We start from the raw sequence: 124592 nt of genomic DNA on the forward strand, positions 1-124592 counted from the left end.
ATCAAACACTCTGAGACGAGTTTTCAGTTTCATTTTGCTCCTCTGCATTTCTCCTTTTCATTTATTCATTACATCTATGATTCATACATCAGAGTCACACAACATTAATATCAGAGAACAACAGGATGACTCTGTGTTGTTGTTTCCTTGTGTGTTAATACTGATTTTCAATCGCCGCAGTTGTTTTTCAATTCATCTTGGATCCAATCTGTGTAATAATCTTCACGGTTCTTCAGATGTGGTGGAAATGCAAGCAGGAATGTCCAACAGGGACTTTTAGTACCTTACATAATGTTTGTTTTCCTTTCAGGTCGAAAAGAGAAATGCCTCTAACAGAAGGATCCGGTCGCAAAATTGGCAGGTATGACGTGTGTGTGTGTTTTTCTTTTCTTAGTCCAATTAGAGTGATAACCGAGGCTAGACAGGAGAATCTTATAGTAGAGATTAAACCAGCATGAATGGATTTAAATGCACATGGTCAACATTCTAATCACACTATTGTTTGCAGTATCTAGAGAGGAGGATGGGCTGCTTCCGTGCTAAACCCAATATAATCTATTCTTATCCTTCTGAATCAGAAGTTCATTTGATTATTTTCTGGATGAAGTCAGTAAGATGACAACAAGATACAATGCATGCAATCAAACTGCTGGGAGAACATCAGTTGTACAATATACTGAAAAGCTCATTAACCCTGGTGTAGCTCCTGAATAGCACAAGAGTGATTTTCCAGTAGTAAATGTAGCTGGAAGCAGCTATCAGTGATGTACAAACAATTGGGGCAAATTACACTCAGTGGCCACTTTATTAAGTACACGTGTAAATCCAAGGCTGGATTACCAGCTCCTTTGACATTGGATTTGAATTTTCACCACTGAAGCACTGTGTTAGTGGTGTAGCAGCCATAATACAGGAGAATGTACTGTAAGCCAAGTGCAACATTTTGTAAAGATTAGATCAGCTTGACAGAAATAGCAAAAAAGGTTTCACATACAATTCAGTAATTTTACAAAAGGACTGATAGAACAAACTTAGTGCACATTAGAAAGCATTTAAAGAACATCATGTCTTGTAAGAAGACAGAATAGTAGAATTTCAGAATTGTTCATCTTTTTTAGAGACCCTAAGCTTCATCAGAATCAGAATCAGAGTCAGAATCAAAACAGGTTTATTGCCAAGTAGGCTGGCACATACAAGAAATTTGCCTGCAAGTTGTGATGCATTACAATCAAAAAATAGGGTCAAGTATAAAAAATATATTATAACTTAAAATACAAGTACCACAAAAGACAATTGATTGTGTATAATGTAAATCAAATTTTACAATAAAAATTAAGTATTAATTAAGTAAGTAAAAATATATTTAAGTGAGTGAAAAGAGTTGTTAATGTTTAAAAAATATTGTACAAGAACAAAGAATTGTATTAATATAACGCACCATGTTGGATGTTCATATTGATGTGGATATTAACTCTTGAAATGTTGTTTTTCATCTATTTCCATCAGTCCTATCTACAAAAGGAGTCCAGATATTACCAAAACCTGGGGTACAAAGTCAGAGCAGCTGCTGAGGATAGAAGACCATGACTTCACAATGCGACCAGGATTTGGAGGTAAGGAGATTCATCTCTCTGAACTAAATGGAGCAGTAGATGATGTTCTCTGTTCAAAGATGCTTCGGTTTGTAATTCAGTGTCCAGACAAGTCATTAACTGCATGGAGTGTTATTTGAGACTTTACGCCTAAACCCAACCCACGCAGCCAGATCTATACACTCATTTAAATGGGGGAAGTGGGAGTGTCCAACGCTGGCTTGAAGAGATGACATAACAGAGTAGGATTATGTCTGAGCCATGCTGCTGTGGGCCAGTGATTAATGTGATTAATTCAATAACTCCCATCTTAATCTGCCACATTAGCACGGCTCAAAGCCTGAATCTGTGTGCTTTTTCAATTCTCACACTTGCATTTCCCCTATATATTCGAAATCTCAAATGAATCCCAGTGCAGTTCCTGGAAAGCCTTCACTCAGTTACTGGCAGTCTTTACTGCTCTTAATTACATCAGGGAATGTGAGCTGGATTGGGTTTAATTAGTTACTGCATGTTTCTTATTCTAAATGTTAGTGTTTTTCAATGCAAAGTGCATTACAGCAAATATTTCAACAGTCCTCTGCAAAAATCATATATATATTTTTTATTTTGTAGTCTCCATGCAGATAGCATGTCTTTATTCATTGTAACATATCAAATTTAAACTTGTGATATTTTTAAAATTATTACTAAATCTCTGACTCTGTATAAAGGCTGGAAAATGCTTCTCCATCTGCATTTACAGTATCTGAACATGCCAGGGTGTTGTTTGGAGATGTTTGTACATCTGTTTTCTTCTATACTTTTATGCATTTGGGGTATTACATTAATGTATTCAGTGTAGTTCCACTGTTCCATGTTGAAATGGGAACAATCAATCAGCTTGTTTGTGATGGAGACTGGAACAACAGTGTGTAAGTTGGGTTAATGATAACACTTCACTTTTCATGACTCTCCACCAGCTCCCTGTTACTGTTCCCAGTAAATCAAAGTCACTAAGGCTCGCCATCCATAAGTGATGCTGAGTGTGGTCAGAGGTGCAACAGACTTGAAACATAAATAAAACACTTTTTTTCACCTTGCTATTAAGTCACATTAGAGCAACTTCACACTGTTTGGAGGAAAAGCATTGCTGTTCTGACCTTTGTGTGATGAAAGCAGGGCCAGATTTAGCCTCTCAGGCCTGGGTGCAGTAAAAATGTCAGGTGGGACACACCATGGTATGCCGAAAACTGTAACTGCAATGTCTGTGGTTCAATTCCGGCTGCAGAACTTTGTTGCATGTTATTCCCCATCTCTCTCTGCCTTCGTTTCCCACTGTCTCTCTACTGTCTGTCTGTTAAAGGAATAAAATAGCCCCCCAAAAATGTCAGTGGGGCATCATCAAAATGCACTTTTAATTTATCCTTATGTTTTTATGTGTGCACATTAGTCGTTTTTAACTGGTTATCTGTTGAGTCTGTGTATATTTCATTTCATATACTGTATGTAGATTAATCTAAATGTAATGGCAATGAACTTGACTGTGCTTGAAAACACAACCACAATACATACTGTATGTTTTAATTAAATTTATTTTTATCTCCTCACAGCAGCTTTAAATAGCAGATGGTAAATTCTTTTCACATACCCGCCCACCCAACCTTCACACTGCAACTCAGTTTAACATCAGCTTTATTTGTGTCATTATATACTTGTTTGTCCCCACCATAATTGTATCAAAATGTAGACAATCTGGAGCCCTGCTAAAAAAAAAAAAGTTGCCTGCACTATAATGTAAAGTAGGATTAGAGTACTCACTCCACTGGCTCTGTGCCATTTTTGGGAAATCTACACCCAACTGCTTTTATGGGGATTTAGAGGAATGGGAGCAGAAGTCATTGTTTGTAGCAAAAAGCACTGGCATAAAAAGCAGTCATGACCTCCAAATTAACAGATAATCCAAATAACACTGGATGAGGCACTTGGGCTACATCTGCACTGCTGTTTTTATCGGTACTGTTGACACTACTGTAAATTGCAGGTTAATACATCTTTGTAAACTGCTCTATATTTTTCTAGGGCCTGCAGTCCCAGTTGGAGTTGACGTTCAGGTTGAAAGCCTGGATGCTATTTCAGAGGTTGATATGGTATGTCTGGACTGTATTGTGACATTTTATGTATGTTGTTAGTTGAGATAGTGCTGCAACAAACATTTCTTTTCTTGTTTAAGGACTTTACTATGACCTTGTATCTGAGGCACTACTGGAAAGATGAACGTCTATCCTTCCGAAGCAACAAGAACCAGAGCATGACCTTTGACGGCCGCCTGGTAAAGAAGATCTGGGTACCTGACATGTTTTTTGTCCACTCTAAGAAGTCCTTCACACATGACACCACCACTGACAATGTCATGCTGAGAGTCTACCCAGATGGCAAAGTCCTCTACAGCCTCAGGTAATTCTACCCCCAATGAATGAAACAACTGAGAGAGACTGTTTAATCAGGATTTAACATGAATAATGTTATAGTCTGGTCTCAACTAATTAAAAGTACTTCAAATGAGATGAAATCCAGATATTTGCTTTCTTTGAATGGAGCATTGCATTTGGCAGAGTTCTGAAGTCACACTTGCATTAGCTGCTTCATTCCTGCTTAACCATCAGTTGCTTGGCTACCAGCTGACTAGTCACATCCACTCATATTCATACAAGTGCATCCATTATAACCTCACACTTCTCTAAGGCTGCAACAATTGATCGATTAGTCAAACAACAGAAAATGAATCTGCATATTAACTATTTTGATAAGATCTTGATAAGAAGTAATCAACAATTAACAAGTAATTTTTCCAACAAAAATGCGGAGTACTTAATGATTCCAGGCTCTTAAATTTGAGAATGTGCTGCTTTTCTTGATGTTACATTATTGTAGATTGAATATTTGGGGGTTCGGACTGTTTGTTGAACAAAACAAGACATTCAATAGGATATTTTGATCATTTTTCATTGTTTTATAGACAAAACAATCAAGAAGATTCAACAGATTATTCAGTCAGGAAAATAATGGTTAGTTGCAGCCCATCTGAGATCTTTCCACCCCCCCAGCTTCTTCTATATGTACTGTTTTTGACATTGTTGATTAAGTTGACTTAAGTTGATCAGTTTGTCTGATTGAACTGTAGAAATGACAAAACTGTAATGCCAGATCAGAGTAAAGCAAAGTGGTTTAGTGACACAATTGACTGAATAATTTTGTAAAGTTATTGATCATACAGGGGCAGCATGTAGTTAAAGAGGCACACTACCAATTTTATAAATTGAATTCAATTTACTTGTCATGGGCAGTAGCCTACTACCCAGCCTGTGTGTGTATAATGTCTTTCATGGCTCTGGAGGAGCTTTGTCAAGTCTGAGAAAATAACTGAAGTGACATCACACCTCTATAAGGGTGTGGGCTTGAGGACTACAAATTAATAACTGACTTACAAATTGGTGGTGTGGACTTTGAAAGATGTGGGCGTTTACCAGAAAGGGGAGGTCTAATGAAATACGCTATTGATGTGCATCATGGGAAATGTAGGAATATGTTTTTGAAGCTTATCCTTAACTTTTAGTCCAAGAACAAAACTAAGGAATATCTCAGCCTCTGCTGCATTGATTCTTGCTGGAGTATTCTTAAAGCTTAAAGCCAGATTGCGTTTTTAAGGCTTATGAGGACACAATTTACTAAACCTAAACGCTAAACCTTTAATTAGTCCTGCAAATTAAGACTTGCACAAATTTTTCCTACAGTTTAAAAAAAAAAGGCTATTTGTTTTGAGTGGTGTTCATGTCCACCTGATGAATGTAAATCCAATATCCTCAGTTCATTTCTGGTTTATATCTGCTCTTTAGCTGCTAAATGCTCCACTATGTTCACAAGCTAGTTGCTAACTGTGTCTTCTGTCTAGCATTTGGCAGGGCAGTGAGTTTATTAGAGCTTTTTCGCTGAAAGCAGGAGCCTTCTGCTGCTGAAACTAGGTTGATGAGACTGAATCAAAACAGTAAAGTTGCAGGCTACCAAAACCATGAGCTAAAAAAAGGCTGAAATGCTCCAAAGAGCTTAGGAGAAGAAAAAATATGACTAGTACAGCTTTAATATATTCCACTGACTTCTTTAACACCGGATACTAGTGCATTACATACAAGTAATACGTTTTAAGTGGGGCAGGTTATGATGTTAGTGGGTGTTCAGGGATGTAATTGCCATTGGCTGTCCCACAAAGACAAAGTGGCACCAGCTGCCACAGTACAAGTTGTGTATTTAAGGGGATAACGTTCTGCCAATTACAACCGTTAATACTGCTGAGCATGACCTTCTAATTTTGGCAAGCGACATGAGGCCCGGAGCCAAGATAGCTGTTTTTGTAATCCACATTACAGAACCTAGCAAATGATAACAGCTGGCCATCTGCCTCCTGTTGTGACCACTCATAGTACTGCCTTGCTGATGGACTGGCACAAACAAAATTCAACAGCATCATCTGCAAATCTGCATTTAGTTTTTGATGGGAAATATCACACTGTTAGCATAGAAGCTACTACACCATAATAGAAATGGTCTGATAAATCCATATCTTGTTAAATAAAATCAAACAAAAGTCAGATTGTGTGAAGTCTGTGATCTGGTTTTCTTACAATCAGAGATCCTGATCTTGATGTGAGTTGTGGTGCTTTGCTACTTGGTGAATGTATACTATATGTATGAGAGAAGACTATTGTTGATGATGACAAATACATATAAGCATACTCATCACATGGCATGGGTTAATCTGTGTGGGGTAGGTGCTGGTTAGAGATTTTCCAGACTAAGGCAGATTGGCGAGTGAGGATGACAATTTGTAGACCTCGCCTGCCGACCCTATAGCCCTCTGTTGTCCTGTGAGCTGGATTATGTATTTTCATTTATCATCTCTGTGCTGGAACCCCTGACCCAAACAATATTTGCCTGCGAGTATGGATGGATAATGCACTGCTGAAGGTTAGACAAGCATATGTATATGAAGGTCAGTGGGCACTATACAATATTTATCATCAAATCAAAAGCACCAAAATCTTGGTAGGTGAAAATAATGAGCATCTTTCTCCCATTCAATAACAGCTACTGCCTCTGCTTAACATCAACATTCCCAGAAAGCTATGTAAATTTGTATGCTCTTGTAGGACTGCACATAACTATAAGGTTTTGCATAGCTTATCCTGTTTACTACAAATCACATACAGTACTGTTATGTAGATTACTGCCAATCTCTTTCCAAATCATAGTGTAGTCTTTGTCATTGTGTTATAGGTTGATTTCCAATGTCTACAAGCCCATTTCTGGAATTAAAAACATTTCCATAGGGCCCAGGAACCGTTTCAGTGACTTAGGAACCTTACCTTCATTTCAACCAATGGAAATGAGGTCAAAATTTAGAAAAGTCCATGCAAGGCCCAAGGCCAAAGAACCATTGGCAAGGGTATAGGTTTGGATTCAGAAGTGGGGGAACACAATGAAGTCAGAGATTGACGAGGATAGTGACGAGGATATTTAGTTCCAAATTAAGTGCTTGAGTTTAGTTCCTGTGGCTCCTTAGTTCCTGGAACTATTTAGTCAAAAAGGGGCTTTAGCTGGTTAGATGGTCAAATTCATATTTTACAGTCACACGGTATTTACATATTATTTTTCCTTACATTTGTTTTAATCTATACAATAAGAGTAATTAGTAGTGTTAACTATTTACAATTTTATGCATGTGTGTTATTATTGTAAACTCATTGAGAGAAATATGTTCATGTCTCTTTAAGATAGGACCGGTGAATTTGCCGTAGATGGACACTGACACAGGAATATAGTTAGTAGTTTGCATGACGAGAGTGGAGCCGCACAGTTTTCTGACTATGTTGTAGAATATATGGATATAAGGTTGTATTTATCTATTAGATAAATAGATAGATAAGATGTACTATTAAATAATATGTACTATCAGATTTTTTATTTTTGAGCCAGTTTACTTTGTATAGACAACATGGATCAATAAATCCATATTTGCTTTCATTTACTGCATTCATTTTTATTTTTGTTAGAGAAGAAACACGTCTTAAACTTAAAATTTGCACTCTCATGCCAGTTTTGGATTGCACACTATACTTGAGAGGTGACTGCAGAGCAGTAACCTTTTGATGCAAGACTCTACCAATTACATTTTCCTACTTTCAGTGTCCATTGTGGTTTTTAAACCAAATAACAGGAACTAATGAGCTCTAGAGACTACATCAAGTATTACAAGTTGTTTTGGTGCATCCCTGTTTACATTTTTACTGCTTCTGAAGAACTGCAAAGATGAGCTAAATTAGATTGAGAACAAGCTGTATGTGACTACTGTGTGTGATGTTTGATTGTGGAAAGGAGACATACAGAGGTAGAAAAGCAGCTTCGCCAGATAGGAAGTGAACTGTTTTAATATGCAATTTAATATTGATACTAGTGACGACCACTGCTGGTTTGCAGCCTCAAGGCTAATGTTGGAGCAGGCAGTGACATTCAGCACTGCATACTCCACCCTGAGTTTCTGGGCCATTAGAAATCTTGGGACAAGAGACTTTTTTTTTTTGGGGGGGGGGGGGGGGGGGGGGGGGAGAACATCAGAAACCAAAACTGGAACTAGCTTCTATGCAGGTCAAATTTCTGAGTTCCTGAAAAGGCTTCTTGAGAAATTCCTGCAGTTGAAAAGGGCCATGAGTTTGCTTATTGAATTTCTTTATGACAACAAAGTTTGTCAGATGACATAAAAGCTGTCAAAGAGAACATGAAAACACATATTCCCACATGAACCTTGTTAGCTCATCTTAGCGCCCTCTTTGTGCTATGGAGCAGTTTTAAACATTATTTACTGCATTTTTAAAAAGAAATATCAAGCTTACATCTCTTATATGGTGTTTTCTCTCTCTAGAAATTTTAATTATACTACAACAGCTAATTGTTTTGTCTTGTACTGCAGGGTGACGGTCACATCCATGTGCAGCATGGACCTGAGTCGCTTTCCTCTCGACACACAGACATGCTCTTTGGAGATAGAAAGCTGTAAGTGACTGATGTGATCAAGTTTGATTATCTTCTCCTACAGCCAGCTACATTCTGATAAGATTTATCTTTCTGTCCTGTTTTCATTCCTTTCTGAATACACTGGGAAAATATAAATATAATAAATAAAATTGATATTAAGTGTACACCTGTGCTGGTAACTGTTGAATACATTGGAGACTGGAGGGTGTTTTTTAGCGCTCTCCCCACCTATTGTTGTTCAGAGTCTTCACTTATCATGTTATTTTCATATGTGTGCCACTGATATTTAGTTTATGCTCTTTGTCACTCCAGATGCGTACACAGATGATGACCTAATGTTGTACTGGAAGGAAGGGAACCGCTCATTAAACACAGACGAGAGAATATCTCTCTCTCAGTTCCTCATTCAGGAGTTCCACACCACCACCAAGCTGGCCTTCTACAGCAGCACAGGTACTAACAGAGTTATGAGTGCAGAGCTATTTTAAATGTAAGCCTACAGTCTCTCTGGGATATGTAACTTCTAACTTTATCTCCTCTCCAGGCTGGTACAACCGTCTGTACATCAACTTCACTCTGCGGCGTCACATCTTCTTTTTCCTGCTGCAGACCTACTTCCCTGCCACTCTGATGGTCATGTTGTCCTGGGTGTCCTTCTGGATCGACCGCAGGGCCGTCCCTGCTAGAGTGCCGTTAGGTGAGAGTCCTCGGCCATTGTTGGTGACTAACTTCTTAGTTAACTGATGAATTGGTTTGGACAGTTTTTCAGACTTTTGGCCCTATTTTAACCAAGAGCAATGACTAGTGCAAGGTGGTAGGTGTTGGGTGCACTGACTGTGTGGGCATCTCCATGCTCACCTGCTATATTGGTTCATGTATGTGCAGTGCAAAGTACAAAAGGGCTGGATGAAGGTGTATAGATCAGAGAGACCATAAATCTGCAGCCAGAGGCAGATGGTGTGGGTCTATTTTTTCATTAGTACAATGAAGATAGAAATGAATAATGTTGGTGAAGTTATCACTCCAGTTCAGTGCAATTTGAACATTTGCACATAGTACATTTATACCATGATGCGTTTCAAGAATAAAACATGAGATGCCACTTTTATCAAAAATAAAGGTGGGAAGGAGGCTATGATGCACAGGATTGATGAGCTTTGGTAAAAAAAAAAAACAGGCAGAATATTGAGTTACTATATCCAACTAGACTGATGTTTGTTGGTGTGCTGTTTTCAGGTGATTTATTGAAGGTAAACACGTGGACAGCCATGTGTAATGGTACTGCGTCTGGCGCAGCACTTCTCAAATTAGAGGCTGCAGATGTATCAACATATTACTGATGCTGCAGATTTGAATGAACTGAAGGAGGCTTTCATACAGTAGAACAGATACTGTAAGAATCACTTATATTAATTCATAGATGAATTCCAAATAAATGGGGTTGACATTTTTTAATTTTAGTAAAATGTATCTAGCTGCAAGCATCAGATGTTAATGTTTCTCTCAGGAAGAATTGCATTGACTTTTGTGATCCTCTGACTTCTCCTCTAGCGCCATCATCAGGTCAAAACGTTTTTTCTCCAATACCTCAGTTTCTGACCAAATATCTGCAAAACTAGTGGCATTCCCATCAGGCTCACCTACTGTTAGCATACTTACACAGTAAACTAAGACATTACCTGCTAAATATCAGCATGTTAACACAGTGAGCATGTTAGCATGCTGATGTTAGCATTTAGCTCAAAGCACCACTGTACATAAAAAGAGTCTCAGAGTCAATAGCATGGCTGTGACTGACTCTTAGGCTTGTTTATGTTATTTTTGTCATACATCAGGTTTCCACAAATGGAAAATGATCTTTCGATTTAATTAAATTATTTGATTTTAATATTAGCAGCACTGGACTTCCATAATCTTCAAATGGCAGCAAGATTTAAACTTTGAATGTTATTAAGTTTTTAGTCAACTCAAATGTTGATTCTGCACTTTGTGTGGGTCAATATTTATACATACACACCAGAATTTTATTTTCACCACATAAGATGAAGCTACAGCTTCTTGAAGAGAGGGGATAGTATTCTCATCGCAGACAAATGTTTCTTCTTAGCTGTTATCTTTGCTTTTCTCTATCACTATTACCCGAACATCATATATGAGCCTCCTTTCAGCTGCTCTGACCTGATATTCTGTTCTTCCTGTGCTTCAGGTATAACCACAGTGCTCACCATGTCTACCATCATCACTGGAGTCAACGCCTCCATGCCCAGGGTCTCCTACATCAAAGCTGTGGATATTTACCTCTGGGTCAGTTTTGTCTTTGTCTTCCTGTCAGTGATCGAGTATGCTGCTGTCAACTACCTGTCTACACTGCAAGAACGTAAGGAGAGGAAACTCAGAGATAGGGTGAGTCAGTCAGTCATCTCTAAGCTCATAGACACCGAGATGATGTACATATGCCTGAGTAATAGTTTCATCTCACAATTTAAAAATGTGTTGTGTGTTAGTATCAAAAAGTACTTAAGCAGACAGCAAAGCACATTTTTTATTAAAATCAAAAACTTTTAAGACATAAACATTCTCCAGATAATGGCTTTAAGGTAAAACGTGTGTGAAGAACTGAAAAAACAAAAACAAGATGGTATTTTAACAGCAACTGAAAGATCGTGAACACAGCATGAGTCTTTAATTATTTTTATCTACTTGCAGCTGCCGTGTACCTGTGGTATAGCCCATCCTGGCATGATGTCAGCTAGCTACAGTGAGGTGGATGCCAACAACACAGGGAACTACGGCATGCCAGAAGAGAACGGGGTGAAGCGGGAGAGGATGCTGGTGCAGCTGGCAATGGAGAGTGACCCTATCACTGGCCATGTTGGCTCCAGCGCCTACAGCAACGTCTGGATCGACACACACGCCATAGACAAGTACTCACGGGTCATCTTTCCTGGATCTTACATCCTCTTCAACATCATCTACTGGTCTATCTACTGCTAGCACAGATGGGATTCAAACAGACCTGTGGGTATCTGAGGTTGCATTTGACAAGTCTGCCTCCCTGCTTCGTCTAAGTGGTTAAGAGATGCACTTGTAGTGAAGTGGAAACTTGTGCACTGAACCTGCAGTTTCAGGGTTTTGTGTTTTCAAATTTGAAAGATAGAAAATGGAACTGACAGCTCCAAAGAAAGACTGGTGTGTAATACAGGTCTTCAGATAGACCCAACCCTCCAAAAACAGGCTCATGTCAGGTTTTGATCTAACAGAGGTAGGTCTAGGTTCCACACTTTCTAGTTCAACTCAGTTTATGGCTCTGTGCAAAAGTCTCAGTGAGTAGAACCTATGAGGATACAAGGACTGTCTCACAGGAGCAAATATAGCCGAAACACAACATATTACCCAATATTTCTTCATCAAAGCACAGATTGTGCCTGTTACATTAAGACTATTGAATGTTTGCCTAGATGCAGCTAAAATTTTGAATTTTGACAGGTTATCTGCCAATTTCATATTTAAGGATTTTCCCAACAGGCTCAGAGTTGTATAAGCTCTTAAAAAGGGCTTAAAACACATTGTAGCCAGCACTTCAGTAAATACTGAGTGTGAACTACTTTTTCTGGCCTCAGGTTCATTTGGCTCTGTTTGGGTTTGGTTCAGTTGCTGTGTATCTTTGAAAGGACAGCTCCATCTTAGGGTGTTTCGTTTGCTCTGGTCCAAATCAATGGATGAGTTGGAAAACTTGGTTCAGTTTCTTTTCACACAGAGAGAAATCCAAGCGACCCAAAATCATCACTACAAGCCACATGAGAACGTTCACTCCACTTATTGGTCAGTTGTGTCTGGGGCGGGTGCAAGAACGTAAACACAGGAAGACGGTCCCGAAGAAGGTCCACTGGCCAAATACAACATATTACATTGAAATAGTCCAGGTTGGACCTCAATTAATTTTCTGGCTAGTTGTTAGCAATTGTTAAATTCGCTCATCTGCATCCCAGCATGCAAAGCACACCTGGCTACAGGAGCCATTTTGCTCTCTCACAGTATACCTAGTAGTTGGATCGGATCAAGGTCAGATCACGTTCCCACCACAAACAAACAAACCGAGACCACCTCCTATAAAGGGTCTTGGTATGGTTGCTTTGGTCTGCACCTGAGTATGATTACTGTGTTCAGACTAGAGTAGATGCCATTTTAAGGATTTTATCAGACATACATTATTGTTCCAAGTAGAGTATTTTTTATATGTCTTAATACATGTCTGGAGGGGCTCTTTAAAAAATACAGATAAACATCTCAGCAACACCCAGGTAGTGTCCTCACACAGATATGCAGTATGTTTTGCTGAGTGCTGAAACACTGTGATGACAAACTGGTTACCTCAGGTACTGACTAACTTTTTAAACAAAAAAAAGCATAAAAATGCCTATAAAGTCATATATAAGGTTGTATAATTATTAATCTGTTTATTTTTAATTCAAAAAGTAGCAAATGATCTGAGGCATGGTACCGGCCTCCAGGGGATTGGGAACCTCTGCTGTAAATCATGTTTTATTTTTTTTTGCATCAGAACTTCAGGGTTTCATAGTTTAATGTCACTGTTTGATCCTTTGAGCTGTTTCTTGATATGCTTGAACTTACACTTTGTAGTTGTCACAGACATTAATGTCAATCTCAGATGGAATTGGAGCATTTTTCTACTTTCACTTTCTCCATCTCTTGTAACTATTCTCATCTACACAGTGGCATATCAAATCATGTATTGACTCCATGGTACATCAGTGTACAAATTTCTTGATTAAAATATCTTGTGTATCACATTTTTCTGTTTGACTGTTTTGTGCAAAAACAAATATTGACTTACTTTGGGAAATGTGAGATTCTGCAACTGGAATGCAGGTCAGCAGAACATCTGACAGACTTCATTTGGAGTCAAATGAAGTCTGTTTGATCAACATATGAAAGACAGCCTCTCTGAAGATCATCAAAAAGTTTGACGTTGATATGAAATATGTCTGTCTGTTGCTTTTATCTTATGTAATACCACTGTAACATCTGTTGTGGCTTATGTCAAACTTCTGACAAAGCCAAACTGGCAGACGTGGCTTAGAAAAATCTGATATTTCATTGTAAATAAACTCCCAAATCTTCTGTCCTCTGATAAGAAGATAAGAGAAGAAGAAGAAGAAGAAGAGATAAATGATGTGACCATGAAATAAAGTCTTCTTTTACTAATGATTCAGCATCTACTAGTAACTCATTGCTTTCTTAGGGCCAAAAGTGTTCTTTAAGTATCATTCTGGTTTAATACAACTTTCTATGATAACATTGCACTCTTTCAACCTGAAATAACTTGACCAAAAAACCCTAGTCTGGAAATTGTGGGTGAAGAAACAAAGATGTGGGGGTGGTTGCAATATCAATGAATCCCCAAGTGACATAAGAGGAAGCATAAAATGAGTTCAGATTTCAGAGCAAGCCAGCCCAAATATATATGCACAAGCACTGCGTAAGTGAATTTTTCATAATACGGTCCCTTTAAGGCCTTGCATTATATAGATTTGACTTGTAGTGACATCTAAACACAGGAAACAAACAGAAAAAAACTCTACAAAGCCAAGTTTCAAAGATTTTGAGTGAACAGCGCAGCCTACAATAGTACTAGCATTCTGTACTTAAAAATGTCTGTTGGATCATATGTCAGTAAAGATCAATATTTTTGGTAGGAACACCGTTCCTGTGTTTAGTTGCCTGTTAATGCAAATGGAGGAGCTGTGGAGCTCCTCCATTTGCATTAACAGCTGTTTGCAGACTGCTCTGTGTGCTCTCCTTTCAGCTTCTTGTCCTCCTTCAGTTTGGCCTGAGTGAACTCCTGCTTCACCCTCTGCAGCAGCTCTGGACACAGCAACACATCCAGAGCCGTCATGACCAGAGCCTTCGCTGTCCGCAGTGTGTAGAACTGAGCTCTGTCATCACCTGCAGCAAAGACAAACACATATTTAAACATGATTTACATTTTGTTGCTGCTTGATGGTAGAGCAGTGAGAAAGGTAAAAAAGGGAGGAAGACATATACACATATAATTTCAATACTTCTGAGAGAAAACATGCATTATCATGCAAAACTAGTGTTTATTAGTGGACCTTTTGATGAACATGTTCTGTTTTGATGAAGGTTTATACTGAATGCTGCATACTGAGTCAGAAAAATAAGCATATCAGGTGTGCACCTTGCTATACAGATTAGCAGGATAAAAAAGCCAACATTCGTAAAACCAGGGTTTCTCAATATAATAGTATAATATTTTACCCCCAGCAGTTAGAGCTTTCAAGTGTCACATGAATGTGAGCATGACATTCCTTTGTCTTCTATATAGCACAGAGTGTGCACCACTCCTGAAGGATTATATGACAATTATGATATTTCAAAACATTCCACCTTCTTCTTCTATAAAAGCAAAATATTAATATATCAATCTTAGGGCCCAATGGTATTTAAGTGTTCACACCAGAAAGTGGCACAGCAAAATTCATTGTCACATCCTCACTAAACAGGTGGTGATGTAGTGAATACAGAGCTAGCTGGCAAGCTACTGTGGTTGGCAAGCTAACTCAGTAACATCCTAGATAGCCAGTAAACACTTAGCCAGCCTGCAAAAATAGCTCGCCCCACTCACTATAACTACCAGTCATCAAGCTAGCTAGCTAGCTCAGTGATGTTGCTGAAAGCTCCAGGCAGATCAATGGCTTCTATAAGCAAATCCACCGACTGCAGGAACTGCACTGAAACATTCAGACAGAAATTTTGCTGTTACAAATGCTGGTATGCCCAGCCCTTAACAGACAATTTCTGAATATAAATTGTTGAAATAAATTGATTCCATTGTGGAGACTAATTAAATCCACACAGTTTTTGTAATTTGGAAAATTCAAGCAAATTACAAAAACCATAATGCTGACCTTAGGACCAGAGAAGCAGATTCTGTAGAAGCTATCAGCTGTGTCACACCATCCATCTTCATAACCTTCATAACCTCTGCTGAATATAGACTGCTCCAAAAAAGACGTGACATTCCCTATGTTCCTTTGAGGCATTTTTATGCATTCATTATAGCAATAATAGAGAGATGACCAGAAACAAACAGAGAGAGAGATGTAGAACGACATGCAAAGGTGACTGCTGCGATCAAACCTCTGATGCTGCAGTATGCTACAGAGATGCACCAAATTACCTGTTTTAATTTACTGTTCAGTTATTGTCTTGCTAACTGGTAGTTAGCTAACTAGTAGCAAGCCATCTGGCGAGCTATTTTGGGTGCATAACATCAGCATGTTACCATCTAGCTAACATTTTACCAGTTAGCTTGCTTACTGTAGCTAACCAACTAGCTCTGCAAGTAGTCACCACATCACCACATCACAAGACTCCAGCACCACCTATTCCACAATGAAGCAACCCAAATTAATTCTGCTACTTGTCAAGTGAAAAGCTCAACCATCATGACACACTAAAATTCTCCACTAAATTCTTCATTTTCCTCAAAATTAAACATTTCTGATTAAACATTCTGGAATTTTCTTAGACCACAAAGGTAAAATGACCCATAAAACCCATTCAGTGAGAGGAATAAATTAGTGCCCTTCAATTTACAAAACAAGTGCATAGATTAATAAACTGATAGCCAGTGGATTAAACTGAGTGGCTATGTCGTATCTAATCATGAATTTTCAGTGTACACACAAGTACAAGGGCCAGATGCATAAACAATACACACACACAAAAACCAAGCATACGCCATTTCCTGAGATTTATAAAACAGAACCATGTGTACATATGGCTTTATAAATCTGACGAAAAGAATGTGTATGCATATTTCTGGCTTTGTGCGTGCAGACAGAGTTTTGTGCATCTGGCAGCAGGTGCGTATCTGCTTGACATACCGGAGGCCACAGTGTATTCTTCAGTGTGGTTCAGAGCCTTAGAGCCGATGTAGAAGTATGGATGGATCCCAGGAACTACAAATGTCACATTGCCAAAGTCTGTGGAGCCTGTAAGGACAATAGAGTGTTTTATTCTTCTTCCATTGGTCCATAGGTCAATGTTTGTTAGTGTGTTTACTGTACTCTCACCAGAAGCATTGTTAAGGACTTCTTCATCTGTGGTGAATTCCATCCCCAAAGCCTTGCCATTTTTCTCATACAAATCTTCCAGAGTTGTATTTCGCAATATGTTGTCAAAAGCATTTTTTGCATATTCCACTTCCACCTGAGGAAGACATTATGTTGACAAACTGACCAACACAGATTGGTAGACTCACTAGGTAATTAAAACTTCATGCTATTTTTTTTTACCTGGCAGCCAGTTGCTGCAGCAGCTGATCTGAAACACATTTCAGCTTTTGTCTTGAGGATGGAAAGTTCAGCTCGTGAAGGGGTTCTCAGATAGTACTCCAGCTCAGTGTAGGCAGGGATGATGTTTGGTTTCACTCCACCGTGCTTTATGATACCTGCACAACACAGCATGGTTTAATCAGAGCTCACTGAACTCCTCAGAGCAACATGTTGAGTATAGAGATGCATCAGTTGTTCACCATGAACTCTCCAGTCTGGCTTCATCTGTTGTCTGAGCACAGACAGGTTGTTGTAGCACAGTACAGCTGCATCCAACGCATTGATTCCCTCCCAGGGGTAGGCTGAGGCATGAGACGCCTTACCATGATACTTTATAGTTACACTGGAAAACACACGACAAACCACATTTCAGTTTCTCTGCTTCTCGGCTTTATGAAGGGGATAGGTAAAGAGATAAGTTACTGTAGTTAAGTGAAGTTTACTGCCAATTGGCGTTTTATCCAAATACTAACAGCAGAACTAATTTTATTAGTTGTGTGTTTTCCTATATGCTGGTCAAACAGTCCGAAAACTGTTTCGTTGAAAAATCAGACCAGAGAGTGGATGTCCTACAACTTTACAAAGAAATTTATCAAACTTTATTCTAACTGTTGGCTAAGATAGTCTAGAAGTGCATGTTGGTAAAAATGTTTTCTTAAATTAGTATTTAACTAGTTTAGCACTGTACTCCTTTATTATTGTCAGACTAACAATGGACAGTGAGGAAAAAATAATCAAAATCGATGTATTAGACCTAAACCTATCATCTTTTTTATTCCACACATTCTTCTTTGTCAAAACTTGCCACCTATATTACCCACAATGCAACTACACTGCTGACAGTTTGGTCGGAGATTCAGATGGTTGGTGCTAGATTGGAGCAGCTGGAGGGACAATTGTGAAACTCTTGTGAGATTTGTATGCTAACCTTCCCAGCATCAGAATGAATTAAAAGATACTATAATCATATAATAATTCTACATATGGTGGCTTTAATTATCTTCATTGATTTTTGATACATCTGATAGCACACAAAAGCAAAATAATGTATTAGTGCAGTGGACATGCAGAAACAAAAGTGAAGTTTGTTTAAAACTTACTCATGTTCGGCCACAAGAGGCAGATATGGAGCGTCATCCTGCAGAGGATGGGCCATGAACACCACATCCATATTATCAAAGGCTCCCTCCTTCATCAAGTCTATTTTACCTCCACCATCCTCCTCAGCTGGAGTCCCCAGCACCGTCACCTGTGGAAACACTTATTGTTATTACAAGAATTTTTGTTTCATTAATATAATGTCATTTTACAGTAAGTGGTGGGATGTTCAGAAGGCTTATTTTCACCATTTTCTCATGAATTACAGCACTTCAGTAGAAATTCTGCCACCTGCTGTATTTTAACAGTATTTTTTTTTTTACTACACTACATTCATTTGACAGCTTTAATTACAAACCACTTTGTGGATTCAGATTTTGAAAACCTTTGATGAGCATAAAATATTATAAATCGTTTTCCAGTAAATCGTATTGCTGAACAGTATACTTTCATTTAGCTCCACCTCCAGCAACAGCAATAAAATGATGTTTACACATTAATGAATACTGTAAGTAATAATAATCCAGCAATGTTACAAAAGACATTAAATAACATTAAAAAGGGTCACTATGCAGAATGACTACTTTTACTTTGAGTACATTCAAGGACAGGTTGACAATTTTTCAAGTCTGTCTTAAAACAACAATCATTCCTCCTGTTCATACTGACCATTAGAAGATCCCTTCATAATGTACAATGGAAGTGATGAGGGACAAAATCCACAGTCCTCCCTCTGTGCTTCTGTGTATTTACATGTTTATCTGAAGCTAATATAAAGCTTCAGATGAACTAATGAGTTTATGTCCACCGCAGCTCAACAGGGAAACACTGTCCGAGGAAACACAAAGAGGGAATTTGATGCTAAAAAGATGCTGTAAATGTGTCAGATATCCACTTGATATGACTAACTCAGTCTGATGAAGCCTCATATAAGCTTCATATCAACTTTTAAATGACTGTGTGGACACACTGTGGATTTTGGCCTCCATCACTTACATTGAAAGCACATTTGAAGGATCTTTTAATATCCAGTATGAAGAGGAGGAATGATTACAGTGAGGAAAACCTCTTTCACTGTTCATGTGGACACCTGACTGCTGTTTTAAGACACACTTGAAAAATTGTGAAATTGTCTTTGAAGTACATTTTGCTGATAATATTAATGTACATTTACTTCAATAAACTTTTGAATGCAGGACTTTTCTATGTTACACGGTATTTGACATGTCAGTACTTTTATTTAAGAATGTGAATACCTTCTTCCACCAACATGTATCTTAGTGTCTGTTACTGTGTATTTTCATGTAGTTCTGAATCCAGATGCAGATTCAAATTTTGTAACATTGTGGGTGTGGTGTGTGTGTGCTGCAGCCTTAGTGGAGGTACAGTATGTGCTTTCTAGTTCACTGCAAATGTTCAGGTGGTTAACTGTGTGTGTGTGTGTCTGTATGCACAACTGTGGGTGCTTCGAAAGATATTGTGCTCCCTTATCTCTTATTATACTGAAAAAGGTGCCAGTAACAGATCACTGGCCTCACAATTTTGTTGTCGCATTTGAGAACAGGAATATATCCTGATAAGATCTAATAAATATGCTTCAGCCATATATGAGGAAACTATGGCAACCAGGGCTCATTTCTGTGACAATGACTGAGCTGATTTGTGTCACTGCAGAGCTGAATGAGTGTGACAAGCGGCCCCAGCCTCCCCTACTGCAGACTGTACGGATGTATACCTGCACCCGGACAGGGAGGCTGCAGGTGTTCTCCAGCACAGCTTTGAGCCCCAAAGCCGCAGCAGCTCCAACCTCAGCTATCAGGTTGTGTCCACATGCATGTCCAATACCAGGCAGGGCGTCGTACTCGCACAGGAAACCCACGTTGACCACATCTCCCGGCTCGCTGCCTCCTCCTCCAGATCCCCAAGTGGCTCGAAACGCAGTCTCAAGTTTGAAGTGAGTGTCGATCTTCCAGCCTTCCTCCTGACTGAAAAACGTTACCAGCCTGTCATGAGACTTCCTCTCCTCATAAGCCAGCTCCGGACAGCTCCATATGTCCTTACTGAGGCTGTGCAGCTTTGCTTTGGCTTCATCTATACAGCAGACAGCTCTCTGTTTCAGCTCTACCAGCAGCTCTGCTCTACCCGACATCTCTCCGCCAAAACCTGATATGTCCTGCTGCTCTGAGTGAAGTCAGTCATTGACTAAAGCAGCCAGTCACTGCGCTAAACAGCGCTGCCAACACCTAAACATGTGACGAAGCTTTTTTGGGGGCTTTTTTTTCTTTTTCTAAAACTTTATTCATATAGATAATCTCCCTCTGGGCAGGCGTAGAGTTTGGTAGCCTAAACATACTGCATAGCCTACATATAGATATAAATATTACTGTATAATAACTTTCTACAGGGTTTAAATTCTATATCTATCTATCTATCTATCTATCTATCTATCTATCTATCTATCTATCTATATCATTTTCAAAAATATATATTTATTGTTTATTGCTTGTTACATTTTACACATCTTTATATATATATTATTTACTGTTTTTACTGTAATGGAGCCTCCCAGCCAAAGTAGTTCACACAGTTGTACTATTATAACCAATAAACATCTTGAGTCTTGAAATTCATGAATCATAGCACAGTAAGATGACTTGTGGTTAACATAAATTCCAGACTCCTATAGCTTCAGGTATTCCTTCAGTTAAATGGACATGATGTTCATCAGCATGTTTTGGGGTCAAAGTTGACATTGTGGCTGCAGATATGGCAAGAGAAGCTGACTGCAGACAAGATGGTGGACATCAGCTTCAAGTGAACTTTGATATTTTGTGCTCTGTGGCAAATATAAAACCAGTTATTGTTCTGTGTTCTACATACTAGCTGACGATGCTGATTCTAATCTGTGTATCTTGAATAGATAATGTGGTTTGTAGGTAGAGCCAGACTTCAGTGTTTACTTAGTGAATTGCTATTAACATGTTTGCAATTTTAATGGGTATCTTGTTGAATAATTTGTTTAATACCAAATAATAAAACTGTGGAATTTTTCAGATAATATTTTCCCAAGAGTGCACATTGTAGGTTTCTCCATGCCATAGCTGAGCTGTCCAGTTGTTCTGGTTGGAGGCTGATTACAGGTTATTATTTAATCTTTTGTATTTGCTGCCATCATGTGGACAAAGTGATAGAACTCATGTGTTGCACAATGTCTTCCATGGCAGTTTATGCTTTGCTGTTATCAAAGATTGCTTAAGGACTACAATATCATCAGGACAAAGCAGTTTAAGACAATGAACAATAATTATGTTGTTAGATTGATATCATATACAGTGTTATGAGCAGGGTAAACAAAACCATGTACAGTTCAGAGGAGTTAACAAAGTTAACAAATCAGTTAACAAATGCAAAACTGATTGTATTTCAGATTTACAAACTGAGAAAAAATTGAGGCATCACCATTTTTGAACAGCCCCAGCAGCTGCCTGCCTCCACAATACTGTACAATCAAACATAAGCTTAATTTTAAGAAATCAACTGTGATTTCAACTGTGACTTTGATGAACACTGTAAGAAAAAGGCTCAAATGCAGCAGAGTATTTCTCATGTTTGGTAGCTGCATTTGACAACAGGAATAAGTCTTGCTGAGGCTGCTGTGTGTTCAGTCAGTGTGCAGGGAGCTCAGCAGCGCCTCCACTTGCATTAACAACTGTTTGCAGACTGCTCTGTGTTCTCTCCTGTCAGCTTCCTGTCCTCCTTCAGTTTGGCCTCAGTGAACTCCTGCTTCACCCTCTGCAGCAGCTCTGGACACAGCAGCACATCCAGAGCCGTCATGACCAGAGCCTTCGCTGCACGCAGCGTGTAGAACTGAGCTCTGTCATCACCTGCAGCAAAGACACAAACACACTGTCAGCCATAGAAACACATATCAGCATGGGTCAGGCACTGAAATAGAGGTAGAGGTAGTGATGTGTTTGTGTGGGTTGGTGCACACCAGCAGCACCAGTGTATTCTTCTGTGTGGTTCAGAGCATTAGAGCCAATGTAGAAGTATGGATGAATCCCAGGAGCGATAAATGTCACATTGCCAAAGTCAGTGGAACCTGTAAAGACACAGAAGACAGAGGATCTGGATTGAAACTGATCATATAATGGAATATATTACATAACTGCAATGCTGTCATGTTGGTAAAGAAGTGGGATGCTTGAGTCAAAGTGCATTTCAGACAGAAAAATAATGAGGAAAATAGGGGCCACCTGAGCAAAGACCTGTGATCCATCCATCATTAAAAGTGCTTGTTTTTATCACTGACAGGCTCAGATTGGTATTACAAGTGTCTGACAACATTATGGAAAGGACCATACAGAGAACTTGCAGGGAGCATTTCTACATATGGTCAACTCAAGTTTTGACCATGTTTAGCATAGATTCCAACATCATAGCAGGATATAAATAACAGAAAATCACAAAAAGCATAATATGTCCCCTTTAAATAAATTAGATGAGTGTTAATTAGCTTTAGATGTGTGTCTTCACTTTGGGCAGTGCCAGGTTAGCTGTTAAGCAGGTTAACAATGTCCTGACTCCAGCTCTGTACTTATCACACAGTCATGAGATTGATGTTGATCATCTCATCTCAGTCTTGGAACAAAAAATAATAAGCATACTTCCCAACATGTTTAAGATTGAAGAGATCCTAGTATATCAACCTCCACCTATCATGATGAACTGTGTACATGTAGTAGAAAATCAATGAAAAATCAATGAAGATAAAGCAGGTAGAAGCTGTTAGGACCCACATAGAGCCTTTTGCAAAGCTGTTTTAATACAAATTTTACTGTGCTATTACAGTATACCATGGTGTGAAAACTGTGTGCTTGTTTGGGGTGATGTCACCTCTTCATTCCTCTTCTGAGCAGTGTTCATGACAGAACTGTTCTGTGACCAACTGACCACTCAGAAGCATGTACACTTACCAGATTCATTTTTTAGAACGTCTTCATCTATATTGAAGTCCATCCCCAGAGCTTTGCCGTTCCTCTCGTACAGCTCCTCTAGTGCGGTGTTGCGAAGCATGTTGTCATATTTATTTCTTGCAAACAGCACTTCAACCTGAAAGAGAGTTAGTGTCTTGATTACTTTTTTAACTTTTGGTAGAGCTAGGCAAAAAACCCTGAAAACAAAATCTTGTTTTCAAATTTGTAGATGAATCACTATTTTTTCTCTATAAAAACTACACAATACATAATGTGTAGATTTGAAAATGTCTTACTTTGGTGACTCCTATTAGTGGTATCAAAAAAGAACATCACTAAGATGCTTATATGTGCTTCCACATTGTGCTTTCCTACCTCACAGCCAGTTGCTGCAGCAGCTGATCTGAAACACATCTCAGCTTTTGCCTTAAGGACAGGAAGCTCAGAGCGTGAAGGGGTTCTCAGATAGTACTCCAGCTCAGTGTAGGCAGGGATGATGTTTGGTTTCACTCCACCGTGCTTTATGATACCTGCACAACACAGCATGGTTTAATCAGAGCTCACTGAACTCCTCAGAGCAACATGTTGAGTATAGAGATGCATCAGTTGTTCACCATGAACTCTCCAGTCTGGCTTCATCTGTTGTCTGAGCACAGACAGGTTGTTGTAGCACAGTACAGCTGCATCCAACGCATTGATTCCCTCCCAGGGGTAGGCTGAGGCATGAGACGCCTTACCATGATACTTTATAGTTACACTGGAAAACACACGACAAACCACATTTCAGTCTCTCTGCTTTACTCAGAAAGTGCATCAGACATAAAAACACAGTTAAGTGAGAGGTACTAAGAAGTTTATATAAACACTTTTCAACAGCAGAAATTATTTTATTAGTTGGATCTTGATACTGTAGATGATGATGTTGATCTGACAGATGCCCCTGTTCCCCACTCTTTGCCAGTCTTTCCTCTTCCCTCTATCAGATTGTCTATGTTGCCATTGTATTCCTGCCCATTCCCTGTCCCTATGTTGTAAACCTGACTGTTGCTTGTGTTGTAGACCTGCTGCCAGTCAGTGACCTAGTTCCTGCCTTAGCCCTGTTGGATGTGTTTTGGATTGACTTCAAGTTGCTAACCTTTAATTCACTCTGTTCTCCTTAGGTATGTGCATTTGAGTCCTTTTCCCTGTTGACCATACTTTGAAATTTGACAAGACAGTACTGCATTAGTGCAGTACTGTCCTGTGATTTTCAACACTCACAAGTTCATGAGACAAAATAATTTGTGTGAAATCTAATAACGCTTACTCATGCTCAGCCACACATGGCAGGTAAGAGGCATCTTCCTTTGATGGGTGGGCCATGAACACCAGATCCAGGCCTTCAAATGCTCCCTCCCTTAACATGTCAATTTTACCTCCACCATCCTCCTCAGCTGGGGTCCCCAGCACCGTCACCTGTGGAGTCCAGCATGAACTTCAGCTCCTGCTGCATAGCAATCACTTTAATACAGTAAACATGATCCTTTTCACAACATCCGTCTTTAGTTATTGTTCATTGTTACTGTTTGATTTAGACTTGGTGTGGCTGTGGCTCGGGAGGTAAGGCACGTTGTCCACTAATCAGAAGGTTGGTGGTTTGATCCCTGGCTCCTCCATTCCGCATGTTGAAGTGTTTTTTGGCAAGATACTGAAACCCACATTGCTCCCAATTGTTGTGAGTATGTGTGTGAATGGATAAGTGAGCATTAGAAAAATTGTGAAAGCTCTTTGGGTTAAAAAAAAGCACTGTATCACTCCTGATTAGCAGGTTGGCACCTTGCATGGCGGCCTCTGCCATCAGTTTACGAATATGGGTGAATGGGCAAATGTTGGTATATGTGGTAGAGTGCTTTGACTGGTCGGAAGACTAGAAAAACTATAAATACAGTCCATTTACCATTTTACTTCATTAACAACATAGCATGCTTTACAGCCATATACAAGTGTTTGGAAATGTTGGAGCAGTACCAAAGGGCAATAACTGAACTGTTTACTTTCCTGCATTACCTCAAACAAGTTCCAAGTCTCTGCAAGTTGATTTTCATACCATATTAAAATTTATTGTAATGAATGGCTGTCTGGAAACCATGACATCAGTGTAAAACCTAAGGGACTGCTTTTCGGTCAGCAAAACTGTAAGGTAGACACTATTTGCAGTTACTAAAATATGCAAACCCACCAATTAGAGCCCATGGACACACATGAAGAGACAGCTGAATATGAGGACCAGTGGGAAATCATGTGGGAAACACACAGTGCCTTCCAAAAATGAGTGCCATTACTATCTATGACACATACACATCCATATATTGACACTGTCCATAAGTATTTGGACAACATTTTCTGCTCTTTTAGCTTTGTACTCCCAGCACATGTATTCAAGGTATCCATATCCATAACAAAGAAGGACCAATAGGCCTTTTAATATTAATTTATTTGATTTTTGGGTCACTTGAAGGCAGTGAGACAAGCTAAAAAAACACATCTGACATGTTATTACCATTTGAATTTGTTTTTGCAAACAGTTTCTTATCTCCACATCTAGCAGACACAGAGCAACATCATCATTCATTCGGGATCATGTTCACCTCATTAATATAAGTCCAATATTCACTCTTCTTTCAGCTTTTAGTTCTATAACAGCTCCTGAGAAAAATATTTGACTCTTTAGCTGCTAAATGCTCCACTATGTATCTTTGTCTGTCAGCTGTTTGGTGCTGAGCAGGTAGTGTACAGTGGGTTCATCAGAGCTTGTTCATTGAAAAACAGCTGCCTTCTTAGTTTGCTGGCCAGGGACCAAAACAATTAGCCCATTTGACCCATATATGTTATTGACTGGAGGGATTTGACACTAGATGTTGACAAATCTAACTTTATCTCATTTTATCTTTATTCCCTTATTTCTTTGGGTCCCTTAAATTGGGCCACAATCCCTACACACCCTCAGAAAAGTTGGCACTTTAAACTCATGGTGTATAATTGTGCTGGAGAACAGCCAAAAAAAAAGTCAATATCCTACTCAATGGACTGCAATGTAATTACTCATAGTAAAATATTTGACTGAGTGCCCTCTAGTTCATCCTTTGGACTGACACTACACCATTAAAAAGATTCTCTACTACTACTTCACATAAACTAAACTTCCAAATTTGGTCCAAAGTGACATCTGAGAAAAGTGTGAACTCCTTAACATGCTGTGTAGTTGTCCTACCTGCACCCGGACAGGGAGGCTGCAGGTGTTCTCCAGCACAGCTTTGAGCCCCAAAGCCGCAGCAGCTCCAACCTCAGCTATCAGGTTGTGTCCACATGCATGTCCAATACCAGGCAGGGCGTCGTACTCGCACAGGAAACCCACGTTGACCACATCTCCCGGCTCGCTGCCTCCTCCTCCAGATCCCCAAGTGGCTCGAAACGCAGTCTCAAGTTTGAAGTGAGTGTCGATCTTCCAGCCTTCCTCCTGACTGAAAAACGCTACCAGCCTGTCATGAGACTTCCTCTCCTCATAAGCCAGCTCCGGACAGCTCCATATGTCCTTACTGAGGCTGTGCAGCTTTGCTTTGGCTTCATCTATACAGCAGACAGCTCTCTGTTTCAGGTCTACCAGCAGCTCTGCTCTACCCGACATCTTCAGTTTACAGGATATTATATTGTTCTATAATAATGAACTCTGGTACTCACAGTGTAACTGTGTGTCTCCCTTCAAAACCAGCTTCCAGCAGTCTTACTATCAAGTTACAGTAAACGGTGCCAGAAGCTAAATTTGTAAACAGTCTCGTTTCAAAATAGCCAACACACAACACTGCATGCATACTGTTTAAACAATATTTGTTTCTGAGAATTGCCAGTTGAAGGGACACTCCAATTTACACATAAATCTTCACATCTGCAGTTTACCAGTTACTTGACCAGGGGAAATAGCTGTATAATGTCTTTTGTGGCTCTGGTGAGGTTTTACAGTCCTTACTCTGTTCTAAAGCTCATGAGAAGCAGCTTTATGTAGCTCCATGTAGTTGCATCTTGTGAAGTGAAAATAGACAGAACACGTTGATAGAAACTCTAGTTGTTGCTAAGACTAAACCTTCAAGGTTTCTGGGATGTGGTCTGCCTCTCCAAACACTTATCCAGCCTACCACATCTTACAGACATTTATAAATGACTGTATCTTGCCCAAGGATGCCCATCAACATGCGGACTGGAGCCAGGAATCGAACCACCAATCTTCCAATTAGTGGACGACCCACTCTACCTCCTGAGCCACAGCCGTTGAACATTTTCTTTTCACCTATGTCCCTTTACATAATAGTTATGTTTATGTCAGCTTATCTCTGTTAGCTTGTAAACTTAGTTTAGTCTTCTGTATGTGTGTCTTCCTGTACATTTGTATATACTGTACATTGAGAGCCGATGGAAACTGAGTCAAATACCTTGTGTGTCCAAGCATACTTGGCCAATAAACCTGATTCTGATTGTGATAAGCCACTCTTAATATTCACTGCACTATGCAAAGAAGTACAGACCTAAAATGTTAGTCTAGAGAACACAACGTGTATCACCACACTTCCCCAATAATACATCTTCTCCTAACACATCTAATTTCATAATGAAATTAAAGCTGCAAGCAGCGTTGAACGGGCCCTCGCGCCTCCACGCACGTCGGGCCATGGCACAATCGAAGGGCTTCTGTCACGGGCATGTAGATGTTTTCAGACTCGGGCTGTTTTCAGTGCAAGAAGGAGATAAACATCACTTCCTTTGTCCACTATTTTGCCTGCTGCTGGGGCTGCTTTGCTGATATTTCAGAGGAGGCACTATTCATCCATTTTGCATCACTGATGGAATATTGTCATGTAGACGTGTTCAGACCGGGACTCTTATCAAACACGTTAAGTTTGGTGCAAACTGGAGCATTTACGATAAAGTTATAGCAACTTCCTCTGTCATGGCAAAACATCAAATCTCAACGGTGTGAGGATGAGAATTTTCTGCAGGGTGAGACATGTCTGTCTTGTTCACACCTGTGTCATCAGAATCATGTAAGTTTTGGGCCCATTCACTTGAATTTCAATTAGTAAACTGAAAACTCTTGATGAGTTTGTGTGTAAAACAAATTAATTTCCTGATTTTCATCAAGTCTATTTTTAGAAAAGTAAAGACTTTTGACCCACATGACCTGGTGAAAGTTTGATTGACGTGTACTGTCAGGTGTGTAGAGACAATAAGTAACTGCAGCTCATATATTTGAATGGAGAGTGTGAGTGAACCACTAGGTGCTCTGTCCCTAATAAAAGAAAAACTGCAGTACAGAGCTACAAATTTTAGTTTTGATTTTATTTTTCTGCAGCACTTTATCACTAAACTGTCACTCTCACTCCATTTTTTTCCTTTCCCCTCATAGGTCATCCCCACTACTGAATTATACATATAAGACTCATAATTATTGTAAAATAAATGATAATAACATCAAACTTCATACAAAGTTTGTATATAATGTATTGTATGTATATAGACCTTTCTGCTGTATCCTACAAAAATGAGCTGCATTCAACCCCCACACCCATCCCCTCCCTCCTATTCTCTCTCTCTCCCTCTCAGTTGGAGAGGAGAGTCACTCTTCTTGTGAAATCTCCTCATAAATCCCATGACTTTGGCCAAATCTTACATTAAAAAAATTTTAGTAGGAAATTTCGTGGGGAATCCATTGATACAGGTTTGAAAGTGGCCAGACTTATAGTTTAGATGTCAGAAGCCTTTGTTTGACACAAAGTCCATGCCTCCCCCATTCATTTACATTGTAAGGGGTACATGTGATGTGACGTGACAATGCAACTTTCAGAGCTGATAAAATCCAACTGACTATGGGTTTAATGCTTGTCTTATTTTCCAGCCTGAACAGTTTACTAACCTGTTTATGTACATTGTAAAAGAAAACTGAATCACAGGTTATCATTTGATGTATTTCTGCAGTATATCATACATGTTTCAGACAGTGTTTAAGTTCAGTTTAGTGTTAGTTAGTGTTTCACACATGTTCTAAATTCCTCTGTGCTATATATATTCTAAACTTAGTTCTTTGCTGTGTAAGATGAGGCAGTTGTGTGTTTAACAGTTAAGTCTATTCTGTTATACCCTTACCTGAGCCAGTGATAAGATAAACTGTAGTTATGTAGATGTTTATGTGTAAAACTGATAAGCTTTAGAGGATAGTGTGGTTTGTCCTTAATTTAATATAGTAGTGATGTTATTTTGTGATGCTACTTGGTGCATGCTTATGTACTGTCATATATGGTCGTGAAGAAAGACTGTTCCTAGGTTAGCTGAACTTTTGACTTATGTTTCTATCTGAGGGTTGGTTGCTGACCTGTAAGGTTAGTAAGCAGATGTCATAAATTCTGTACAAGTAGTATTTAAGGGACTGGTTAAGTGCCAACCTTTCAGACAAAGAAAAGATAGCTAGGTGGTATGTATCTTTGTCTCCAGAACTATGATGCATTATACTTCTGATTGTATTATTTGATTACATTATTTCATAACCTGACAATGCTCTCTTGTGTCTTTATTGAGTGATCAGCAATTTCCCATTACAACATGCATTTAAAAGACAATTTGAAAAAGCTCTTAAGCCAACACCTGCACATACATACTGTGTACAACAACAGTAACACATGTGAGCAACACTTTACACAACTTTATCATCTGGCCCTGCTCTCAACAGGCTTTTGTCTTTAATAAAGTTGTGTGCAGATTCCTTCAATCCTTCTCAAGTAACAAAATGAATAAAAACCATTACATGTGTTTACTTTGTCTTTTCTTTTTCTCAACAACACAACTTAGTTATTCATCCACAGATCTGGTCAGGTTTGTTTTGACCACGTGTCCGTCTTTTTGTCCCCTCAGACCTGCCAGGTAGATCTGAGGTTTGGGCACATTGCTCTCACCATCTCTCTTACACTGGCAGGTTGCGTCCTTTGGCAGCCAGGTCTGAGTGACATTTTCCCGTCTCATGTGGCTCAGACCGGTCTGCGTTGAGTGTGTCACTTTGGTCCGAAGATTAGCCTAAAATTTTGAAATACAATTGCTTTACTTAATTTGGTATCAATAAATGTAATTACTGGGATGTTGATGCTAGAACAGTTATGGTTCAACATACAGAACTGTGAAGCATCTTGTCAATTAATGTGGCTTACCAGTTTGATTGCTTTTTTTCGCAGCTCCCACTCATTCCACTCGTATGACTTGACAATGTTTGTCTCCAGTGGGTGGATGTCGGTCTGTGTGCCGCTCTCACACTTGGTAATGGGCTTCACCAGTAAACTCTCTCCTGGCTGCATCTGCAAAAGCACAAGCTAACAACTAAGTTTGGATTAAACTCCCAGTGACCTCAGACTGTGGTAAAAGTGGAGGGATAGCAGCATGCATCGCTGTCTGCCACACTGTTATTCTTACTACCACCAGATGGCGCCAAATTAGACAATTTCAAAACCTACAAATTGTGGCTTTAATAAAATGTGTTCTTTATATTTTTGGACTATATATAGAGGAATATGTACATCTACTAAACAATAGGTATCCGAAAAATGAAGCTTGTCTGGTAAAATTGTGGCCTTATAACTGACTACTAACCTCAGAGTATGGACTGATGCAGGAAAACTGCCGGTGGAGTTTGAGGAGTTGAATGAGTTCAGAGGAGCGCTTGGCTTTCTCTGCCACCTCTGTAATGAAGTCATCTGGACTAGAGGCAAATTTTAAGGCAGCTTCTTTGGAGCTGAAAACATAGAGTCTCTCCTTGTGTTTCAGGACTCCGATGTGTGGATTACCTGCACGAGAGACAAATATTCCAGACTGTTTGGTTTAAAAGGGTCAAAGAAAGACACAACAGCCTGCATTAATTGTATCCTATTTTAATAATTGTATCATATCGTGTCCCTCTAAACAAATTGTACATATTGAGAAAAATCTCATAATTGGAGAATTAAATGATAATATAATGACATATTACAAACACAGATAAAAATAAAAGGCAGACATATATGGGATTTATACATTACAAATGCTGTTTAAAACCGCTGTTGTTTATGATTGCTTGCTGTAGTGTCGCTGTATGATAGATGTTTATTAATTGAAGCATTGTTGATTTAGTTTCCTGTGACTGTGTATACTGTGATAACAGCTTGGTGATGGGGTCAGTGCTCATATTCAAACCTTCACTGTTCATCCTGTGATGTTAATCTCTCTCAGATGTTGACATTCTTGGATGAACACCCCTTCATAAGACGATACCCACTGTTTGGTTATTGGTCCCTGACCTCAGGGTGGTGCCCCGTGATTATTAATTCATATTCATTCATTCATACTAACCCTATATCTTTGGTTGTGGACAAAACAAGACATTTGAGGGTGTCATCTTGGGCTTTGGGAAACGGTGATCAACATTTTTCACCATTTTCTGACATTTTATGGATCAAACACTGTATCAATTAATCGAGAAAATAATCGACAGATTAATTGATAATGAAAATTATCATTAGTTGCAGCCTCACTAGTTATACCATGAAGCAAAGAAGCACATTAATTTACATGAGAAAGCATGGATTAACAACACGGAGATCTAAAACCCCCAACCTTCAAAAAATATATATATATTTTGCTGTTTGCACGAATACACACTTGCCAGATATTTGGTTACAACATTTATACTGTATCTGTCATTGGAGGACCTGATTATTTATCTTTCACAGGGAAATTGGACTCAACAACATGAACACAGTGACTTGCTAATCAGATGATATTTATTGATCAGCCCTGATCATACATCTAAACATGCCATAAACATGAACCCACAGTAAGACTAAGCTGTTTTACCTCAATCCAGGTTTTTTCACTGCACAAACACATCCTCTGTTTATTGAAGTCCATATGACAGACCAGGAGTGTTTCTTCATTCTTCATATTTCTCAAAAACAAGCACTCTCCCTCATAATTTGAGTGGTCAGTTAGTATTTTAAAACTGGATTAGAGAAATGAAAAGGTGTGCACAAATCTAATTTACACAGGTCAGCTGACTCATTATCTCCTTCACACTGCCTGTTTATACTATTTTGGAAAACAACACACTGACTGGACCAGTGACCTCAGTTAAATATTCTGGCTCACACAGAGCAGTCAGCACAAATCCAATCTTGCCCCCATAATGACAACCAGAGCATCTACATACCATTTCAGATATCACAGAGTGCCTTAACCCTACCTGGAAGTAGAAGCCCATCTGTGTTCACAAGTGTGTAGCCACAGACTCCATTATACTGCAGTGGCAGCTCAGTAAAGCTGGCTGTTGTTTCAGGAAGGAACCACTCCTGTGGCTTCATCTCAGCTGGATTGATACGCTCATCTGTAAAGCATAATGAGGCACAACACCCGCACTTAAGCTTGCTTCAAAACAATCTTCTCTCTGGAGTCCATGCTTGAAACACTTATGGAACATGATATGAATGACTGTTGGTGATGTCACCTGGGGATTCGCTCATTCTCTGTTGGTCCGTCTTCACCTCGGAGCCCTCCAGCAGGCCGTTTAAATATGCTTCAGAAAAAATCTTGGCCTGAGAGGCGAGGAAGGGCTGCAGATTGAGCATGATGTTGTTGAGGATCTTCAGCAGCTCGGCCTCATCCTGAAGTCCAAACCACAGCTGTGACAGAGCCTTGAAGAGCGGCTGAACAAAGATATGAAGAATGAGAGTAAAATAAGTAATAATGAGACTGTAGAAAGAACAGAAAAACACTAAAAGCAATACATGCAAACAACACATTTCATAAAGATAAAGTATAATGTACCCCATGATAGATACTGTACACAGAGAAAACCACTCAGAGTTCAAGCAAAGAGTTACCATTATCAATGATCAAACCTGGGTCTCTGCATTGGGATGGGAACTGTATCCACCATGTTAGCAACAGTAACCACATAATAGCAATGACCAAAACACTTACAAAAACTTTTGTAGTGGGCACAGCTGACTTTGACTTCACAGTTTCTTTCAGCCGCTTCATCTGTGATGACAGCTCAGTCTGCAGGACCTCAACATGCTTGGCACATAAACATGCATCAGCCTGGTGGTAAAGAAGAAAACACTGTTTTATTTTTTACGAAACATTTTACTCAGGAACATGAATTCACTTGTGTTCTTTTACCTGATAAACAACTAGAAATAGTTGTGAGTGATAGGCTGATTAGAGGCTACAAACAAATGTATTTAGAACTGGACGGCTGTTCGTTTGTCATTACGTCAGTTATGACAGTACCACAAACACAACCAGCAGCTACTGTTAGCTCACCAGTAATATTTTGAGGAAAACTTCATGCTGCCTGACGTTGTAGAGAGCCTGTTTGAGCAGCACCAGCGGCACGTCACATTCTCCAGACTGACCGTCGGGTCCTGTCAGTTTCTCCAGCAGAGCTGTGTATTTCCACACCAAACTCTGTGATACATTCAGCTGGTTTTCTATGCTTTTACTGATGACTGGAAGAGCTTCATGAAGAACTGCAGGCACTGCAGAGAGAATGAAAATCATATTGATCAGATCCTTTCATTTATAACGGTTTTGTGCATAAAGCATAAAATCAAATTTATCAACTTCTTGTGCTGAGAATGTGACACCTGACCAATCATATGCCTAATGGTAGTCAAATGGTAGTCACACATCACAAGTAAATCCATTTAATGGCACAAAAAATCCAATATGCTTGTTGACAACTTCAGCACAAGTGATAGATTGTTTAACATGCTTAACCTTCTACCCAGTGTCACTCTAGATATGTGATGATCCAACATTTTTATCTCTAACTAGTAACTGTCTTCCGAAATGATCTATATGGTCTCTAAGAATGTGGTACTTTTACATTAAAACTTATTGCAGCTTTAATATGAGTATTCTGCTTAACGCCTTATCTGTTAAAAGAGGCACATTATAGTGTCTACATCAGCTCACCAGATGTAAAAGTAAAACTAACATACTGACAAACTGTAAGAAGGTTTTTATGTCAGTATGCTGGTGTACCGTACTTAGCTCATGGAGGTCGATCTCTTCTCCTTTGCCGCCGGCTTTGTTGAACAGCCTGATGCCTGTGACAATCATGGTGAGCTCATTGAGCTGCTGCTCCTTGTCCTTCTTTAACAGAACCATGAAGGCTGCCAGTTCAGCCGGAGGGAAGATGCTCTGCAGGGCAGCTGGTACAAGCAAAGAGGAAGAAATCAAGTACAGGCACTAGTGAATGTGAACTTAAGATTACCATTCTGAAAGCCTCTGATTTTAAGAATTCTCATACAATATTTCTGCCTGAGACAGTTCAGTCAGAACATTTAAATATAAATCATTCTTTGTTGGCCCAAAAGAGTTTTGTGCAACAAATGAAGACTGACTTTGGGTTCATACATGTTAGAAAAGCTAGAAATGAAACTTGACTTTAGTGAAACTTCTCAACATTTAATCACATGGAGCAGTGCATGATTTAGCCAAGAGACATAATTAAGTGCACTGGTTAATTTCCATACTTTAGGAGAGAAAGGTACAGTTCACAGATGTGGTTTGTGAACTGTGTGTGTGTGTGTCTGGAAGGATGGAAAATCATACCTTACCAAATCTACCAAATCTTTACCCTTCATACCATGCGGTGTAATGCTGTCACTGTACAGTACTTCTCCTGACAATAGTTCCCCAGAATCAGGGAAAGAACAAGTGTGTGTGTTACCTGTCGCCTCTTGCACAGTGTTGGAGTCAGTAGGTGAGCCCATGCCGGAGCGCAGCAGGATGTAAGTGACGATTTTACGGTACAGAGTGTCTAATTCCTCCCGTCTTGTCACCCTGCTGTCAGTGATCTCTCTGCTCACTGTGCTCAGTCTGGACTCCAACACCCGGTGGATTTCATCAAGGAACTCACCTGCACAAACAAGGCACCTGCTTGGTCATGATATTCATATTATTACTGATTTTTCATACGTCTTCTGTGTTAATATTTCCTGAGAGAAGCAGTTTTATTTTTGATTTTTGATTGAGTTAAAAACAGCAGTATCTCAACATGATCAAATGACAGACTGTGTATGACAGTTGAGTGTCTAAACTTATATAAACTAAACTGAAGTAGCTCAGTGATATGATCATTTAAGCTTGGATCAATGTTAGCGACAGGTTTAATGATGCAGGATAAAAATCAACATATTTCATAATACATGTTCAATAATAATATACTAATATGTTTTGACAGAGTTGACCTGAAGAACATTATTTATGACAGTCCTGTAAATGCTGCAGATCAACATCAAGGTATCTGATCAAAAATATTGTGATACTTGATACTGTTAGCGTTGTCCAGCCCTACTTACACAGGCACATAAGAACTTCATGTAAGAGTGGTCACAAGTAGTGCTGAGACAGTCAATTAATCCATTAATCGATCAACAGAAAATTAATCAACAATAATTGATTAATCATTTAAGACAAAAATACCAAACATGCTCTGGTTTCAGTTTCTCAGATGTGAGATGCTACTTTGGGCTCTGGGGACTTGTGATGAATATTTCTCACTATTATCTGACATTTTATAGATTAAACAATCAAATCAAGTCAACTAGTCAAAATAACAATTGTCAGGTCAACAGAGTGGCAAACCTGTGTACTAAAAGCTATAGTATACATTCATAATACACTTTATGTGACAACAAATTGACTGTAGGTACCAGACTGAAAAGAAGCTGAAAATCTTCATTTTAGAAGCAGAAAACATTAGTATGAATGAAGTTTGTATCACTTACGTCGAGAGGTGTAATTCATATCAAAATACACTTGCATTTTGATGGTGTCGAGGGACGGACTGCACTTTTCCGTAAGTTTATCCAAACACAGCTGTAAGAAATATAGCAGAGATTGAAGAGAACACACACAGTGTTGCTTTAATCATGACTGTAGATACAGCACTACTGATGGTTTACATTCTACAGTTCAGATGTTTTCCTTTAATAGGTTTACTCCAGCATTGTTTTTAACTCAATATGCTTACATTTGACCACTTTTAGACAAACGATATATAATTAAAGACAGAATTTAGCATATTTCCATCAGAATTTTTTTCCAGCGTGAAGAAGGCTTTGAAACTAAATCACTTTGGATGCTAAAGCTTTAAATATTCATGCTGTGAAATAAAACAATATTATAAAAGAGTTATCTAAATAAAACATGAAAAATTCAAATAAAAGACTTTATTACGTCTGATCTAAATATTCAAAATAACAGTCAGGACACAAACTCAAACACAAACTCAGTCAGTTCCTAAAAATGTTAATAACAAGTACAACTACACAGTAACTGAATGTTCTATAATAAGTAACTTTACAAACACAATGATATACTTATCATAGTGGTGACTTGTTTTGAAGATTGTATTTCATCATGAAATACTGATGAATAGTATAGTATGTATAGTATTAGTATAATACGGGGTTCTTAATGTAAAATATGAACTTACCTCTTCAAGTTTCTGGACATCCTGTTTGGTCAGAGTCCGGTCAACATTGAAGCCATTTCTTGGGTCCAACACAACAGCTTTCACCTGACAATATTTCACATATAAAGTCACTTATAATAATATATAAACACAAATCTTCGTAGAGGAGAGGAGCCAGTCAGGGTTGATAACATGATTCCCAACAAGCTCCAAAAATGTCAATTTTGCATCAAATCATCTCATCTCATGACTAATAAGTCATTTTCATTGTACAAGTATAACGTTAAAGTTTTTAAACGTTCAGTGTGTATGAAGCAAACATTTACAGTAGAGAGTGACTGCAGCAGGTTAACGTTACGTTACTGACCATGAAAGCCACCAAAGTGTCAGACACCGCATGTCCTCTCCTCGCACACTGCGTCACTATCTCACCAATAATGTTCTTAATCACGCTTTCTGCACGAGCCCGAGACATTTCTACCGTCACAAGCAGTCAGCTGGTATCTTTAATTAGCTGCAGTTTGTTTGTCCTGAACATCCACAACAGCGTGTTGATAACTGGTTGCCACAGCAACACGTTCACCACGTAGATGTGCTGAGAGGCTGCGTCCACTAGAGGGCGCTGCTTATCTTTATTAACCAAACACTGATTTTTTAAATTCCTTATCAAATAACCTGTAATAAAACATTACACTTATAGAAGTGTATTTATGGCTCTAGTAACTGTATTATATGTAGTCACAGTCAGAGGTAAACAAAGTCAGAGTCAGAATCAGCTTTATTGGCCAAGTATGCACATACAAGCTTTGATTTGGTTTCTAGTGGTTCTCTGTGCTTCAGAAAGATACAAAAACAACAAGCTGAACAAAGATATCAATGTTATGTACAAGCAAGTGGGTGAAAGATAGATACATACAGTACATATAGACATATACATACAATGTCTATATACAGGTAGAACGGTTTTTGTAGATTGTAAACATTTAGGAAACCAGCAGCTTGCCACCAAGCAGGAGGGCCGATCACTGAAACAATAAAAATTCCATGATGAGAGCAGAAGGCAGGATGGAGACAGACAGCTGAATCCCTGCAGGGAGCTGGAGGGAACAAAGTATCATCATGAAACACAGTACAAAGACCTGGAAAGAAAACTGGAAACCTGAGGAAAAAAGGCCTTGACTTAAGATTTCCTTCTCTCCCCCCATCACAATGCTATTTCTAAAGTCATGAATGAACTTTCACTAACCTACATGTGTTCTCAGAGTAGCTACTGTCCAGTTTAAACGGAGCAGCTTTGGCTTAATGGACTTACAGTAGTTTATTGCATTAAATGTGGAGAGCAGTTCATGATTATAAAATTATGTTGAATGTGTTGACGCTAGCTGCATATCATAGGACTCCAGTAGAAATTCCATTCCAACTGGGCTATTTCCTGCTGAAGGCAGGCTGAAGAATGCATTTACGTCAATTACAAAAGTAGAAATACTCAAACAACTGTATGTGCATTGAAACCCCACTATGTTCATTTAGGTCTGAACAAAAAGAACAAAAACATGAGGATTAAAATATTTATTATAAAACTCAGACATGACATAAATGGAATGGTTTAGGTGAATAGTTGCTAGACTCAGTCCAGACTGATACAGTACATTTAGAGGAGGTTCAACAAACTACAGCCTGTAAACACAAAGCAGGCTGAGCACTTGATTTCTGCCCTTACATAAGGCTCACATTGTAGATCCCACATTCTGATTTCCACTTAAGAACTGAGCTTTCAGGTCACATGAGCAACCCCATGCCCTTAAGAGGGGGTAAAAAAAAACAAAACACAACATGCAGAGATGTAGCACATGCAGAAGGTGCAACTAGCTTTCATGCAACAACATAATTTCATGCAAAGACATAACTTTCAAAAAAGTGGACTATGTACAAATACACAGGGTTGATGAAGGGTTTTTTCAGAATTCATGGTCACAAGATAAATGCAGCACTTTTGGCACCATTAGAACACCTTTCACAAGACAACACTACTGTGCAAGTGTTGAATCTACACAACCAAAGTTCTCAGATTAAAATATCTCAGAAAAACAAAAGAAATAAGTGGATAGTCACTGCACTCAAATAGAAAATAAAGACAGAATTTAAACTTTATACAATATACAAAACACTGTACCTGCAGCAGCAGCATTTATCATCTTCATCATCATCATCAGGCATTACTGGGCCAGTACTGTACTTCACATGGTTCACCACAGACACACACTGCATTCTAACCAACTTCATACAAATCTTCACTGACCAAAAGTCAGTTCAGGTGGAGATTCAACATGTGGGAATAATGATCTCAGGTGATTGTTTTCAAGAATACAAACTACATATCCCACAAATCCTCACTTTTCTCCTCTAGTTCACATTACTGCAGCAAAAGCAAACAACTCATCCACATACTAGGATCTTTTGCTTTGATTCCGGAGTCATGATATGATGAAAAAAAAAAATGGAGAAAAAAAAGAAAAAAAAAGCTGAAATTTTGCAAAAAAAAAAAAAAAAAAAAAAAAAAAAAAAAAAAAAAAAAGTTACAAGAAAGAGTTTAAATATTTTGAAAAAGTTATTACAACAATTCCAAATATTGAATTGAAAAGTTGTAACTGTGAGGGGAAAAGTTATAACATTTGTTTTTTTAAAAAGGCAACATTTTGAGAAAAAAGTCAAAGTCAAAAATGTTATGAAATGACCAAAATGGTCATTTAAAGGAAAACATAAGTGGAAAACCTGAAGATTTCAACAAATTTTTTCAAAAAAAAAAAGTAACATTGAGAGATTAAGTCCTAATATTTAGAAAATAAAGTCATATTATATTTTTTTAACAGAGGCCCTAAAACTCCATCATAAAAGTTCATTCAACGCTGCTACTAGAAAAGTTTCCAGTTCTGAACACTGCACAGCTGCACTGATCCCAGTTTCAAATAGAATGCAACTTTCACCATGTCCAACAAATTCATTATTAGTAATTAATTAATTAATTAATTAATTAATAAGTAATTTGATATTAGATTAATATATATTTGGAGTCAGCACATTGAGTTTATTCTTAATGTCCCTCAATTGCTTATTCTGGAAACAAAGTTGGCAGATATCAATTAAAGGCCAGCTTCAATTCAAGTCCCTTACCCACACACATTCATATATTAACACTTAAATTCTCAGGACACAGATACATTCCCAGAGTGAGAAACTTAAGACACAGTTAAGAGGTTCTAGAGGGACGATAACGTCGACTGACAGGAAGTCGATGACATTAACACCAGTTTCATCCTGGCCGTGTTGTTGGATCTTGATAGATAAGGCATAAAGTAAGCAGCAGGTGGATAGAAACCTGCTGGTGTCAAGTAAGAGCTCCACAGTCAAGATCCAGACTGATGGCGAGGATTAAATAGACTCCACAGAAAAACAGAATACATAAAATAGACAGACAAATATTTAAAAAAGGGCTTATAATGGCTCAGACCAATCCATGGCACTGTAGAAGATCTGTATGTATATTGCACTTTGTGAAATCAAATCAGTCATACATTACACAGGAGTCCGTCTCAGAAGCATTTCCTGAAGACAATCTGCGGTCCGAACTCCTCGTATTCTTCCTGACTGATCCATGCAGAGCTGAAGGGGGGCAGGTTGGCCAGCACTGCTCCTCCGCTCCACACTGAGAAGTCTCTGTCTTTGGGGCTGTTGACGCGAACGCTCTCCCTCATGTCGGCTTGCACCATGCCTCTGATTTCAGCCTGGAGCCTCTCGGGCAGGCCGGCCAGCAGAGTGTTCCCACCTTCACACGGGAGATGAAAGACTAATTTAGACGTCAGCTTAACTGGAACATGACCAAACCAGATGAAAAACAAAAGCATAAAGTGTGCCACGCTGTGCTTTTGATTTAGTGGCACAGCTGGAGTGCGTCTTTGACCCGTTAGACGGTTGTGTAACACTGTAACAAAAACCAACTGTTACCTGAAAGCACGATGTTTCCCAGGAAGCAGCGCCGCAGGTCAATGTCTGAGCTGAGGATTGACTTGAAGACGCTCTCGTGAATCCCGTAATGGTCCCGTCCAATCAGCTCGGGTTTAAAGAGAATCTCAGGAGCCCTGGATGAAGGAGAGCAGTTTGAGTAATCTGTTATGAGAGGTAGTCTGCTCTACAAAGGAAGCAGCAGGCCTGTCTCAGTAGTCTGTCATGTGTGTAGCACCTGCTGAACAAGCCTATCTAGTTCTCCCAATATGAAGCTGGCATTACACATTACTCAGAGAGGGTGCAAAATATTCAATGCTTACAGCTAGTTATATACAACCAGGAGGGCAAGAAATGTGTTTGGTTTTTTTTAGACAAAGCTGTTTCTTCCTACCCCCAGTCGTTATGCTAAGCTAGGCTAACCTCACCCAAGCTACACTCTGTACTCGAAGAGTAACTTCACTCTAAATCCACTTCTTTAATGAAGCAAATTTAACTAAATTATATGTCCAGTCACTTTATTGTATTATCAAATGAATCTGGTCCCAATCTACTGTGGTCATCATAACAATAGCTTAGTTCTTAAGCTCAAAACTGTTTGACTGCACTGTTACCGCAGGTGTTGTGCTTTTTATAGACCTCTTTATCTTTATTAACATTCAGCAAGTCATTTCCCCTCCAGCCCCATGTGGGGGGTGTTACCTGAACCGCTCTGTGCTGAGGGTGACGATCTGTCCATCTGGCATGGTGTAATGCATCTCCCTGCAGGACGACCCCCCCTGACTCAGCTCAGCCTCATAGTTTGGAGCCACACAGCAGCACCTCTCCTTCATCTCCCTCACTATCTCCATCTCTGCTGTGGTGCGCATGCACACCCCCTGTTCCTGCAGAAGCTGGAAGCACAACATTTAAATTTAAAACATGTTGTCAAAAATGTGTGATCTTGACCCTAACCCACAGAAAATTAATGATGATTGAATAATGATGATATTTTAACCTAGTCTGCATAGCAACATGTTGTATTTTTCAGTGACAGCATGTCCTTACAATTCAAAACAAAAGATAAACTAATCATCATTGGAAGAGGTTCCAAGGGGCAAGTAAGTCTAGATTCTTTCTGACCAATTGTGCAACAGTGCCTAGAGATTCACTTCAGAATAAGGCTAGTGTGACTTGGACTTCTCTTCTCTGACTCAGTTCCAAACCCATTGGTTCCTACTGAAGACACACATCGTTAAAAACAGCTCACAAATATGCACTTTCATTTTTTAAAAAGCTTCAGTAATTTCTTCAAACAACTGGGCACTGTAGTTTTTAACAAACATTACTTAACCAGGAGTTGGGACTATTTTCAGGGGCGGATTCAACCAAATCTGGTGCTCTAGTGAGTATTTCTGGCAGCAGGAGGGTGTTTGTGTGTTCATAGTAATGAAGGAACACACAGTGCAGCAGTGTGGCTCATTGATGTGTTTTTAATAGTTTTTGGACATAGAATAAGATATCAGGTTAGGTTAAATTCATTGTTAGTTTGGCTCTGCACATGAGCTTTGTTGATGAAGAAAGGTTCAGTTATCACCAGATGTATCCTTCAAATGATACAATAGCTTCTTATCATTAAATTGTTCACGTCACTGCCTCTAAACTGTGTGGAGAGAAGAAATGTGTTACTCTGTACCCTTTTCAGATGCAATGTAACGTCTGATCCAGCCAGAGGGAAGCGCTGCACTGCATGAGGTAGACAGTATCCCTCAAACACAGGCACACTGTGGCTCACTCCATCTCCAGAGTCCAACACCACACCTACAAGGAAAAGTTATAAAAATATAAATCTATGATACACACAATGCATTAGTGAAAAGCATAAAAAGACATAACTAATGACCAAATTACCAGTGCATCTTCCTGCAGCGTAGAGTGCCAGCACCGCCTGCATGGCCACGTAGGTGAAAGGAACATTGAAACTCTCAAACATGATCTCCACCATGTGCTGACGGTTCTCCAGAGGGTTCATGGCTGCCTCTGTCAGCAGGACAGGGTGATCCTCTGGCTCCACGCACAGCTGCTGGAATGTGTGATGCCAAATCTAAAACCAGAAGACTCAGTTTTTATGCTGGTCAAGGAACTCAAACTGGTAGAGTTACAGTAACAGACCCATTTCTGCTAGTTCTCCACACATGGGCACTGGACAGGTATAGTGAGCTAATAGCAGGTGAGGGAGGCATTAGTGAAGCAGTAAGCAGAGGGAAGGAGACGCCGCATAAAGAGTTCAGGCCCTGCCTTTCCCACCTGCTGCTGAATAAACAGCTGAATGCAACCATCAACTCAACATTTTCTTTGCATATAGTTCACCATGAGTGAGCTTGTTCAAAAGTTGAGCAGGTTCAAATAAGGAACAATGCTCCACCTGGGTGTCTCCTTTGATGTGTGAGTCATTAGTGTAATTAGTGTTGACAGCAGGTGACTTCCTGACTTGTGTGAAGTGTTAAACAGTGGAGGACTATTACAGGAGAAACACAGACATTAGGTTGAGTTAATTTAAAGTGACAAAGCAAAAGGAGATTTGTGTGCAGCACATATCTCAGGCAAAACTAGACTACACACACACACACACACACACACACACACACACACACACACACACACACACAGCTCTAACAGAGGCAGCTCCCCCCTCAGATTTGTCCTCAGGAGGTGAATATGGAAAATGTCATTAGTCACTAGTCCACAGTACAAAAACTGACATCAGAATGATACGATCTGTCAGATGATGTCAACGCCTAGGACCCATTATACAACTGTATGGAGGTGTGGAGTGTGCTACAATGGTTCAGAGGGCAATCAGCTGGCAAACATGTTCCAATAATACCTGTACACATGGTCATTACGCACTAATTCCTTGAGCGGATGGGTACTTTAAATAGATATCGCTCCTTTTAATAGTGTAGGAGTAGTCCAGTGGTAACATGACAATATGACCATCCCAATACCCCGGTGTCAATCTCATCATCCCAGCTTCACTCATGCGATATGTAAATGTGAGGCAGGGGGGTCTGAGGTTTAACATGATTTCAATTCCTACAATTAAATACATAAATCCAACTAATATTTGTCTGTGTCAACAGCAAAACACAAAGTGGTCTGATATCTCCCATTATCATCTTACCTTTTCCATTTCATCCCAGTTACGAATGATCCCATTCTTTATGGGATGCTTCAGAGCTAGGACCCCTCTCATGTGTTGGGCCTCGTGACCAATGTAGGTCTCCCTCTCAAGGTTACCATTCATTATTTCCTGTCAAGACAAAGCTTCTAATTAGAACAGCAGGTAGGAAGCAAAGCAAAGGAACATTACTATTACATCTGTTCTCTACAAATAAAGACTATTTCTTTACCTCATACTTTGGCTGCCCAATGATTGTTGGGAATATAACGTTTGGGAGACCTTGATCTGCGAATCCTGCCTTCATCAAACCAGACCCTGTGTCCAGGACTATGGGGGTCTTAAAATCTGTCATCTGCAATCACATTGTAAAGAAAATAATAAGTCTATTTGAATCAAATGAACAACAATGGTGGAGATAATAATCAGCATTGAGCAACACTAAAACAAAGCCACAAGACTGGCCACGTAACCCTTTAAACCCTCGGCTTTTTTTGCTGAGTTTTTATTCCATTTACAGGCTTTTAGTAGAGTCACTACATTTTTTGTTCTATGAAAAATTGTTTGAGCTTTTTGCCACAGGTTTTCAACATGAATGATGTCATGATAGACAAGAGTGTCAGTGTTCCAGTGATAAGAACCATGTTGATGGGACTTTCTGAACCTTAGTAATGTCCAAAACAATTGAAACTGTAAAAATATAAATGATTTTGTCACTCCTAATGTCATTCTTTGTCTTTAAATGGAGATAATTTAGTTCTAACTTTTGGAATTACAGATGCCACAATGCTTTGGGGGATAAAGGCAGTAAGTAGTGTTGCCATGGAGTCAGTGTGAGTTAGCTGTGGGCTACACCTGAGCCCTGTTTATTTAGCTTGTGTTCTGGCAGATAATCAGCATGAAATGTCCTGCTGAATGAACTATTGGCACTTCCTGTTTGCACTGTGACCATGAATGTACAGACAACTATCACTGGATTACTGTGACACTGAAGAAAACTCAAAACATGTTTATGAGGTAAGATCTGCAGTTATGAGGAGCATCTTTGGATTTAATGAACATTTATCCATGTTTGGGGCATGCTTATTGACGCTAAAGGTATCTGTCAGGTACAAAGGGTTAAGAGAACACAAATAATAAGGTGGTGACTGTGGATGACAGTAGTACCTCTCTCATATTGATGTTAAGCTGGGCCTGGATCCTTGGCGATCCAGAGCCTGAGACCCTCATGACCTCAGAGCTCTGAACACCATCAGGCAAGTCTTCATTCTGCTCATCTTTACCACCCGGATCAAACTCCTGAGGCAGGTCAGGAGGCAGCTGGAGTGGTGACTGTTGATGTGGACACTCATCTGCAGGAGAAGAAGTCTCAGTTTCTTCTGTTGGGTGTAACTCTGTCTGTACAGGTGCCACAGATGCATGCTCTTCATCCTTAGTGGTCATTTCAGATGCATTACTGTGATCTAATGACATTTTGCACTTCTCTGGCAGCGTATGGTTATTGTTGTTATTGTTACTGTGTTCCTTCACATTTGGATTGAGCACCAGGTTGTGACTGATGGCTGGAGTCACATTCTCTGGCAGGGTATCAAGAGGGTTAACTTGTAGATCAAGTTGCACCACAGTGGGATCTTGAGCAACTAAGAATGGAGCTGAATTCATCACTTCTGAGGAATGAGGCGTTTCATGTTCGGCGAGGTCGTTGTTCACAGGAAGCTGAAGCTTTCTTGGCTTAGGTTCAGGAGGAAGGTGTGATTTTCCACCTGGGTCAAATGCTCCATCATCTGGTCTCGTTTCAGCCGTTAAAGAAGCTTCTGGTTTGCATACGCTAGCATTTTCAGCAGATTCTGTCACGTATATACATCCCACAGGCTGGATTCCCACCTCTTCCTTTAAATCAGAGTTACTATTTAAGGCGGTTCTGTTAAATGCAGATGGCTCAGGTTCAGAACAATTAAGCTCTTGGTGTCGGGAATCTGGAAGTTGATCCAAATCTTGCGGTGTATCCTCTTTGGCAACTTCAAGACTTGATTCTGCTTGAGCACTTTCAGTCTTACATTTATCCTGAGCTTGAGAATCATGCTGAACCAATGCTGTTGGATGTGTGTTCTGTGATCTTTTACAAATACCTGATAAAAGCTCATCACAGAGCGCTCTGTCCTCCTTATTTTCAGTTCTAGTCTTTTCCATTATAGAACATTTTACAACCTTTCTAGCTCTGTCCTTGTGTTTCTTCACTTTACGCTCTTTGTCCAAACTCTTCTCAAGCTTCTCAACCTCCCTTTTCTCCTTCTCCAGCTGTAACCGGAAAGCCTCCCTCTCTTTGCTCATATTTGATGGCTCGTTTGTATCTCTGCTCCCTGAGAGTTCATCTTTAGGGTTTTCTTCACAGCGTCTGAGCTCATGGATCTTCAGGTTCTCCTCCATGATCAGTTCATCCAGGACGTGGACCTTCCTCATCTCTGTCAGCAGGTCCGGCCTGCTGTGAAATGCTACTGTATCTGCTCCTGTTGCAGTTTCAGTGTAGTTCCCGTCGTCTTTGCAAGCCTTACTTTCACCTGCAGATCCATTTGATCTGGGTTCACTCAAATTCTCAGATTCTACAGGGTCAATGCAGTCTTCCAGGCCAAGAACACCAGCTTCAGCCAACTCGCTGGATGACATCTTAAAAAAAAAAAAAAAAAAAAAAAAAGAGAGAAAAAGAAAAGACTGAGCATGATGAACAAACAGAGCAGGTATGAACTAGATGTATAAACTAACTTTTCTGGCAGATAATATTAACTAATGTTTGGCTAGTTTCCTCCATAACAAAGTTTTTCCTTTTTTCAAAAGATGACAGAAGAGTTTTTGGACATATTTGTGGAAACAGAAACATCCAAGCTCCCAGCCTCTGAGCAGGCGTTTTCCATTGCATCACTCGTTACTCAATTGAGAGCCAGCATTGCTTAGAGACGCACAGTCAGCGTCTGTGGTGCACCACTGACTAGAGAAAATCAAATTGTACAGACTACAAACGTTGATACAAGGTGTTCTATTCCCTCTTCAAGTCTACATGGCTATCAACTATTGGCAAGTTAAGCTGTCTGTCATTTCACAACATTCAATATTAGGGTGGACTCATTGTGCTGTTGAGTTTGTATTCCACTCAAATTGGAGGTTAGTTAGCCTAGCATATTAACATTAGCACTGATTCCCTGTAGACATTATTTTTTGTGCATGTTATTTCAACACCTGTTGAGTCATCAGCAGCTCCTGCATTATACAAGTGTTAGCCATCTCTCTTTCATGGCTCCAGATTTGGTGATGTAAATGACTAGACACTAACTCACAGTAAGTAATTACAGTACAGATGGGTCAAAGCAAAAGGAAACAATGTAAGCTCAACTGATGGTTGAAATCTATATTGTAGTGTGCTAAAAACTGTCTGTTGATGCTGTTCCCGCCCACACTGATATTGCACTAATCAAACTGGAGTACCTGTATTGTCATTCGGTACTAAAATTGACAGCCACTGGAGAAAAATAATGTATGGGGCGCTGTTAGTGCACAATGCTTGTTTGAAATAATCAAAAAGAAAAACTAGAGAATTGGCATGACCAGTGAGAGACACTATGGTTACAAAGAGAAAGAAGAGAGCACCTTCAGAGATGCAAAGTTCAATAGAAAATTCTTGGAAAATAACATCTCTGGGAAATAAAGTTTATGTTCTTGATTTGATCTATGCATAACATACCACACCAAGCTGGTCCTCACTGTCCCACACTGGCCAGTGACTGTGCCTGTCCTCTGACCTCAACAGGGCATCCAGCACAGCCTCCTGAGCCAGAACATTTTCTTCCTCCTGCAAAGCAAGAGACATAAAAGAGACCCACAAAACTCACTAATGGCAAACAGCACCCAACATAATAGAACATCTGCAGACAGACTTATAGGGAGAATATTTTAGGTCACTTGTAGCCAACAGCATACTAGCACTAAAAGCAATTTAATTTACGATCTGACAGTGGTGTCTTCAATCCTGAAGTCACATTTGCTGAATAAAAAAAATGCCAAACATCTGATGGTTACTGCTTATTTTTCTGAAATTATTTATGGTTCATTTGGTTGCTGATCAGATCAGTAAGAAATGAAGACACATCATGTGACTTGTGATGAACCCTTGACATTTTCTGGACATTTTACAAACCACAGTGGCATGGCAGCAGTTATTCCCTCTCCTCACTCAAATGGTGCATCTCTTACCTCCAGGATTTCATCAGCCCTGTCCAGGATCTTCTCCACCTCCCTTAATCCCTCCTGCTCCTTCACATCCCAGTCCTTTAAAGAGTCATCAGTAACACTGAAAAGATAGAGAAGTTTGCCATTTGGTAGTCTGTGATGGACATGATTAGTGCATGAAAAATAGCACTTCTTTTTATTGATGGAAGAAACAACATTCATTCACTTACACATACAAGTGAGAAGTTTAACTCAACTTGAAAGGGTTTTCCTTATTAGAAATGAGGCTCTAAGATAGAGGATGTTGTATGCTGTACAGATTGTAAAGCCCCTTGAGGCAAATTTGTGATATTGAGCAATATAAATAAAATGGACTTAACATTATTGAGACAAAATTTACTTGCTTTCAATTTTACTTTGAGATTTGAGGCCAAACTGAATTTAAACTCTGAAGAAAACGCATTACCCATCAACAGTATCCTGATTCTGATCATGGAGGTCATAAGAATCCCAGAGAAGAGTAGGAATCCCCTCTGTGGTGCAGCCGGACTTGTCTCTTCCATCTGTGATAGTGCTGGAGAGGATGTTGCAAATGGGACTTAGTTCAGGATCCTCTAAACTGCTTTGTGAATGTAGAATCCAGTCCCTGTTCTGTGGCCCTCTGGGCTGTGTGCTGCTTAACACTTCCGTCTGCGTGGGCTGATCTCGAGACCCGTTGGTCTGCTTGGCATTAGCATGGGGGTCTGAGGGGTCATGGAACTGGAGGTCTCTCTTCTGTGGTGTTGGGTTCTGTGTGATGGTGACTGTGTACGAGTTTTCCAGGTCATCTACTGGCAAGCTAAGCCACGGATTATTGGGTAGTGCAGCTGACCGCTTCACTTTGATCTCAAAGTTGAGGGAATCCACAGTTACTTTAGGGATAATCTGGATGCTCGCCCTGGAGGAGTTTCCCACAGAGCCAAAGTCAAACTCCTCTCTGTGGTCTTCGGAATCTGAAACGCTGGAGATGTTCTCTTCGTAGATTTGAGGCTGGCTCAGGGCAGGCCTCACTGAGTCCCTGGTCCCAGATAATCTGGAAACACCCTCCACTCCTTCCCTCCCTCCCCAAGCCTCCAGCTGGCTGCTCCCCACTCCATCGAAGCCTGAGTCGAATGAGCTGAGGGAGGGGGGTTTACCCTCAGCTGACACCATCCCAGAAACTGCTGTAGAAGGAGACGCTCCAAGGAGATGGGCCACCTCCTTAGCAGTTTCACATTTAGTGAGACTACACTCTGAATGACTGTCTTTATCATCCTTAGCTGCTCTGTTTGTACCACTGTCAACATGGCTGCTCCGCAACAACTCATACTGCCACTGTAAGGCCAGCTGGAGGTGACCAACAGCCACAGGTCCTGAAGAAATGAGAAGTTTCCTCAGGGTCATGCACCTGATGAATACAAGAAAGATTAGTGTAAATAATCTAGGTATTAGGAGAGGAATGTGTCTACTAGTCATGTAACTGTATAGAGCCATATTAATGTATATCATAATATAGTACATTTTCTGGAAGTTTAGTTGAGAAACTGAAGCAAACTAGCAGTCTCAAGAGCTTTCAACCAATTTCCAAGGTAACCAACATCACCAAGAGGTTATAAAAGTAGGGATGAAAGCATTACAGTGACTCAGCATGCTTTGCTCATCACAGGATATGACTTCAGTGTGGATGTGAGTTCAACCAAAGAGTGTTTTTTTCCTTCTTAGATCATTGCATCTGAAAGATTGTTAGAGCTCTGAGGAAAGTATTCAATATTTCACAAGAAAGTCAAAGTAGAAAGTCATAAAACATGAGCATCATTTTGTGTAAGAATTATTTTTCTTTCATATCCCCTTAATCATCTTGTGCCCCTTCAGGTTTGTCCTTGGGAGAAGGAAGTATCCTGACCCCCAGGTTGGGATCCACTGGGTTAGAGCATAAGAATACATACATTCACATAAAGAGTACAGTGTATTTTTAGGTGCACTACCTGTCTAAAACAAGGTGCAAAAGGTATCTTGTGGCAAAACAAACAGCCAGGACCAGATTTATTCAGACATCCCCTTAGGACGTCCTTTGTATTAGTCTTATCAGTAATCAGCACATTTGATGACCACGTCATTTTGAAATCAAAAGACAGTCATAGGTTTCTCTTTATAAGCTCTGCGCTCTCTCACCGCTGAGACATCTGCTTGCCTTCCTGCTGGACCTCGTCATCTGGGATGACATTAGACAGATGAGCCAGATGAACCAGCTCCTCCATGTCTGGAGGGGGATTCTTCTTCAGGAACGTTGACAGTTTCTGCCTCCATGCTGGGATCGTCCCCCAGCTCCTCCTCTGCCGCTGTCTGGGAACATCGTCTCCATTGACGCCGGACAGGAGCTGCTGGAGGAAGTTCTCGCAGAGGACCAGACTGTACCAGCTGTTGGCCTGAACAGGGAACAGTAAACAGTTAGGATATGTACTGTATACAGTGCTGATTCACACATTCATACACACTATTTCTACTATTCTCAGAAGGAAATGCTTTACAGTGGTTGTTTGTAACATTATTCTTTATCACAAGAGGGGAGACATTTCACCTTTCATTCAACTGACATTAGAACTGCTTTAAAATATGCTTACACCTCAACTGACACCAACCAATGTTTACTCTTCAACTGACATTTCAAGTGCTGTCACTGCTTACATAACATCATTTCAGGTTTTATCACCTCTTACTATTCAATGGACACTTTAAGACAATTCAACTGCCTACAGGACTTTCAACAATCACTAACTGATTTCAGCACATCAGCTCTTATCACTGCTTACATTTGAACTGCTTTAAGTGCTTGAACTTAAACACAACATCTGCCATGCAAATAACATATTTTATCCTGCAATGTTCAGTGTAAATGAGCTTAATTTAAAATTCTCATTTTTTTTATTTCAAGAAATTGCTTCATCCACTTGCTAAAACCCCAGAGGCATTCAGTTTACTGTATGAGACATAGAAAAGTTGCAAATCCTCACACTGGAAAAGATGATACTGGAGAAATTACTTACATTTATTAATAAAATTAACTGTTAAAAATGTGGATTCATTTTCTAACAATCTTTAAGCTAGATCACTGCAGTTGATGGCCAATCTCTTCTCCAAAATCAGAGAGATTACTACTTTTATATTTCCATAAATGCTGACAGCTTACCTTGTTGTAGTAATGATGGTAGCTGGAAACTGCTCTGAGGGTTTGGAAAATGAAGTGCACAGCAGAGCGGAGTTTCTCCTTCAGCCTCTCCAGATCCAGAACCCAGCGCTCCCTGGTCTGACTGTCCAACGGCAGGATCTCCGCCATCGTGTGGATCACATCTTCAGCACAGCGAACAAGTGCCTGGTGGGGGGAGGACGAGGGTTTGAAGTTATTTGAAGATACAAGAGAAATTGACGCTGATGTTGTCATAGTAATATGACAACTACTGATATGATTCGTTAATCATTTATTTCTAAAAGTAATAACCTACTATACACACAAACAAAAGGATCATGCTATCAACTATATAAATAAGCTAGGTGCATAACCTGGTGGATTAGAGTGGATGTGTCACTGACATTAGATATCCAATCAAATTAGAAAATCAGAACCATAACAATATCAGCTGAACACCACGACTGGAATTACATTTAGGTCACATCTCCAAAAACTGACAAAAAGTCAAAGAGAACACATGAGCTCCAGCAGTACCATAGCAGGGGTGTGAATGGACGTCTCAAATTCTGACATCAACTTCCCTGCCTTTACAGCATCCTTGGCAATTTCTATTTCATAAGGCTGGAGCTTCTCTTGAAGAAGAATTTCAATCTGCTCGGTGATCTGGAAGCAGAAGAGTACAGAGGAAACCTGATCATCAAGACATTTATTAAAAAAAAAAAAAAAAAAATTACATGAATATCATACGTCATTAAAATAAACACTAATGCACTGCAGTTAGATTTAAACTAAGTAGAACACCATGCCGTAATTAAATAATATCTGTTCAAATCATTCACACCCAAACTGTTGCCTGCTGACTCACCTGCAGTGCGTCCTCTCGCAGCTGGAACACCTGCAGCTGGAGACGAGCCTTAGCAAAGGCCTGCTGCCACAGCAGCTCCACCTTTTCCACACCTGCAGTTATCCTGTAAAACACAGACAGACTTTTATTAGCTGGCATCATCCCTTCACATTCATTACAACATAATCTACACCATTTGGTGCGTGGTGGTGGTTTAATCCTAAATGCCAACATTAAAATACCAACATTTACTGACAGGCATTCAATAAAGAGATAAGAAGGACAAGGCTGATGTTATTCTATTTCTTATTGCCAATATCTACCATAAAAAGAACAAAACAAACAGTGAGTTAGTTGGATTCATGTTTTCTGACTTCTCTGCTCTGTCTGTAGCTCTCAGCCCTAAGCCCACCCGTTCCTACTGAAGACGTAAATTTTTAAAGTTAGTTAAACGGCTGGAAGATTGAGTGTCTTCAGCTTCTGTACTGTGACATATTTCCCAGTGAAACAGAATATGTGGCTGGTGTACAATTACAAGAAGGATTTCAATCAAATTCTTCAAATTTAATTGGACTGCTAGAGGGTGAGCATGGCTTAGTGAATACAGTGTGATATGGAGCTGTGGGAGACTCCCTCACTTGCTCCTTGTTAGATAAGAAGAGTAGGGTGAGGGTGTAATGAATAAAATCAGACCTCAGCTACATTCTATTGGAAAACAAACTTTTTGCCCACTGATATCAAAACACACCTCCTCCTGTTACACTGCTCTGCTGGCTACTATGACCCACAAGCAGTCAGGTGTGGTTTGGAGGGTGATTGTTGATTATATACTTCTTTGTATACGCCCACAAGTTCAAGATGAGTAAATGTGAAAACATTTTACAGAAAGAGAAAAGACAAGAATTTTGATATAAAAATACTCAAAATGGGATTGTTTTTAACATACTGTATATTTGGCAGATAACAATGTGTCCATTGTGTCTGATGTGGCTTTTTTCACATTAAAAAAAAAAAAAAAATCGAGTTAAAAATTCTTAAAATTCTTCCGTCTTCATTGAAAAATCCAGAATCTATGAATATGCAAATATTGTTCATTTCAAAAGTTTAACTACTGGACACAAGATGTCTCCTACTTCACTGGAAAGTCCATTCTCAGTGTTTGTGCACTGGAGGCTTAAAGTTTCCACATCACACTTGTGTAAGTTGCACACTGGATCATGATTAGCTCAAAACAAGTTGTGATGTCACAAATCAGGTGAGCACAGAGAAACTTTCCTCCAGCAGATGAAAACAAACTCTGCATAAACATCAATCTGCACAGAGAGGACACCAGTCAAGTAACAAGAAACATTTTGAGTGGAGGGAGACTATAAATATAAAATATGATTGATTGGATATGTTGAACTATTCCTTTAAAAAAGCCAGCAAAGTATCTCTAAACTATTCATCCAACAAGAATGTCCTTGTGCTGGGTTATGTACTGTGTTACTGATGTTTTAAATGTTCTTTCATTCAACTTTACATCAAGACAACTCCAGAGCAACAGAACTCAAACTCAAAAAAAATCCCCTATTGGTCAAACTCGTGTTGATACTGGTCAGTGTTGTGTAACAGATGATTGCAACACTGCTGTATGGTATGTGTGGGAAGTGTTATTACAGAGGATTAAGAGAAAGTACTTTACGAGACTAAGCAGTGTGTGAGCTGCCTGCCAGCGGTACCTGCTGTGGTTCTGAAGCATATCGAAGGCGGTGTGTGTGAAGAGGGCAGTGCCGGCCATCGCCTGGTAGCACGGCTCCTTCTCTGGGTACCGCAGCTTCTCCACCACACTCTCACAGTGCCTCAGCAGCTCATCCAGCCCCAGCTCCCTGCGACAAAACACCCACACACACAATGTTAATACAGAGTAACTTGAGGATGGTGTAGTGGTTGACTTAAGGACAACCTAAGGCAACTCAGTGTTTTGTTTCTTGGTGATTTAACCAGATTTTCAGGTTGAGTCAGGTTAGTTATTCCTGTGAAAAACTGGATGACATTGCAAAGATGTTACAGCTGGTACAACAGTGAGAGAACAAGAGCTTATTTCCAAACATCATATAATAATCTGAAAGACATCACAGAAGAGGCAGAGAAACATGTTTTCATACTATTCCCATAATGCCATGCAGCAACCTTACAGTAGCATTACTGGCAGCAATGATGAGAGATTGCTTTTCCTGCCTTTTAATGCCATGTATCAGTGAATGTCACAAGTCTGAGACAGCCTTCAATTTCCACTTGTGAAGTAGTGATAAACCACAGCAGTGGTCATTCATAGTCATACGGGAGCTGTTGCTGTGTCACATATTGGTTTAGCAGCAGTTTAGAGCATGTTCAGATCAACTGGAACATGCAGGAGTTTGAGATACAGCTGTGAACTATGTGTTCTGTTAACAGAGCAGGTTCAGATGTTCTGCAGCTGAACCAGATGCATGTTGAACTTGGCTGGTAAGCTTTTCCGTTTAGAGGATCATATCACTAACTGTTGAAGAAAGGATTTAGAGATACCACTAAGGACAGTGTGTATTTTATGATGTCCAGTGTAATTTCACAAAAACATTTATACACATTTTTATAAACTTTTTTACCTCAACAGATCTTAATTAATGCTAGTCCCAATTTAGCAAATAGTGCTTTCATTGCAAAAGGCAGCAGTAAAATAGGCTGCATCCTCAGATCATTAGGACTTCACATGTGAAAAATGAGCAGTGAATACAAAGTACAGGTGCAAATGTATCATTTCACTTCAATTATATATCCCTGAAACTAGGAGGTGGACAGCATGATCTTGTTTTCACTACATGTTTTGATTCTCAAATTATCACAATCAATAAATTAGTGCTGTAACTATGTCATTATTGATTAACCTCATAAGTGTTTTCTCAATTAATTGAGAACCATGCCCGGTGCAATTTCCCTGAGTCCACAGTGATGTCTTCAAATTGTCTGCTTTGACTGGCTAACAGTCCAAAACCCCAAAATATGACATTTATAATGACATCATTGGGAAAAGTAGTAAATCCTCACATTGGAACCACCATATGTTTTGCATTTTTTACCAAAAACACTAAAAACAGAAAATTAGCAAATATTTTGATGATCCATTTTTAGCAAATGACTACTCGTTTAATTGACGGTCTGACTGCATTTATTGTGAAGCTGAAACAACCATCTAGTGAAGCGATCCCGGCCTATAGGAGGAGGAGAGAACAGTTGTCATCCTGACCTCCTGAGCTGCTGGAACTTGGCTTCGTTGGTAGAGCAGAAGTGTTGGAGCTCGCTGAAGGTGGTGGGCAGCGGCAGCCTGGACAGAGCCTGCAGGGTGGAGATGCATGACGGCAGCCGCTGGACCACAGACAGGAACTGCTGCACAAACGCATCAATCTCCTACAGAGAACAGCACAGAACCAGAGTCACTCTAATGCTAAAAGACCACCATGACTTTTCACTATAGATTTTTTTTTTTAAATTTAATTTGTGATTTATACTCACTTTTATAGTCTAATTGTAATTATAATTTTAAAAAATAAGGACTCATTGTTAGGCTGCTGTGTTCTAAGCTCAATAGAATTTTCTGTAATTGCTCAACGCCCACAAACTAAACCTAAATCCGGGGGTTGGGGAGTGGGGTGTATACGATTGTTGGTTAAGCAGTGGGTTACGCGGGCTGCCCCAGTAGAGCCTATGTATGGGAAACACTGCTATATGTAGGTCTACTGGAGATTGTGTTGCTGCATCCTTAATAGGTCTCCTATAGACAGAGAGCTTCCTGGTTAAATAATACTGTCATCATGTGCCAAATGGCCCATTTGAACATGACTGAATGTATAATCTAATGGAAAGAGGCTCCTTTCACTTGCTAATAAGGTCAGCTGATTACGCGAGGCATTTGCACAAGCCTCACCAAGGTAACAAAACAATAGACGCAGGCCGCTTGGACGGATCTCATGAATGGATTCACGAATGAAAACATCTTCCTGACTGAATGAGCTGCTCAACAGCAGCGTGCTCTCCATCACAAAGAGCTAATATTTAGTTGGAATGAATATTTTGCCTGCACCCTGCCTTAGTATTGTATGTCAGGTAAACAGAGTGTATATTTGTGTGCTACTTTAGACCTTTGAATAAGTGAGTATGTGTATGTGTGAGACACACACACACACACACACACACACACACACACACACACACACACACACACACACCCCAGTGGCTGAGGATAGCAGGACAATGTTACTTTGTGTTAAGCCTTCTGTTTGTGTCATGACTGATCATAAGACTGCTTCATAAGAATCAGACTCTGATAGTTTCAGATGAGTTACACAAACAGAACTGATCAGCTAAGATGCAAAATTATTGCATTTATTTACTGAACAATTAATAACATCTGTGGGCTCATAATAGTCCTTTGGGTGTTTTAAACTCAAGTGAATACTGAATATTTGATTAACATCACCAATTTGAATCAATATCATATTCTTATCCTACATTTCTTAGGATTTTGATCTCTGCAGTGTGAAATTCTTCTTTTTATTGTACAGCACAGCACTTGAGGGGTGTTTATGCTAATGATGAACTCTCATGAAGGAGCACCTTGTCATGAACAGGTGACATTCATCAAGTTGAAACAAGCAGTTTATGACAAGCTTGCTGTACACTCGTACAAACAAACACAGAACAACTTCACAGAAATAAGTAAGTGACGTTTAGGAAAAGACTACAGAAATGTTCTTGCTGACATTTTGACTTGTGGTTTGCACTATGTTTCAGCCTGGCCATGGGTTTGCACAAACACAATGACTACAATAGTGTGACGATGGCAGCAGGCAAAATATTAAGTACTACATATTTGGAAAATGTTTTTTACCCACTGTTTCAATTTGAAATGGTCAGTAGTATTCCAAAAATCAGTGTTCAATTGATGGATGCTGGCAAATGTCTTGTTTTATTTCCTCTTAGTAGTAGTAATTTAGGTATTTTCCCATTTTGTGTCAAATACTAAAACTGCACAACATTAGTCAACAGTGGCTTTGGTTTACAATGAAACCTAGATGTGAATAACAAATTATAATCTATAATTTGGCTGTCAATAAAAAAGGTAAATACATTTTGTGCTGTCTGTGTTTAACAAAAAAAGAATTTTAATAGAGCGAGTGTGAAGGTTAGTAAATTATAATGCACCTCTTTCCAGCCTAGCAGGTTATCTGGATAGCTAACCAGTAGCCAGTTAAAAAAAAAAAAAAAAAAAAGAAAACAACAAGGAGTTGCTGTCTGCTAGGGTGGAAAAAATTCATTATAATTTACTAAACTCTCACTGCAATGTTTTGGTCATTGTCTGCTAGCTAGCTAGCTAGCTAGCTAATCAGCCTGCTAGCTAGCTGGCATCTCTTAGCTTGACTGTCATAAATATAGTGAATATTTACACTCCACCAGCTCTCCAGTTTTAGGATAAATCAGCATTAACTGCTAGTCATTCATGACTTTTTCAGTGCAACTTATGGTTTCTGTGACAGTAGTTGAGAGTACAAAGTAACAGAGGTATTATTTTTTTCCAAAACAAACTACCTTAATGAAGGCAACCCAACTCTGGTGACAGTAAATAAAGTATCCACCCAGCGATGCTGTCAGCTGGCTTCGGTCAATGTAGTTGGAGAGCTCAGAGATTTCTTTCAGAAGGACTTTCTGAAAAAGATGAGAACAGGGTCACTCACTGAAGTCAAACCTATAGCTTAAGTCCTGGTGTTCAGTATGCGTTGTTGCATTCACCTTGAAAGAGGCAGTGTAAGACTTTGATGGAGCCAGGAGCTTCAGCAGCAGCTTGACAACATCCTTCTTCTTGGGCTGAAGTATGTACACCGTGTGGACTGTCCTCTTGTGCAGCTAGAAAGACAGGCGGACAGAAAAATCAGCACTACCATCATCATTTCTGTTATCAACAGTGAATTAATGACTCATATTGCTGAATGAGAATTAAAGGGGTACTCCAGCGATTTAGTATTTCACTTCCATAAGGTCAGAGACTTATATGAGACAGATTAAATAAAGAATGGTTAATAATGAAGACTGAGATATCCCGACTTTTAATCTCTATTATGGGTCGTTCTCCAAAAACACTGGATCCTACATTTCCCATAATTCAACCAAAACCATGTTTTAGTTTGACCGTCCTTGCCTGATACTCAGACATTTAGACGTTTATTTTTACACCTCATTTTGATCAGCGGGCTTAAGTCATTCATGGTATGCTATCCAACGGCTGTTGCTAACAGTAGGATATTAGCCAAATTCAGCCATGAATTAACCCTTAAACAAGGCTCATAGTAAACTAGGGAAAACTGCAAAAGGGCACGCTGCTAATCTTGTTTTCAATGAAAGGGAACTTTAACTTCAGGTTTTGTTCTGAGTTCTGGGCTCTATAATGACATTAGATATTTAACTACCACTTAACCTAATTTTCTGTGTTCACAGCAACTTATTTCAAAACACACCAAGAGGAGTAAACATGAAGTCATGTGGACTGGCAGGAACTCACTGATTGGACAGTTTAGGAAACCATCCTCCTGCATCATCAGCACCATGTGGGGAAACCAAAAATTCCTCCAATTCCTTCAGAATTATGCAGCACATCACTGGGCCAGAGAAAATCCCTACACTTGCATATGACTATACATTTACTATTACAAATATTACTTTTATCAATACACAGATTGAGAGATCGCTGTCTTAAGCATTCGTGATTAGCAAATGGATTTATTTTAGCAGTTCAGTCATTTTTGAATTCCTGCAAAAATCACATCTACCATCACACAGTCTCATGGTCACTCTGCTTTGCTTTCACACTACAAATGAACTGCATGAGTCCACCTGGAAACAGACCTCCTTTTCCAGCAGTCTCAGTCTGACTGTTTAGTCCGCACCAGAGTCTGATGAATGAACCAAAAAAACAAAAAACAAAAAAAAAAAAAAACACACACACCTAACCAAACAGGTTAGGTGTGAAAGCACCCCAAGTTAATGATTGATTAACACCCAGCTAACACAGTGAGTCTTCAGAATTGCCAGCATCTCATGAGATTTTTGCAGTTTTCCCTGCTCAGCAACAATTTATACATTTTTTGGGCGGTACTCTATGTGCTGACCTAACTTCCTGCTTGCAATTAGTGGCTTTTCCATCTGTCAGTTTGTGTTGATGTATTGCTGTCCCCAATTGGAAAAGGAAATCAGTTCATGCAGGTTTAAAAACTAACCTTAAGACAACTGAATGAAGTAATATTTGGGAAGATGATACAGACGTGTGTGTCATACATTCAGATAAGACAGAGTGGAGATTATGAACTAAGTTTTTCCCCATCACAGCAGTTTCTAATCACAAAAAATAAAATGTATAAACATGCTGGTATGCATGCTGACCAGCAACTCTGACCATAGAAACTATTTTTTCCCCCCTCTGAAACAACAAGAGTTGATCTGGATGCAAAAATGCAGCATCCCCTACATAATTGTGCTCATTTAAAGTAATTTCACTGAGGCTTCTCTATTAAATAACCAAGCATGTGACCAGCCATGCATGTGACCCCCGCTCCCCCTTTCTCCTCACACACACACACACACACACACACACACACACACACACACACACAGAAAGAGGAATTCCACTATGACCACCGCTGACATGACGCATTTGGTATTGTACTTTGAAGATCAGCTCAGGCTACAGCTTTTTCAATAAAATTAATGCTGCATTCATTTATGCTGCAAGAAAGAGTTCTACTAGCCAAGAGGGCAGTACAAGTTGAACACATCACTGTACTGTGTGCAGAGAAGCAACTCCTGTTCATAAATAATTCAGATATAACCAACTGCAGAAATACCAGGCTGCCATTTCACAAAAGCTGTCCCTGAACTCAACTTGTACAACACTTTAAAGACGCAGCACGCTAGATCGTTACATACAAATACCAGTCTTATCTTCTTTGTAGCAGAGAAGAATTCTTTTGTCAGTGACTTTCTTCTCAGCTCAAATTAAATTCTGATGTTGGATTTGTACTTTTCCTTTCCCACAGGAAATGACATATCAGAGGCTGAGTTTAAACCCAGCAGCCAGTGATCCATCCTGGTCGGTAGATAGCGTGCGCTCTGTGTGCATCACGCTGCATTTCTGGACATTAAAGTGAAAAATGTAGCAGGTACGTCTTGTTCTTTTTTCAGGGTTGCCAGCATGCGAGGTTACAGTAGAGTGCAGCTTTAAAGACCAGTGATGTGAAATTCTAATGTGTGTTCAATCAGGGATTTTACTTCTCATCATTTAGAAATGTCTTCTTCTAACATTTAGGTTGATGTTGGGGTGTCTCGGTGGCCTAGGGGGTTTACAGTGCTGACCATGTAATCGCAGTGTTGCATGTCATGCCCGTCTCTCTCTCTTCATTTCCTGTCAGCTCTCTACGGTCTAATAAAAAAAAAGAGGAAAAAACTCCCCCCAAAATACCTGTGATTTAAACGCATAAATTAATAAAAATTTAGATTTCATGTTGGTCTCTAATCTTTTTGTTTTCACATGGCTGAGAGATAATCACCAACATTTTTTTTTGACATTTTTTCCTTTATTAGACAGCAGGCAGTGAAGAGACAGACAGGAAACAAGGAGAGAGAGAGAGAGAGAGGGATGTGTATGACCAGCAACAAAGGTTCCTGGCTGGATTCCAACCAGGAACAGTAACTATTGGACTACTGGAGCGCTCCAATAATCACCAGCTTGACGGTATGTTCACATACAGATCGAAAACCTGGAGATGTGACAGGCTGCTATTCATGTGAACTGAACCCCGAAAAAACATGCTGCTGCTGACCAACACTACTCAGAGACTCAGAGAGCGCCCAGGCGTGAGGAAGTTGACAAAGGTTCAACTGTATGCAAATGTCCTCAACAACAAATTACCTCATATGGATTCCTCATGAAACTAAAGGATGTAGTTTCTACTCTAAACTGTGTGAAAGCAACAAAACAAAAAGGGAAAAGCTGATTCTCACTTTCATCATGCTCCAAATTCTCTACAATAGCAGTTTCAGTATATATACCAGAGTCAGTATAGTGGCAATAAGAAACGATAACTGCCCAATCAGAGCTGAGGATTTAAATGCCATGCTCCACACAAGCTTCAGGCTCGTGACAGACAAGAGGGAGTCTGCCTCCTTGTATCTGCATGTGTTAATGCATCTTTATCTCAAAGATAAAAACAACACTGTAGACTATATGAAGATTATATTTATGATGCTGTACATCCAGGTACGGAGGATAAAGACATACAGTAGTTTTATACGTCTATAGTCTCTGTTAGGGCTGACTGCTAGAGCACGACTGACACATGGTTGATGTGATATTATCACTTACATATGTTGTTGTTGTGCATTGTTTGCAAACAAATAAATTGAGTACATATTTCTGAAAATGTTCATTTTTGCCTTTCAGGAAGCACCGTTTACATTATTGTGATCAAAGTTCTGCTGCAGTACATCTATTTTTCAAAACTAGCAAATTTTAGGGTTCCTGACTTTAATATTATTATTAATTATTTAGATATTTTATTCCAAAATGTATGTATTGAATTCCTGTCAGCATGGAACAGTAGCTGCAGCGCCACCAGCAGGAGATCTGCTCCTGTCTCTAAACTACATCATTCCTATTTTTATTCAATAAATACTTTTTTATGGAAAGTGTAAATATAAAAACTGTATTAAAGACTTTAAACTATTAGTCATTTAACTGATTCATCTACAGAAAATAAATCTAAATAACTGATAAATCACTCAATCATCTCAGTAATTTCCCAAATAGCCAAACACTCCTGATTCCAGCTTCTTAAATATGAGGATTATCACTGTAAGTCTTTGAGTTGTTGACCGTTGATTGGACGACACAAGCACTTTTGGCTCTGGGACACTAACAGGCACTGTCATCATCCTCTGATACATCCTCCACCATCCATGTTTGAGCCATTACTGTAGAAATCTAGTTTCCACAGCAGCAGCACACAGAGCAGAGCACTCTGACATCATAATGATAATAATAATCATAATAATAATACCTCAAGCAGGAGCAGAGTCTCAGCGATGAACCTGGTGGTGGGAGGAGAGGCGTGCCTCAGATCAGCCACCACCGACACCAGACTGTCTTTCTCCTGCTTCTTACTGTCAGGACAGAACAATTCAGCCATCAGTCCATCTTATACTCTCACACACAAACATACATTTACACTATAAACCTGTTTGACTCCACATACTTCTGCAGACAAAGAAAGTAATTTATGAAGTCCACCACTTCTGCTTTGCTGAGTTCTGAGGGGAGTTTGGCTTGTCCGTCCACTGGGAACACGATCAAAGGACAGCCATGTTGATCAAAAGCACCTGTGCAGAAAGAAATTATCTCATATTCATAAGCTTCACTCCAACAACTAAAAAAAGAGAAACTTCTGGCATTTATACTAAATCCAGACTCAGTTAAGAATACTTTTATTCAGCACTCGCACTGATGTTTTATACAATGAAGCTCTTGTTTTTCTTCATTTGGTAAATGATGACTTCACTATTTTTCATGTGTCTTAAACAACAGTCACGTGTCCATATGAACACTGAAACAGGTTTTCCTCAATATATTAAAAGATTCCCTTCAAATGTGCTTTCAGTGTAAGTGATGGAGGCCCAAACCCACAGTGTGTCCACACAGTCAGTCATTTAGTGCTAAAAAGTTTGTCTGAAGCTGAAGCTGAAGTTGTCCTCCATCACTTCCATTGTAAGGTCATTATGAAGGGATCTTCTAATGGTCAGTATGAACAGGAGGAATGATTACAACAAGAAAAACATGTTTTAATGTTCATTTGGGCTCCTGACTGTTGTTTTAAGACAAACTTGAAAAATGATGAACCTGTTCTTCCAGCCTATCTAGAATACAATATAGAAGACATCAGTGTCCTGTACACACAGAAACATGCAGACTAGTTTGGATGAATATCTACCAGGGAATAAAACAGCTCCGGAGTTGAGCACATGATCTGCAGGCAGCGGCGGGGAGGAGACACTCTCCTGCACCGAGTCCTGGACGTCTGAAAGGTTTGAGGGGAAATGATTATTTTTATTGAAAACACGCCCGACAAGAATTTCCAACAGACCAGACCAGAGCTATATGACCACTGGAGGAACCGCTCCAGCAAATTCCTCACCGCCTTTCACAAAAAGTTGGCTAATGGACAAACAGCCTGCCAAGTGATGGAAACTAACACGCCACGACTCTGTTAGTTGAAGTGTGTGTGGTATGAGTCTAACATCCTTACGGCAACAGGAAGGTCGCCTGCGCTGCTGCACTTGTTACCTGTGGCGTGTCGGCTCATCTCCACAACACTTCTTCTCCTGTAGTGTTGAAGCACTCGGTCCCTTCACGGTGTCTCTGGAGCCTGAGCGGTCGTAGTGCGGGGCGGTGGGAGAACAGGACCGGGCGGACCACCGCTGCCTCTCTCCGCCATGTTGCGTCCGTTCAGCAGCGCCTGGCTGCCGGGAGGCTGCTCGGCTCATTTATAAACTAGAGAGGGCGGAGAAAACACGGAGGAGGATGGACGCAAACTGTCCACCCAGGTCTAACATGAACAGGGCCGTGGCTAGGATGAGTACTCAGAGCCCAAGTCCCCCCAAAACAAGCCAGCACCCCCCTCCTAAAAGAGTTTGACGAGATTGTTTTCAGTCATTTAATTCTAAGATCTACTGAAGTTGTTTCCTAGCATGAAGGTGGGAATGCTGTTTCAGTTTCAAAGTGAATATTCAGGTGGTGAAATAGACTTATGACAACTCATTGCAGCTGCTGGACTTTTTGAGAAGATCACAGATCATGTTTCAGCCTCTCTTCACTGGTCTCTAAAAAGTTTTATAATTGTTTTTATGATTTCTCTGATTATCCCTCAAGCATTTCATGGTTCTATCTGCTGAATTATTGCTCCCCTACAAGCCAGAGCTCAGGGCCCTTCTGGCTGGTAAACTGTTTGCTGTCAGGGCCCCTCAACTCTGGAACTCCCTCAGTTTAATTCATGCTTTTATTTCCAACATGTCTTAGCTGTTTTATTATAATGATAGTATTTTATTGTTTTATATTATATAATGGTTGGGTATTTTACTCATTTTTTGGTATTATTTCTAATTGTCAGATTTTATTTACCTCATTGCAATCCTTAAATATTTGAATCCAGGTTCAGTCACTTTGTAATGTTGTAAGTGCTAGAAAGTAAAGTTTAATATGATTACTTCATCTATTAGTAGTTAAAATACTGTGTCTAGAAATACTGGAAGCAGACTATAAAATACCAACTCATTGTAAACTATATAATGTGACAATGTGACCCCCCTATGGAAGCTAAAAGTCCTGAATTCCCAGAAAACAGTCTTCATCATTTCCAAAAGATAGCATATTTGAATGTTAAATGAATGTGTGTGAATGTTGTGTTGTCATCATCAACAGAACTGTGCATATATACTGTATATGAGACTTTTGTAGAGTAAAGGAATGAAAATGAATGGAAAACTAATGCCTTTAAACTGTGAATTGTACAGATTGTACAAATCTACATGAACTGGTGATAGCCTAAAACTAAAGCATCATTCCTATTTCTGTTCAGTAATCATTCCTTAATGGAAAATGCAAATATCAAAACTGCATAAAAATACACTTAACTGACAAAAAAAGCGAAAAACAAAGCAATATATCACATTTCTTATCTGAGGGCCCGTAGTGACTGTGAGGCTCTAAGCAGAGGGTCAAGTCAATTATGCCTTCAAGCAGTTCCTGTGTGGGAACAGCTAAGTTCTGTTTATACACTGGACTGGTCTGACTGCATACCTTGTGTGAGTATCATTCTCACCCAGGATCTTTCTTTAACTGAAATTCATAATACTGTGTTCCAATTAGGCCTCAGAGAATGCCACATGCAGGTGCTGACAAAGAAAAACCAGAGCTTTTTATAGTTTGACGCTAAAGAGAAAGAGGAACATGATGAGGGAGATTGTTCCCATTGATATGGAGAGATTTCAATCTCTGAATCTGTTCTTGTGAACCAGAATCTTATGATTCATAAGGCCAACATGTTATTCAGATAGAGAGACTGCATGCTGTCTCATTATAAGGCTGAGAGAGCTCCCCATCTGCACAGAGACTGTCATCATCCAGTAGACCCATTTTATTACAATAAGCTTCAGTGTGATATTATACCAAACTGATGAAGCTGTCTCTTTTACATTTAATTATGTAACCATGTTTTTTCAAAAGTATCTGGCATTTGTATCTAATAATATATATCTGTGAGTTTTTCTCCCCATAACTGAAAACTGAGATGGTTGCTGTTAACAATCTGAATCTTATCATATGGTTACAAGTAGATAAAACATTCTTTTCATTCTTCACCAAAATATCCATTAAATTTTATTTTGTTATCTGGAGTATACAGTAAATCATCATATCTTCAAAGCCCTGGTCAGTGACATCATGAGTATGGATGGTTACACTGATTTAATGGAAATGATCAGAGATCCTTCATGATTGAGACCAAGTGTTGAGCTTTCATTTTGATTCTTTGGAACCAACAAATCAGCCTTGTGACTCTTCTTGACTTTTTTGAGTCATCTCAGTTTACTCCCTGCAGGTGTCAGTCCACGTTATGTTGACTGAAACTCTTCATGAATTACATTGTTCAATCTGTCCGACACATTCTTGGCACGCTTCAGTTTCTGCAAAAAGAAACAAAAAGAGTGATTCATTTTCATCCATTGTCTCTCTGCATACAGTATCTGGGTCAGGTTCACAGAGGAAATATGGCTTAGCAGGTTTCTTCTGAAGTTTTCCAGCCACTCCCAGGCCTTATGGGACATATAGTCTCTTCTGCATATCATTTCCTCCTAATTCATTGTGTTCACCTCTGATGGCAAACTTGTGTGTCAACCACAACTGACTTCTTAAATATGAAAGAACAGAAGCACATGTTAACACCAATAGAAATAAAGCTATAGGCTAAAAAAATTATAGCAAATATATGAAAATGGAAGGCAGAACAAATCATCAAAAGGGAAGACTGACATTATTCTTTACAATGAAATATATATATATATATAAGAGAGAGCAAAGGCCATGTGAGCATGAACGTGCTGAATGAATTTCTCTCCCAATTAGACTTTGCTATTAAGTGAAAGAACCCACTAACCTTATTAGCAAAGGTTCATTGATAAAGTTGTAGTGACAGCAAGTGTATTTATTTTTTCATATCTGTGACTTGAAGAGTTAAATTGTTTGCTCTGCATTCCAACTTGACTCTGGTCTCATTTATCTGGCAGCTGACAACATCATTTACTAGTCATATCAATATGATTTAAATGCTTTGATAAAGAGAAGGTAAGGGTTTAGTATCCATTCAGTATGTTCCCACAGTATTTTACATGCAAGTTAATTTCATAGCATGCAGTTTGTAAAAAAAAATCCCAAAAGTCATTAGGATCAATCTGCTGGGAATGTCTGTACCCAATTTTGTGCCAATCCATCCATTGGATGCTGAAATATTTTGCTAAATAAGTGAAAACTTTGACCTGCTGGTGGCGCTAGAGGAAAACTTGGTGGATCACCAAAGTCAATAGGATTCATCCTCTGAGGACTATGAATGTTTGTATGTAACGTCAGCACAATGCATCAAATACTTGTAATATATTCCAGTTTGGATCAAAGTGAAGGACCTACGAACAGACTGACATTGCCAATCCTAGAGACATGTCGCCATCATGGCTAAAAATTCCACTCACTAAAAACATGGATATGGATATGTTTTTCTTCTTGTTCCTTATATTTGAGCTTCACTGTGCAGAATAATGTATGTGCAGAGTTTGACACTGGAAGGCTGTTTTTGTGCTTGTTGAAAATCTACTTTTAAGGGGCGGGCCTACAAGCATGATTTGTGACATCACAACTAATTTAGAAGCCAATCCTGGTCCAGGATGCTACTTAGACAAGTGTGATGTGGAAACTTGAAGCATCCAGTGCACAAACACAAATACATCTTGAAATAAGTCCGGAGGGAATCTTTAAAGAATCTCCTTGGTTCTTACATAAACATCACCTTTAAGACAAATCATATTCTTAACACGATTGGATTGACTTGCTCTTTGCTGAAATGAGTTGTGGCCCTACACAAACATGCTCCTCAAGCCCATATTTTCCAGAGTCCCAGAAACCAACATATTACTACACTCTAATACTATCTGTGTCGTGCAGGTTTGCAATATGCCAGTTAGTTTGTGATAATGTGGTTGAACCCAAACCCAAAGACAGCACCATGTAAGTGTAATATTAAGAAGTATTGAAGCTAGATTTTGACACAAAGCCCCTCTATAAGTCAGTGCCTCAAGATCAGGTAAAATGCAGGGGTAGGCCCTCAATATTTCAGTTTTTAATTGTGATTTAGTGGTGTATATTACCAACCAAATCTGTAATTCATCAAATTACCATAAAGTAATTGCCACACAGACAGCCTGGATGGAGCCAGCCCTGTGGATCCTGGGCCCATTCAGAAATTAAAAACCAAGTCAGAATAATGAGATATTATTTTGTTTTTTATTTTGAAAAACCTTTGAATCATAATATTTCTCAGATGGTAGAGATTCCCATGTTAATGACTGGTGAGTGATAAAGAGTTGTTCCTCTGAGGATTAAAACACTGCACTGACAACAGTGCACATAAATTAATAGGTAAAAATTGACATATTATTCCAAGTTGAAATATAATAATATAGTTTTTCTTGGTTGCTAAGACACATTTCTTGAAATGATGCTCCATTTTCCAAAACTCTAAACACAATGAATAATGGTGTTTATGGCTTTTCCCCAGAACATATAGATAGATAGATAGATAGATAGATAGATAGATAGATAGATAGATAGATAGATATAGAAAACATAGATATAGATACCAATATATATACCGATGTGAGAAAAAAAAAAACAGTTTGTATATAAAGAAAGAAATCACATTTATTCCACCTCAGGTCTTTGTGGATCAATTGTTCCAAAACAAGTGAACTGACTCATGGCCCTGTTATCTATCCTGAGCTTCTGATTGGTGTTTGAACAATGCTGACTCTTAGTGTTTCCACCTGGGCAATTGTGTGTTAATTGGGTTCCAGCTGTGATGACTTGAGTTTATGATATTGAATGCCAGTGCTTTCTAAACAAGCACATGAGTGAAAACAGGGGAATAGTATTTACAGTTTTGGGAAATGGGTCTGTCTTCTGGTAGATGACGTCATGGTTTGGCGTGTTTAGTTATAGTGTGTAAGAGAAAAACTGTAATTAGCTTGCATGAGTATTTTATTTTCCTGGCGGAAGTGGACTTCCATACATTGCAGCCAGCTTGTGAACGCGTTTTATTTTGGAAGCTGTAACCGGAAGTTACTTAGGTGGTACTGATGTGACGTAGTTACGTTAGATAGTTTTATAGCATCATTGCACCTGGACGACCATCATCAGCAATTCTAGGTTTAACGTAAACGGACTCTTCTAGCTGTAAAACGCGTCGTTGAAATATATGGGAGAGGTTCAAAAGGAACATTTTAGCAATTGCGTCACGTTTGATAAGTCGTCTTAGTTATTAGCTATTGAACGTCATAACAGCGAAAGGCTAATGACAGCAGGCTAACGTGCTAGCAGTAAGCGTGCGTCGTCACAAGCTTATTTTCTGTAGTTGGATAATTTACGTTAAGCACTTAAGCCATGTCAGTGGCATCGTGAGACTCATTACAAACAATTATGATAAGCGACATATGAAAGTGACGTAAGTAGCTCCGTTAAACGACCAGCGTGAGAGTGGAGACATGAACACACCGCTCGGTAGGAACGGGTTGATCGGGCTAGCTGTCGGAGCTACAGCCGGTTTGGGCTTGATTGCCTTCATCATTTACAAAGAGATCAGCAAGAGAAGATGCCAGAGACTGCTGCTGGAGGCCAGGCCAGCTCCCTGTCTGTATGACGGGGCGGATGGAGCCGCGCTGCTGCGGGACACGCTGGATGCACAGGGTGGGTTGGCTCGCCTCTGCCTCACACACATGGAGGCTCTTCAGAAAGATGTGTGTCTGTGTGAGAGACAGATGTTTGGTTCCAATTGCGTAATACTAGCAAAGGTACTTTACCCGTGAAAATCAGTGGAAAGTGAAAGTCAGTGGTGATGGTGATGATGATGAATCATGTGGACTTCATGGCATAGACGCTGCTGAAGTCAGCTTCTAAATTGGCAGCTTCCGATTCGGGGTTAAGGGAAACATAAATAATGATATTTAGCTGCTGATCCTCCGTTATTTGTTTTTTTTTACCACTAACACAATTGTTTGACATCGTAGCAAAAGTCTTAACGCTGTTCAAACCCACTTTCAGATTTGTGAAACCTGTATTCTGTTTATGAAAACACAAAAAAGTGACTTCACTGATATTTCTCCATCCAGACCACATTAGACCAGGTCCAGATGACAAACCACTGTATTAGACTTGTCAAGTCTGGACTAGATTAACAAGGAGACTCCAGAGACTCATTAAAACACAGCTTCAGATTTGTGAAAACTTAATTCTGTTTGTGAAAATAGGGCACTGCTTTTTCCCATCCAGACTACATTAGTCACTTTCACTTTTCACAAATGTGAAACTGCTGTAATGAGTCTCCTTGTTAATCTAGTCCAGATTTGACAAGTCTAAATTTATTAAATTTTTCTCTACTGATTGGTTTGTTTTTCTGTTCATTTAGTGTGCTTCTTGATGTCATTTATATGTTGTTGTATCTTTCTAAATTATGTTACCTTAGATTTTTTGGTTTTGTTTTTTCCTTTTTTGTTATCGTTTGTTTTTCTCTTTAAGTTGATGGGAGCCTGTGGCTTCTGGACCTCTCCTGTCACATCTTTTATTTTATTATCTGTATTTTATGCAGTCTTATGTGTGTGCAAATAAAAATTAAAAAAACAGATATAACTAAATGAGTGAAATCATGTCAATGCTCCTGCCTTTGCTGGCAGCTGGATTAGCAACGTACATGACCTTTACTGCTGCAACTAAATATTTTCAGTATCAGTTAATATGCCAGTGATCTTCTCAGTTAATCATTGAGTGTAAGACATGGAAGGGCATCAAATTTGAGAAACTAAAAACATAAACTTTTTTGGCATTTTTGCTTGAAAAGTGAGTTAAACAATTAATTGATTATCAAAATTGTTGCACCCCATAAGGGTTCTTGCCTGGAGGTATTTCCAGGCATGTCCATCTGGCCTGGGAGCACCTTAGGATCCATCAGGAAGAGATGGAGTAGGTATTTATGTAGGTAGGGAGAAGGAGGGCTGGGCTGCTATGTTTAGCCTGCTGCCACTCTGACCCAGAGACAGATAAGCAGGGGAAAACAGATGGTAGGTGGTCAGGAGTGCACTTAAGGGTACTTAATTGCAAACAAGTCATAAACCACATGTCTAACATGTTGTCTCCATGGTTGGTTGTCCAGAGGCGGAGGCCCAGCAGCAGGCTCTGGCGGCGGTGGAGGCCGTGGTCCAGGGCCTGTCCCCAGAGCAGCAGCTGGAGCTCAGGAACCAGCTGGACCAGGTGCTGACCTGCGTGTCCTCACTGCGCTCAGAGGTGGCTGAGCTGAGGGGCGGCCTGCAGGACATCGCCCTGCAGATCATCCAGGATGTCAAGTGAGTGGCAGTGTGGAGAAGATAAACATATCAACAAATATATCAGGCTTTTATCTTCGCTACTCCTTGACATGAAATTGGACGGTTTTCAGGGAAACACACTTTTTTTTAGGAAGAACGCTTATTTTGGTTTCTTTCTAAAAGTGAGATGATCAGATGGATATTAGTCTCATGTCTGTGTGTTCATGTGTGACATGGTTAGGGGGAAAACAGCTAGCCTGGCTCTGTCCAAAGTTCAAAAATATGTTTACCTGACCTGTTTGACTGACCTGTATGTGTGTCTCTCCTCGATACATTCAGAAAGGGTGTGGAGGACAGCCAGCGGATACGCCGGCGGCGTCACATCCATCGAGACCGCACCGACTCTACCAGCTCCAGCTCCATCTACTTCACTGCCAGCCAGGGAGTGGCCAGCACGTATGAAGAGACCAGCGAAGGAGGGTATGTAACTGGGATGGATGGACTTGTTCAATAATGTTTAGATAACTGTGTTTTAAATTTAGTGTGTTAATTTGCTTCATTTGTCTTATGAACTGAAGAGTGAAGCATTGGCATTTTTAGTCTTCAACAGTTTAAAGAATATAGCTCAGTCAGGACATGACTGAGATTGTGTTCTCTTTTTTATGCCCTGTGTCTCTGTGAGGCACATCAGGTGATAAATATCATCTGTTTCTTTGATATGTGAACATGCACAGAGGCCTGAAGTCATGAATGGCCTGTGAGTCCAGTCGTGTATCTTTGTAGAGGATCAGGTCAGGCTGTGGTCCAAGTTTGATCCAACAGTGTGTGTGTTTAATACGCTTCTTAACAAGATTCATCAGCTAGTTAGTCTTAGTCTCTAAGACACTTACAGGTGGTTAAACTAATACTAAGTAACTGAGTCTGTGTTCAGAATGAAAATAGCACTGCATTAAAAAACCAAGGGACAGTGTGGTGGGGGCATGTAGTGTCAGTTACCAGCAGGATGATGTAATACAATCCAGACAGTCCAGTTTGAATAATAGATCCATGACTTTAAAGGCTTATCAGTAGCCAAAAGTCCAAGTTTGGTTACTATAACTCATTTATACTAATTGAAATCACCAAATAAAAGAGAGATGATCTTGCATGTGTATCCAGGTACTCCACAGCCTACGCTGAGTCAGACTACACTGATCGTGACACTGACAGAGAGGAAGGCGAGAGAGAGCCCGAACAAGAGTCTGAGGAAGAGGAAGACAAGAGCTGCGCCACTGTCCTCACCCTCCGCCAAGAAGACTCCCAGGACGAGGAAGTGGAGGAAGAGGAGAGGGGGCTGGAGGAGGATGAGGAGGAGGAAGAGGAGGGCAGGCTGCAGCTGGTGACTGAATTTCCCAGTGGGGAGCTGGCTCTCCTCCTGGCACAGAGCGACATCCTCCACACCGGAGACGCCAGTTTAAAAGCAGAGGGCTTCCGGCTGCTGCTGGACAACAGAGCAGAGGTGAGGGGATGTGAAACTAGTGCACAGAGCACTAGTCCATTGAGATTCCTCACTACATTCATTTGTAAACTGAATACAGTGTTTGGACTGTTGATCAGACAGAATAAGAACTGTGAAGACATCACAGCAGTCTGGGATTTGGTGCATTTGTCATTATTTTTCACTTATCTTTCAGACCTGCAGCGATTAGTTGATTGATTGACTCAAAGAAAATTAATCTGCAATCATTTTTAAAACTGATTAATTGTTTGTCACATCTCAAGCAAAATCATTTGCCAGTTCCAGCTCCTCAACTTGGAGAATTTGCTTCCTTTCCTTGTCTCACAATAGAATATATTTGGGTTGGACTGTTGGACAAAACAAGCAACAATTTGTGACTGTGTTTTCTGATGTTTTATAGACCACACAGTTCATCAATTCATCATAATAATAATCAGATCAATTGATAATGAAAATAATCGTTAGTTGCAGCCTTAATATCTGTTGATGAGGCTTTTCTATGTACAAATCTTGCTTATGAGAAATGAGATATTCCACTTTGAGAATACCATGTAAAGCTTTGAGCAATGATAGTTGAGGAACTACAGACACAGTGTTGTGCAGTTGTGTAGCTGTGCCTGTAGGTGTCAGTAAACAGTGCTAAGCTCTCAGTCAGAGTTTATTAAGACAACACACACACAGCGAGCAGCTGTTAGTTTTATTTGTCTTAATGCATTATTATTAACATATGAGGCCTATGAGTGAGTAGATGACACAAGTTGTGTTTTAAAACTTATCACAAAATAACCCACTTCTTACATCATTTTATTCAGAGTGTTGGTAGTGTGGTTGGTAGAGATGACAGGTGTTGCACTATGATGGTATTCTTCAATGAATATTCACTATATTCACATTTTGAACTGTTTTTGAAGCTCCTGTAATCCTGAAAATGTACCACTAACACACATATACATATACAAGCATGTAATAGTCAATGACCAAGCTGAAGTAGGAAACTAAAATTGTGTGCTGGGATCACCCAAATATGACATAGTAATGTTTTACAGTACGTAGTGGGTTATGTAATCTGATTACATTTTACTGATTCTTAACTGCTGGTTGTTTTGCTGTGTGTGTCCTCAGTACGGAGACAGCAGAGAGTTTCTATGGCGACTGGCTCGGGCCTACAGTGATATGCATGAGTCTGCGAAAGACAAACAAGAGAAGAAGACATATGCACAACAAGGTAATGAACAGTTTTACTCTGTCTTTTAACTTTGTCACTCAGCATGCTAACATTTGTGGCTAATGTTAGCGACATCAGAGGTTTCTTACCTGCCAAACAAATAATGTTATTTGCATTGAACCTCCCTCCATCAGATGATGCTCCACTGTTCACTTGGGTTTTAGAAAAACCAAAGTGCATTGTGGGTAGTTGGAGATATATTCTTAACCTAACCAGGCTGACTGTACCTGTTCAGAAAGCTTGTGGCTCACTTGTGAGCTCCTGCAGCATGGTGTTAATAGTAAAATAGGACTGACTGTATCTTCAGTATCTGTCAGTGAAGTGTGAGCTGCTGTTGCAGGTCGAGAGGAGGCAGAGCAGGCCCTGAAGAAGAACGGCCTCAACGCAGAGTGTCACAAATGGTAAGACGGCACACTGAACCTTGAGGAAGACTCAGAACACTTTAGAGTTCCTGCTGACCTGTGACCTCTGTTTCTGTATGCAGGTTTGCTGTGCTGACAGGACTGACCTCCCAGCATGACAGCATGCATAGCAAACTGAAGAGCAGCCACATACTGAAGGTAACACAGGAACATTCACTTCCATGATTGTTCAAAAGGAGTTTATTCTGATGTACAGGATGTGACTGAGGTTTCTTCTCCTGTTCAGGAGCATTTGGACCGTGCCATCGCTCTCAGAGATGATGACCCCATGTGTTTCTACCTGCTGGGAAGATGGTGCTATGAGGTGAGACTGTGTTTTGCTTGTTGTAGTTAACTGGAGTATTATCAGGTGTAGGTATCAGCCAAATATCTGTGATTGGCTCACTTAAAAGTGGGTGTGGCATAGTAAATAAGGAACATACAGAGCTGTTCTCTACTGTTGGCCTCCACCCACACATCTCCCTCACCTGTGTTGTTAGATCAGATCATTCATCAATGAGACCTCAGCTACATTCTGTGGAGATAAACAAATATTTACACTCCAGGTTCAAGATGAGTCATGTTTTACAGGAAGAGGAAAGATTTTGTTATAAAAATACTCAAATATTATCAGACAATTACTTCACTGTATGTTTAAAGAACTTTAACAGTGACCACGTATAAAGGCAGAAGTGTTGATCTGTTTCACTCGGTCATGCTCATGCCATTCAAGACATGACATCACTGTTGTGTGTTTCTTTGCCGTTAATTATTGTCTGTCTCTGCAGGTAGTCACACTTGATTGGCTGGAGAAGAAGGCTGCCGCTGCTCTCTACCAGAACCCCCCTACTGCTACCCTGCATGACGCCCTCGAGAACTTCCTCAAGGTACCACTGATTTTATATATATATATGAAAAAAACATGCATTTTCTAAATAGACGTGTCATTGTAAAACCATATATTAATATATAAACATATATGTAAATGTAAAAACGTAAAAACATATATTATATATTCATATACTTTTTATGTATTTTCAGGCAGAAGAACTCAGTCCAGGTTTCTCTAAGACAGTGAGACTTTACATTGCAAAGGTGAGCAATAAGATCCAGAGTCATTTAATACACAACAGAATAGTTCATCTGTGTGTTTTCATTGTGAGGACTAATGAAGTAACCATGATGTTGTTTGGCTCATAGTGTCATCAGGAGCTGGGAAACATCTCCGAGGCAACAAACTGGACGGCGCTGGCTTCCAAGATGCCCGCTAACACCAATGATGTAAGAACACACTTCACTCACCTAATTGAAACTTTGCCAGAGTGCAGAGCTGCAGATAAGTCATGGAGAATAAATGATTTTTGAAGACTAAGTGCACTCAATACAATAATTTGCTCTTATTGTTGCCTTTTCTATGTTTTTTTTTTCTCCACAAGGATGAAGAAACTTGCCAGCTGGAGGCTCAGCTTCGCGTCTTAACTGACAAAAAAATATGAACTTATTTTCTACTGAGATCCATGATGGAACCACAAAGCCGATGCCACCAATCGGCTAGTCAGGCCACCAATCTCTGATCATCCAATCAGATGTGCGCTACAACTGGCACACTAATTTTCTTTCCCTTCACTGGTGGATATCTTTGTCATACTGTCACTGTGAAATTATATGGAATTTATTGATGTTTATTTATTTTTTTGCAGACTTTAAAATGGCTCAATGGAGCCAGTATCACCGAGGAATATATATTGTGTTCTTTATCTAACTTTTTTAACTGTTTGTTGTTTTCTTAACTGATAATCAGTCATTAAACACAAGGAGGTTTTAGTTTTTCAGCACATTTTGTCTTAATTTAACAGGCATACTTAAAGGGTCAGTTCAACCAAATAACAGAGCAAAACTACAACTATCCATGCAGATAGTTGTAGTTTTATTTCTTCAGGTTTATATTTGTCTCTGAGATTTCTGCTTTCATCCCAATACAATGGAGGTGAATGGAATTGAGTTTGTGCTGGTGTCATTTCTGCTGACCTCCAATCTATTGAGGTGGAGACAGATATCTCAACATCTAGACAAATAAAACTATATTTCTTTCCATGGCTACTAGAGGTAAGGGATGGGTGGATCATTTCAGGGAGATTTCAGGGAGCAGAACGTTGTCTAAGAGAGGGAAATTCTTCCAACAATGGGGAAAAAAAACAAACCTTCTGGGAATTTTTCACCACATTGCTATTGTGAAATGCTATTTATGCAAGAAATATCTTGAAGTATTTTGGGACATTGAGCATGTGGTCCAGGTTGATCAGGGATGTTTGAAGAGCTTTAAGGGAAGTGAAAGAGGGACTTAGGAACAAGAAATCTTGGGAACGTCTCCAATTTATTAAAGTAATGTTTATTTGTATTGTATACCTTTAGGGTTGTGTGGAGATAAATGATGTTTCATAAATGTAGATGTAGTGATAGGCTGTAGTATTTTGATCTTATTTGGCTTTTTTTCCAACTTTATATCACATCATTTCCCGCCGTAGTCCAGTATAAAACAACTGTACTGGACTCCAGGCAGTAAACTGACAGTGTAAGGAGTCCTCTGTGTGCTTGTGACTATGACGAGTGTTGTAATATTCCTGTACTTTCATTTCATTTCCTTTGTGTGTGTTTGCTGCCTTTTGATCTGACTGTTTTACATTCCTGTTATTTTCTGAAGTGAAAGTTGAGATTCAGTTTGTTAGCAGATGACTTTGTGATCTAACATCACTCTAATAGCACTTTGTATTCTCCATTCATTAATTTATTGTGTTGATTTTGCAGTCGCTGCTTTAAGATCATAGTGTTCCTATCAGTGGATATTATGTTTTATGAAAATGCCATTCCCTAAATATTCTGATCCCACAATGAATAAGTGAATATGCACTAAAGTGACACATGGATAACCTTGAATAAATAGTTTTTTTTCTATGAGTCTCTCCACCCTTTTAAAGTAATGCTCACATGTGACCACATACAGTGTAAAATCCATTCATGATGATGCTAACAGAGGACACCAGCATTTTAATAGTAAAAGTCATTTAATTTAGCTTTGAAGCTCATACACAGAAGCTTCTGGTAAAGACAAACAGAAAAGGGACATCAGTGGTGAAACATTTGACAAATGACATGAAAAGGAAATCTTTGTAAGAATGTCTTAATTACAAAAATAATGTTATGTTTCAACTGCATCAGACATCCCAAACACCAGTTAACAAAAAGATCTCAAACTATTTAAAACATTTAGATTTTTGACTACTCAGAATATGAAACTACTGAAGTACACTCACCAAAGAAAAACAGACTCTGATTATGACTTCATTTCTCATAATTATGAGACCTTAATTCTTTTTTTTTCAATGTTTTTTTGCAGTAAAGATCATGTTATGAGAGTTTTGGATCTCATAATTACATAATAAAGATCTTATGAGCACTTTTTGTAATCATGACATACTAAGTAATAATTATGAGATAAAGATCTCATAATAACATAACTGATCTCATAATTATGAGATATTAAAGTCATAATTGCAGATTTTTTCTCCTTTGGTGAGTGCAATGTGCTTCCCTGTCAATCAGAAAATGTAACTCTCTACCTTGCTGTTGAGCTCCAGAAGGCCAGATCTGCAGCCTGGACCATCTCCTCAACTCTGGTTCCATCAGCATCAATCCACATCACATAACGCATGACCTACATGTCTGTGTGAACCATAAGTCCAAGGCTTGAGTGGAAGCAGTAATAGGGGTGAAGACGGCACATACAGCACTGGAGTCCGAGGGTTGAGTCAGCAGGTATGACATAAACGTTTAGCACCACCCCGCTGCTTCCTGCCTCTCTGCTCACTCAGTCCTTAGCATCACCCACACCGTCAGCGTTAATGGCGAACATGGCCTCAGCCTCTGGCAGGCAGGGGGAGTCGTAGATTTTACAGATCCTCGTCTCTCCTCGGCCTTTCCTCAGGTACAGACTGTGAGGACAACAACAGTTTTAATCCTAAAGTTATCTTAGAATGATTAAACCATGCTGTCATCAATCTGCAGCTGTCAAATCATTACAGCTGCTTTATGCCTCACTACAGAAGCAGTAGCAGCCGGACAGATAAACAATGAGCTGAAACTCATTATAAAGCTCCGTAAAGTCGAGAGGAGCTGCAGGGTTGCTGAAAATTCTCATCACACGTCATATTGGACCATGCTGTCAGGATGAATTGAACACACATACTGCATCACTCACCGTGTAGTGGAGGCGTGAGCCAGAATGTTGCCACCGATTGGTTTCTTGGGATCTGCAGAGAACATAGCTGCCCCGTCCACCTGTGCTACCACCTGGTTGGTTATCACCACGGCAACGCCAAACTGTTGACACAGGATTGTGAAGCAAGGCGGATAAAAATAATTTAAAAAGAACTGAAACACTCTGATAAATGAATCAATAATAAAAATAATCATTAGCTGCAGGCCTAAGTGGGAGCACATGACATCGTCAGCGTACAGGATGACCTGCATACCTCGTCTGCCAGTCTGAGCAGCATGCGCAGGAAGCGTCCCAGGTGTCCCTGTCTGGCTGACAGCTCCCCTCTGCCTGAGTAGTCTGTTCTGTACAGAGCTGTGGCACTGTCTACTATCAGCAGAGCATACCTGACACACAGAGAGGGAGTGGCAGTATTAGTTGGGAACATCATAACTACTCTACATGTACTGCTTATATCCATTTGCACTGTTTGTGCTGACAGACCTGGACTCAGCCATCATGGCAGAGGCTTGATACAGCAGCTGTGTCTGATGGTCTGTGTTGAAGGCTCGGGCGTAGGCCACGTTGTCCAGAACATCACTGCCTACCAGCCCATACCTGATGACACACACAGGAAGTTCAACATCTATTCAATTATTCTACTATCCACTTCTAAAACAATGTACACAGACAGGTTGACAATGTATGTGATGCAAAAAACAACAAAAAAACAAAACAGTAGTTATAATACATGCCACAAATTGAATATGCCTTTCCACGTTATATTTTTTTAAAACTTTCTAGATGTTTTAAGTTTCAGACTTCCATTTTTTCCCCTCACAGTTATAAATATAACACAACAGTACACGATGTGGGTGTGTTGAACAATGATGCTGGGTTAAGAAGTGCTGAGCCTGATGAACAGCTTGTGAGGAGAGGAAATGTGCTGACTCACCTCTCAGCTACAGCGAGGAGTCTCTCTGGTCTGAAGGTTCCCTCTGTGTCGATGTACATAGCTTTACCTTCTCCACCCCCCTGATCAATGGGCAGCTGTGGATGGAGGAGACAGTGGAGTCTACTGAGTGTGACAACCATACATACATACATACATACAACCTCTTTAAAAACACAACTGCAATGGTTTTTATTTAAAAATCCATTTTGTTGGAGTTTTCCACACTTGTGGCTGCTGTGTGTCCTGGTTTATAGATTCAATCTTTAAGAGAACCCCACAGATTTTGCATTAAGACATATATAACACTGTCAAATTCACAACGGACAGTAAAACGTGCAGCAGAACCAGAGATATCATCTTTTTTTATTCCATGTATTATTTTTCCTTGTCACAACCTGGTGCCTGCATTACCCACAATGCAAGTGGCCTGCAGACAGTTCAGTGAGAGATTCAGATGTATTATGCTAGTAGCAGTTAATGTAGCTTGGAGCTGTTAGCCTCCAGCAGAGATGAGGCTTTGTCTCTGTGCAGTCAGTGTGAACTCTACCTGACAGGTGACAGCCAGTGTGTGGCACAGCTGGGTCTTCCCCGTCCGAAACTCTCCAAACATCTCTGTGATGGAGCCCGTCTCGATCCCACCTGCAGGACAAACAGGAAGTCACATAAAACGACCACTCTCTGTGTTCCCTCATTATCTCACTGGGGCTTGTACGACCATAAACAGGACTTCAGAACAATGTTTGGCCCAGTCTGTGTCAGATGCTTGTTTTTCCACATATATAATGAAATGTTGGAGTGAGTTTACAAACCCTGCAGGAGTTTGTCGAGCTCTTTGGAGCCTGTAGAGATCTGAATGATTTCGGCTCTCCTCTGGTGGAACTCGGTAGCTGTGGTGAAGCCCATCGGCACCAGCTTGGCAGCTTCAGTCTGAGAAAGAAGACATCATTTAAATATGACATAACATAAAATATATATCATGAGAATATTTGTCCTGCTCATGTTGTAACTATTCCACACAGAGAGCGTGTGTGTGATGGTGAGGCTTCAGCGTCTGGAGCAGAGAGTATGAAGTCAGCAGTATAGCTGTGAACAGTGCAGTGTGTGCACAGTTTAAGCTATTTGTTGGTGAATACATGCTACAACCTGCTGATTAAAGTGAAGGGATTTAGCCCTGAAGCTAGACACAACTTCAGCCCAGAATCACTTAAGGTGGACTCCTTTAAGGTGGACCAATTGTTCTCATTTTAATGATAATCTCAGCTGCTCCTCAACCCATAAAGAAGTATTTAAACAGCTAGTTAACAGTCAAACATGCTGGTTCATCTTTCTACAATGTGATGATTTGTGATGCTTTTCTGTTTCATGTCATTGTAAGCAGAATATATTTGGGTTGTGGAATGCTGGTCTGACAAAACAACACATTTCAAGATGTCACCTTGAGCTGTAACCGCGATGGGCAACTTTTACCATTTTCTGACATTTTATACACTAAATGATTAATCAACTAATTGAATAAAATCAACAGGATGATGGAATCAATGGTCAGTTGCAGCCCTTTATCAAAGAACACCATATTCACTTTCCTCCTCACAAGACTGGCAGGAAAACTAAACGCTGCATCAGAACTCATGACTGTCAGAGTAAGAAGGCTGCTGTCTCTTACTATTATTTTGTCAGCTTTGGCCTCACTGATGCCCTTAATGTTGAGCAGCTCCTTCTTGGGTGCGTAGGCCACCGCCTCGATGGTGTGGAAACCTGCGTCTTCTAGTTTCTTGATGTCACTGGCGCTGATTCCACATTGCTGCACATGGAGACATTGAATGAATAACAGCCACATATACTGTCAGTTCAGTGGGAGAGAGAGGAATGGAATCTGTAACAAGATTTTATTTATTCAAACAGGAAAGGACAATTACAGCTAGAGTCTGAGTAAAGTCGTAGGATGACTGCTTTCAGGAAGACATACCTCCAGTCTGCATAGAGGCTGTGGCCCAAAGTTTTCTTCCTCCTCTACCTCTGCCTCCACCCTGGCCTCACTCCTCATCGCCATGATCTGAGGTTGGACAACAGAGAAGCTGTTGTCGATAATACTGTGTTCACAATCATGAGTGCAAGTCAAGTCTGGTTTGTTTCATGACTTTGAAACACAGAGCTGAGACATCAAGCACAGATCACATCAGTTCACAATGATGAAAACAAACACGTGAAGACAAAACTATGGTGTTGCAGCTATAGAGCAGCACATATGAAACATATCATATGGAGAGTAAAATATTACAGCAAATTGGACAAAACCAAGAGAGCCTTTGGCATTAACCTTTTGAAAATTAACCTTTAAATGTATTAGATGTAAAATACTATTGAACAACTATGAAGTATCACATACGACTCCACTCAAGTTATTTATTTTGTAGGAAGAAAATAAGATATTTTTAAAGAAACTATAGTTCTCTGTAGACAGATTTTGCTACTTGGTTTGTACAAGTGACACAACAGCCTGTATATGTTGGGAATACTGTTTAAAAACCTTTTGGGATGTGTGTATTGAAATTTTGAAGAAATAGAGGAAAAAGAGAGAAGAGTTTCAGATTGGCTGTCTGTGTCTTCTGTATCTGTAATACAAAGGTTTCTGTACCTGTTTACCTTTGCTGCTATTTTAAGGCTTTTATACTTTTGTGTACTTGTGTGTATTATACTTTGATTCTGAAACTTTCTTAATATATTTGCTGAGTATATTTTTAGTTATCTCATATTTTTAGTGGTTAGGTTTCTCTAAATCGTTTATTCTGCAAGTGCACCTTTTTCAGTCTGATAGAAACAGAGTACCGAGAGATAACAATCAAGAAATCTTGTCTTTTACTCTGTTTCTCCATTTTTATTTAAGTAATAATCAATACTGGTCTGAAAAAGATATGAGTTTAGATTTTAGGTATGCAAAAAAGTGCAGTCCATGTCAAAATGTGATGAATTTGACATGAACTAACTGACTCATGTTCACAGAGCGGCAGTAAAGAAACATTTGACTGCTCTAGCTGAATGAAAAAAACAGCGTCACATAACCACAACACACTCCCTGCTGAATATAGCTAGTTAGCTAACGTCAGTTGTCGTCAGATTAGCAATATCAAAGTAACGTCGCTAGGTCATAATATTTGTCAATGGCGCTTAACTTTAATACACACTGAACAATTAGCAATATCCCAGTAAATTAATAGACCAACTCTTGCAACGTTTACACCAAGAATTTCGCTAATACTGTAACTGTTAACAACCGTAACAAGCTTCACCGCAAGTATAGCTGCTCTGAAGCAGCCGCTAACATTAGGTTAATGCACTGACTGCAGCTGTTAGCCTATTAGCTTTAGCGCTGTTTTCACGTCCGTTCGCTGTATTTCAGTTACTTGCAAGTCAGCTGACAGCGCTGCTCGATCGAAGACAGCAAGTTCAATACAAGTTAATACATCTGTCTTACCTATATACTCAAATCATTTGCAAACGAAAAGCACATGTTGTGTGATACAGCAATATGTTGAACTTACCTGCTGACTTCTTCCTTCTCACAGAAGTTTGGTAACCAAAGCTCCCGCGCGTATTGTACTAACGACGCGCAATGACGCTGTACGTAACGACACCGCCTCCTCCGTCCCCTCTGATTGGTCAGATTATGGATCTGAGTAAAGATAGGCTCAACACAGGTTGTCAGTCTTATTGTTTATTTGACTGGCCTGCACCGTTAGAAATGCTTTATGTTATATCTGAACTGTTGTATAAGGGTTTCAGAAATTAAGTAACCCTGAATGAATCTGGGTCTCTCTTGTATGCCATAAATTATGCAAATGTTAACCACACCTTTAAGTATTATAGGTAAAAAAAACTACTCTCAATTCATATACAAGTATTAAATCATACAGTATATGGGATACGATGAATAAGACTGTTCTCTATTTCACAGATAAATATCTATAGATTATATCAATTTAGTCTCATGATGCAAAGTGGGTTATGAGCCCAAAGTGTTTCCAGAGTTTTAATCACTTTAACCTCATGATAACTTTATGCTGTGTACAGTAATTGTATTCACCTCCATTGTATTGGAATGGCAACAGAAATCACAGATGGTTATGGTATCTCATAAACATGTTTTTTGTAATTTAGGTGAACTGACCCTTTAAGAGCTCCACTATCTAATGCAGAACATGAATCAAAGTCTGTGAGGGTGGACATTGGGACAGGACTACCAGCATAATCAATAATCAATACTATACTCTGACTATATTCTATACATTATGTATTTAAATGGTAGTTTCTGGAGTCAGTTCTTAATTTGAATTCTGATTGAAATAGCTTTATTTAATTATCATACGTACAGTTCTGTGACTGCTCTTGGGTGTGGTTTTGCATGTTAAGATCTCCTGTCTGAGCAGCAGTGTAATCACTCAAAATACAAAAATGAGAATTTTGGAAAACCTGCCAATAATTACACATAGAGGACTCAACCAAGTGGGCCAATTTGAGGGGGAGTTTGAACAGGTTGTTTGTACAATTTATTTTCTTGTCTCCTTTCGATTGCTCCTGTTATCAGCAGTTGATGTCAGTGAATTGTTTAAGCCCTACAAGAATGTGCTCTTGGATTAGAAGCAAGAGAGCAACAAATGTTACCTACTGCTGATAGAAACATCCCTGTAGCTAATGCTAATTGTACATTCCAAAGAGTATATATAAGACATTCATTCATGAACATAGTACAAAACTGAACATTTGAGAGGTGTCATTTGAGCTGTCATGTTGGGGAAAACATGCATGCTTGAGTGACTAGTGTTTGTCTGATAACAAGCGCCGGTTAATTTTTATTATAGGTTTAACCAGCTGTTAATGCTTGTTTGCTTTACCAAAGCTTGTGAAAGTAAGTGTGTAGGTAGCATTCAGTATCAGGGCAGGAACTTGATAAAGCATACCTGACTTAATAATTTAGTGCTCATATCACAGATTGAGGTCCTGCAGGCATGATGGTGCCAGTGACTCCTGCTGTCTGAGTCAACACCTTCCTGGGAGAATCCAGGATCTTCTTGGGTGAAGTCTGAGGTCATGAGAAGTACAGGGTGATGGAGACCTCTGCCTTGCTCTTCACTTCCAGCTTCCTCTGACTTCCTCCAGTTTAGTCTATTCATCCTGGGGTATTTTGTCAAAATGTATAATTTCATGGTGAGGCCAGTACTATGAAGGGTTCTGAAGGTGTCAGGAAGTAACATTTTAAAAAATGGGCTCTAAATGCATCATGAGCATATATAAAATGCATGTTCTAAAAGTGGTAGCACATGTTAGGAAAAAATCTCACATGTGGAATATTCTCATGGGTTTACAGGTGTTGTCCCAACATATATGGAGCCAATCAATATCTGAATGCCAACGCAGATGTCTTATAGGGAGTCTTTACCAAGCAACTGAAAATACTATTCTTGTGAACTCTTGTTGAAACATGAAGTTTTGAAAACATTTTGGAGCAAATCTAATGCAAAAACATCCAATTGACAGCAGCAAAAGAAGCCAGACAGAAAAGCCCTTAACTTGCCAATATGTCATTTTACATTGACTGCATTAACAGTTTGTAGTTTATTAGGTACACCTGTACAATCAAATGTGATCCCATAAACCAGCTGTGCATGAAACTATTAAACCAGTTTAATCAAACTGACCAAATGGTCTTTCTTTTGAATAGTTGTACATTAATTTACCCTAATCCTGAATTAACTATACTGATGTCCATAAGATTAGGGTTGAAATTGAAGTTTTAAATGAAACCTCCTGGTGTAATATGTTTAATGAAGCATCACCTGCCAGACTAAAGACAGAGGGAATCCTAACCATTTATCATTACAGTATGTATTAATATGTGAACACATTTCCTGAATTAATATATTCAGTGGATGGTGCTCACATTTTTTGTGGTGAACTAGTTTCCACCTTCTTTATTGCTCCACTGCTGGATGCTCATTGATTGTTTTGTTTTCTTTCCAGGTGCAATGATAATTAACTTAGAGTGGATCACCTGTGTGTTTGCTATTTAAAAGAGGCCTCAATGCTGCATGGTTATGACATAAATAATATCTAATGTGCTCAAACACCTGTAAATATTTCAGTGCCTGGCCATATACAACTGCCTTGCTGCTAAATATATTAATATACCATATTAACAATATTTATCCATTTAACGATTTAAATGTTCTATACTTAACTTTGTTTCCTCATAATCACATAATGTAGCATCTTAATTTGCACAATCTGTAAGCAGGTTTATTGATGCTTAGAGAGATTGTAGTGATAGAAACTATATACAATGTCAATGTCCCACAACAAATCAACAGAATTGGAATCACATCAGAATAATTTGGTCTCCCAGATAGAGCCATGAATCTGTGTTTCAGAAGTGAAACTGCTGACTCATCTTGTTTTGTGTTTTTACCTCTTTGAAGGGAGGAAATGAAAAGGTTTTAGTAATTGTCACAGCTCATCTTCAATCAAAAAGGTAATCAGCATGTGAACAAAGTTTTAACTAAATACAGCCAATCAGAACAGAGTGGGCTCATCAGGAGGGAGGCCTTAAAGAGACAGGAGCTAAGACTGCCTGTTAGAGACAGAGGCTGAACTGAGGGGCTGCATAAAGGGCCAGTATAAGATAAATAGAGTTTTTTGAATTGTCAATCATGCAAAGTTACTTGAGTGGAGTACCACCATAAAAATAGAGAGCTGGAAATGAGCATAATAGGTCCCCTTTAAATATTGAACAACTCTAGCTTTTCCATCTGTAGTTTCTATTTACCTCATGAAAACAAAGTCGCTGGACTGCAGTGTCAATGAAACAACAGTCAATCATTTTTTAATTAGAAGCTTTATTTTGCAAACTACAAGAAAACATTAAAATCAGAAACAATGAAAAGGACGAAGGACATTAAAAATATTGCACATGTGGAAGACTTTACTGTTGTTTACACATATCCTCTTGCTTTGGAGACTGAGGCCACCACTCATCCTGTCTGTTTGCACCTGCAGCTGCATCTGTAACACAGGAGACTTTCATGAGACAAAACAATACTCAAGTAAAATATGAAATATATATATCCATAAGAATTATAATCCCCAGCCCTCAGTGGACTACATACTTCAGTGGCTGAGATGTTCATTAACCAACCCAGGGTTTTCTATTATGTGTGCTTCTTCATGTGCCAGTGTTGACAACAACATAGTCCTTGTCTTGGACTAACCATCTCAGGGAAATGTTCCCTTCAGGTTTGTTCAAAAAGTTTCCAAAAACAGTTTTCAATGCCTTTGTTTTCACTTCATATCTCAGAATTTCAAGAAAAGTTTGACTGAAGTGAGTGGAAGAATAGTGAAGTCCCAACACCCCCACGTGTCTGTTAGTAACCATCAGTGATTCTCTAAACACAGCAGTTACCCTTCTCTGAATCTGTCGTATCAGGAACACAGGAAACCTCTGGCAAAAACAAACAGCTCAGGTCTTTACTATGTTAAGAATATCAGACACACTACAACATAAAGGGGGTCAACTTTAGATGTAGCTTACCTGGAATGGTCCCCAGGCTGGAGTTATCAAAGAACTGCTTGGGATAGGTTCTGGACAGCAGCTCAGAGCTTCCACCCACATCAAAGAATCTGCTTTTGGGGGAGTCTTGCAGAGAGACTTTTGGAGAATCCAACAGCTTCCTGGGAGAGTCCAGGATCTTCTTAGGAGTAACCAGAAACTTCTTGGGTGAGTTGAGGAAGTTGGAGGAGTCTGAGGTCATGGGAAGGCCCCTCTTGGTGGGAGTACAGGGTGATGGAGGCTTGTCCAGCTCGGCCTTGTTCTTTGTCTTCAGCTTGATGGCTCTGCTCTTCCACTTGTTGATCTCTGCAAGCTGACTGGACACCAAGCTGTGGAGACGGGGGGGGGGCAGATGTCAAGAGAAGCCCTACATGATGCAGTGAATAACATCAGCTAACAACGCTTATACAGGTTCATCTTACCTCTCCAGCTCGGCTATTTTCAGTTGAAGCTGTTTGACTTCCTCCTCCAGTTTGGTCTTTTCCAGGTGAATGCTGCTCTTGATCATCAAGCCTCTGGGGTTTGTCAGCCTGGCATGAAGGTCCTCCCCCTGCAGGACTGAAGTCAACATCATGACAGTGTTATTCAACCTGTCCTGTTTAACTGAGTAACAAACACACTTTAAACTTGTGCCAATCAACTTTTAGCAACTAAAGGGGAAAAAAAGTTGAATAAAAAAGTTATGATAGAGTCTGCAGGAGCCAGAGGTACTTAAAAAAGGACTTACATTTTCTGGTTCTGAGGTGAGAACATCGCTATAAAAAGGTTCTATTTCATCTTTGTGATTTGCTGCTTCTCACATGTCTATATGCAATCATCTCAAAACAGACAGAACAAGAAAATCCAGATCACTTTTGGAGTCATGAGATGAAACAAACACTGATGACTTACACGACTCCTCTCCCTGCTGCTGTGATTTCCTCAGGGTTTCCTTCAGCTTCCTCAGTGACTCTTCCTTTTCATTCAGCACTGTGGTCATCCTCTGGACCCTGAGAGGGACAAACATCTGGTAAGAAAAAAACTGGAACACACCCCTTGATATATTTTTACTTGACTGGGACAGACAGGACAGTTGAGAATGTCAGCTTTACCTTCATCTCTGCAAAATACTACTGAAGCAAGAAGTCAATCAGTACAGGCAATAAATAAAACAAAGAAGCTAGAAAAAGGTCCTTACTCTTGTTGGTGTAGATCAGATGCTGAAGTCAACTCCACTTCCATTTTGAACAGTTTAGTCCGCAGTTTTTCCAGCTCAACACCGTCAGGTGAATTTTTCTACACAGGAAAAGACAAATATGAAAATGTAAATGACAGACTTTAACTGTTTACACTAAAAACACAGTAAAATGTTGAGTTATTAGTGCTAGCCTCAGGACGTGCTCTGTAAAGAAAAACTAATGAGATGTTGAGACAAACCTCAGACTCTCGCAGTTTGCTCTTGAGGCTTCGGATTGTGTTCTCTCGCTCCTCAACTTCTGCCCGGCTGTCCTGCAGTTCTGTCTGCAGGAGCTGTGTGGCCTGTTTATGGTTGGACACTCTGTTGATGGCTTTGATCTGAGCCTCCTCCAGCTGCTCATTCTGTACACACAGAGCCTGAAAAAATGTCACCAGTATAGTGATTAAATGAGATCTGCTCAGAGCCTTGCATTGTAACAATGAGGTGGATATTAGTGAGGTCAGCTCGCTCTGCTATGACATGATACTACATGATGACAGCAGTCATAAACACAATCACAGATCAGTCAGACATACTTTGACTTTCTCCTCAGCTTGCTGGAGCTGAAGAGCGAGTTGCTGGTTGTCCTTCAGCAGGGAGAGCTCTGTTTTGAGTGGAGCTCCCTGCAGAGCCTGCTGCAGAGTCAAACTCTTGCTTCTCTCCTCTCTCAGCTGAGAATCAGCCTGAGCCTCCAGCTGCTTCAGCTCCTCACACAGACCGCGCTGCTCATCTATAATCCCCTATATAGTAAGATATACACAGACACTAATTATGATTCAAAGTAGAGTATTTTATATACATCTTAAAACATATTTGGAGGGGATCTTAAAGATTGAGGAGCAGTAGAGCCATGTTTACCCAGATAAGTAAATGTAGAAATTGTTATTTAATTGTAGATATTAGGTTAGATCTTTGAGACAGGTGAGTCACACCAGTTATGCAAGTGTGAGGGTTTGAAAAAAATAGATATATTGTAAAAGCTACAACTATAATTTTTTATGTATACATACAAGACGTAGTTTAAATCAGCAGCATTTCAAGAAAAAAATCCTACTCCTTAGGGACCGATGAAAAAGTTGTCTGTTGTAGAACCTCAACGATTAGTCAATTAATTGATCAACAGAAACATAATCAGCAACTATTTTGACAATTGATAAATGTTTTGTAATTTTTTAAGCAAAAACATTTGCTGGTTCCAGTTTGTCAGGTGTAAAGATCTGCTGCCTCTCTATGTCTTTATATACTTGTAAATGGAATACTTTGGGGGTTTTGACTGTTGGTTGGACAAAACAAGACATTTAAAGACGTCACTTTGAGCTGTAGAAAATGACAACAGGCATTTTTCACCAGTATCTCACATTTTATAGACTAACCAGTTAAAAGAGACAGTAATCTGCAGATTAATCGATAATGAAAATAATTGTTAGTTGCAACCCTAATCACTGCCCATGCTTATTGTTGTTAAAGTGGCAGTGGACATATATAGGATACATCTGATTTTCAACTTGAAATAGAAATTGATTAATCATTTCAGTCTCTTTCCACAACATTTTATTTAAATCTGTTCAGTGTTTGAGATATCCTGCTTAACAGAACTGAGGCAGAGATAATTAAAGAACTGAATGAACAGTACCTGCAGAGTCATCTTCCAGCGTTGTGCCACTGCAGATATGTGGCTCTGATAAGTGCTCAGGATGCTGTCCAGACTGCTGAAGCTGATTGGCTGGTTGGTGCACACTGCCTGGAACTGCTCCTTGAACCTCTCCCTCTCTCTGATCTCAGCTGACAGCTCACTGGGGTAAGACGCCATGTTGGTCCAGAACTTCTCCAAAATGCTACCCATTTTCTACAAAGCCGGCAGAGTGGTCATGAAGATTCAAGCGGTAATGTTGGAGAGATGGAAACATACAGAGGATTAAGACACGAGCTCATATAATGTACAACTTGTTGAAAGGCTCACCTGTAGGTAGAGCTGCCTCTTATCCAGCAGCTCAGTCAGTCTGTGTTCCCACAGTGTGTGGAAGTCTTCATCTTTGATGGAGTAGCTGGGTGCCTGCGCCCTGCACAGCAGCAAATCCTGCAGACGCCTCTCCTCAAACACAGCTAAATCTTTCTTCACCAACTCCTCAAACAGATTCCTGTAGCCCTGAGCACGCACCTGGAGGTGCTCCTGGGGAAGCAAACAACACATGTTTTCTGGTTATTATCTGATAACTAAAATGACACCATTATGAGATTTCAAATGGAAAAAAAGTATGGATATTTACACTAATATTTCCCAGACTCTGAGCAGATTGCCGTTCCAGCTGACAGACGGCGCTGTAGGCATTCATCGTGGGTTTAGGAAGGGAAGTTAAATCTTTTGGCTTCAGGGAACTCTGCACTCTCAGGGCTTTGTCCAGGGCTCTGGAGTTATTCTTGGAACAGAGGTCTATGAAGTGCTGGAATCTTTTGAAGGACTCCTGCAATGATATCAGTTCAGTCGTATCAGGGTAATTCCAGGTCAAATCAACAGATTTTTAGAAAACTTTCCTGACAGACCATCTTGGATTTACTTCATATTAGAAGAAGGTTATTGCTTATGTATAAATGTTCAGTGGTGATGTTACCTGAAGCTGCAGAGTGGAGTCCTGCAGCCGTGATGACGCTGTCTTTTTGACATCACTGGTGCTCTGATCCAAACTGCTCAGCTGCTCTCTGAGTGCTGAGATGGTTGTGTTCGCATCACTGAGCAGCTGAAATGAGAGGAGAAAAATAAAACCTCAGACAAAACATTTTATTGTCATGAACACATCAAATTTAAAACTTCAGTTCATCAGAGCAGAGCTAAATGGACTAAATACTGAAACTTTGAAGATACGTCTGATTGTTTCTGATGCCATTTGTATGTGCTTGAGTGTGACTGTTTGTTTGCTGTACTCAGGACACTCTCAACAGGACACTCTTGGAAAAGAGATCTTGATGATCTCAATAATATTACCTGCTAAAAACTGAAAGAAAAGACCAGTAAAAACTGACTCCAGTAATGACAAACCTGTTGTGAGGCATCTGCTTCAGCTTTAGCATGGGTTTGCCTCTCTCTGAATATTTTCAGCTGTTCCTCGAGCTGCTGCACCTGACAGCAACAAAGAGACAGTGACAGGTCATTCAGAACAGGAATCATGAAGAGAACAGTGATCACCTGTCACCTCTGAAGCCTTCTCAGCCTCATCTCTTTGATCATTTAGATAGAAGACATCAACCACAGCTTTTCTTTTTGGAAACTACAGCTTTAGAGGCTCTGGTAGGCACATTTTTTAAAAAATTTTGGACAGAGCCAGGCAAGCCGTTTCCCCCTGTTTTCAGTGTCTATGCATCCCAGTGTATAATAAATATGAAGCTACTTAGCTGCAGCTTCATATTTACTGGACAAATGTGGGAGTGGCATTAATCTAATGTCATCTAACTACTGGAAAGAAAGCAAGTAAGCCCATTTTGTGATATGTCAAACAATCCCTTTAAATTGTGGCAGTAAATGATTTGGACCTACTTCCTGTTGAAGCTTGGTCTCTTGTTCTTCTCTCTCAGCCTGCTGCTGCACATTTATCTGCTCCTGCTCGCTCAACTTCTCCTGGGTGGCAGACATCTGTAGTTGGAGGAGAGCATACATTAAATGACAATATAAAAGAGCTTTGAACTGGTCTGCTTTAAGGCTTATTTAAGTTACTGCCCTTAGATTACCAATGACTTTATAATTGTACAAGTGTACCATGTCCATCCTGTCCTCCAGCTCTGCTTTGAGCTGGTTCTTCTCCTGTCTCAGTCCCTCCAGGATCTCCTGCAGCTGATCTCTCTCCTCAGTGAGAGACGTCACTCTGCACAGCAGCTCCTTCGTCTCCTCAGTAGAGGTCTGACAGCTGGCTTCCTTTTCAGAGAGCAGACTGTTTCTCTCTGCTTCCACGCTCTCCAGTTTTTCTGTTAAAGTCCTTATCTGCGAGGGAGAGAGCAGTCAGACGGATTAGCCCACAGTGAGAAGTCTATTTGTAACATGTGAGGTATAAGACACTAACCTGTTGATCTAAATTACACTCCTTCTCCTGACTTAGTTTCTCCAGATCAGAGTTCATCTGCTTCTGTTCACACAGCTCCTCTTGGACCGACTTCAAAAGGTCTTGAGTTGTGGAAGCCTAAAAACAAAATGTTAACTTCTGTTAGTCAAATAAGCAAACACATCATCAAGAGGAGAAAATGCATGAAAGCAGTGAAATGACAGAAAGTTCACATCAAGTACAGGACATCCACAAAATCAACTAAACTATCCAAATGAATTTGACAAAACTAACAAACTATTATGTACAAAACTGCCAGAAATTGTATGATTAAACCTAAAGCCTTAGTTGATGACGAGCTCACTCACCACATTCACGCTCTGCTGCAGATCATCTTCCAGCTGTCTCTTGTGCTCAGTAACAGTCTGTAGAGATGTATTCAGCTGTACAATCTGTTGAAGCAGACGTGGGCAAGTTGTTAACGTAAAACTTCCAAACATTTGCAGAACAATCTAAGCAGAGAAGACATTTTTAACTGTAACTGGAAGTTATCAGTGAATTTGCACCAGTGGACCAAAGTACATTTCACAGATTGGCTACAAGTACAGTCTACTATAACGGAGCTAAAACACACATCTGTCTGATCTATGATGCATTCTTTGTGACTTTGTTATTGATTTTGACAGCGAGTACCATCGGATACCAGTGCTCTGTTTTCCCAAACTTTAAATCTGTATACCTCACTGCATGGAATTCTTTGGGATCTCTTATGTAAGGTGACATGAGACCAGGGATGCTTTGGCACTGAAAACTGGGCTGGTGGCCCACAATGACTAAATGAATTTAAAAACTGCATTTAAAAAAGGTACCCTGTGGAGTTTTTGACCACTAGTAGCACCATGGAGCAATGTTTTTATGAGTTGGTCCCCGTTATGTTCAGCCTGATGCACACACTCACAGGGGACAACAAACTGAGTTATGAGGAAGGAAACATATTTAACATGTTTATTACATGTAAAGGATACACACAATGGACACATGCAAGAACATGTTTGTATTCTAATCTCTCTTATTATTTACTGAGGTTTTCTTGTTCTTGGGTTGGCTTGTTATATCAAGCCCAACAAACATATCAAAGTAATGTGTAAAAAAGAAAAATGTGCAGTTAATAAAAGTAAAGCTATCTGAAACAAACCTCAGTTTGTAGTGTGTCCATCCTGTCCTCCAGCTCTGCTCTGAGCTGGTTCTTCTCCTGTCTCAGTCCCTCCAGGATCTCCTGCAGCTGATCTCTCTCCTCAGTGAGAGATGTCACTCTGCACAGCAGCTCCTTCATCTCCTCTGTGGAGGTCTGACAGCTGGCTTCCGTCTTGGAGAGCAGACCGTCTCTCTCTGCTTCCACACTCTCCAGTTTTTCTGTTAAAGTGCTCATCTGTAAGGAAGGGAGCAGTTAGATGAAATATGTCCTAAAAATGTCCTATTGGAAATGTGTGTACTCCATGTGCCTTAAAATAATCGTACAATAGAAAAACTATCCAACACAAACCTCAGTTTGTAGTGTGTCCATCCTGTCCTCCAGCTCTGCTTTGAGCTGGTTCTTCTCCTGTCTCAGTCCCTCCAGGATCTCCTGCAGCTGATCTCTCTCCTCAGTGAGAGACGTCACTCTGCACAGCAGCTCCTTCATCTCCTCTGTGGAGGTCTGACAGCTGGCCTCCTTCTCAAACAGGCCATTCCTCTCAGCTTGCACACCTTCAAGCTCTTCAGTTAGAGTCTTGATCTGTTTAAATGGGACAGTTTTCAACAAGCAGTCAGAACCCTGACAATAGAAAACTGCTAAGAAGATAAACTCCCTCAGTCTTTGTCATTAAACAGGACTTTTGAAAATGGAAACTAAACGTCAGTCTTTTCTGGAAAATATATGTTGTGAAGAACAAACCTGTTGTTCTAGCTGAGCTTGCTGCTCTTGACTTAATCTTTCCAGGTCAAGGCTTCTTTCATTCTGCTCTCGGAGCTGCTCTTGAAGTGAATGTAGAAGGCTCTGAGTCTCTGCAGTCTGAAGATTAGGAAAAAAGGTTGAAATTTTTCTATTCACCCACACACAAAGACAAAATTTGAGCCCTTTAACATGACTGGCAATGTGATGACACCAGTTTGACCACAAACAACCCCTCACCATCTCTATGTTACGCTGTAGTTCAGCCTCCAACTGGCTCTTCTGCTCACTGACGGCCTGTAGACTGGCTTGTAGTTTCTCTGTCTGGAAAAGAAAACAGCAACATTTCACAATCCAAGTATTCATACATTTCAAAGTCCACCAAACACCAGAATATTGAAAAACAAGGCATTGATTCCTTCTGAATATGTCAATCTTTATGTAGCCTATGAGATGTACCAGGAAGTACTGGTAGGCAGATTTTGTAACCTTTGGACAGAGCCATACTAGCTGTTTCCCCGTTTTCAGTCTTTATGCTAAGCTAGGCTAACTGTTGGCTAGCTGAAGCCTTTTATTTAAAAGAAAGATGAGAGTAGTATCAATCTTCTCATCTAACTCTCCACCAGAAACCAAATAAGTGTATTTCCAAAAATGTCAAACTATTCCTTTAAAAGGACTTATAAATACATAGTTTCATTTTTAACAGAGGGTTAGTAACTTTCTAAAACAGCTGGTCACTGTAGTTTTTAAACAAATGTTACTTAAACAGGAGGAAATGTTCTAGTGAGTATTTCTGGCAGCAGGATGGTGTGTGTGTGTGTGTGTGTGTGTGTGTGTGTGTGTGTGTGTGGGATTGAGTCAAAATAAACCACAGTGTGTGTTCATGGTGATTAAGGAACATGTCAATGCAACAGTGTGATTCACTGATGTGTTTTAATAGTTTTTGGCTCTATGGCACAGAGGAATAAGATATATCAGCCTTTAGATACACACACATTTTTTTGTTATTAGACCAGTTAATTGTCAGTTTGAGTTTACACACAGGATTTGTTGTCAATAAGAAAACAAGTGAATTTCATCAGATGTGTCCTTTAACAGAACTTGTGTTACCTCTTGCTGAAGTTGTGTTGCTCTCTCATCTCCTGCTTGCAGTTCTGAGCTCAGCATTGCTGGCTGGTTAAAGCCAGTCTGGGCTTGAACAACCTGTGAAAGAAAAAACATCACTTGTTTCCTTTTCTCATTGTGGGCAGATAAATATGAAAAATCAGTCATACATGAACAACAGTTAAGAAGAAACTATGTTAACATACCATGTCCATCCTGTCCTCCAGCTCTGCTTTGAGCTGGTTCTTCTCCTGTCTCAGTCCCTCCAGGATCTCCTGCAGCTGATCTCTCTCCTCAGTGAGAGACGTCACTCTGCACAGCAGCTCCTTCATCTCCTCTGTGGAGGTCTGACAGCTGGCCTCCTTCTCAAACAGGCCATTCCTCTCAGCTTGCACACCTTCAAGCTCTTCAGTTAGAGTCTTTATCTGTTTAAATGGGACAGTTTTCAACAAGCAGTCAGAACCCTGACAATAGAAAACTGCTAAGAAGATAAACTTCCTCAGTCTTTGTCATTAAACAGGACTTTTGAAAATGGAAACTAAACATCAGTCTTTTCTGGAAAATATATGTTGTGAAGAACAAACCTGTTGTTCTAGCTGAGCTTGCTGCTCTTGACTTAATCTTTCCAGGTCAAGGCTTCTTTCATTCTGCTCTCGGAGCTGCTCTTGAAGTGAATGTAGAAGGCTCTGAGTCTCTGCAGTCTGAAGATTAGGAAAAAAGGTTGAAAATTTTCTATTCACCCACAAACAAAGAGACAAAATTTGAGCCCTTTAACATGACTGGCAATGTGATGACACCAGTTTGACCACAAACAACCCCTCACCATCTCTATGTTACGCTGTAGTTCAGCCTCCAACTGGCTCTTCTGCTCACTGACGGCCTGTAGACTGGCTTGTAGTTTCTCTGTCTGGGAAAGAAAACGGCAACATTTCACAATCCAAGTATTCATACATTTCAAAGTCCACCAAACACCAGAATATTGAAAAACAAGGCACAGATTCCTTCTGAATATGTTAATCTTTATGTAGCCTATGAGATGTACCAGGAAGTACTGGTAGGTACTCTGTCAGCAGGATGGTGTGTGTGGGATTGAGTCCAAATAAACTACAGTACAGTACAGTTCATTTTTTTGTTATTAGAGCAGTTAATTGTCAGTTTGAGTTTACACACAGGATTTGTTGTCAATAAGAAAACAAGTGAATTTCATCAGATGTGTCCTTTAACAGAACCTGTGTTACCTCTTGCTGAAGTTGTGTTGTTCTCTCATCTCCTGCTTGCAGTTCTGAGCTCAGCATTGCTGGCTGGTTAAAGCCAGTCTGGGCTTGAACAACCTGTGAAAGAAAAACATCACTTGTTTCCTTTTCTCATTGAGGGCAGATAAATATGAAAAATCAGTCATACATGAACAACAGTTCAGAAGAAACTATGTTAACATACCATGTCCATCCTGTCTTCCAGCTCTGCTTTGAGCTGGTTCTTCTCCTGTCTCAGTCCCTCCAGTATCTCCTGCAGCTGATCTCTCTCCTCAGTGAGAGACGTCACTCTGCACAGCAGCTCCTTCATCTCCTCTGTGGAGGTCTGAGGGTCAGCTGTCCTCTCAGATTGCAGACTGTCTCGTTCTGCTCGCACACTCTCAAGTTCCTCAGTCAGCCTCTGAGTCTGTCAAAGTGTAAACATTTCTAATCAGGATTTATTTACATAGGGCATATTTAATCCATCAGACAATTTAACCTTGTTGTATTGAGATTATAATCATTTATATTTTACTAGGGCTGGGAATCAAACCTTAATTCTCTTTATCAACTGAAATGTGTCTGTAGCACAGAGTATGAGCTTGGGTTTTGGAACTATTTTTCTCTGAATTCCAATTTCACTTTTTAAAAAAATGATCTCAAAGTTACTCAACACAGAAACATGACTCCAAGATAATGTAACGGCCCTACAAGTTTATATTATGACCACCGAATTTAAATATTTCAACTTTGTTTCTGAGAAATCTTTTTTTTATTATTATTTGTAAAGCTGAAAAGCTAAAAGGAAACACATTGTAATTACATAGTGTCATAGTGTAAAAAGAGGCCCAGTTTCCTGATGAATCAATAAACTCACCTGTGTTTGCAGCTCCAATAGCTGGCCACTCATGTCATTGGGCGGTCCATCTGAGTTGGGTGTTTGTGCAGTCTCCAGCTGTTTGATCTGCTCCTTCTGCTCATGATTCTTCTCCAGGGCTGTCCTCAGCTCCTCCTGAATCTCAATCATCTGTTTGATAGACATTTATTTTATTGTAGGCTACTATAAATTGAAATGAGCACACACAGAGCAAAAACAAACAGCAGAGGCTCAAACAGTTGACAGAAATGAATGGATTAGCAAAGCAGGCACATGGAAACTGACCATCTCTACATTCTCCTGCAGGTCCATCTTGAGCTGGTCTCTCTCTGCAGTGAGAGATGTGACTGTAGAGAGCAGCTTCTCCGTCTCCTCTGCTGAGCTCTGACCACCGGACATCTGGAGAGTCTCTTTCTCATCTTGCACACTCTGTAGCTCTTGTGATAGACTCAGCATCTGTTTATATGGAAAGATTTCCAACTAACAGTCAGAAGATGACAATGAAAGAAAAAAAATCTAGAAAACAAAAACTGCTTCAGTAACATTTCACACACATTTCTTCCTAAACCAGATTCCGTCTGCTCATGGAGTTTTTCCAGTTCTGAATTCTTCTGCTTCTGCTCTTGAAGTTCTTCTTGTAGAGAATGGAGAAGACCTTGAGTCTCTACAGCCTAAAAATGACAGAACATTTTGTCAATCAAAAAACAACAAAGGGGCTTTAGTACTTTTAAACTGGGAAACTAAATAGCTGCTTTAGTTATTTAGTCTCCCTGTTGACTTTCAGTGGTCACTCACCATCTCCATATTTCCCTGCAAGTCCATCTTGAGCTGGTCTCTCTCTGCGGTGAGAGATGTGACTGTAGAGAGCAGCTTCTCCATCTCCTCTGCAGAGCTTTGAACACCGACATTCTGCTCAGACAGGAGAGCCTCTTTCTCAGCTCGCACACACTGAAGCTCTTCAGTCAGCTGGTTCAGCTGGAAACATCCAAATAGATATGTTGAGATTATATTTTATATAATTATATCTATAGTTTTCAATACAGGAACAAACATGAGAACTAGAGAAAAGCTGGCATGTGAGACATGATGAGGACTAGAAACTGCACAGAAGCATTGGAGAAAGCCAGCCTTACAAAAACAACTCATTCAATAAAAAGCATGTATGTACAGTATGACATACCTGTTCTTGAAGTTCTTTACTAATCTCCTCCTCTGTGGCTCTGGAAACTTCACTGTCAGCAAGCTTCTCTTCCAGATCCTTCATCAGCTGCACTTTCTCCTCTAGTGATGCTCTGTGTTGTTCACTCTCCTCCAGCTGAAATGAAAACAGAAAACATGACTTTGTGCTAAAGCTTGTCTGTCTGGTTACCTCAATGTCACAACCCATTTCCAAAAAAATCCATATAGATTTCCCTGCACATATGTCTGAACATGAGATCAATCAGGACCAAAATTCCACCAGCAGAAGATTACAAATCAATCCTAAAAAACTCAATCATCAGAAGTATCAAACTAAGAGAGTGGCACTTGATCAAAGGGCATATTGATAGATTCATATTCCATATCTTACTCTTAAGTCCGTCTCTTTGATGGTAGCCATGAGCTGACTCTTCTCAGCATCACAGTGCTCCAGGTCTGAGCGCAGTGATTCCAGCTGCTGTGTGGCATCAGCACACTGCTGGTTCAGGTCGTTTTCTCTCTGTGCAGCAGCACTAAGATCTGCTTGGATTTTTATAATCTGATCCTGAGATGTCTGCAGGAAGTCTCTGAGCTGCTGAGCCTCCTCCTGGCCTACAGCTTGGGCTGAGAGCAGGCTGTCCCTCTGACTCTGAACAGCACACAGCTCCTCAGTCAGCTCACACACCTGAGGTAACAGAGACAATTAATGGTATTGGTATTTCATCAAATGTGATCATGTTATGTAACACGGCTCTTGGAGGATGTTGGGGGGACTCACCTGTTTCATCAGGTTGTCCACTTTATTTGGAAGAGCCTGAAGTGAAGCCACCTCCTCCAGCTGAGCTCTGAGGGCTCCCTCTGCTTCACGAGATGCTGCCAGCTCTTTATTCAGGTTGGTCACTGTTCTCTCAAGTTCCACGCTATCTATCAGATCTGGAGACAGAGAACATCTTACAAATTGTGCTTGATTTTACGAATCATTTGTCTATATTGTCCAAATCCATATGCGGACTGTGCTGATCAGGTTCTGAGCTCAGAGTATCCAAATTCTGTAACTTGAAACCTACTTTTGGGGACTTTGCCATCTAGTAGAGTGGTGAGCTTGGTGTTCTCATCAAATGCAACATTCAGCTCTTTCTGGAGATCGCACTGCATTTTTTGGTAGCGTGATTTCTCTGCTGCAAGTTGAGAGCGCAGGCTGTTCACCTCAGCCTCCATCTTGTCATGGTTGGCAGTCAGAGTCACCTGGAGAGGAGATTGTGACAAACACAAGCTGGTAAGATAATGTGCATTAGATCCGTGTAAACCACCTACAGCCCTAAAAAAAGAGTCATTTAACCTCTAATGACAATATAAAGACAATAAACATAGAAACACATAGTACCAAGACATCAAAACGCTCCAAACAGCAGGCAGTGCACTGAACACTGTCACTATCTCACTGATTCTAAACTACAAATAAATTGGTACAAATAAATGACCTTATGAGATTAATTTGCAGTCTTCAATATTACTGCTCATAACCATCTTCATGTGTGAGCTCTTTGTGACTATAACGTTTAGTAAAGTGCAACATGACCTGCTCTCAGTCACCTGAATTTGATTTCCTCATGTGGGTCCATGTTGTGCTGATGATGCAGGTTGACAGTCAGAAGAACTGTCCAGTCAGTGAGTTACTTATTAGTCCATAAACCAAACCAAGAGCAGTAAGCATGAAGTTTCTCCTCTTGGTTTGTTTACAATTAGTCAGTATGAAAATGAGATGGACCAGAACTAAAAAGGCAAAAATGGATCATTTTTTCGTTGGTACAGACAAAACTACTCAAAGTGATCTTTGACATCCTGAAACTATATAACTGACTAACTAACTAATGCTAACAAAACACCTGTTGCCTTTAGAGGGATAGAGAAGAACCTTGGGTCCCACTGTAAACTCTATATTGTAGACATGTTGATAAATCTTTAAATAACCCATTTTTTCATTTTTCTGAGTAGATTTTCAGACTTCACAAGTCTGTGTGTGTGTGTGTACATCCCACTTACATGCGTCTCCTCCAGAGCGATGTTCTGGCTGCGCAGGACGGCCCACTCTTTCTTTGTGTCTCTGCTGAGACCCTCAGCGTCATCCAAGGAGCGACGAAGCTTCGCCACCTCCTGTACCAAGTCCTTACCGTTCTGGAAGGAGGAGACATGACAGCGTTAGTCTACTAATGACAGAGTACATGTGCATAATCATTCCATTGCTTCAACTAAATTCAACTGCTCTCACCTCTTACGCTTCAACTTAAACCTCAACTCCCATACAACATCTCACATGCAAACAATGAACATTTAAATACATTTTAAGCTATTTATAGTGTTTGCACTTGTAATTTAGAGTGTAAATGAGCAAACTTAACCTTCGCTGGTTTGTTCCACCTTACTATTGTTGAAAGATTTTCTTCATGATAATTGTGAAAAGGCTCATTAGGGATGCAGTATTGAGTATTTACACACAGAGTGTCAGGTTCTCATCATTACCATTACACTCAATTGTTAAACTATATCTAATCCTCATATCATATACACAGTTTTTTTTAAAAATGTTTTAAACTCTTAAGTTATTTTAATTATAGTTAAATAATGTAGCTGTATTGTACAGCATAGTCTAATGTATTATAGTTATATCATGTAGTAATGTGTAAACAAATTGCTGACTTTCATCCTTTCTGAATTATTCTACTTACATTTAAATCAATGCTTTGGCAATACTGTAAATAAATTATGGTAATTCCAATAAAGCTAATTTGAATGTGAGTGTCAGGAATTGAATTCTTTGTGTTGTGAATTTGGTTGTTTTCCAGTGAATGAAAGATGGAAAGATTTGAATGAAAACATTTAAAAAGGTCAGAAATACTACACTTACATTTACATTTAGACAGTTCAGGTACTTCAGGTTATTACTTATCTGGATTCTTAGTTCAGTAGTACTGTGGAACTCTGGCTAACTCAAACTGCATCTGCTCATCTGTTTAAAGATGCGTTTCATGGACTTGTTTTATATTTCACTTTTATGATCTTTACTGGTAAAAAATAACAACTATTAACAACTACAACAGAATAAGACAACCAAACATACCATACTCTGAAGATCCTCTGCAAATTGAGTTTTCTTCTTCAGCTCCTCAGACACAGTTTCTAGTTTTTTCTTAAAAAAAAAAAAAAAAAAAAAAAAAAAAAATCATTAAAAACAGAACAAAACTGCTATAATTTTAAGGTCATATTCACTTTTACCTCAATATCTTAACATTAACTAACAATCCACATCACTTCACAGCTTAAAGCTCAGATCAGTGATTTGGGTACAGACCCATTTCACCTGCAGCATAGCTGAAATGGGTTCTTTGTTAGTCATGTAACGGACAGCTGAAGTGGTAAAGATGCAGTGAACTAACAGTGGATTGGGGCTTTAAGATTTTCTACACAGACGCAACATAATAAATAAAATATGAAGAAGATTCATACTCAGATGAAGGATGTTTTATGTGTACTGTAACTGATACTTTAACAAACAAAAAACTGATTTATATACTTTTCCAGAGTAGACAGATCTCAGGAGGAACTCTTCCTCGACATGTCATCTTACCTGAAGCTCCGAGCATTGAAGCTCAGAGGATTCCATGGCCTTCTTCAAGCTGGATATTTCATTTTGCAACTCGCTCTGTAAGATCACACAAACAGAATTAGCACAGTCTAAACAAATAAATCAATCACAAAATTAAAATTCTGTCCAAATAGTGTGGAATCAAATCAAAAACATTACCTCATGCTCTTTCCTGAACTCCTCTTCCAGAGTTTTGAACTCATCCATCTCTCTCTTCTCCTCCAGCTCATGTGAAAGAGCAATTTTCTCTTTCTCCAGGCTGTTAGTCTGCTCTATGAACATCCCCAGTTCCTGCTTCAGATAATCTCGCTCAGTCATCACCATGTCCTAGAAACAATTTCATGGAAATCAGTGAGTTTTTCCAGTTGTTTTTAATTAGACTATTAGCTTGAATAAATGAAATGGTTTCCTGCAGATATGATTCTAAAATGTAGACATTCAAGTTGCTGCCAAAATCTATTATATAAATCTATAATAATCTATTATACTAACTGAAACATTTAACACACTAACCGATAATCTGTCAAATAAAGAGAATCACTCATTGAGGGCAGGTTGTATAGCAGAGCAGCTACATCAAGGATTACCTTCTCTGTAGCCAGAGTCTCACAAAGCCGGATGGTCTCTTCAAATTCTCTTCTCATCTGGAAAACAAGGTTCTGATGATTAGTACAAAAAACAGCTAACACACACACACACAAGCTAGGTCAAAAAAAAAGTGCATAAAAGGTGCTTTTCTTTTCAGTTACTCCTCTCAGTATGTTACACATAACACACCTGTTTATCAGCTTCCATGTGTGTGTGACTCTGTTCTTCTAGCTGTCTCTCCAGGTCTGCCACCCTTAACTCCAACATCTCCGTGGCCTCCAGCTTCTGCTGAGCTTCTGTTTGGAGCTGGAGGTCGAGCTCTGCTGCTCTCTGTTCTGATGTCTGCATTTTCTCTAAGGCCTCCTGTTTCTGCTGAGCTTCTGCTTGTAGCTGCAGCTCCAGCTCTGCCACTCTGCCATCTAATGTTTCCACCTTTATCATGGCTTCCTCTTTCTGCTGATTTTCCATTGCCAGCTGCATCTCCAGGTTGGACACTTTACCTGAAAGCTCACACATCCGGTCTGGAGATACGAAGTCTTTGGGACTGGAAAAAGAGATAAAACGTGCAGATGACTAACGTGTTCAACAACTCAAAGAGAGGGTGTGAACAGAAAGTAAGTGTTTAGAAAAGCCAAGGCTACGGTGCAGACAGGAAGCATGAGAAAGTGATGAAGAAATGAATCAAAGGCCTCACTCTGCCTTTTGTCTAACACAGACACTTCTAATAGTGACACTTGTAAGAATAATGTGGTATATGCTTACTTTCATCCATTTCCATTCTCACATGATCTGTGACTCTACTGCCTTGTGTCAGTCTATGAAACACTTGCAGAGTTAAACATTTTTCATTACTTTCTAAGGCACAAAAACTAAATGAAAACAACAACTAAATGATTTCAGCAAAGGGAAGCCACATCCTGCTTTGTGTTTCTATTAAAAGTAGCCCACTGGGTAAGAGAAAGTGTGAATTGGTGTGTGCAGTTTCTGAGGTAACTGAAACGTGGTCACTCTGGTGACAACTGTAACAGAAGGTGTTAGCCCTCTTAAAAGTGGTAACCAGTGTAAAAGCTGGGAGAGAGAAGTTTACCTGTCTCCAAAGCTACGAGTAGTCACAGAGCTCTGACTCATCTCCATGTCATCTGACGGCTCATCAGGAATCTCCCAGTGAGAGTCAAAGTCCTCATCATCTGTGAAAATATACCATGTATGCATTCATTAATTATCAGATAGTGCAGTTCATGCATGCACGAACAGGGAATTATAATATGAATTATAATTTGCAATGTGCATGTTTCATTTGTTCTATAGGCTTCTCCTTACCCTCAGCCAGCTCCATCAAACAGGAGCGGTCAGCCTTCCTCTTCTGACTGAAAGATTCTGCAAAGCTGAGGTCAGATTGACCGCCCTCACAGCCAGACAGACGGGCGAGCCGGAGCATCTTCCCTCCCCATGTTACTCTGCGTTTCGGCATCTTAACACAGTACGAGAGTTATTGTGACTATGATAATGAAGAGAAGGCTGTACTTTAACTGAGACTATATTTTGTGCTCTAGTTACCCGTTTGACAGGAACCAGGTTGGAGCTGGTGACGATCAGTTTGGTGAGGTTCCTGATTCTGTCCTGTTGTTCTCTCTGGAGCTGATCCTTCTCTTGGAGCAGCTGGGAGAGAACCTCCTTCTCTGTCGCTGTGGTCTGTGTGACTGAAGAAACCTGCAGAAGGGTGGAGGTCATCCACAAGTCAGTGGGTAGAGAATGCTGCTGTAATGGAACTCGCACAGATAAGCCAAACAGAACATGACTCTGAAGAAAGAAAAATAGATGACACTTACCTCTTGAAGGCGTCGCTTGAGGTCTACAATTTCATTGCGATATCTTTTGAGTAGAGCCCCGTCATCAGACACCTCTGTGACATGGGGATCATTCTTCATTTTCTTTGCAGTGCTGGCAAACTGAGAGATGAATACACATTTGTGTGAGCGATTGTATTGAATGTTGGGAGTGGATTCAAATCATACATCTCATTGCCAAGCAGATGTTAAGACAGGTGTATTAGGAGAGATGAAATCTGCATATTCAACCAACCTGCAGAGTGCTGAGTGTCTCATCTAGTGTGACGGGAGTGATGGTGCAGATGATGACTGTTTTAGCATTCCCACCCAACGAGTTCTGCAGGATGCGGGTTAGCTTACTGTCTCTGTAGTTTGTAAAACCCCTGTTGAGAGACAATGATATTTAGCCAATTTCTGCACCAACATGTAGAGATCAATCTCAAATCATGGAACTAGAGGTTTTTTAAGTGATCACATACAGGTTAAACAGCCATTTCAAATCAGTGAGGCAAGCTACTTACTTTTGCCATCAATTATACTTTTAAGGAGCTATATTAAAAAGAATAGTTCAACACTACGGGAAATACTCTTATTCAGTCTCTCGGGGGAGTTGCATGTTGGATCTATAGTATTTCTTGGTTATCAACATCCATGTGCAGTAAGTGTGTGCAGCTTATCAGGTTAGGTACAATCACATCTGGCCAGAGTTTCTGCACAGGAGGACTAGGTGGATGGGTTTTTTCCTTTAAGTGAATAGATTACAGAGATTTAGGAGAAACTGGTCATGGTACAGTACGGGTCCAGTGAATGGGAAAGTGTGTCTAAACTTTGGACTGGTATTGTGTATCAGGAGCAGTAAGACTCTGACCAGAAAGAGGGAAAACTTCAAAACTGAATGATGCTGGCAATATCCCAGTAGTACAGAGTACAAACCCAACAGTAATTGGATGTGTCAGTGGTATAACTCAGAGTAGAAATTAGAATATGTTAGTCACAGTAACACAGGTGGAAAGGTTATTACATTAAGTGCATTGCATGTCTATTTTATACCCACTTCTGGCTTTCATCGGTTAGTTTCTTGATCACTTGGCCGAGTGTGAACAGACTGCGGTTGATATTGCAGCCTTCTTTGAAGCGTGTGCCTACAATAGAAAAACAGATGGATTACTGTAAAGTCAGTATTCAGGAAAGTGAAACTCTAACATCATATCAGGCCAATCCTCCTTACCTTCAGCTCCTGTTTGGCTTGCTCTCTCAGATCCAGCTAGATCAACTAAATTCTGGTGGAAAAAGACAAGATTGCTGATGATCAAAGAATCAGAACAACACAAACTAAATGAATAGAGAGATTAAAAAAAAAAGCAAACTTACCAAATGGGACACAATAATGGCTCCATCAGCATTTTCACCTGATGCTGGGTCGCTCCTCTCACGGCTTTCCAGGATCTAAACAAAACACAATCAGTCCAGACTCTCCCACAATCCCACACATTACTATATGTTGTACATTGCTTACCATTCGGAAAATGGTGTGTGAACGGCTGCTCCTCTGGTTCATTTTAGTCTTTCCGTAGTGACGATTCTCTACAGAGGCAGATTGTGCAGAAAACACATTGGTTGTTAAACACAGTCTGCAGTGGACGCCCTGTAAGGTTTCTTCCTGATGAACTGTAATAACCTCAGATCTTACTTTCTCCTTTACGAATCCAGGCCAGGGCTTGTGCAGGAGAAGTCACCAGTTCCTCAGTCAGGTCAGCTACATAGATGTTTTTCTGCACACAATAGTTGTAAACATAATTACGTTGATCATTTCAAACCGGAAACTACATCTTTTTAGGGTTTTTGCTGTTCAGTGCTCCTAGACTTTGGAATGATGTTCCTTAGGAGTTTAGGCTCATGATAAGAGAGACTGACATCTGGTCCCTTGTACAGGGCAAGCTCCAAAAACACTGGATCAAAAACATAACACTTTTAACACAAGTGTTTTATAGAAGATTAGTTAGAATCATCAACTTTAACCTTCTACTACCAGTAATGAGTCAGTGTCTGTACTTTGTAAGGGAAAAGAAACATTACTCTGTAATTTTACTGTGACTGTGAGTGGACTTGGTTTTGCAGTTCAGTAAGACAAACAGAGTCATGAATAAACCCAACAACCCACTGGGTTTTCAAATCACCCACATTTAGGCTATTCTATGTGATCTCCTTTTGATAACTAATGTAATAACTAATATAACATTTTTTCACTTCCATTCACTGAGCCTCCCCTGAAACTGTTTGAAGCCCCCCGGGGAGGCCCGCCTCCCACTTTAAAAACCTCTGATCTAGTGGATCACAGCAAAACTATTTCAGAAGAATTGCACAGTTAAACTCATATGCATGTATAATATGAATATTTTAAGCTGATCAACATCAAAACAGTTCTGAATCAAGTCGTTTTTGAAAAATAAGGTGAAAATATTAGAAGTGTTATTACAATAAGCAGAATTTCCCATGTAATGCTGCTCATCTCATTTTCAGGTTATATCGGGTTAGGAAAGTAATGAGGTTGACACTAAAATAGGTTTCTGCCTTCTCAGCCAACACAAACTTATTACAGATCTAAATTCAATGTTTGAGTTTTAGTTATGTTGTAAAATAACCAAACAAGATTTGTTAAGCGATCAGAAAGGATTCCTTGATAAGAAGAATCAATACCATATTAAGATTCAAAAAAATGCAATCAAACCCATTAGTAAGCGACCCTCTTACATTGATAGTTTCTCGGACTTCCAGGGGTTTTCTCTTCCAGCTGTCAACAAGCAGATCAGTCACAGTCTCGTTGTAGATTTCCATGTAAGACACCCTGAGAAGGAACTCCTTATTTGGACGCTGTGGCCAAAAGAGAAGCCATTGGTTACAATAAGCAGTAATTACACAACAAACTGCACCAAGGTTCAAACACGTGACACAATTCTTACATTTTTAATGGTTTGGAAGACATCCTCAACAGCTAGAGGTATTACTCCAGGAATACGGTCGCTCCCCATCATGGTGAAAGTCTTTCCAGAGGATGTCTGCCCGTAAGCAAATATGGTTCCTGTGGATCAAACACAGATTAGATATTTACACCATGCAGCTACAGTTAGTGAGATGGAACAATAAGACAGGGCGCCTTTATTTAATGTCCATTACGTACCATTGTATCCCTCAACTGTTGAAACAACCAAGGGCTTTGCAATGTCCTGGTACAGATGATTGGTTGTTTCTTCAGCAACGAACACTCGATCTGAGTACAAAACAGAGGAAAGTAAGTGTACAGTAGATTTTGTTACTTTGTCTCTACACCAAATAGCATAAAAGAACCACAACACAACCACATGCTGCAAAACCTACCGAAGCTAAAGCTTTTGGTCGAGTTCCCATCATCGATCTGATGAATTGATTTCTTATCAGCTTTCCAAAACAGCTGGACAGGCTTGGTATCCTCCGATGCAGCACTTTCTTCCCTGTAATAAGGACACACGTTCAAGATATGTGCAGAAAAACATTAACAGACGGGAGACTAAAGTTTAACATTGCCGTGTGACATGTGTGGCTGACTTGTTTTAACATCCCTGATGATTTTTGGAACCATCAGCTAAAAACAAAATGTTATATTTGGAGGAGAAATCTAGCATTCCCCTCAACCAATAACTATGTGGTGAAAAGGCTCTCTGGTTATGAAAAGAGCAGCAATCAGGCCAAATTTTATCACAGACAAAGTCCTGATTGTCAGTTTTGTGACAGATAAGTGCACTGGATAAGTTACATATACTCCTAATTACATTTAAGAGAAAGAACACAATTACAAAGTGTATAAAGAAGCTCATTTTAAAAGCCTTTGGATTTGTAGAGAAACAAACTGAGTCAGTGTGTAGTCAGTGACCTTCTTTGTAAATAAAATTAGGCTTTACAGCTGTAAATGTGCCTGTTTGTGTCTAAAATGTAGCTGTTATTTATATATAACAGCGAACTAATATTGTCTTCTAGGATAGCGAACAATAGATCTTGTTTGGTATCCTAGCCCTGACACTGAAACACTGTCAGGGCGTCTACTAAATGCACCATTTATGTCAATAAATTTCCTGTCTGTGATACAATATTCGGGCTGTCTCCCATACAGTGGATGAGACCGTTACCGACAGGTCGAGGCGTAGAGTTAACTTATTTTCTACAATATGTAGATCTTGTGAAATTGAGGGCAGTAACTTACTGCAGGGGAGACCTTACAGAAAAAAAACAATTATAATAATAACAGTCTATTAAAACAGTCATATATATATTCAATACCTTACCTATGAACATTTAGAATACTGTTGGAACCTTGTTTTTTATCTGCGCCCCTGGAAATTTATGAACATTTTACTAACCTTTGTTACTTTTTAGTAACGTTAACAGTTAGCGTTAGCAATAGGTACGTTAGCTAAGTTACTAACTTCTACCGGCCGTTGACTCAAAACTCACCTCTCAATAAGCGGACGGACTCGAACACAGACTTTAACAGCGGACTCTTCTGCCATTTTGTCTTTCTGGTAGTCACCCACATAAAATTTCCAGTAAAACTAATACATGACAAAAAGATAATAAAGTAAATAGGCTTTATCAACTGAAGCGAGCGCACTGTAAGCGACTCCCTTTTCAAACTTCAAATTCTGACACTTTGTTTTGATTGGTGGACGTCATCGGGTGGACGGATCCATATGCGGATAGGGGTTAAAAAACGGTTAGGTTACGTTTTGGTCACGATTATGCGTTACAAAATCTATTTTAGCAATAGGTTTGATTTACCACGCGCAAATAAGTGGTTCACAAAGCAATATTTAGTTACTTTAGATTATATTATTGAATTTTAGCATCTAAATACCAAGTTAACATGGCCGCGCCCGACTGGTGACGAAAGAAATGCGACTGTTTGAGTGACGCCTTCAAACCGCGCCTAGCACAGTATGGAAAACACATGAGTTGACTTCTGTAGTTCAGTAGAAGTGTTTAGAGTACAAAGTTAGACAAACAAACCTGTTTTACGTAAATCTGTTACATGACAATTTGCCTGAATCTGGACGGGGCTAATTGATATTCAGTGTGAATGTTTTCCTAATGCAGGATATCTGAAAGAATACATTTCATCTTGCTGTGGAAATGTCTCTGTTTCTTGTGAACAGGTAGGCTTTATTTCTGTGCTCGTTTGTTTGTGTGTATCTTATTCCGTTTTCGATGGGGTTTTCTAGAAAAGATGTTGCTGATTAAATTTTCTAATACCGAGAAGTCATTTTCTTCTTGGAATTACGAGGTTCTGTCTGCTAAAGCATAGTTTTTCATGAAAAAATAAGCAGTTTAGTCCCACTTCATTTTAATGTGTTAGATAGATAGAGTCTTTATTGTTTTCACAGCCTGTACATATTCCACACAGAAACATACGGTTAGCCACACCACAAACATACCGATATATATAAACACACAAACACGCACACACAGATGATCTATACACTGTGAATAACATTTTTGACCAAAAGATAGAACCTTATAATTCTCACAATCTCCTGATCTGCGATTGTCTGAAGTATCTGTAACATGTATTACATTCTGTACTCACAGATACCTCGGTGATGAGGAAGATGGGAGCATCTCCAAGGAGTCTCGGTCTCAGGCGTTGCTGGCTAAACTACAGCAGAAGGCGAAAGAGAAGCAGAAACAGACTGTGACAGAGGAACAGAGACAACACCTGGCTGAAGAACACACAGAAAAACCAGATGTCAAAAGGAAAAGAAAAGCTGACAAGCACATCGGTGAAGAGAGCCAACAACACAAAAAAAGGAAATCTGAAGCTGTGACTTTGTGTGTTTCGGACACTGATAACCATGACGCGCCTGTCCAGGAGAAAAAGAAGAAGAAGAAGAAAGGTGTAAATGAGAAACAGAAGAAGGATCAGACAGGTGCGTGCTTGTTTTTCTATACCCTCACATGTTGACACCAGGCTGGATCATACATTCATATGTAGGGCTGACACTAACGATTGTTTCCATCATTATTGGTTAATATGCCAGTTATGTTTTTGATTAATCATTTTATCTATAAATGTCAGAAAATGTCTGTTATGTTTCCTCATGTCTTACGTGATGACATCAGATGTCTTGTTTTGTTCAACCAACAGCCCAAAACCCAAAGATATTCACTTTACAACAATTTAAAACAAAGACAAGCAGCATTGGAGAATTTTTGGACTTTTTGCTTAAAAATTAAAGTAATCAAAATAGTTGCCAATTACTTTTCTTTTCTTTTTATTATTGTGAATAACAGTGGGCACAAAACAGGTGAAGTACATAAATGTGTGCGTTTAACATTCACAGATGTGTGTCTGTGTGTGGAGTATAATGTGTGTGTGCTGTGTGAGAGCAGGGCGATGGGAGTGGGGTTCAGGGGGGTTAGCCAAGATAGAAACATTATATTATTACTGAGCCCATACACATATTGGATAGACAAACATATACACATGGTGAATGCATGCAAGTATTTCTCCTCCCTTATACATATATATACATATGTATATATAGTATACATACATAAATAAAGTAAAGCACTAATAAGCAATTAAAACAGTGATTGATTCAGTTGAACGTATGTGCGTGTGTGTGTATTTGTTGAGTGTGAGTCCGGCTAGGGGGAATGGAGTCAGACCGTGGTTGGTATCATCATGTATCAGCTGATAAGTAACAAGAATTTGTAGTTCAGAAATGCCAAAGATGTGTTTGTAGTCATTTATAATACATCTTCATAGTACAGACTTTTCCACACACCACACACCGCTTAATACAAAGCTGCACAAATAGATATTTTTTTATTTGGGTGTGTCAAATGACTAATGACTAATGTGAAAGATGTCTCTCATAGTGATGAACTGACAGAGAATTATCACCAACTCAGCACTTCCCCGCAGCTCTTTTTAGCCTCTGTTAGCTCATTGTTTTGGTTTTCCAGCCGCAAACTAGACTAAACTAACTACAGCCTCCAAAATGACGGTTGAATCAACACCTCTCTTAAATTATAACCATCATGAAGTTGGATTTATTGCAGGGTTTTACTGGCAACTGAGTGGATTTCTGCCTCAGTAACATTTAAAGCTGTATGAATAAATTTTTTGGCCACTTGGGGGCAGTGGAACAAGCAGAAAACACAACATTGTCATATTGTCTCCAATAAAAAAAAACCCATTCATTTAAAAAAAAAAAGAAAAAAACCTGCCTCTTTAGTTGCTAAATGCTCCATGATGAAGCTACTGGAAACCTGGTTAATGAGAGCTGTGAGACTGAACCAAAACAGTAAAGTTGTGGGCTGCAAAACCAAAACAATGAGCTGAAAGACAGTAAAAGGCACTATAGAGATGAGAGGAAAAACAAGCTAATTACATATAAATATACATATCATATACAAATGAAGATATTTGACACATATTCTAACAAGATAAATCTAAGATTATTTAGCCCTGAATGCAGCTTGAGGCAGACACACCAGCCAGCATCACCAGTTGACTAAAGACACTAAATGAGAGCCAGCACTTTGAAATGTATTTTAATCATAGTCTACTATGTTATTCATCATGTCGGTATTTCTTCCAGACACTCCTGTGACTGTAAGAGATGGACAAGAAGACGCAGGAGGAGAGGAAGAGGCAGAGACAGAAGATAACACACCAAAAGAACCCACAGAGAAGACTTCTGCTCCAACTGGATTCACAGTTCTGGGAGGATTTGAGAACAAACCCGTCCAAAAGGTATAGTGATTTGTTGATGGCGCCAAAGAAAAGGTCAGGGGTCACCAGTGTGGTTGCTATTCCTCCTCTGGAGACAACGAGCGTCCACAGAGTGTTAGTGTGTGTGTTCTTTTGTTGACAGGTGCACAGAGTCCTGCCTCAGTGGCTGGCTCAGCCTGATGTCATTCACAGAGACATTAAAGGAAACCTGGTCCCCATCGCTGACATCACAGGACTGTCTGCCCAGCTGGTGAAGAAACTACAACATAACGGAATTCAGCACTTCTTTCCAGGTGAAGACAAACTTCAGACTGGCTGGCTTTAGTGAATATACACCTGAAAAATAGTAAAAGTTGTTAATAGTTACCATCCTCTATTTACAGTGCAAGCAGAGGTCATCCCAGCTGTCTTGGAGAGCGCACAGCAGGGGCTGCTGATTGGACGAGGCGGCTACAAGCCCAGAGATATTTGTGTTTCTGCTCCAACAGGCAGCGGCAAGACTCTCGCATTCGTCATACCTGTCATACAGGTGAGCTGCCCGCCATCTCTTTTCAGTACATTTGAGCAAAATACATACAATATGTACAGGAACTATTCAGTGCATGTGAAGACGGTGAAGTGAATAAAGGTGTTCTCTACCTGCAGGCGCTGATGGAGCGGGTGGTGTGTGAAGTCCGGGCTTTGGCTGTGTTGCCGACCAAAGAGCTCGCCCAGCAGGTCAGAACCTTTCCAAACAATCTGCACAGTTGATTTTGTTTTAAATATTTTTATTTGGAACATGGAGTTATCCAGAAACAACCAAGTGGAATCATAGCATATATATATATATATATATATTTTATATGAAGAACAGAGATGGAGACCTTAACAATGAACAACAACATCCACCTCAAGGAGAGACTTAAAATCATTTAAAATAAGAAAATAAGAGCATAGACAGAAATATGTCAACTCAACTCACATAGATAAGTTAGAGGAAGGATAGCAGTTGTTCACATCACACTCATCACCATCAACAGTATCAAATGAAAGCAATGAATTCAAATACAATAACATCTTTTGTGCTGCTCAGCCTCTCATAACATCACATCAGGATATTTAACTCAAGCCTTTCTCTGATGTACTCCATTACTTTCCAGACATGCACAACACATGTCAGAAGCCCGGCGTCAGATCTTATTTAGCTTCACCTTATGCAAATCAGATGAACTGCAGCTGCTTTAATTAACATTTGGAATCTTAGTAAATACAACACTAAATTAAAAAATTGCAGTGATGTGAAATTTCCTCCCCTGATGGTAATTTGCGACATGCTTATCTAAACATGTGACCGACAGTTTGCAAGCTCGAGGCAAGAAAAGAACAAATGCGTATGATTGGCCGTAGACATTGAGCATCTCATCACACACACATTTGTAGTTCACCCTGTCCTGCACAAAGTCTTTCATCCAGTGATGTAAAGCTTCTTCTTCTTCTGTGCAGGTTTGCAAAGTGTTCACATCATATGCTGAGGGAAGCTCTCTGAAAGTGGTGATGCTGGCGGGTCAGAGGTCTTTTGCTGCAGAGCAGGCTTCACTGTCTGAACACAGGTGAGAACAAAAAGTGAAGCTTGACATCACATAGAATAGAACACCTTCTGCTGCTCTAACAAAGGCTTTTTTTTAAAAAAATGTTTATTCCAGAGGGGGCATGAGACGCAGTTTAGCCGACATTGTTGTGGCCACTCCAGGTCGACTGGTTGATCATATCAACAAGAATTCAGGCTTATGTCTGGATCACCTCAGGTTTCTTGTGAGTTCTTAAAACCTAAAACAATATAAAGATATAACTTCAACAATTATACCTTAAAACAACAATGAAATCATTTGTTATTTGTGTGCGTCTTTGCTTCCCTCCCAGATTATTGACGAGGCTGACAGGATGATTGACAGCATGCACCAGTCGTGGCTCAGTCAGGTAGTGAAGGCGGTGTACAGATCAGGAAGTGGACCAGAGGACATGTCCATCTTCAGGAGGACTGAGCCGGCTTACGTCACAGCGGCCAGGTGAGCCTCAGATTCCACACACACAGAGCTAGAGTCTAGTTCTTTCAAGGAATTTTGAAAATGATTTCAGTCAGGACACTCACATCAAGGTTTTAACCATCTATTGCAACAACATGCATTGTAGTTTAGTGCTGTGGCTCTGCTCATATGATGCTCTGGAACAAATCTGAGCAGGTTGACACAGACTGTCCCTGAGCTCACAAACCCCCCTGGCAGAGCCTGAGATACATGATGTTTGATGAACATGAACACATTGAAAAGAAACATTCAACATCACAAACTGAATGCTAATGCAGGAGGAGGCTGGGGAGGCGGAGGCAGCAGTGTAGCAGCGATCCACTGTTGCTGTAGATCTTCATCAGGCACTAAACATTTTTCTTGTGGTTGTTTATTTTATATTAGTCCATAAGTAGATGTGATTTGAAGCTGGTTTCCTTGGCCTGGTTACATGACGTTAGATGATGTCTTTAAGTTGTATTAATATTATCTATATATTTATCTCCTCTGCAGTCTGTCTCCTCCTCAGATGCCGCTGCAGAAGCTGCTGTTTTCCGCCACGCTCACGCAGAACCCAGAGAAGCTGCAGCAGCTGGGCCTCCACCAGCCCAGGCTCTTCAGCTCCGTCCACAGCTGCTCCAACAACACCACACCGTCAGCCGCTGTCGCCCAGAAACACGACCGCTTCGACTTCCCGCAAGGGCTGACGGTAAGACGTGACCTTTTGACCTTCAGGAAAAGAGCCGAGGCACACGTGGAAGTGCAGAGATGATTCAGATCTATCAGACTTGTTTCGCTTTGTGAATAATTGCACCTGTGTGTTTTTTAGGAGTATTATGTGCCTTGTACACTGAGCAAAAAGCCTCTTCTCATCCTCCACTTCATCCTGCGCATGAAGCTCAGCCCCATCCTCTGTTTCACCAACTCCAGAGAGACTGCTCACAGGTTGGAGAAAGCAACGCTGTTAAAAATGCATTACATACAGTTTCAACTGTCAGTAACTGTGTAGACTCAATCAGCACGGTTCTACTGTTGCTTCTTTCTCAGACTTTACCTGCTGGTGCAGCTCTTTGGTGGAATTCAGGCTGCTGAGTTCTCCTCCCGACTCTCTCCTGGTGAGAGGAAGAAGACGCTGAAGGAGTTTGAACAGGGGAAGATCCAACTGTAAGTCCGTGTGTGTGTGTGTGTGTGTGTGTGTGTGTGTGTGTGTGTGTGGTGGGAAGTGTTTCCTAAAATAAAATCAATGTCGAAGATGGAAAATTGCACCGTTTCGGTTTAAATTTCCTCAACTGGAGATTTCATGTTTTCTGAACACAGCCCAAACATGTGTCTCTGTGCAGGATGATGTAAGAGTTTGTTTTCATTGCTCACCTTAAATCTCAGTTTAACACCTCACATACCTGCAGAATTTGTGACTCCACAACTAGTTTGGCGCCAATCATGGTCCAGTATTCAACTTACACATGTGTGATGTGGAAACTTGAAGCCTCCAGAGCACAAACACTGAGAATGAAGTGAAGTAGGAGACATCTTGCATCCAGAAATTAAAACTTTTGAAATGGTTGCATATTGACAGAATCTGGATTTTTTCAATGAGGGAGAAGGAGAGTAGAGTTTTTAACTAGTTAACTGAATCTTTTTGTTTAAAAACATAGCAGACAATTTCTTATACACCTTTCAACATGTCTGCAGGGTCTTTAAGTACATCTCATACTTGTGATTTAATCAAAAGCACCACAACAACTACTAAATGGATCTTGTATTGAGATTGTTTTGTCAGCTGCTGTTTTCTAAGATTAAGAATCATGCCAGTAGAGTCACAGTGAGTGCTAATATTGCTTGCATAAATATCTCTCCTAAATATATTTACATTTGCAGGAGCAGATATTAGATGGAGATGGATATATTCATAATTATGATCATAGATCTAATGAAGCAAATGCAGTGTGTGTGTGTATTCATGCAGTGTGAGCTTAAAGGAATGAGAACTTTAACTGTCATGTCATGTGAAGGTTGATCAGCACTGACGCAGCTGCCAGAGGCATCGACATCAACGGAGTCAAATGTGTTGTGAATTATGACGCGCCACAATACATCAGGACGTACATTCACAGGTGAGCAGAATCAGGATTTATAAGATGCTGAAGCATTTGCATCTGGTTGAGTGTAGCTGGTTGTGTTGTGGGCTGAGACTACATCCTGGATTCTCTGTCTTTGTTCAGGATCGGTAGGACTGCGAGAGCAGGGAAAGCAGGTCTGGCCTTCACCTTTCTGCTGGGGGTGCAGGAGAAGAACTTCCTGCAGATGGTGGTGGAAGCAGGAAGCCCTGGGATCCAAAAGCAGATCATCAAACCTGAGAACCTGAAGAGTATGGAAGCCCGATATGAACAAACACTGCAGGAGCTGGCTAATGTCATCAAGGTACCATTTCAAAAAGCTTTACTGGGACGCCCTGGTGATCTAATGGTTGTAATGGCTGAGGCATATACAATGTCCACAGTTTGATTCCTGGCTGGGGGACCCTTGTTGCATGTCACAGCCCTCCCTCTTCCTTTGTTTCCTGTCTCACTACACTCATTTACCCAATCTCATAATTATAAAAAATCCGTTTAATATGATTCTATGCATAATTGAATGAAACCGACTCTTCTTTAACTTAATGGCTTCACAGGATGTTGTTAATGATGACAGTGTCATGAAAACTGTAACTTTAAAACCTCCTGCAGTTGTTGACATTATTGATATGAGATTTTCTTCATCCTAACAGTTGTGATATATGAAAAATTACTATAATTACTGTTTGCCTGCAAATACACAGCAATGTCTTTTGTTTCTCTCTACAGGATGAAAAATCCAAGTGATGGACTTGTGAATACAAGCAGGAGATTCTATGTGAGCTGACATCTGTGCCTGATGAAGATCACATTTAACTGTTTAGTTATTTATGTTGTTCAATAAAACATAAACTCTAGGACTCTGTGAGGTGAAGCTGCTGATTTCAGCTGTGCCACTGCATCATTAAAACATGTTGGATCATTAAAGACAAACCTTCATGTCAGGTTGTGGGAGATGAGCAGTGAACAGCAGTGCAGACAGTATGGAGGACATGTTGAAGCTGGACTAATGTGGCGCTCTCTGCAAGTTGATCAACAGAAGACAAATCTGATGATCTATCCCGATGATCAATTAACTGTTCCAGTCATTTATTGATGAAACATTCTTTGCTTACAGTTTTTCTAATGTGAGGATTTTCTGCTTTACTCTGTTTTATATTGTCAACTCAATCTGTTTTAGAGAAAACAAGACATTTGGAGATGTGATGTGACTTTTCACTATTTTTAAACATTTTTATGGACTAAATGACTCATTTAAAGAATAATGGAAATGTTAACTGCAGCCCTAAACACGTACATCAAGTTAAAAATCAAAACTTGATGCTGGAGTGTGTCTCATTTGCTGAATTAAAATTTCTCCATCCTCACATCTCTCACTGGCATCCTCACTGGGAGGAGCTAAGATGTGATGAGGAGATGCGTTAGCTAGACCCTGCACTGCCACACAGCTCTCTTAACTCTTGATTGATCTGATTAGACCTCTGGGAATCATGTGAGGTCACATATGAGGGCTGTAACTAATTTTTTTCATAAACCAACAGTCCAAAATCCACATTCAGTTTACAGTCATATAAATCTGCAGCAAATTCTCCCATTTGAGAAGTTTTACATTTTTGCTTGATGAATAATTTAAAAAATAATCAATGAATTGTTACAGCACTAGTCCCAAACTCTCTGTGCCAGTAAGAATGATAAAGGTGTGTGTTGTCCTGCTCTAACTGCTGAATCAGGAAGATGTTAATGAAGCACAGTCTAATCAGCTGACCATCTGCACTGCATCATCACAATACAATAACCATGACAACCATAAAAAGAGCCAGAATGTTCAGTGTGATGGAGGACCGACTCAAGAAGTTTTATGTCTCTGCAAGTTGAATTTGTCAGTATATTAGAATAATTATAAAATAATGGCTGAGTATGCTTTGGTTCATTTTTAGCACCATCACATGGTGATTTGAGGTGGAGTAGATCATATAAAACGGTGGATGAGCCCTTTAATGCTACTGAAGGTAAAGCCACTTCAGCATCACACCTGGTAACGCAAAACAACAGGCTGCTGTCTGATTTTTTTTTTTTTTATATATACCTGTCTGTGCTCTGATCCTGTCCATGGTGATGCACAAGATCTACTAAAACTTATCTGTCTGCCGAGAATTTGTATCTTCTTGAGCCCAGAGAAAACCACGAGACAGTTAAATAGAAGCTTTTAGAGAAAACTTAACATGTGTCCTTGTTTTAATTCACTCTTATCTTCACACACACACACACACACACACTCATTAACAGAACGTTCTGCCATCAGTCCCATTTGGAAGTCTTCCTCCTCATGTATCTCTCTCCTTCGCTGTCGACGGCCTCGTAAAGCTGCTGGTCGTTTTCTTTCATCGCATGCATGTAGCCCAGGTAACCCACGCACAAGGTGATGGTGACCAGTCCAAACGCCATCAATGGTTTATTCTGCAAAAAGAAGACAGCTTTGTGTTAGAGTGACAGGTGTGAAGAGGATTCATCTGTCAGTCTGATGAACAGTCTTCACACATACGGACTCAAAAGCAGGGACGGCAGCAGCTGCTGTTCATTCTGTGTGAGTGGAACATTAAATCATGAGTCACCTTCCAGGACATGTTATTACTCAAAAGAGTTGCCTTATCTTTATGAGACTGAACTTCTAATTAAAGGACATGTTCACAATTTTTCAAGTGTGTCTTAAAACAACACCTGTCTTTTAAGATTATTTTGTAACTGGGTCAAAAATGAAATTTTACCCTTAAACAACGGGGCAGTTTCAGTCTTTTCCTTTCTAGATGATAAAGGTTCATATCCAGGTCTTCATTATAAATGGTATAAATGTACCTGATATAAATAACGTCATTACTGTCTGCTGTGCTGCTTTGTGACTCACTGTCTACATATCTTTACATTAAGGACAGATGTCTTTACCTCACAGTTATCACCAAAATGTTAACATTACAACAGGACTCACGAGTAAATAGAATAGCTAAAACTTAAATAAAGGTCTGTTCCAAAACTAAATTCATTTAAAATGTATTCATCATTTAAAGACAGTTATAAAACACATTTTGATACATTTGTGTCACACATGAGACTCCACGGTGGATTTATGAGCTGCTTTGCTAATTTACAAGCAGAAACTTTAAATTTAAATGTGACTGTTTTCCTCATATATGAATACATAACCAGGCTGTTGTGTGTCTTACAGGCTTGATGAAGAGTTCAGGGTTGACAGCTCGGAACAGTGTGGTGGTCTGTGCGCCTCTCAGCCCGGGAGTCCTGTAGCCTTTCTCCCCGGAACCCTCGTTCCCTTTACCGGCCTCCTTATCTGACATGTCCGCTCAAATCTATAAACCGCAGTCCTCTGGGAAAATATGGGATAATGAAGCCCGAAATGTTCACATAGCGCACTTTCAGACTATACTGCCTCTGTGTTTACAGCGGCAGCCATGTTTCAAAGTCAAAGACGACTGCGACATTGAAGAAGAAGAAGGAGAAGAAGAAGAAAGTGAAGAATCTGCGGTCACAGCGCCCCCAGTGGCTGAGCTGTCATGTTGCTATTACATCTGTTTATCATAATGGAAGATTAGTGGAGAATTACATTTGGGCAAATTGTTTCTAGTAGGGGGCCCTTGTGACAAAAAAGAGCCATGGGCCCCTATTCACCCCCCTGTCTTTCCCACTCTCTCTACAGTACATCAGTACATTAGTATTTATGAATTATATATCTATTTAGTAACAAGTACAATGTAAGAACAGTATCATAAAGGACTTCAAACTAGATTTTAAATTGAGGCACCTCTTTAAAACAAGGCTTCTAAATATTAAGGCCTCTATTATATGATTTTATACTGTGCCATAGTGGTGCCTATGGTATTTTCTGTCAAAATCTGCAGATAATCACTTTACAACAAACTACTTGTCACACCATGAGCACAGAGCCCTCTTGCCTCCTGATGTTGGGGGCTCTGGGGCAGTTGTCTGCTTTGCGTGATTGGAAATGCAATATGTGGGTGTCTGTGCACATCATATAAAATCTGTATTGCTGAAAGCCTCGCTATATGTGACAAACTCTACTCAATCCTACTTCTGACTATTTTATATAATTTTAATTGGTGACAAATTAAAAATAGTTTAATGTCTTGCACCATTTGTTAGGAACTTTGTGGAACTTGTACTGAACTAGAGCTGAACTTTAAAGAATGACTAAACAAACAAACACAAACAAACATCAAAAACATACACAACCTGAGGCAAGATAACCTGAGGCAAAGGAGAAGCTGTGGTTTTCTGCACCTAGCAGACATCCCTAGATTTTAATCTCAAATGTGAAAAAGAAGAAGTTCAAAAGTTCTACATAGTCTGATGTAAGTGACAGATAAAGAAAAGGTTACTATTTTGTGTAAAATCATGTAACATGAGCATGTAACTGATAGATGTCCTGGAGATTAACGGTATGTGGTAATACAACTAAGAGGAAGTTGTAGAGTTCTAAAAAGAAAAGTGGGACCTTCTTTTTCCATAGGGCTTTTTGAGAGATCTCTTTGAGACTCTCTTTAGTCTTTTAGCTTTTTGCATTTTAACTTTTTGCACAAGTTTTTGTATTTTACTTCTTACAACTTATATTATTTATTTTGTTAAAACCAAATAAAACTGGTTTGTATTTTTATACACTCCAACCACAGTTCCTGACTTGTGTTCATCTCTGAGGTCTTCTGGTTTCTCTCAGGTAAGTGAAGACATCTCACTTGGGATAGGCTGACATTAGTTTTACATTTATTTAGATTAAAAATTATGATGAAATTTGTAAAGGATTATCTAGTTTTTTGTGTGTATGTATGTATTATTGACTTACTTATTTTATTTTATTTCTCCCCCTTTTTTTCTCTATTATTAATATTTCACACTAAAAACGTATAAATGTTGTAGGAATGATGTAGGTATGAACAATATCATATGTATAACTCTTGTACTCCTGCAATAAAGTATATAAAAAAAGATGTACTGACTGAGGTCAACATGCTGCTGTACATGTGATAGATGTATGATTTCAGAATAGAATAAGATTGAGAGATTCATTAGGGATTAATTGGCTAAACAGTTAGGGCTCTGAAACTGCCCTATAAAACCTCGACTATCAGACTGGGCTTCCTCCAGAGATGATCTGTTAGAAGGTCATCTTGGAGTATTTTCAAACCTCCAACACCTATTGGCACCAGTACACTTTGTTGTGACCCAGGCTGTTAGGATTCCTGACTAAATAGGCCCGTTGGTAGTGGTTCAACGACAGCTGGTGATTATAGAAGCCAGGCTGAATCTGGTTCCCATAGCAAGGCTGGGTTGGTCTTGCGTGTAGATTCTGGGAACCTGGTTCGATACCTAGGTCAGAGGTAGAGGACAACCGTCAACTTCTCTATGTAAAACCTTAATTTGCCATTAAGTAGTAATCAGAAGTATAAAGTAGCAGAAACTGGAAATACAAGTTCAAGAACAAATACATTGCACTATATTGTGTGTATGTAGATATATCTCTCTTTTTTTTTTTTAAATTATGCATAATTATGGTAAATTTTATGTAGAATTTCAATGAAGACCTTTATTCAAATACACAGCCAGGTTTACTATTTAGATGGAAACAGCGCCTCCCAGTGGTTGGAATAACCAACAGCAAAGGTCTCACTGATTCTATCCTCTTGACTGATATCTTAGCAGTATTGGAAGTATTCAGAAGTAAAAGTATCAATACCACAGTCTAAAAATACTGCAGGATAAATAAGAGTCCTACTTACAAATTTTTACTCATAATACATAGAAATAGCTCCTGAGTGATTAGATTCATACTGATGCATTACTGTTGAAGCAGCATTTTACTGTTGTGTTTGGTGCTAATTTGAACTTTCTTATAAACTGATGAGTTAATGCAAAAAACAAGTAGTAACCATGGATGTCAGATAAATGTAGTGGAGTTAAAAGCATAATATTTCTCTCTGAAATGTTGTGGAGTAAAAATAACATGTAAAGTTACACAAAACAGAAGTAAAACACAAACACCTCAGAGTTGTACTTGAATCCTTAGGGCCTATTTTCATTCCACCACTGGCTAGAATAAAATGATTTTCCCCACACATTGATCCACGACTTCTGCCAACTCTTTAAAAGCCTATGTTAATGTATAATGTCCCTTACAATGACAGGGGAGGCTTTACTTTATTAAAATTATATATGGTTCTGATGTTAAAGTTTTGGCAAGTGTCCCAGGTTACCTAACTTTACCCAGGTGAACAATGGAAATGGAAATAGCATCTCTTAGTGGCTAAAATATCCTACTGATTATATCCACACTGATTGATATAATGGATCAGGATACTGTACAAATATAACACAGACTCATATGCCAGTCTCTCATTGGAATATAATATGATATCATATGAACTGTACAGTAAAACTTGTACACTGGAGACTCATCAGATCTTGTATGCTGCTTTCTTTTCTTTAGGATTTAGGATAGAATGTAGATCTAAAACCTGACAAATAACAAAGAGAACAAGAGACATTAAACAGGTACAGGCCTGAGGCTACATATATTATTAACAGTGTAATGTGATCTGACTCTCATCAAAGTTACATGGGTGAGAGGTGAGAGAAGAAGGAAATAAAAGAGTGCTGTTTTAAAGGTTATTTCACTGTTCTCCTCCCCCACACTGAATCTGAACAGGACCTACAGCAGATATTATTTGCATTAGACAGCTCCATGGTGATGTCCGTGTACACACACGCACACAGACACACACTCTACAGGATACCTGCATATTCAACAGGTGAGCTGGAGAAAGGCTCCTGGTCACATGATTTAAAGTAATTCACAGTAAAGTTTGCAGTCAAAACAAAACAGAAAGTGTGTGTTCAGATGATTTTATAGCTACAGTGGTAATTAGAGGAGTCTGAGTGGAAAAGGTGCGCAGATGTGCAGGTGAAGCAGACAGCAGAGGACACACAGCACAGAGCTGCACAGAGGAAACCCCCCCAGGCACTGCCGGTAAGGTCTCCACTCTCTTTTACTAAAGTTTACACAGACTTTTAGGACTTATTTCACCTAATAGAACGATGAAATATCAGCTGTCTGTGACACGCACATTACAACAATAAAAACACAGTAAGTCATGGTTAATATGTTTTTAAGAATTGAATTTGGTATTCTATGTTCATGTATAGGCTACTGTAAGAATATACATGAGTATATTTACTCCATATTTGTATGGTTATAGGATAGAATTCATTATTATATTTGATTACGAATATAATTATTAGGCCTATATATAGCCAACAATCATACAGTAATATATGTTCACTCACTGTAAAAAGTTTGCTGTGGAACAGTTATGGAGTTTTATTTATCATTTGGTATAATTCAGGCTACTGTGATAAATATATGGGAGTATTATTAGACCATGTCAAAAGTTTTATGTCATAGAATATCTCTTTACTTACCGCATTACCTCCCTGCCTGCTGTGGTTGGTCTCATCTGTGGTGCCACTGCAAACGTTTTTACAACATTTATAGCAGGTGTTACTAACAATGGTGCTGACATTGTATTGATCTCACATTATGATAGCTGTAAAAGACAAAAAACATACAGAGTCACGAGTTTTGATATCTGATAGCAGATATTGTATTTGTGCACAATAATACACGTCATCTGTACAATGAAACGCTTGAGATGAGGCTCAGGACAGTACTGCAGGCAAAAGTAATTATACACAGTAACAATAAGATAAACATTAAGTTATAATAGAAAGAATAAAGATTTAAGAAAATACAAGAAAAACTCCTGCAGATTAAGAATAATTGACAGTAGATGAAATAACAGTGTATAAATAAATAAATAGAGTGGAGTATATGAGAATAGTGATACAAATAGTGTAGTGTTGCTGCTGTAGCCTCACAGAATTTTGACAGGTTGCAGATTTTGGTACAACAAAACAGACAAAACAGTATTAAATCTGTGAATTTTGTGAATACTATGGTGGCACCATGTTTGATAACAGCCATCCAAATCAATTATGATATGATACAAACATTTGCAGCGGCAGTATATGAGAAATTCCTTATCAGGTCACAGTGTTTGGTGTAACACCGACGTTTGCGATGTCCTAAACAGAATCTGTAATCCACCTAAATACATCTGCATATTGCAATGTGTGAATGCAGGACAGTCAACCAATCACTGAGGCTGGATAACCAGCCAGGAAACACTGCCACAGTCTCAGTGTTGGCTTATGGCCATTTGAATATATTAGCAAATT

General features: G+C 39.7%; 10 protein-coding genes across 16 annotated transcripts; 3 read left to right on the forward strand and 7 right to left on the reverse strand.

Moving 5' to 3' along the window:
• The first annotated feature begins 308 nt into the window (after nt 1-308).
• On the forward strand, nt 309-12790 carry LOC121882544 (gamma-aminobutyric acid receptor subunit rho-1-like). Its single transcript, XM_042390872.1, has 9 exons — nt 309-361; nt 1507-1613; nt 3654-3721; nt 3805-4028; nt 8593-8675; nt 8970-9110; nt 9202-9354; nt 10864-11060; nt 11364-12790. Exons 1-9 carry the CDS (start codon nt 324-326, stop codon nt 11649-11651), a joined length of 1299 nt encoding a protein of 432 aa, XP_042246806.1. The 5' UTR covers nt 309-323; the 3' UTR covers nt 11652-12790.
• A 1139-nt stretch (nt 12791-13929) lies between these two features.
• LOC121882546 (peptidase M20 domain-containing protein 2-like) lies at nt 13930-20474 on the reverse strand. Its single transcript, XM_042390873.1, has 7 exons — nt 19872-20474; nt 18139-18287; nt 17239-17381; nt 17000-17154; nt 16778-16913; nt 16589-16696; nt 13930-14624 (listed from the first exon to the last, which is right to left on the reverse strand). Exons 1-7 carry the CDS (start codon nt 20283-20285, stop codon nt 14443-14445), a joined length of 1287 nt encoding a protein of 428 aa, XP_042246807.1. The 5' UTR covers nt 20286-20474; the 3' UTR covers nt 13930-14442.
• Nucleotides 20475-20690: 216 nt separating this feature from the next.
• Nucleotides 20691-26795, reverse strand: LOC121882547 (peptidase M20 domain-containing protein 2-like). The gene is made up of 7 exons (XM_042390874.1): nt 26363-26795; nt 24419-24567; nt 23727-23869; nt 23488-23642; nt 23113-23248; nt 22131-22238; nt 20691-22020 (listed from the first exon to the last, which is right to left on the reverse strand). Exons 1-7 carry the CDS (start codon nt 26774-26776, stop codon nt 21839-21841), a joined length of 1287 nt encoding a protein of 428 aa, XP_042246808.1. The 5' UTR covers nt 26777-26795; the 3' UTR covers nt 20691-21838.
• Nucleotides 26796-29965: 3170 nt separating this feature from the next.
• cfap206 (cilia and flagella associated protein 206) lies at nt 29966-37200 on the reverse strand. Its single transcript, XM_042390744.1, has 12 exons — nt 37008-37200; nt 36662-36745; nt 35952-36042; nt 34892-35080; nt 34206-34370; nt 33478-33692; nt 33133-33252; nt 32657-32855; nt 32396-32536; nt 30772-30965; nt 30336-30479; nt 29966-30204 (listed from the first exon to the last, which is right to left on the reverse strand). The coding sequence occupies exons 1-12, from the start codon at nt 37113-37115 to the stop codon at nt 29983-29985; spliced, it is 1872 nt and encodes a 623-aa protein (XP_042246678.1). The 5' UTR covers nt 37116-37200; the 3' UTR covers nt 29966-29982.
• A 2248-nt stretch (nt 37201-39448) lies between these two features.
• LOC121882697 lies at nt 39449-64857 on the reverse strand. The gene is made up of 23 exons (XM_042391113.1): nt 63468-64857; nt 63115-63201; nt 62383-62506; nt 62188-62290; nt 57872-57985; nt 57671-57787; nt 55332-55492; nt 53788-53934; nt 52088-52190; nt 51757-51885; nt 51223-51405; nt 50208-50461; nt 48484-49443; nt 48042-48138; nt 47533-47640; nt 44967-46463; nt 44032-44154; nt 43803-43931; nt 42530-42722; nt 42315-42439; nt 41342-41532; nt 40643-40776; nt 39449-40463 (listed from the first exon to the last, which is right to left on the reverse strand). The coding sequence occupies exons 1-23, from the start codon at nt 63484-63486 to the stop codon at nt 40231-40233; spliced, it is 5331 nt and encodes a 1776-aa protein (XP_042247047.1). The 5' UTR covers nt 63487-64857; the 3' UTR covers nt 39449-40230.
• A 3730-nt stretch (nt 64858-68587) lies between these two features.
• Nucleotides 68588-75754, forward strand: rmdn3 (regulator of microtubule dynamics 3). Its single transcript, XM_042390585.1, has 12 exons — nt 68588-69188; nt 70648-70837; nt 71138-71278; nt 71957-72296; nt 73419-73521; nt 73862-73922; nt 74006-74081; nt 74170-74247; nt 74711-74809; nt 74964-75017; nt 75123-75203; nt 75359-75754. Exons 1-12 carry the CDS (start codon nt 68987-68989, stop codon nt 75416-75418), a joined length of 1485 nt encoding a protein of 494 aa, XP_042246519.1. The 5' UTR covers nt 68588-68986; the 3' UTR covers nt 75419-75754.
• Nucleotides 75755-77301: 1547 nt separating this feature from the next.
• On the reverse strand, nt 77302-82774 carry rad51 (RAD51 recombinase). Of its 3 annotated transcripts, none has more exons than XM_042390586.1 (10): nt 82669-82774; nt 81096-81182; nt 80793-80930; nt 79939-80056; nt 79677-79768; nt 79130-79224; nt 78679-78792; nt 78452-78581; nt 78178-78299; nt 77302-77911 (listed from the first exon to the last, which is right to left on the reverse strand). In XM_042390586.1, the coding sequence occupies exons 2-10, from the start codon at nt 81177-81179 to the stop codon at nt 77788-77790; spliced, it is 1017 nt and encodes a 338-aa protein (XP_042246520.1). In that variant the 5' UTR covers nt 81180-81182; nt 82669-82774; the 3' UTR covers nt 77302-77787. The 3 variants fall into 3 exon arrangements, with proteins under 3 accessions (XP_042246520.1, XP_042246521.1, XP_042246522.1); XM_042390587.1 differs by having other exon boundaries at nt 81096-81219; nt 82669-82749; XM_042390588.1 differs by having other exon boundaries at nt 81096-81204; nt 82669-82742.
• Nucleotides 82775-85996: 3222 nt separating this feature from the next.
• On the reverse strand, nt 85997-109036 carry cenpe (centromere protein E). Of its 5 annotated transcripts, XM_042390304.1 has the most exons (56): nt 108838-109036; nt 107728-107840; nt 107531-107620; nt 107313-107431; nt 107104-107223; nt 106043-106124; nt 105869-105936; nt 105724-105798; nt 105581-105632; nt 105407-105494; nt 104606-104735; nt 104353-104472; nt 104081-104233; nt 103844-103994; nt 103611-103710; nt 102713-103067; nt 102523-102579; nt 102095-102262; nt 101918-101992; nt 101411-101479; nt 100336-100467; nt 99360-99537; nt 99071-99225; nt 98684-98977; nt 98294-98428; nt 97909-98088; nt 97668-97784; nt 97399-97569; nt 97114-97263; nt 96442-96663; nt 96243-96335; nt 95828-95911; nt 95589-95705; nt 95211-95429; nt 95011-95103; nt 94141-94224; nt 93904-94020; nt 93514-93744; nt 93166-93399; nt 92339-92422; nt 91992-92108; nt 91691-91912; nt 91472-91567; nt 90977-91057; nt 90552-90677; nt 90210-90404; nt 89903-90112; nt 89576-89788; nt 88479-88682; nt 88143-88319; nt 87904-88001; nt 87618-87715; nt 87149-87284; nt 86709-87055; nt 86580-86618; nt 85997-86182 (listed from the first exon to the last, which is right to left on the reverse strand). In XM_042390304.1, the coding sequence occupies exons 1-56, from the start codon at nt 108891-108893 to the stop codon at nt 86103-86105; spliced, it is 7770 nt and encodes a 2589-aa protein (XP_042246238.1). In that variant the 5' UTR covers nt 108894-109036; the 3' UTR covers nt 85997-86102. The 5 variants fall into 5 exon arrangements, with proteins under 5 accessions (XP_042246238.1, XP_042246240.1, XP_042246239.1 ...); XM_042390306.1 differs by lacking the exon at nt 93166-93399; XM_042390305.1 differs by lacking the exon at nt 86580-86618.
• Nucleotides 109037-109287: 251 nt separating this feature from the next.
• Nucleotides 109288-117136, forward strand: ddx51 (DEAD (Asp-Glu-Ala-Asp) box polypeptide 51). Its single transcript, XM_042390309.1, has 15 exons — nt 109288-109535; nt 109969-110306; nt 111987-112141; nt 112263-112413; nt 112504-112649; nt 112766-112837; nt 113603-113709; nt 113803-113911; nt 114020-114165; nt 114676-114871; nt 114992-115107; nt 115210-115326; nt 116175-116276; nt 116385-116583; nt 117006-117136. Exons 1-15 carry the CDS (start codon nt 109513-109515, stop codon nt 117021-117023), a joined length of 1995 nt encoding a protein of 664 aa, XP_042246243.1. The 5' UTR covers nt 109288-109512; the 3' UTR covers nt 117024-117136.
• Nucleotides 117137-118493: 1357 nt separating this feature from the next.
• On the reverse strand, nt 118494-119783 carry smim8 (small integral membrane protein 8). The gene is made up of 2 exons (XM_042390310.1): nt 119495-119783; nt 118494-118733 (listed from the first exon to the last, which is right to left on the reverse strand). Exons 1-2 carry the CDS (start codon nt 119621-119623, stop codon nt 118575-118577), a joined length of 288 nt encoding a protein of 95 aa, XP_042246244.1. The 5' UTR covers nt 119624-119783; the 3' UTR covers nt 118494-118574.
• Nucleotides 119784-124592: the final 4809 nt, after the last annotated feature.

The sequence above is a fragment of the Thunnus maccoyii genome, chromosome 17, assembly GCF_910596095.1.
Source record: "Thunnus maccoyii chromosome 17, fThuMac1.1, whole genome shotgun sequence".
NCBI classification, from domain to species: Eukaryota; Metazoa; Chordata; class Actinopteri; order Scombriformes; family Scombridae; genus Thunnus; species Thunnus maccoyii.

Coding starts and splice junctions, on each gene's coding strand:
- LOC121882544 (XM_042390872.1), top strand. CDS start 324: ATGCCTCTAACAGAAGGATCCGGTCGCAAAATTGGCAG. Junction 8,676..8,969: donor CTCTTTGGAGATAGAAAGCT/GTAAGTGACTGA, acceptor TTGTCACTCCAG/ATGCGTACACAGATGATGAC. Junction 9,355..10,863: donor CCCTGCTAGAGTGCCGTTAG/GTGAGAGTCCTC, acceptor CCTGTGCTTCAG/GTATAACCACAGTGCTCACC.
- LOC121882546 (XM_042390873.1), bottom strand. CDS start 20,285: ATGTCGGGTAGAGCAGAGCTGCTGGTAGAGCTGAAACAGAGAGCTGTC. Junction 18,288..19,871: donor GCCTCCCTGTCCGGGTGCAG/GTATACATCCGT, acceptor GTGTTTCCACAG/GTGACGGTGCTGGGGACTCC. Junction 16,914..16,999: donor CTGCAGCAACTGGCTGCCAG/GTAAAAAAAAAT, acceptor TGTCTTCCTCAG/GTGGAAGTGGAATATGCAAA.
- LOC121882547 (XM_042390874.1), bottom strand. CDS start 26,776: ATGTCGGGTAGAGCAGAGCTGCTGGTAGACCTGAAACAGAGAGCTGTC. Junction 23,870..24,418: donor CCATGTGTGGCTGAGCATGA/GTAAGCGTTATT, acceptor TGTGTTTTCCAG/TGTAACTATAAAGTATCATG. Junction 22,021..22,130: donor AGAATACACTGGTGCTGCTG/GTGTGCACCAAC, acceptor TCTTTGCTGCAG/GTGATGACAGAGCTCAGTTC.
- cfap206 (XM_042390744.1), bottom strand. CDS start 37,115: ATGTCTCGGGCTCGTGCAGAAAGCGTGATTAAGAACATTATTGGTGAG. Junction 33,693..34,205: donor GATCGACCTCCATGAGCTAA/GTACGGTACACC, acceptor TTCTCTCTGCAG/TGCCTGCAGTTCTTCATGAA. Junction 30,966..32,395: donor AGATGGGCTTCTACTTCCAG/GTAGGGTTAAGG, acceptor TCTCTCGTGCAG/GTAATCCACACATCGGAGTC.
- LOC121882697 (XM_042391113.1), bottom strand. Junction 53,935..55,331: donor AAGTTCCAGCAGCTCAGGAG/GTCAGGATGACA, acceptor GTTTTGTCGCAG/GGAGCTGGGGCTGGATGAGC. Junction 51,406..51,756: donor CCATTCACACCCCTGCTATG/GTACTGCTGGAG, acceptor TCCCCCCACCAG/GCACTTGTTCGCTGTGCTGA.
- rmdn3 (XM_042390585.1), top strand. CDS start 68,987: ATGAACACACCGCTCGGTAGGAACGGGTTGATCGGGCTAGCTGTCGGA. Junction 70,838..71,137: donor CAGATCATCCAGGATGTCAA/GTGAGTGGCAGT, acceptor CGATACATTCAG/AAAGGGTGTGGAGGACAGCC. Junction 75,204..75,358: donor TGCCCGCTAACACCAATGAT/GTAAGAACACAC, acceptor TTTCTCCACAAG/GATGAAGAAACTTGCCAGCT.
- rad51 (XM_042390586.1), bottom strand. CDS start 81,179: ATGGCGATGAGGAGTGAGGCCAGGGTGGAGGCAGAGGTAGAGGAGGAA. Junction 80,057..80,792: donor CCAAAGCTGACAAAATAATA/GTAAGAGACAGC, acceptor CTTCTTTCTCAG/ACTGAAGCTGCCAAGCTGGT. Junction 78,300..78,451: donor TGCTCAGACTGGCAGACGAG/GTATGCAGGTCA, acceptor CTGTGTCAACAG/TTTGGCGTTGCCGTGGTGAT.
- cenpe (XM_042390304.1), bottom strand. CDS start 108,893: ATGGCAGAAGAGTCCGCTGTTAAAGTCTGTGTTCGAGTCCGTCCGCTT. Junction 107,621..107,727: donor GACCAAAAGCTTTAGCTTCG/GTAGGTTTTGCA, acceptor TTTTGTACTCAG/ATCGAGTGTTCGTTGCTGAA. Junction 107,432..107,530: donor AACAGTTGAGGGATACAATG/GTACGTAATGGA, acceptor TTTGATCCACAG/GAACCATATTTGCTTACGGG.
- ddx51 (XM_042390309.1), top strand. CDS start 109,513: ATGTCTCTGTTTCTTGTGAACAG. Junction 114,166..114,675: donor GCTTACGTCACAGCGGCCAG/GTGAGCCTCAGA, acceptor TCTCCTCTGCAG/TCTGTCTCCTCCTCAGATGC. Junction 116,277..116,384: donor ATCAGGACGTACATTCACAG/GTGAGCAGAATC, acceptor GTCTTTGTTCAG/GATCGGTAGGACTGCGAGAG.
- smim8 (XM_042390310.1), bottom strand. CDS start 119,623: ATGTCAGATAAGGAGGCCGGTAAAGGGAACGAGGGTTCCGGGGAGAAA. Junction 118,734..119,494: donor CTGAACTCTTCATCAAGCCT/GTAAGACACACA, acceptor TTCTTTTTGCAG/AATAAACCATTGATGGCGTT.